At 36.0% G+C, this 144,179-nt stretch overlaps 5 protein-coding genes and 1 long non-coding RNA gene across 13 annotated transcripts; 5 read left to right on the forward strand and 1 right to left on the reverse strand.

The window, feature by feature from the left end:
- Positions 1-1,845: 1,845 nt before the first annotated feature.
- On the forward strand, positions 1,846-6,006 carry LOC128675491 (serine/threonine-protein kinase VRK1-like). Its single transcript, XM_053754934.2, has 6 exons — positions 1,846-2,275; positions 2,411-2,480; positions 2,649-2,845; positions 3,352-3,568; positions 4,036-4,206; positions 4,345-6,006. The coding sequence occupies exons 1-6, from the start codon at positions 2,051-2,053 to the stop codon at positions 5,235-5,237; spliced, it is 1,773 nt and encodes a 590-aa protein (XP_053610909.1). The 5' UTR covers positions 1,846-2,050; the 3' UTR covers positions 5,238-6,006.
- Positions 6,007-10,098: 4,092 nt separating this feature from the next.
- Positions 10,099-50,861, reverse strand: chico. Of its 5 annotated transcripts, none has more exons than XM_053755262.2 (15): positions 49,778-50,861; positions 38,331-38,514; positions 37,799-37,924; positions 35,037-35,179; positions 27,843-27,953; positions 25,306-25,617; positions 24,384-24,479; positions 19,055-19,160; positions 18,345-18,530; positions 17,855-18,209; positions 17,161-17,473; positions 16,012-16,188; positions 14,715-14,894; positions 14,065-14,197; positions 10,099-13,796 (listed from the first exon to the last, which is right to left on the reverse strand). In XM_053755262.2, the coding sequence occupies exons 1-15, from the start codon at positions 50,151-50,153 to the stop codon at positions 13,712-13,714; spliced, it is 2,883 nt and encodes a 960-aa protein (XP_053611237.1). In that variant the 5' UTR covers positions 50,154-50,861; the 3' UTR covers positions 10,099-13,711. The 5 variants fall into 5 exon arrangements, with proteins under 5 accessions (XP_053611237.1, XP_053611236.1, XP_053611238.1 ...); XM_053755261.2 differs by having other exon boundaries at positions 14,065-14,200; XM_053755263.2 differs by lacking the exon at positions 27,843-27,953 and having other exon boundaries at positions 14,065-14,200; positions 49,778-50,860.
- A 1,675-nt stretch (positions 50,862-52,536) lies between these two features.
- On the forward strand, positions 52,537-82,505 carry Dlg5 (Discs large 5). The gene is made up of 29 exons (XM_053754282.1): positions 52,537-52,675; positions 53,047-53,082; positions 53,171-53,221; positions 54,020-54,309; positions 54,651-54,766; positions 55,107-55,226; positions 55,634-55,751; positions 56,186-56,328; positions 56,790-56,913; positions 57,600-57,709; positions 58,639-58,745; positions 60,428-61,329; positions 62,001-62,096; positions 62,313-62,399; positions 62,901-63,064; positions 63,164-63,342; positions 63,481-63,560; positions 63,967-64,094; positions 65,969-66,071; positions 66,901-66,988; positions 68,227-68,300; positions 69,487-69,550; positions 69,802-71,744; positions 72,025-72,180; positions 72,586-72,704; positions 73,191-73,411; positions 73,834-74,063; positions 74,519-74,738; positions 75,051-82,505. Exons 3-29 carry the CDS (start codon positions 53,179-53,181, stop codon positions 75,155-75,157), a joined length of 6,132 nt encoding a protein of 2,043 aa, XP_053610257.1. The 5' UTR covers positions 52,537-52,675; positions 53,047-53,082; positions 53,171-53,178; the 3' UTR covers positions 75,158-82,505.
- Positions 82,506-86,198: 3,693 nt separating this feature from the next.
- LOC128675515 (uncharacterized protein) lies at positions 86,199-122,578 on the forward strand. Of its 4 annotated transcripts, none has more exons than XM_053754973.1 (10): positions 86,201-86,625; positions 112,650-112,826; positions 115,746-115,906; positions 116,572-116,674; positions 116,974-117,162; positions 118,793-118,960; positions 119,270-119,467; positions 119,863-120,005; positions 120,902-121,339; positions 121,893-122,578. In XM_053754973.1, the coding sequence occupies exons 1-10, from the start codon at positions 86,427-86,429 to the stop codon at positions 122,097-122,099; spliced, it is 1,983 nt and encodes a 660-aa protein (XP_053610948.1). In that variant the 5' UTR covers positions 86,201-86,426; the 3' UTR covers positions 122,100-122,578. The 4 variants fall into 4 exon arrangements, with proteins under 4 accessions (XP_053610950.1, XP_053610948.1, XP_053610949.1 ...); XM_053754974.1 differs by having other exon boundaries at positions 120,941-121,339; XM_053754975.2 differs by lacking the exon at positions 112,650-112,826 and having other exon boundaries at positions 86,199-86,625.
- LOC128675516 (uncharacterized) lies at positions 104,781-109,398 on the forward strand. The gene is made up of 4 exons (XR_008405290.1): positions 104,781-105,066; positions 105,531-105,715; positions 108,475-108,759; positions 109,266-109,398. It is a non-coding gene; the product is annotated as an uncharacterized LOC128675516 (long non-coding RNA).
- Positions 122,579-134,378: 11,800 nt separating the features above from the next.
- Positions 134,379-135,419, forward strand: LOC128675371 (ommochrome-binding protein-like). Its single transcript, XM_053754750.1, has one exon. It carries the CDS (start codon positions 134,422-134,424, stop codon positions 135,349-135,351), a length of 930 nt encoding a protein of 309 aa, XP_053610725.1. The 5' UTR covers positions 134,379-134,421; the 3' UTR covers positions 135,352-135,419.
- Positions 135,420-144,179: the final 8,760 nt, after the last annotated feature.

Here is a 144,179-nt window from a genome sequence, read left to right on the forward strand (position 1 = left end):
GGGGCATTTAAACTTGTCAATAAACCATAACATAAACAATTCACTAATACTCTTGTTCGCCATTTAAATTTCAGGACCATTAATTTCTCTTAGATACTCACTTAAATCATTCCACATCGGAAGGACTTTGGTGAGAAACCAGGGTTGATGGCCCGTAGTGTTGTATGGTGTGATACGTACTAAACAATCTAATCATGCGATGGCCAAGTCGATCTATTTATTTAAAACCTAAAAGATTTTTAATATTGATATAATAATAACTTGTGTAATAACTTAAGACAGAAGGTCCCTTAAGTAGGGACTAAATAAATTAATCGACTTGGTAACATGGATCTCAGAACTTTTTACGGTAGAAAAACTGAGCTGCGAGTCTTGAGTTTTTTATAGCATGTTTTTGATGGCATCTCACTTATTTTTGTAGTCATAAGTCGAATTTGTATGGAAAGTAGTATTTTTCATATTTTTCTATGGGAATGTTGTTCAATTTAATGGGCTGAACACACCCTTTTCATTATAAAGGTACAATGATTCATTAACTGCAAATGTAACTTTGTAATTTCCTATATTTATATGGGATTACAAAGCAATTAATGCAGTTGATGTATTTAGAAAAATGGACCGAATTTTTCAGTTTTCTGAAATATTCCAAAATTTTTCAGTTTTTCCTTTTTGTATTCTAAATTTGAAGATTCTATGTTTGCTAAAAGTGCCTTAGACTTTTAATGATCGGTCAGTCAGTGAGTGAGTGACAAAATCAAGAAACTTTAACAAGTTGAAATTTTGTTACTACTGGTTCCAATTGAATGATATTTGAAATTTACAGTGTTCATACAATACCTGCTTCATTACTGAAAATGCAGGCTCCCTGTTTTGTCCACAATTGGCCTGAATTGCTTCGAGAAAAGGATGGTACAGCTGTGCGGTTTTTTTGCTCGACTTGCGGGGGCACTGCCATGCCCCCAGATATTTGAAATTAAATGAAATATTAAATATATTAGGACAAATCACACAGATTGAGCTATCCCCAAAGTAAGTTCGAGACTTGTGTTATGGGATACTAACTCAACGACACTATATTTTATAACAAATACATATATAGATAAATATCCAAAACCCGGATCAATCAGAAAAAGATCATTTTCCATCATGACCCGACCGGGGATCGAACCCGGGACCTCTCGGTTCAGAGGCAAGCATTTTACCACTGCGCCACCGAGGTCGTCAAATATGTATCTATTTTAATTTTATGGTCTTTAATTTTCTCTAAATTTTTCTTCCGTTGTTAATTTATTTTATGATTTAGTTTTCTGGAAAATGAAAAGTTCCTAGGAGACTGGATTGTAAAGAATTAGATATTAGGCAAAGATTCAATTTTCAAACACTTTTTCTTAAAAAAATTAACCTTTAAAATTTTATTATGATTATTTAAGTGCGGAGTCCGAGGCTTAGAATCCTCGGACTCCGCAGAGCGCCTGTAATATTGCACCTTAAAATGAAGATTCACCTTTAGATGAAGTAGGTACTAGTACATCCAGACCCGCCTCAGCTTCGCATGGGTGCAATATTATTATGCATATTTAAGCACAGTTTTAAACCTTCCTCTGTAACGATGATGTCCCACATAATGCTGGAATGAATACATTTTAGATTTAAGCCCATATTATCATTCTTCCTTTTTAGATTTCTGTGAAACAAGAAATTTCTGACGACAATAAATAGTTTGTGACAAAAATTTATATATTTTTTAAATAAATTTTTTGGCTAAAAACCTTTCATTCAAACAGGCAAAAATAAAAAAAAACAAAATAGCGGCTTCGTTTTTGTGCCTTTTTGACTTGACAATTTGGAGATGTCATGTGCATGTCATTCATTATGTCACGTTTGTCTGTCAACAACAAAACGGCGTTGTTTTTATCGTAAAGATTTTAATGATAATTCAAGTTTATTTTACACCAAGTTACATTACATATTACCTTATCACAAATATACATTGTAAATATTAAATCGCGTGTACGAATTCAGAATAAATCAGTGAATTTCAACAGTCGAAATGACAGGGAGAGCCAAGAAAGCGGTGGCGCCAAAGAAAAAAGCCAATGGATACAAGATGCCAGCCCCTATTGCTCAAGGAGAGATAATTAACGACCCTATAGGGAAGAAAGCCTGGCGAATAGGGCCTTCGATAGGCGTCGGGGGCTTTGGGGAAATCTACTCCGCCTGTGAAAACTCAAGCTCTCCTAAAAAAGGATCCAATTATCCTTATGTGGTAAAAATTGTAAGTGACTAATGGACTATTGTTCTATTAATAAAACTAGACCTTTTATAGTGAATATGAAACAGAATTCTTGTTTTTAAATATTTTTATTTCATATCACATTATTATAGGTTGTTTCCCCCTGTATTTTTTCAGGAACCTCATGAAAATGGTCCACTGTTTGTCGAAAAACATTTCTATGTAAGAAATGCCAATAAAGATGACAGTAAGTATTTATTGATAAAACATTGTGTTTAACAATGAACTTGCAGTTTTTCATAATGATTTATCTATTAGTCAAAAACTATAATATCATAAACGTAATGTTAAATTTAATAGGTACTTTAGTTGCTTATTAATGTAATCTTTTTAAATTCTCATTATATATTTTTAGTCTCGAAATTCATGAAGTCAAAGAAATTGAACAGTTTGGGTATGCCCACATACCACGGAAATGGATCTCATGTGTACAAAGGGGAAAAATACAGATATCTGGTCCTGGAGCGATACGGGAAAGATGTTTGGAGCTTGTTCAAAGACTGCGGAAGGCAATTTCCACCTGCTACTGTTTTCCAATTAGGATTGCAAATGGTAACAGTAGTTAACATACTGTATCACTACATAAATATAAAACAAAATGGCTTCTCTCTGTCTGCCCCTATATAATCTTAAGATCTTCAAAACTATGGAACAATTTTAATGCTGGTTTTCTTAATAGATAGTGTGTTTTCTGAAGAATCTTGAGGTGTATAATTTCTTATGGTTTTACCTGAGTGAAGCCAGGATGGGTCGCTAGTTACTTCTAAACATATATAAGTAGTTATGTAAACTTTACTAATGTGAGCAACTTGTGCAATATAGGGTGTGTTATTGCTAAAATTAGTGTGTGATTTTTTTCAAGTCTTAACCACATAAGAAGTGATGGTCCATAATTTCTTACATAAAAGTTATTAGTGCAATGGTGGCCTTATTCTAATAAGACTCTATTGCACTTTGAACATTTGTTTTAAAATTGTGATAAGACATTGAGAATCAATAATAGAGTTTACTTCGACCATCATACTGACTAAAGACAGATAATTTTTATTTAATTGCAGCTAGATGTGCTCGAATACATACATAGTCGAGGCTATGTCCATGCTGATATCAAAGGTGCCAATATTCTCATGGGGCTCCAGAAAGGCAAGGAGAACCAAGCCTATCTCGTAGACTTTGGTCTGGCCACGCGGGTGTCTGATAAGGAGTTCAAACCGGACCCCAAATGTGCTCACAATGGCACTATTGAGTATACTAGCAGGGATGCTCATTTAGGAGGTATAATTTTTTGTTTTACAGATTTACTTTCAAATTTACTTTGTAGAAAAAGAGAGTACTTACTTTACATGTAGACAAGGAATTACTCCATTATTGAAAATATATTGGACTAAATTGTTAAATACACATTTATGCAATCTTTTAGAAACCCTTGTATATACAAAAATAAATATAAGTACATCCAAAGATAGTAAACTCCACCTTTATTTGGAAGTTCATTAAAAATAACAAAAGTGCCAAAAACCGTAATTTTTTTGGTGGCTTAATATTTAAAATTAGTTATTGGCTCCTAGACATTATTGCCAAACTCGAACAGATACCAATGTGAATGAATGTACATAGTGTTGTTTGTATATAAGCTTTACAAAACTGACGATATATGTCGACATAATGATTTAATTGATTATACAAAAGTAATACCAACTTATATGGATCCTTTTGTTTAAAATGAATAATGAAATTTCCAGTGCCAACAATGCGAGGCGACCTGGAGATCCTGGGGTATAACATGCTGCAGTGGCTGCTGGGGACGCTGCCGTGGGAGCGCAGCCTGCAGGCGCCCAAGGCCGTGCAGGACATGAAGGACACGTTCATGAAGAACGTGCGGAGCAACGTCGCCAAGTACAGCAATATACCAGGTGAGTATTTGAATAATTTCTTTTTTATTTTGACAATATAAACAATCTATGAAAGCAGCTAGCCAGTTTACAGATTGGCACGGTAAATGCTTAATATTTTGCACTTTTGGAATTCAATCAGCACATTTCTCTTTTCAGATGAACTTATAAAATTTTTAGAATATATAAACACAATGAAACCAAAAGATATGCCAGACTACACAAAATGCAGGCAATTGTTTGAAAGTTACCTCAAAAAGCAGGGCTTGTCTTCGAGCAGCAAGATCAGCTTCACTCAGACCAAGGGTAAACCGAGCAAAGTTACAAAGACTGCTATTACTATTGGAAGTGATGGAACTGATTCTACTGAAGAAAAGGCTGCAAAGAAAAAGAAACCTAATGGTATATTACCTAAAGCACAAAGAGGAAGAAAAGCAAAGGTGGAGTCTAGTATAGAAAAAAATGATAGTGAAAAGTCTGATGATGACAACGATTCAGATTATGAAGCTTTATCAACTAAGAAACCGAAACAAAATGGAACAAGCAAAGTTAAAAGAGGCCGCAAGCCTAAAATAGTTGAGTCAAGTCCAGAGTCTGAGAATTGTGAGAACGAGGAACCTGACGCAGAAGACAGTATAGACACGAAAAAGCCGCCAAGAAGAAATCAGAAACGGCGGTCGACAGAACCAGCTGTTGTTGTTAAAGTAAAGAAAACTAAACTGACGCCGAAAGCCACGCCGCCTGCTAAGAAGAACCACGCGAACATCGCGACACAAACCTCCACAGACAAGAAGTGGCGCAGCCCTAGACAGGTGTCCTTCGACAGCCCTATATGCGAGATCATAGGAGAGAAGAAACCGTTGAAAAATTCCAAAGACAACGACTCTGCTGACTCCAGTGTTGATATTTTCGAAGACTCATTTGAGGTTGAACAGAAAAAAGTTAAACCGAAGAGGAAATTATTATCACAACAGGAAGTTACAATGAAGAAAGTAATTAAGAAAACAGTGACTTCCGCCAAACCGAAGGGAAAGTTGAAAACCAGTCCTTAAGAAGTTTTTGTAAGTGATGGACTTCATATCAAGTAGCATTGTACGCAATGAGCGAGTACTTAGTGCCAATTTTGTACAAATACAATCTGTATATGAAATTACACTGCATTTTTTTAGAAACAATATCAGACAAAAATTTCATTTTTTTCTTATTTATCTTGCTGTTTGTTTTAACATCTGAAAATTGTTTCAGTGATATTTGATTTGTGTTATTTTAAGCTAATTTTAGAACTGTTGACGCGGTAAGAGACATGTACTTGCATTTCATGTAATCATTAAAAATACGTGAAATTATTCTTCAAATGCTATATTTTTTAAAATTGTATGTCTTACCTCAAGCTAAATCATAAAATATGCGCTAAGCGTCTTATTTAATGTTCAATTACTATTAGTAGTAGTCAAAATACTCCCTATTCCATTTTTCTTGATATTCTTTCAAAGGTAGGTGAAAACTGAATAACGCTGTATATATACATCTATTTTATTATCTATGTATGCATGGAAATATGTATATTTTATTATTATTATGATTCAGTGAATGTACACGCATTTTCCATCTGCCTTTAGAATAGTAACTATAACTATGTAACCATTCGTATTTTGGTTGAAATCTTGAAATTTCGATTGTTATTTAAATGTATGGATTCTTATTCTTGTGCGAATGAAATGTGTTACGTTGTACTTGTTGACAGCCGTTTTGAAATGTTGATTTGTTTGATGTTCATTGTAAGATCGTGTATAATTAACAATAAACAGTATTTCTTAAATATCCATGTGTTTTTATGTAACGTGTACATCAGATACAGAAAATGAGGAAAACTCATGGGAAATGTGAAAAAAAAAATCAAACGAATGCGCAAATCCAAAGCTTTTATTTTATTTACAATATAATCGTAATATGAAAGTAAACAAAATTTAACGTACTAAAAATTAGATTTAGAAATTCAATAATGAAACTGTGGGCGACTCGACCGCCGCGTTACAAAAGCTAACCTACACTAATCGTACGTTGTGGAGTGATGTCGCTATTTCCTATCGTGTGATATGAGACGCGTCCCACGCGACGCATCTACGTGCCAGTACAGCTCGAGTTATCATTGACTAAAACACAAAACAGTAGCACCATTTGTAAAAAAATATAATTTTCTCCAAACACAACATAATTCTCAGCACTGTTTCCCCTCGTCCGTAAGCCAACGCAGCGCGGCTCAACATCCGTACGCTATAACGCCTAATCCAATGTATAACTGCTCTATGTGTTAAATTATTTACTTACTATGTTTATCTTAAAACAAAACGCTATTTACGCCGTTACAGGAACATTTTTATGCAAAAATCTGTGTTAACTTGCAATGGGACTAGTATAGATTTCATAATAACTCCTTTGTCATGTCGATCATCACGGAGTCGGCTAATTTGTATAATAAAAGTTAATATAAGGCCGCATTCACACTAGCTTTCGATGTCACAAATACAAGTCTAACCAATGTAAATGAAGCCAAGAGCTCCTTTTAGAATATGCAATATGTAACAATTTTAAGTTAAAAAATATAAAACCTGTTTTGTGACCTTGCAATGTGGTTGTATAACTTTTTGGTGCTGTCGTATAAAATTATAAATTTTGTATATAACAATTGACTGTAGATATATGTGGCACATTTTAAAAGGAGATTACACCATCGACCTCTCGTTTCATTAAGCCCACTCTTACTCGGTACCCGTCTATGCTTACAACTAGTGTTTAAACTCAACACGTCTTAACCTATGTGGAATAAAGTAAATGTAAATAGTAATATATCTATATCTAACATGGTACTAGTAATTGCGAGGTGGCACTAGCTAACTGCATAATGGCTACTAAACGCGGCTAATCGACGCAGCGTACGACGAAATAATGTTGTTTGGAATTTATCTACAAATTAATTCTATCCCTTTTTAACAAAAAGGGATTAAATGGCGTAGTGTTTTAGTCTCGCGATAGACTTTTAATTATTTCTATAATCAATACATATTTTACATAAATCGGCTAATTATAGCTCCTAAATTGACCTAAAATTGTGGACTACATCACACGCAATATATTTACTTATAGCTACTATATTTTGTCAGATATTAAAGTACAAATTTGGCCAGCGCTATAAATACTATGGAAGACTCGATATATGTTGGAAATTCGTGTATCGAAACAGAAGATCAATTCCAATACATTGACACAGCTGATGAAATTACGCATGATTTTATCGTGTAAGCAATTCGCTAAAAATAAAGTGGGCCTTTTTGACCCGTCAGTCGTACGCTGCAGTCGTCAGCACTGGCTGAACTGTGGAGTTAGCACGATTTCTTGCGAGTACGCAATCGTATTGCCATCGACAAAATTTATACGACAAATTAAAAACGCCTCTTTAAAAGGAACTAGTAATTTATACACATTTTTATGTTAATACGATTACGTGCTCGCAATAACTCGTGCTTACACTGAAGACGGGACGAAACGAGAGCAACTCGCACGGACCAGCGGCTCCCAAACTGTCGGGCGACGATACTACGCTAATAAATCCTGAGTCCTAATAAATGTTCAACTATCCGTAGCAAACGGTAATGCCGACATTCTATGGTTTCTATCCATGGTAATATTAAACGCAGTTTGTACAGACAAACGCACCTCAAGTTACCCTGCTTAGAACTATGCAACGGCATTTTGTATAGCTTGATGTTATGTTGACTGTACAGACTATTTAACCAATGCGCAATGTCACATATTGACACTATTCGCAATAAATAAAAAGTGCCATTATACTTTATGTTAAATTCAGTTTGAAAATAATTTTGTACAAAACATGACGGAGGCTCGCAGCCAAAACAACAACTTTTAGTTATTGATTTCGTATACAATTGTTCAACTTAAAATATCAAAACAATTTAGAGTGCCGCCAATAAGATTACATCTCATGTGACAAAGTAGGGAAACGCTGGTCGTCTTCAAGGACACTGGTAATCGTCGGCTGAACCGAATTGTACTACATTACTATACATTCGAATACAAACTTTATCATTAAACAAATAGGGATGCGTTTACATTGACAGTTACGTACGATTTAACTGTCGATTGTGTATAAAATTGTATCAAATTCCGGAAATTGTATTACATGTACTTCACAAAACTTGCTGTATATTATAATCTGTATAACAGTGCTTTTCGTGTATTATATGTCAATGTGACCGCATCATACTATGCCGAATACAAAGAAAACTATAAACAAGAGAAGTAGAAGGCTTTTTAGTATGCGTATTTATATATAGATATATAACTTATGTATTAATCTATGTATATATAGTATTGGACAGTCTCATGCTCACCAATTGACTATAGTTTTCTTTGATATTCCAATCACTAAAGACGCGCGTCAAAGACGTTCAGCCAATCACAACCGCGCTAATATTGTAGCTCGGGATTGGCTGAGGAGCTGTCACATCCCGAAACGTCATGTTTGACACGCGTCAGAGCGGCAATCGTTGCTGAGAATTCGACAACATTACGACTCGAGCGAGACTGGTCGGATCCACATCTGAATTGCTTTAGTTTGCGCTACACAACACGTAATACACATATACACAATGTACAGCTCTAATTACCTATCGATTCAATACAAAAAAACGTTGTGCTCAAATTAATCTTCTGGCGTACTTTATTAAAGCTTACAATTTTATATGATATATCGTTATCTACATTCTGGGGGCACCTGAGGCCTAAGTATCGTACAATCGCAAATGAGTTATCCGTAGTAATTCTGGAGCGATTTTTTTTAGTTTAATGAGACTTAGACCTAATTAACACGTCATACATTCAATATTATACATATGACGTTCGCCCCCTCTTATCTTCAATAAATAACGTTCAATTTAATATAAAAAATTTGGTGTTGACTCAGTCAGGCAATAATATACAGGTCCCATTACTTATTTTTAACATTTCGAGCGCGGCAAAAAGCATATTTACCTATGAAACTAAGCTATTACTGATTCAGGAAGTATTTGAACACACGAGACTAGTCAAATCGCTTCAGTGTCGGAATGTAGCATCCATTTGTTAACTTTAGGATCTTTTAAAAGCCCTTTCACCAAGATAGGCCACCCAAGGAATATTAAGATGTCTTTGGCAAAATTTGCTAAACAAATTTGAGCAATGCGAATTCCTGTATTAATGCAAGGGTGGCTATATGAGTGGACTGACTTTATATTGTGTTGATTTTATGCAACTTGGCCTCGTACAACCGAATGTAAAGAAATGAACTAAGATGATATTACGCTGGTATAAAGATCATGACCCTCTTAGGGCGTTCGCTGAGTCGAGCGGAGGCACGCAGCGGATTGTATGCGTCTCATTCGCAAATATTACGTGCGAAACAGATGACGAATGTCGCGGTTCAGCTATTTCTGTCACACACAAGGTTTGTGAATGAGACGGGTAGAACACGCCGCGTGCAAACTAGCAGAAGACGCCACTAATAAGCAAGATTTATGACATTCTAACACACAACATGAACATGTAACTTTATATAGACTTTGAAATTGTCAATTGTTTAATTGTAAAAGGATAAATTACTGTACAATTCAATAAATAAACAAATAAATTGGATCAATTTGCGCATCAGATGCATGAAATCAAAACACAACTAAAACATCCTTGCGGCATCCCCAGAAGGGACGTTAGAACACTGTAATTGCACTTATGTAAATAAAAAGGTATCTCCGGAACTATTACTTTATAACAACAATAACTATAGCTAACACTTTCTGTTAACCCCGTAAGCCTTTCAAAAGGTCCTTTTAAAAGCTCTAAACTTACGAGGATTAAATGAAGTCAATATATATATATATATATATATATATATATATATATATATATATATACCGCATAAATACAACAAATGAGAACACTGGTCGTTCCTGTTCTATTATAATAAATAAGAAAAAATTATAATATCCACCTGTGTTTAAAATCTTAACGTTGCAAAATACTATAATTTTGATGTAGATATAAACAGTATATGAACAGATTTACTTTCGGCATGAACACATAATTTACGTAACTAACACAAGGGCCGAGATGTCGTCAAGAAACTATACATAAAACATATAAAACAATATTCGTTGTCACAAATATATAAAATGGAAGAGTTTGTATAATTTTATCGATAAAATAACATTTTTTTAATAATTTTATTTTGTGATGATAGACTCAACAGCTGATATAATTTCTAAACGACTAACTCGGTCAGTGGTCCGAGTTGACAAATGATTGTACCGTTTTAAATCTGATGAGAAATCAGTGGTTTCTCACGGTTTCTCATTACGAAACTGCGTCATTGATTCACCGTTTTTGACAAAATTGGATAACAGTAAAAATAAAAATCGTGATTTCAATAGGCGGATCTGTTAATTAAAACCGTAAATAACAAGATTGTTTCAACAGAAAAACTTTTTTAACATAGTTCAATACATATACATACGCACACGCAATATAATTGTAACATTTAAAAAAGGAATTTAAATCGCAAACGGCTCAGTCAACTCGGACCAACATATAACAGTAGAAGTAACCTCATCATTAAAAGTCTGGTAATCAAGAATTCCAAGTAAAATACTGAGAAACACGTACACAGTAACTACAATTCAAATATCCAATCGCGTAAATTAAGAAAAATTAGGGGAAACATTTTGATTTTTCAAATGATGGCTGTAAATTTAAACCGCTACACGTTAAAAACAATTCACGCCAATAATAAACTTTGTGTTAAAATAACTTCTTGGGAAAAACTTTACAAAAAATTATATACTCATTTTGTAATGCAAAATCAACTATATATTATTACAAAATAAACGATTGGAAAATTTGTCTTTAGTTATTGAACGTGCAAACTTAGATTTCACTTTGGTATTCTTGTGTAAATTGCACAGTTCTTGAGTGAACAGAGTATCCTAAGAACACAATAGGTAGTATATTATTAGGGAACATAAACAAAACACTACTTTAGGCCTCCCTCACAACCGTTGCATACATTATAATTATTTTATATTTATGTTACATGGAGCTTACTGCCTGTGACCATCCCGTGTACTTTGGAACGGGCATACGTTTCTACGCATTGTGAACTCGGAATAGAGTCGAATATAACCTTTGAGCGCAATTGATCCAATTCGCGATTAGTCTGAAGTTCGAAAAAAAATCCAATTCGCGATTGGTCCAGTTTGCGGTTGGTCCAAAATATACGATGTTTCCGAAATTGTATAATTTACATACACGTACTAATCACGTTTTTATCCCTTACGGGGTAGACAGACATACATAGGTACATACAGATAGGTACATTCTGAGTTTTTTATCCGGTCTCAAACCAGCAAGGTATATAAGAATCTAACAATAATTATCCTATCTAATTTTATTTAATTTTGGAAATAGTTTATATTGGACCATTCGCGAATTGGACCAACCGTAAATTGGACCAATCGCGAATTGGACCAATCGCGAAATGGACCAATCGCGAATTGGACCAATCGCGAATTGGACCAATCGCGAATTAGGTGAATAGGACCAATCGCGCCTAAAGGGTAATAATTCACAGTCCAACAACAAATAGTTATTTTTTATATTCATCAAAATCAATGAATTTACAAATAATACTTTTCTTTTTACATATTCAGTATGTAAGCTTCGTGTGATAAAAAATAATAGATTTTCTAATAAAATTAACAACGTAGCCTCGTATGCCACATCCATAACATGTCCATTCGTTAGTAGGCACAGTGGCGCCAATTCAAGCGTAGCATTTGGGAATAGAGTCCACAATTAAGAAACATTTGATTAGTTTCAGCATAAACACATCGACATAGAAAGACGTACACTTAAACAAACAGCAGCGTAGGATAGAATATGAAGATATTTAATATACAATTTAGAGAAACATTTTTAGAGTTAGTCTAAGTGTTTCAACTTATCTTTCAGCTGTACACTTTACAACATTATGTTTAATAAAATTAATAACGAAATATAGTTACTAGACAGTGTCAAGCGACTTCAAGCCGACGAAACTTTCAAGTGAGGAGCCGAAGTTCGAAGTAATGAAATCGGATAACTATTTCCAACTAAATTTCCGTCTAAACTACTCCTTTATACGTCAAAAAGTATTTTGTAAAAAAAAAACTAAATTTTTAATTTTAATATTATAATAATTATAATATTTCGAAAAGAAAAATTGTTCAGTAGCTACCCCGACTTATGGAGACAAGTGTCTAAGAATTGACGAAGGAGTAATTTATGTGTGAAGCAGATGGAGAGTTTGTCTTTGCAAGCTTTCAGCCGTTGAAGCCGGACGCTCTCAAACAGTCTTCCATATATGTAACTTATAGTTACAAATATGGAGAAACTCGGGCCTTGTGTGACCACAGCTTTAGTAAGGACGGAAGGTCAACTTCACTAAACGCGATATAATTTAATGTAAAATTAAATTTTCGATTTGTATGATGATAACGACAAGCTGTAAAAGCTTTGGTTAAATTAATTATTCTGAGAAGTAAACAGGAAAAGAAAGTATTTGAGAAGACAATTTTGAGATTATGGCAAAATTATAAAATGACGAAAAAAAAAGAACACGTTTTTTGTACTTAGGTGATTTCAACAATTCTATGTTGACCTATATGGTACTGCAACAGTTTAGCTAGATTTTTTTTTTAATTAAAAAAATGTTCATATTACCGAGTCCAGTAGAAGTAAAAAGAGATGACATTCTGTACTTACTAATGCTATGGTATAAAACATGACACCAAATCTCTGACCGTCCCGCGATTGAAACTCCACAACTTTGGTTGCACACAGACATGGCAAACGGCGACCAAAACTGAACTTTTTTTAAACCAATTTCAGTCTAATTTAAATCTACCGTCACACGGAAAACAAGACACTTGACTTTTCGAACACGAGTTTATACCAGCAATAAGAAGCAAAAATTTCTTCATGGATGGTAGAAATGGGATTCGAAAGTTTTAAAAATGCTCAATTTTTGGCACCATAGCTCATCTCTATCGATACGGGTATTTCCGGCGGGACGGGACACACATAACTAAACGTAGTTTCACTTCGCGTAGTCAGTGTATCTATACATTACTATACAAGTTAACGCACTAATCTATGTGTCTTTGACGAAATTTTGCTACTGTAACCATAGTATCAAAATCAAATTTTTTATGCTTGTAATTTCGGGCACTATGACCTTGAACCCCGCCACTATCAAAGATCGTATTTATATTATTTTATTGGCAAAGATCATTTTCATGTTGATAAAACTATATAAGCACATAGGTAGTGCGACTTCGACATTATCATTTACAGTCTCATAGCAAAAGCTAGGCTTTCATAATAGCCGCCGTGATTGCGGGCAGTTTGCGACATACCGACGAGGTAGACACACACACACAGTCTACGAGCCGTCGGCGGCGAGTTTCTCGCTGCGGACGAAGTCTATTTGCGTGTAGGTGCGGTGAGGCGCTGTCGTCGCACCTCGTCTGCAAATATAAATACTAATATTAGAATCGATTTCAAGAACATTTCCCATTCGAGTGTTGCTACTGACAGGGATATAAAATACCATAATAAGTGTAACAAATCTGTTACAGAATTCTTTAATTTATTTGGATGTTTTAAACTAGTTTTGCTCCTATCCAAGCTATCCATACTATATATACTAATATTATAAAGTAATTTTGTTTTTTTTTTCCTTATTCTTGTAACATTTATTTCATATCAATTAAAATATAATTAGTTGGCACGCACCTGGGCTCGAGATCGAGCGCGGCGTAGTTGAGGGGGCACAACGCGGGCGAAGGCGCGGGCGCGGGCGGCGGCAGCGGCACGAAGCGTGCGCCCGCGCAGCCGCCGCCCGCCACCACCAGCGGCGGCTCCGGGCCTGCTGGGGGGAGATGGATGTTACACGAATATCTTACGAACGAATTACTATCAAAGGTCATACGAGCTCGACGTCAAAGCGATCGGACTGTTAATCATCTCGTATATTTTATGTGCGAAAGTTTGTTATCTCTTTACGTTCTATCAGCTCAAGCAATTTATTTGTTAATTACATACATACAACGAAGTCACGGGTAAAAGTTTTTATAAGCTCTCTTATACAAAAAACAGAATTGAAATAATATCTATATACGTGTTTATTTCAATACATAATAAATATTCTTATCTATGCGTTTGTTTCTCACGTTATCAATGGTGTACATAACGTGAGACAAACGAGAAACTTACTGAATTTTGTAATTAACGTGTGTTGATAGACGGATAGGGAAACCGAGCCGAAAATTAAATTAAAAACTCGTTACTAAAAAGGAATAGCAATAAGTTCAAATACATTTTCATCTCTAATCAAATTAGGTTTCTCGTGTAAAAGAGGTGGTCAACAAGTGATAAGAACCAACCTGGTGTCGCGGAGACGAGCCTGGCCAGCGTCTTGGTGGCGGTGGGGTTGTGGGGGCCGTCGCAGACGGGTGGTGTGGGCGGCGGCGGCGCGGCGATGGGCGCGGAGGGCTGGTCGCGCAGCAGCACGTACTGCGGTGAGCACGACACCGGCGGCGGCTGCGGCCGCGCCAGCTCCTCCGCTGGACGGATATTTTTTCGTTATATTATTTATTATTATTTTTTTAATAAATATTGCTAATTAGTACAATAGTGTAATTACTTAGAAATGTTCACAATTGTTGTCATGTGATTCGTGCACGTTTTTCGGGTATCAGCCTGGCTTATAATGTACTTTGTTTACTGATGTTTAAGATTATAACTTGTTGTGTATGCCCAAATAATATATATGTTACTGTAAAAGCCCGTATACAGGTAAATCTTAGGTTTTTTCAGAAAATCTTAGGATTTACCCGTATGGGTTGGTAAATGTAAGGATTTTTAAATAATTGACGATTTTTTCGGGCTTTTGCCATTAGAATTTATTATATGCTAGGTTTTGCTACTGACGGCTGGTAAATGTTGGTTTTGGGAATAAAACAATGATCAATTCTTATTAATCATTTATTTTTCAATCAAAACCTTACATATTTTTATGTAGGTATCATAATTATGAGAGTAATTAATTAACTAAGTAATTAGTCAAATCCTTTCCTATATTTTCATTTGGTAAGTATTTTTATTTATAAATGTTTTTATATTTCTAAGGTAAAGTTATACCTTACCTTTAAAATACTTCTTAAATAGTAAAAAATAACAAATGTAAAATTATTTTCTCAACATTTACCGTGCATAAGGCTTATATTTGTTAATTGACGTCCTTGGAGAAAAGGCTGCGGTGAAGTTTGTTGCGCCGCTTCTTCTTCACCTGCGCTTTGGAAGCCGGCAGTAGACTTAGTTTAAATAATTTTTTGACGTCATTAAGTGATGTATATCATCCTAAATTGAATAAAGAATTTTGAATTTCAATTTGAATTTGCGGTCTTCTTTATAGTCGTATTCCTCATGGCTATAGGTTGTGCTCGTTACGTGGAATGGAACACAAACAACGACTTTCTTCACACTATTAATGAAGTTGTTTGATATTGCCTTCTCAATTTCACACACAAGCTAATAATCAATCAGTGTACAAGTTTCCTCATGAGTTTTTCCTTCACCGGAAGCAAGTGGTCGATGAAATACATAAGTCAGATTGGCATACAAACTCATGTGGCACGAGTAGGATTCCAACATGAGACCAAAAATCAAGTTAATACTCACGCATGTCCTCGTCAAAGATGTCCTTCTCGTCGACGTCTGCGGACGAGACGGGGGAGGCGGGGGACTCCAGAGACAGTGGAAACAGCGTCTGCGAGCCGAGGGGCGTGTGCGGGGGGCTGCGCGGCCGGGTGGGGGACGCGGGCCGCCGGCTGCTGGACGGCTGCGGCGGCGGCATCGCTGCACGGATACCAATTAAGAATAGTGATTTTTTCAGGTCGTATTTCATTCATTTATTTATATATTAAACGAGTTAATAAAGTTTACTTCTTACATAATATTTATCCTTACGGGTTTTCATTTGGTTTTCACCAATGAATAGTGTGATTTCTGAGGAAGGTTTGCGTGTAGTAATTTATTAAGTTTTTACCCGAATGAAGCCGGTACGAGCCACTAGTTTTAAATATGTTTTTGTAACACTTAATTACTAACTAATTTACAACTACGCCAGTAACTTCAACTTCTTTAAACGAACCTGCGTCCAGTGTTGAAGTATGGGTATTTAGTGGCGTTGTGTGTGTGTCCTCACAAATTTAGCCGATGCGACATGCTTACAAGAGACAGCGAAAAGAAATTCAAATGTACAGGGTGGCCAAATAACAGGTATACACTTTAGTTTTGTAATTTTATTCTATGTAATATAAAATATATCAAATATTCCTTGTTAAATATAGTATTCAGGGCCGGCAGTTAAACATGGGAAACAATGTCAGACAAATGTCCACCTTTAGCAGCACCGCAGATGCGAATCCTTCTCATCGCATTTTTCATAACATTATCACACATTTCCTGCGTTCTCTCAGTGACTGTGTCTCGAATACTTCGTTTTAATTGATGAAGGTTCATTGGCCTGTTAGCATAGACACGTCCCTTTAGATAACCCCACAAAAAAAAGTCAGAGCTGATCATGTCACCATTTCTCGAAATTAATCGACCGGGAAACATTCTTTTTAATGTTTCGCAAAACGTTTTAATAATTAAAACACACGTTTTACCATCGTAAAACGCTCCATAATAAATTTGGCGTATCTACACAAGGTAATTTTCACGCAACAACTGGCATCTTTACCGCCAAAACAAAATGGCGGCAAAAAGAAAATTGCATACCTCCAAGTTGGCCACCCTGTAGAATGAAACAAAACGATATATCACCACTACTCGTGCTAGGAACACTTGGAGTCGTCTGCGTGGACGACGGCGGCGGCGCCCGCTGGCTGATCGCGATGGGCCTCGTGGGGGCCCTCGTGTAGTTCATCTCGACGTAGCCGTCGGGCGTGGGCAGCGTGGGCGTGGGCAACGTGGGCGTGGGCGTGGGCAGCGTGGGCAAGGTGGGCGGCGAGCGGGGGGCGTCGCCCGGCCGCATCTCCACATAGCCGGCGTTACGAGGCGACATGTCGACATATTCGTCGACCGGCCTCCGTTCCATGAAGCCTATTGTGGTGGGGGGCGTTCGGGCCACCACGACCTGGGTTATTGTAATCAATCAATCAATGTTTATTTATGAGAATAGATTATATATATATTTTTAATTGGTTGTTGTGCATTTAATAAAATAATCGCTAGTAGTATGAAGCTTCATTTTGAAAATTGGTGAAAGTGAATATCTAATTTCTTATGTAATTTTAGCTGTTTCCTCTTAGCAATGTTAACGCCATCTATACTATCAGTAGTTTTTTTGTAGGAACTGTTGAGAAGAAAAATCTACGTTTTGCAGTTTACTCTAAAGAGCAATGAACTAGCTAAAAGTGAAAACATTGACGACATAGAAAATATCGTTATAAATGTTACGGTGTAAGTAAGGCCTTCGTTTACTCGTGTTTAAATTCAAAGTGAACTGATAGTTTACCTTAGTCGCCGGCGACCCCGACCTGTGTCCAACAGGCGTATACGCCAGACTAGCCAGGCTGGACCTCGCCAGCTGAGAGTTGGCGGAGTTGGCAGAGTTGGCTGAGAAGTCGAGCTCCATGAGGTCCTCGGCGGAGGCGCGAGGCAGGAGAGGTAGAGGAGGCAGATGAGGCAGGAGAGGCAGGAGAGGCGCGGAGGCGGGGTGCGGGCGGGCGGGTGAGGCGGCGGGCGCGCCGACGCTGTAGGCGCGGTGTCGCGGCGGGTCGGCGCGCGCCGGCCGCGAGCCCACGCTGTACGCGCGCGGCGGCCGTCCGCCCTCCACTATGTGCGACGTGGCCGGCTCCAGCTGGTACTCGCTGCACGTTTACATTTCATTTGTGATGATATGATATATGCATTCATTACACTGACATTTCTAAATAGAATTAAACTCCAAGAATAAAATTTTACAAAAAAAAAACATGTATGGACTCCCCTCCATTGCATCTCACCTGAACCTAGGGTCCGTGGAGGGGGTCCCACTGCACACGGAGCCGCTGGAGGCGGAGACCAGCCCCTCGTGGGGCGCCATGGGCAGGTACCCGCACACCCTGGCTTCTTCCTCCACTCCTAGGGACGACGTTCGGGAGTGCTGGATGGGGAGGGCGCCCGTTAACGCAGCGGTGCGGTTTGAAGTACTGTCAATATAATTATACGTGACAAATTCGAAAAACTTTTAATCTTACTAAAAACAATGTAAAGATGTCTAAAATTAAAGGGCCGTATTTACTGAATGCGTATCCAGCACGTGCACAAAATCACAATAATTTCGTACAATCGTGCGGCAATAGTGCTGCACAGGAATTCGGTGTACGGGCCTTCACAAAAACACTTCTTAGCGGTTTTGCCTATTGCACTGAGTCGTCACTCATCCAAGAGAAAATATGCACCGATGCTATTTTAAAGCGAAGAACACAACACACCGGGACTACAAAGTTAACGCAAAGCATTTATTCGTAAATTAGACTTTTACAGACACTTCACGTCAAATTTTTAAGGTCATCTGTTCGTAGAATTGTGGATCATTTGTGTGGCTTGTTATTAGTTGCGCTTTTGTCGGCTTTTTACATATCCGACGTTGTGCATGTGGCGCGGTAGATGTCGCCACATGTCAAGAAACTACAAACAACACAGATAACCTTACACTGGTTCTGATCCTTACCCAGGGAAGTCCTTCGATATATCACAGCAATCGGGCTCCTCCGGTATTCGCGGCGTGCGACACCACTCCGCCATCGCGTCCGGCTCATCACGTGACGTCTCCAAACCTGATGAAGAATTAAAACAATAATTTACAACACAATAATAGATCCGTATCAGTGATAAGTCTACATTAATATAATTAGCCCAGTCGACATGATAATAACTTAAAATAATCCCAAATAACAAAAAATATCAATGAATATTTTAATATTTAGATTAATTTAGTTTTTCAATATATTTACTGTCTACTGTTTTAATATTTATAGTACACTGAAGGCGTATGCATTTACAATAACATTCTCACATTATCCTAAAGGTGAAGTGGTAGACAATGCTTAGCATAAGTTTAACCTATTATATTCTCTGTAAAGATATGTATAAAATCATAAACATAAATTCACATGACACAGGATAAAGTGTGTTTAAGACTGAGTAAAAATATGTTGGTTAGAAGGATCCGAGATTAAGTTAACACATGATATTTGAGTTCGACAAAGAATGGCAAGAGAACACAAAAGGATGCGTGGAAGTAGTTAGGGGAGGCTTTTGCCCAGCAGTGGGACTCAAACAGCTAACAAAAACAAAAAATATATATATGTTTGAGACTATTCATAAAATTGAAAATGTTTAATGAAATTTTGGATGATATACAACACCACTCAATGACGTCAAAAAATATTTCAATCTGACTTAGATAAGCGATAGCCGATATCGTGTTTTACTATTGATAGCCGAAAGCACAACTTCCACATTTCCCTTTGCTAAAATCACACAATGTGAAAAAAATGTTTTTTAGTATTCCATATGTGTAACTAACTTTTGATCCGGAAATTTCTCTGGAATAAAACATACCCTAAGTCCGCAAAAAATCAATAAATCTAGTTGAATTGATATAACGTGAAGACATAACTAACAAGCATAATTACGCATTTACGAGGGCTGCTATTTATGTATCCGGAACTGGCCAATAATTCTAGAATATTTAAAAAGTAATTACAACATTTGAAAATAGAACTCTTCGGCTAGAGAATAAATATTTTTCATGTCCCTGTCATTTGTTTTTTTCAATTGGCGCCAATTTTGAAAATAGCTTGTCTTCATTGCCATGGATTTAACTCGTGAACATTTTCGCGCGATGATTTATTATGATTTTCGGCGTGGATTAACTCAAAAACAGTGCATCGAACAACTGATTTTAACTTTTGGAGATGAAGCACCATCGAATTATTGGTTTAAGGAATTTCAACGTGGACGGTCTATGCTCACGGATGAAATTAAGGAGGGTCGTCCTAAATCGGTAGTGGTACAACAAAATATTGATGCTGTGCGACAATTAGTAATGCAAGATCGTCATGTTACATACCGCGAGATAGAGGCGTCTCTGGGCATTAGTATGACGAGTATACACGCGATATTACACGAACATTTAATTGTTAAAAAAATTTGTTCGCGTTGGATTCCGCACAACTTGAGCGTAGATCAAAAACAGGCTCGTGTCGACTGGTGTAAGAAAATGATAAAAAAATACAACCGTGGCACGTCAAAAGCTGTTTATAATATCTACACAGGTGACGAAACCTGGATCTATGCTTATGACCCTGAAACTAAACAGCAGTCAACGGTGTGGGTCTTTCAAGATGAACCGAATCCAACAAAAGTTGTTCGTGCGAGAAGCACTTTAAAGCAAATGGTCGCTTGTTTTTTTGGTATCAACGGACATGTAGCTACAGTGCCACTAGAGAATAGTAGGACGGTTAATTCTGAATGGTACACCACCATTTGTTTGCCAGAAGTCTTTGAAAAAATACGAAAGAACAACCCACAACGCAGAATCATACTTCATCACGACAATGCTAGCTGCCACAAGTCGGCTGAAACAAATAATTTTTTGGAGGGTCAAAAGATTGAATTGACGGGTCATCCGCCGTACAGCCCCGACCTGGCACCCAATGATTTTTATTTATTTCCAAACATTAAAAATAAATTACGTGGTCAACGTTTTTCGAGCCGCGAAGAGGCCGTTGATGCGTTCAAAACACACGTTTTGGACATACCTCAATCAGAATGGAAAAAGTGCTTTGAAAATTGGTTTCATCGTATGCAGAAGTGCATAGATCATCGCGGAGAATACTTCGAGAAACAATAAAACCATATGTAATAATATATGTTTGTTTAATTTTGTTATTCCGGATACATAAATAGCAGCCCTCGTACTATACTAGTTAGGATTTAATTTGTTAATTAAATGAAAAAAATATATTTTATATTTTATTAGGATAATTATATATTGTTTGTCATGTACCTCTCGACATTTAGCTAAATATTAATGTACCTCTCGACGTTTGAGTAGTTATAACGTTGATGCAAACTATTTTTTATTCAACAAAACAACTGATAACAAAAAACACCTGCAGTTACGGCGTATAAAATTTACTTAATTAGAGAAAACATGTAATGAGAAAATTCCGGAATGTGCACACAGCGTGGTTACCCTACTTAAGTAGCAAGTCACGTGACGAAAATAATGTTTATAAACGACGCGAGCGCTCTTGTGAACCTCAGTCTATTATAGGCATAAGGCAAAGCAATATGTCGGAGGAAAACCGTAATTTCTATTAACAAACTAATTAATTGCACTCTCTTATCATTTTCAATGCCCATCATCTGAGATATTGTTAAACAAAAACATGTTTACTTCAAGTGCCTACTTACGGAAATACAAATAAGTAGTACTTACGTGTATTTCCTCGCATTTAGAGAGATAGGAAACATATTCTATGTTAATGATTTATGAGTAATAATCCAATGCAAAGAAACTTTGTGAGAACTGTAAATACCTATCAAAATATTTTGATCAGTAGTCATTTACCGGCTCAAGCTATCCTTGATAAAATATAACTATGTTTACATTAATATGTATGTGGTTTTAGAAAAAGAAAAACCCTGAATGCAAATCTTTTAACATTTTATTTAAATAAATTATAAATGCACATAAATTAATAACAAATTACAAAGAAAAATTACGTTGAAAAACATCACAATAATCATCAAAATTCACTGTATTTAAATTTAAAGATTCCGAAATTGAAGTGTTTATACTAGACAAATTTACGTATTCACCTACAGACGAGCGTCTAGACATGTCTTGGCCAACAATACAAGATGATAATTCATTAGATTTCAATGTAACAGTATTAGAAAAAGACGATTTTCCACCACCATTTCGATGTAAATTCTTAGCTTTATTCATGACATTCAAAATTTCCACTTTAGCGTAATGTTTCTGTTCATAATTTAATTTTTTAAACATCGGAATCAACATCATACTGAACTGTACATCTTGCTCGATATCCGATTCAGTATTTGTATTTTTTTTATTTATTCTATGTCTGTAAAAGTCACAATTAGCTTGTGTGGCATTTGTTACTTTGTCTATTCGTCTATACTGGGCGCATTGAGACGTTCCAGGCACCATATTTCTTGTAAACCCGCGGTGCATCTCCGACTTATGTATATTATTTTTAGTACCGCAATTTCTATTAAGTTTAGGTACCATAGTAGTGTAAATGTTTCCTCTAGTCTCGCGTCGCATAGACCCTAGCACATTTAATACAGAATCAATTGACATGAGACTATTGCGACGCCTGGTACTCAAATATCCTTTGCCATGTCGCTGGGTGGACCCTGAAAAATGAATGTGTATGAGAGGTGCAAATTTAAAAGTAATTCTTTCACACCTTTCATCTCAATCGCTAGTAAAAAAATCTCTAACACACTTCTCTAAGAAAATTACCTTTAGGGAAAGATAGGCATAATGAGATTTTAGTTTTAAAGCGATCTAGTGTAACTGCTGTCTATTCAGATTGAGTACTAAATCCTAACCAAATGTCAACCAACAAGGGAAATTAGACGCTTGAACTGACTGACTAGATTAGAGCTGGCGAAAGCCCTTCCAGGCCTTTCGTTACGCTTCCGTTTTCTGCGTCCCGCGGCTTCACAGTGAGATCAATCGAAATCTAGAACTTTAGAATGTAGAAATGTATATAATAATGTTGAAGTGAATAAAAGTGTGCCTCAAAGGAAGGTTTAAACGGTCTGTAAATGTGAAGTTTAAGTCACGTTTCCTTTATGATGTCCCATACATCCTAATGTTACATATATATAATTTACTTTCCATTCGTTAAAGTGTCACATACCGGATACAGAACGTCATGACTTGTAAAATTTAAATTTGTATGCTATATTTGTAGGTTCACATCACACAGGATGTGTCGCGGACGCAGTACGTTGCGTTTGCGTGCGACACTGTCTGTCTGTCGGTGTGACTAAAAGTGCTTCTTTTTTTAATTTTTCAAATTTGTAACGATTTGTAAAATAATAAAAACGAACAAACGCATTTTACCTAATATTTATATATATAATCAATTACTTACCGTATTACGCCTACATTTCCTTGAGATCACAATATACTTTTAATTTACAACATTTCAACAAAATAACAGCTACTACTTAGTTTATTTCTTGCAACATTAAAAAAAAATATTCTTTAACTAGAAACATATACATTTAACTAATTATTAACTAACATAAATAATCAATTATTTATTCCATAAATTGAAATGTAATTGCCATAAATTGACGTGTTATTGATTTAATATTAAAAATAATAAAAAATATATATTTTTAATTTTTTTTTTTTTATATTAAACCAAGAACCAAGCCAATAGATGGCGTTGTGCAATTATAAAAATTGTTAAGGTTCAATAGTTTGACACTAGTACTCTCACTAAACAGCTCATCTGCTCGTTGCGATATAACCACCAATCACCAATCTAAAATAAATTTGTGTCAACGAACTACACTTTTGTACGGTGTGAGTAAAATAAAAAAAAATACGACTAGCACCATCACTACATTTTTTTATCAATTTCTTAGCATTATCATAGCTACTCTCTCTCTCTCTCTTTCTCTCTCAGTGAGATCGCGATAGGCTGTATTGGTAAAAGCCGGCAGAACATTCACATGAGCATTCACTAGCACGCTGCCACTGCTGGCCACGTTTCTCCTTTTGTGTTTCGTGTGTACAAAATTATTTCTGTAAAACTTCTTTGGGTGTAACGATAATAACGATTACGATAATAACACTTATAACCTTGTTTAATCGAAAACAGATTGAAAGTGTTACAGCATCAGTTTAACTATAGAAAAGACATGAAAAACTGTGCACAAAACACTATGTGGACTCAAGTTCTTGGCATAAATATTCGAAACACAAAAACAGGACTTACCGTCAACATGGTCATGCCTGAGGGGTTTCTCGACTTCGAAGGATGAAGCTCGTGAAGCGGAGGGCATACTCTCACAGCGACTGCGCGGGCCCGAGTCTGGCAACAAATTTTTCGTGTAAGCAAACGCTAAAGTTCCCTTCCAAACTGCGCACGCGTTGTCACTGGCCGAAAATAATTTAATGGTAATTTGAACGGCATTCGAAATAATGGATTCTTTTACAACAATATCACTTTTTCGAATGCAATTTTAATTATTTTCATGAAGGCTATCGTCTCTTTGCTCATTAGGCGGCGCCACTGGCGAGATAAATATAATATGTACGTAAGTTTGTTGACAACACGTTATCGTACACAGTCTGAAAGGGATCAAGTCTAAGACGTGAATTGTGTCGCTAACAATAACTTGTAAATATACATTTGTATGTATAATAAAATAAAAAAAGAACTATCTGACATTAGCTATACTAATTTCAAATAGTTCGATAAACTTATGAATGTTTTAACAAAAATCATTGTTAACATGCGGCTAGAAATTAAGGCGAAGCATAAATAAATCTTAACTAAAAGGCGTGATTACATAAATAACATAATACATATGTACACATAAGCAAACAATATCAAACACGTGCAAACTCACAAGCAAACAAAAACATTGGAATTCGTAACTTCGCGTGAAATATCCGAACGCAAAATTAAAAAACCAACGCCACGTCTCAGGATTAACAACAGAGTCTAAGCTTTATATAAAACAGTTCGTATACACTTCAAAATTGTTTCTAAAGTAATAAAATAATCTTATAATTTTCAAAATGTACTTATTTCTTTATAGAGCTTAGTCCCCGTTGCACTCCATAGTTAAAGTACATATTAATGATGTGCTATGTAAATGTGCGTTAGGAAGCCGATGTTGATGAATACGTACTCTTAGTATGGGCCGGCGAAAGTTTCGACAGTCGAGTCCCAGTGGACGCCCTTCGCGACCACTGGGCCTTCTTCGGCAGACAATCCATGCCATTAACCGCTTTACAAGACGAATGGGTCACAATTTTCTCTATTGTGATTCTATCGACTTCGTCACCAGTTAGCGGCGCGGATCGAGTCCTTTCGTGTACTATCTTGAGAGGTTCTTGAAACAAGGAGCAGCCCGTCGGCAGGGAGACAGTTCGGTGGTGTTTTATAATTCTGGTAGTTTCTCGTTTATCGCTACTTAATGAATTCGGTGGTTGGTTTTCGGCTGCGAAAGACAATGAGAAGCGACACGTAAAACACGGAGCACCAAGCGTCACCCGGTGCATGGATGTATGTAAGGTTACATGAAGGTAGAGCGAATATGTATAAATAAAACATATTTTAATTTTTTACTAACAACATTCTACCAATAGCTATTGAATATTGGTGTTAATTTATTGAAATATTACACGGTTATAATAGATTGTTATTAAATTCGAATATTGTATGTTTACACATCTTCGCCCTAAAATAATCACTGTTTTAATGTCTGGAATCAAATATGGCAAATTCATAACAGACTGACAATAGGTGTTATACATCTTTAGATAATTTATCTTTGTTGGACAATGGCAACTATGTTTGAGTATATGTTTTGTTTTAAAATAATAATAAAAATAGCACCGATTCTGAATTAATATTTGCCATATTTTGTTAACACTTATGATTATATTGTGAATGTAATATCTAATACATCCACACGCATCAATGCAATACCAACACCAATTAAACTTATAGCCGTGATGAGTGAGGCATACTGGTTGTTTTGTAAGTGTGGCTAATTATTATTTCAATATCACATTGAAATTTACAAATTAAGTTCATTATTTCATTAATAAAGCCTTAAAATCTAGGAAGAGCAAAGTTTGTTTACTATTATTTTTTACGACATAATAATCATATTTATCAAAGAAAATGAACATAAACTGACGAAATATGTCCCTATATATATAGTGTAATAAATTACGATCAACCTAACACATGCAAATCTATGCTGACTGTGAATGGATATATGATTATGCGTTTTCATTATAATGATACTTAAAATGCAATAAGCTATGTTTGCAAGGATACTTCAATCGAAGCTATTACAGGGCTACTAAAGACAAAAATTACTTTTTGATAGCTGTGCATCATTTTTCCAATGTTTTTTAAATAACAAAACGCTTTCATCTTTTTTATCCATACTTATACATAATATGTAACTGTTAATTCGTATATTGCAACCATGACAAGCAGCATAAAATTTACATAAATTTTATTAAACAAGAATTTCATTTACTGAAAAATAAATATTGCAAAAGCGTTAACATCATTAATTAGACATGCACCAAAAGCAGCATACGATACTGAACATAGACAAACATCGTTGCGAGTTGAAAATATATTAGAAAATATGTCTATATGTGTAGGCAATATTTATTATCAAAAATCAAGGAAACCTTTACTCGTCTTGTACATAATAAATATAAACTATGCAAAGACTGAAATACACATAAATAAATAATAAGTTCCGCTCACATTTAGAATGAAAAGAATAAACGTTATTTGCCATACATTAAAGAAAATGTATACTTATAATGAACAATTAAAAGTTATCCATAACAGAAAAAAAATGTATAAAATATAAAGAAAAAGAAGAAATATAACAATGAAGTTACATTTTTAAATACATATTTAAATGTTCGAAGAAGACACAAATTAACATACAGTTTACGTCAGTTTAGTTGAAGAACTTTGATATGTTTTATTTCATATTTTGAGCATGTAAAAAATTAAACATAAATGTCGTGAATTGTACAAAACATTATAATATTATTTTAAAACATATCGGAAACTGTGATTGAACTAGCCAGGGGTATTATACAATGACATTTCATTAATTGTTAACAATAAGCTTTAAGCTCCACCGAAGAAAGAGAACATAAGCGAGATACCCTTCAATCATATGAGATGGAGAGAGAGGATCATATGTGAGTTTTAAAGCCTCATAGAATAGAACTACTTATGACAGTTTGATATATTTATACTACCTTACTGCAATGCAATTCATATCAATTATCAATATTATAAAGTAAAAAATAATGTAATAATAGCACGATTGTATGAAGCTTAGACTTTGTATATTTATCTCATCTGTGTTAAGACGGCAAAAATCGAATTTATTGTGTAGTGGTAGAATCAAAACTGAAATAACTATAAATAAAATCAATCAAAGACATAAAAAAGTTATGAAATTGCAACGCGCGTAATTATTTAAAAATAAGAGACAAAATATTTATATTGTATAATTCTATGATTCTACCACTACGAATGAGGGCATCCATATTAATCCACCAATAGCGGCTAGAAAAGAGAAGCTATATTAAAAACAGACAGAAAGCCTAGCCAAAGCGACATCTAGTGGCCGTAATGCCCTCTTTTGCCAACCCTATCGCCAAGATGCCGTACCGTTCTTGGGCGTCAAGGGTGCTAGGGCTGCCGCCGAGTCGTCTATGGAGTAAGTGGCCGCGGCGCATACGCATTGTCTAATACACGAGTCAACGCACAGGCCCTTATTGTCTGCAATAGATTTGTGCCAATTAAACGCTGGCGTTTACCAACTTTGTGGGACGGCAAAGGTATCTTGAATCTTCTGATGATACGTTTAGAGTTCAATTTTTGCTGTTCGAATATATGTCATTGTGATGACGATAGTTCTGTTGGCCTACCGTAAAAAAAACATGCACCTATATTCTTGTTTACTAATTCCGAATATAGATGGCGATAGTGAGCAATTGTGAGGCATAAGTGAACACATTTCTTTCAACGACTATGTTTTACCAAGTAAATTGAGTTTTAATGAGTATTGTCATAATATTTTAATCGATTGTGTAATGAAATCCCTTGCCGTACCGATGGTGAACGCCAGCTGTAGGTGCAGTCGAGCCAAATTTTGAAAAAACGCTCTGAGCCAAACATCTTGGTTAAATTGAGAGCGAGAATTAGTATTGAAAAACAATCTAATCACGTTAGTTATTTATACATATAATTTGCTCTTCTCGTTAATTTATAGTCCACCCAAATTCTAATTGAACAAAAAACACACTTGACTCCCATGAATCATATAGCCATATTTATAGTCAGCTTCAATTATTCAAATATTTATAGTTATGAAACTATAAATATTTGAATAATTGACGCTAACTATAAATATGGCTGGCGATAACTATAAATATTTGACTAATTGACGATAGTGAAAACGACACCATATATACTCGGGTGCATTTTTTTTTTGCATTTATTTCATTTTTAAATTAATGGCTGATTCTACCTACCTACCCCCAGGAAATTGATAATATGTATGTATGTGTGTTTCCTTGAAGCTACTTTTGCAGTTTACTAGACAAAATAAAAAGTTATGTTCAAGAAAAGGTTGGCTGGAAGAGATTGCTGAGCATTAAGTCCGCCTTTGCTCCATATATACCTAATCTCTATTCTTTGTGTACCTAATGTGTTTATGGGCAATAAAGTTCATATATTATTTTTTTTTTTTGTTTCTTTTTCTCAGCATGAGCTGGTATTATCATATCATTTACGGGCGTAAACCAAGTAAATGATAAGATTTTATCTATTTTATGATCCTGATAGGTCAGTCTGTCCGTTTTCGTCCATTTGGAGAAACTTTCGGACAATACGACATGTATTTAAGATGGCGGCTTTTTGCATAGGTATGTAAGTAGAGGGTCTCATATCAAGAAGTTGGAGGCTATGGTGTAAATACTTAGGAATGATTCCAGTAGTTGACAGCACAATGGGGACGAATTAAACTTTATTCTGTTTTCAGATTCTGGTGACTTCATCCTTATTATTATAATGTTGAACACAAGATGTAAGGCTGTATAAGCATATAATGAAATAAAAAGTTATTCACAGGATTCTGCAATAGAATAAAAGTTAAATTGTGTTAGTCACATATCTATATCTACAGTTAGTACATAAGTAAATCTAACTACTGTAACTACTAGAAATGCAATCGGGAGAGCTAGTGTAAACGCTACTCTAAGCAAATACAACGACTGATATGATAGAAAAGTAATGAAATGTGTCACTTTCCACGGGTATACAAACCATGCATACGGTTTTTATTTTTTTGTATATGGTTTTATATTTGATTCAGTAGCAGATTACACAAGCATGCGTAACTAAAAAACAAAACAATTGGCAGTTGTAATAAATAAATACCTAAATAAATAAATGCATAAATAAATAAATAGATAAATAAATAAATAAATAAATAAATAAATAAATAAATAAATAAATAACTAAATAAATAAATAACTAGATAAATAAATAGATAGATAAATAAATAAATAGATAAATAAATAAATAAATAAATAGATTAATTAATTAATTAAATAATAAAATATAAAAAAACTAAAATACGTTTACCCGTGCAACGTCACACACATAAATTTAATAAATATAATAATTTCTGTTTCTATAAAAAAATCTTTCTACAAAAAATAAATTTAATAATTTCTATGATAAACAGGAACTACTAGGATAAATATTTATCATATTTAATAATATGATAAATAGGAACCAACTTTTATTTTTACAATAATATAACCCGAAAGGTATGAGATCCTATTCTATAATAGTACGGCATCTTATAACTTTCGGGTTTTGATCGGACCGGTGAAAAATCAATGTATTTATTTATTTTCTTCTGTAAATGATGCAACAAAGAGTTGATATATCTTTGATCCCAGCTGGAATTTGTATTTTTTTTCATTTAATGACTTTTTTTTTTAAATCAATCATTTCTTTAATACAGTATTGAACAAGGAAAACGTGAATATTCCCACGTCCACATTAACCGACCATCGGTTTAAATTATGAATGAGTTTGTCCTTATTTGCAAGCAAATATTTTGATTGTGTTTTATTAGTAAGCGGAAAACATGACTGCACTCCGCTAAGTATGAGTAATACTTATGTGAAATTGCAGCTTGTTTTTGTGGTTACTTTAGTTTAACGTCAATAAGTGAAAATAAATTTATTTATTTATTTTTCTTACAATCTATAGATTTATGTACTTAAGTATGTACTGTCATTGTTACTGTCACTGTTCGTGGATGGATGGAAGACGCTTGTCAGGAATTGTTTGCAGTTTTGTGAGATTGACGAATGTGAGTCAACGTGTTTAGGATGATAATATTGTGTTTCTCTAAGAAATTTTTGTAAGTGCCTATTTTTTCTTACTAAATACTTTAAAAGGATACATATTGTGTACCGTTGTATTTAACTAAATAAATAAACCTCAGATAGTGGAGTCTATCGAAGCTCACATCTTTACATATTACAAAATGGAGTATCCTTGTCTGTATGAAAGCGATAAACTCAAAAACTAAACGGATTTTTGTACGGTTTTCACCAATATATAGTGTAATTTCTGAGGAAGGTTTAGGTGTAAAATTTATATGGTTTTACATCTACATTTTACGTATTGTGTAGGTACTATTCTTTATTTTCTTTGTATATAATGGCAACAATATGTAATAATTACATGTGACAAACAAGGAAATAAAAACCCTAAGGTAGGAAGGATCAAAACAACATTTTCTCGGAAATCAGTTCGATAAATAAACGCACAAATAGAATAATTGTTTGCATAATCGAATGACGTCAGTGATGCAAAAGATAACGAATTGCAAACTAATAGTATTCCACAGAATTTGGAATTTGCAAAATAGAAATGCTTTTTACAGCTGTCTTTTGAAGTTCATTAAGAAACAAAGTCGGCGACCAAAATTGGAAACTTGTTATTAAATTTGTTTTATTTTCAAATTTAGCCAGATATGGTTGCTTTTGTGTGAAAATTCAAATTCAAACGACAAGTCAATTTGATGTTATTTCTCTGGGACATATAGGCTTAATAGAGTGGCGTAATATAGGCCCAGATCGAACTGCTTGGGGAAATGAGAAAAAGAAACCTTTATAGCAGACAAGATCCAGATTGCTGGCACAGCCACATTTTGAGTAAATGGAAAAAAATTGTCTATACTGCTTGCCTTGTCCTGCTGGCAACCCAACAAGTTATGACTTGATGTCGTCAAGTGCCAATGGTCTGACTTTCAACGATACTGCAGACAGGGCGAAGTGGTGAAGGATAAAGTAAGTAAGCTGGACCTGAACTCCGACGCTCTACGACTGAGTAATAAACCGGGAATGGCATCTGAGGGCAGATGAGAGACAGAAAGAGAGAGACACTACTCTATGAGTTTAATCTTAACTAGCGACTTGCCCCAGCTTCGCACGGCTGCATTTATCCATACTAATATTATAAAGAGAAAAGATTTTTATTTGTATTGGACCTTGACTTGACCTGAAATCTACAACTACTGGGCCGATTTGTATAAAAGTTTTGTTACTGGCCCGTTCCGGACGGGCCGTTAGTGTACGTATAAATTGTTTATATAACAGCGAAAACTTCATCAAAATCCGTTGCAGAGTAAGAAAACTTAGAAACATACAGAGGGGCAGGGTGACTTTGTTTTGTACTATGTAATGTAGTAATTCTACGGCCTAGCCACGATTACCGGGTGAACTGTGTCATGTGCCAGTGTGACGGCAGAAAATGTAAACAAACCTACTATTGCATCGTAATAGCTATGTTGCTAATTACACAATGGGTTACAAGATCAACACATGTAAAACGTAATGTAAGTTAATTGCATGTTGCTTGTCAACTTCTCTAACATATGTACTGTATACAAAAAAAAATTACACATGCACACATGAATTTCTGCGATGGCAACAGGCTACCCTCGACAGATATTTGATTTTTGGTAGCCTTTCACACAGGTTGATAGGCTAATAAAATATGATGACAAAAAATATGACACTCTAGTCACCTATAATCTGTAATATATACTATTATTATAAAGAGGTAAGCGTTTGTATGTTTGAGACGGGTAATCTCCAAAACCACTGAACCGATTTCAAAAATTCTTTCACCATTAGAAAAGTACATTATCCAAGATTGCTATAGGCTATATTTTATCTCAAAATTCCCACGGGAGCGGGACTTCCCGGGCAACATCTAGTACTTGATAAGAACGGGACCGAAGCTTTGTGCCACATACATATAAGTATAGTAAATCATACATTTTCGCAATCTTTTATTTAACTTGCAATGTAACTATGTATGGCCCTATGTCTACTCGGGTGGAATCTTGCGACTCAATTTTGAAGCATATATCTTTCAACCGATTGAGCCGGAAAAATTTTGTACACACGTTTAGTTTGGATAACAATGCATTATTATGGTAAACATGACCAGATGGTGCATCCAGGAACGACTCCAGACGTGGGAGCTCCTCAACGGTTTACTGCATGAACAATCATTTATATAATTCTTTTAATCTGTCAATAAAATCTTGTATTAAAAATTTTATTTTTGTAAAAAACTTATTAAATTTGTAAATCGAATGCGGACATGAGAATACTATATCATAACATTATAACGATTCCAAACGAGAACCACGAATTTTCTTTTGAACAGCACAGTTTGGCAAAAGTTCAAACGCTGCAGACGTAAGCGGTGATTGTCAGACAAACAGCCATAAACGTCATTATATTTATTATCTTATATGTATTTTTTGTTATGCGGTACATGAACAGACCTATTTTCTTGAATTCACTTATTAATATATCAAACTAGACCAAAAAGAAGATACAATAAACAGGAATAGGTTAACTATAAATATTAGCCGAAAAGTGCGTTATTCACTCACTTAACTATTTAAATTGAAAATAAACAGCTATGATAAATATATTTATAAACACATCTTTCTTCTTAACAATATACCTTCATAACAATAATATGGTAGTACGTTTTTACTGTACAAATTATAATGAAAAAAAAAATATCATTATTCTCCACGAACGCCAGCAAATAATTTGACTACTCAAGTGTTACTTGAAGTTATAAATTCTTAGATAATGCAAAAAATATAGACAGATTCTTTTTTTTGATTCAATTATTTTTCTATGGTTTTAGCTTATCAAAATTCCCTATATATAAATGCGTGCAATCGAAACCTTATATTATATGTACATGTTTCACCGTCACCATAAATTATTTATACAAAAACTAATTTATATAAACACTTGCGCTCTTCTTATCTTCGATTCAAATGTATAAAGACGAGTCAAGTGCTCTGAACCACTTCTAGTTGATAGATAGAGACCCTCCATGAACTAAAAGTGCCTCGGAACATCGGACACAATCTTGTGAGCCGTGTGATTCCGCCCTAGAATAGAACCACTCTATATCTTCCCGTGGATGTCGTATGAGGCGACTAAGGGACGGTTGACGCCAGGCTGGCGTTTGTAAAATGACAGCCGAATCTACAAAATTGTATGGTTATTTTCACGCTAACCCCGAGCTTCGTGGCGTCACAGCCTCGAACGAAACAGGGAACGTGCGGAGAAGCGAGAGAGCATCTGACGCAATCATCTGAGATCTAACCACGGCCACCATCACTGAACACGAATGGACACGAACCATCAGATCTTTTCCACATTTGCTGGAAGCGGTCATATTGTTTCGCTCACTCTGCGTACTATAGAATTTATTTGTCGCAATGCGGTGATTTGTTTCCACAAAAAAAAAATTACCGCTTACCAAGAAATTTACATTTATTTATTTTGATGTGTCAAAGTTACAATCAAACGCTTCGGGGTAACTAATCTAGTTGACAATACTGGCTTCTCACCAAAATAACTGATATAAGACATGAATCATGGTACATTCCATTGCGTTAAAAAAACCTAATCGAATGTTGTATAAACAAGTCACAATAACCCGAAATCCAACAATGGTGAGAAATCAACACACGTTCTTAGTCACAACCTGCACCAATGTGTAAGAAAACAAAACAAATGTGAATCATTAAACCAATACCTGGAGTCTATTTTGTATTTTCAATATTAAAACGTGTCTGTGTACCATTACACGGTATGTACGTAATCGGCTTTAGGTTTTAGGAAAAGCTAACAGGCTATTGGAACGTTATAAAATCGCATGAAAGAGATAGCAACTACATAGCCTATTAATTTTTCCAAAACGTCAACTTAAAAAAAAATACGTTCTAAACTTTTGTGAGCGCAAGGTCAATTATATTTTGCATGACATTGACGCATGTCAGTAGTACCATCAATGGAATTTCAGCGGGTAAACACGAGAAGAATATATTATATTACTGGTACAAGTGGCTTGAAAGTGTGTCCATCACTAGTATTTCTGATAGGTACTCCCCTTATTAATAAAAATATTATTCATGAATTAGGCGCAGAATATTCTTTGTTCCCTCTCTGCCTCTTTTCAATAATAAGCATCCGCCTAACCTTATCCCACATGTGGTCAGTCTCCTGCACTTCTTTCTTATATTAACCGATCAATCAACTGATCGGGCAGGAAAGGTGTTTTTAGCCATATACTACCTACCTACACACGCACTCCACTCTTTTCTTCCACAAAGGACGAGACAAAACATAGAATATTCCAAGCCTAATCTGAGAATAACATTTGTAAAGGCATATTTCAACATTATTAAAAAAAAAATAAGCACACACGATACAACAAAAGTTCGCTTACCATTAGACAGAGGCCGACTCTTCTTGGAGTCCGAGTACATGGAGTGCGACCGGTCGCGCGGCGGGTTCGCGCCGTCCGCGGACCTGGTCTTGGGAAGGGGGATGTGGTCCCTCTCGTCTTCCTTCGAACAGTTCTTCATCGCCCTGGAATGTTAAATGTGGTGGTGATTAGATTTCAATCACGAGCAATAGTTTCTCAGACGTTATTCCCTCCTCGCCGACCGCGAAGCATGGGTTCAATGGAAAATATAAACATTACGACCGGCCGGCACAGGGCCGATTAATGATTAAAGAGTTTCGACAGCTAACAGGTAAGGACAAGGATTTACGTCAGCCGGGTAACCGGTCGTAAAACCATTGACGGCACTTCAAAATCACGTGAGGCAAAGATGACCAACCAACTAACTAACGATTAAACCTTTAACCTTTGATTTAACCTTTTTTAAACGCCAACTTGAACGCACTCAAGTTTCATATCTTGAAATGTGATGATGATCGTCGAATACACCACCAGGAACCACTTCTAGTTGATACAGCGGGCTCTCCATTAACTGAAGACTTCTTTATCTCGGTGGAAGAAAATTTTCGTTGGTTTTGGTTAAATAATTGGGCATCAAATACCGTCGACCGCATGCCAAGTATACCTGGATGGATCTTTATGCGGTAATAGGTGAGATATGGCGATGTATTTGGATATGTTAATGTGCTGTTGACTGTACTTTGATATTAATTTTAATTAAGAATACGGCCCTCGACACATCCTCTGGAAGACATTCCCGATGAATAATCCGTACTCTACAATATCATAAATGCGAAAGGAAGTCGTAACCACTTCACTTTTAATTTATTTACTCAATCAAATGGAATTTTGCACCGTTCGTCCCTAAAAAAATTGGTCCTATTCAAAATACAGTAAATCCAAATTCAAAATTCTTTATTCAATTTAGGATGATATACATCACTTATTGACGTCAAAAAAAAGTAGTTTGTAGCTTGTGAGAAATTACTATTTAATAAAAAAAATTACGTGAAAAAGTGCCTGTGAAGATCTAATTTCTGAATAAATGATTTGGATTTGAATTTTTTAATTCATCCGAGCAAATCTGAACTAAAAATGTGAACTAAAAATAATTCGATATCAGACACACAATCAACTGCATAGCTATGCCACGGCGAGAGTAGAGAATTTACAACACATTTTGTGACCCTGTCTTTCAGGAATACTCGAAAATAGCTTCCTACAGGTGAAAGAATTTCGGAAAACGGTCGAGTAATTATAACCGCCGACACAAAAAATTACAATTACTTCCTCTATAATTAATAAAAACAAAGTCCACTTTCTTAATCTGTCTGCCTGAACGTGATAACTCAAACACCACGGACCAGTTTTTCCCGCGGTTTTTACTACATACACATTAATTCATGTGCAATATACAAGTAATAATATATAATTATATTCGACACGAGCTATAATTTTAAATTATTAGTATAATTATTATTTATGAATAAAATTAATGAGAATAATAATTTATAACAGAAAACAAATGAATTGAAATGAACTGAAGCGTTAATTGACAGTGCATTATCACATTTTTATATTTAAATGATGAAAGTATAAAAATTAAAACATTACGGCGCTAAGCCTTCGTAAAACGCATGTACTGTCAAAATTGAATAAAATCTGACACCAGTATTAGCAATAGGCTCGAAAAAGAAGAATTATTAAATTCGTTAAACATAAATGCTGATTATTTTTTGGATTTTTTCTAAATTGTTTATTACATTCACATAACTCAAAGCATACTTAAATCGTAACTAATATTATAAATGATAAAGTAAGTTTGTTTGTTACCTCTTCATGCTCTATCTACATAACCATCCTTCATGAAATTTTGCATACACGTAGATTGAAATATGGAGAAGGATATAGGGTACCTTTCATTCACAAATATACGCGGGCGAAGCCGCGGCCAATAGGGATATAAAACAGCATCTTAATTAACATTCTATTTATCTATCTAGCATTCCATATTTACAAAGAGCAATGACATTTTTGAGATATTGCACACCCACACGCCACACAGGGTTCAACCAAGGAAAATTTTAATAAGGTAAATACGCCTACATCAGGTCATAACAACCGGCAGGACCTATCGCCTTATACAAGTGGGTGGAACATAAAGAGAAATTTGTACAATCAATTTTTATTTTTAGTTTAGCATTTTACTGTGTGCAAAATAAATACGCAGTATGTACACAATATAGCAGACTAACTGCGGCTGCGCCCCGGGGCTTCGCTCCCGTGGCAATTTCGGGATAAAAAGTAGCCTATGTGTTAATGTGTTATTCCAGGTTATTTTCTACCCGTGTACCAAATTTCATAACAATCGGTCCAGTAGATAATGGGATTTATACGTGGGAATAATCAAAGAAGAAAGTCACAGACCACTCCTAGAATGGCAAAATCTGGGAAACAGTGAAAAATTGTTATAGAAAGAGCGTGGTGAGGGGAGGCTAGTAAACATCGACTACCAAAGATACAAGAGATATCATCACATACACGAGAGATCATATACGTTTGTGAAGTGACAGCCGAATATTCAAAATTTTAAGGTTATTTTTTACGCTTAGCCCGGACATTGCCCCGAACATTTGAGAGATCTGAGTACATTGCTGGAAGGCCCTGATGATGCTTGCTTTCGTACCCTTGACAATATTAATATAGAAGCACTTCGAAATTTTGTTCAGAGGAGCTATACTAACAGATATATGGTAGAATGCATGCTCTGCGCGATGTTGGAGTCGTCTGAATGCATCCAGAGCTCGCCGGCGCCGGTCGCAGTCTGCCGCCCAACCTCCATGTAGAAGAAGCACTCCGAATCTCCGCATCTGTACAAATTACATTACTTAGTACTTTATTCCAAAACTAAACATTATACTATTTGGAGTGTTCATGGATCAAAAAATGTTTTTCTTTATGTAAATTATTATTTTTTGTTATTATTTAGTAGATAGCTGCATGCTACATATGTCGGTGTACCATCTCGCCGCAATGTGTAATGAGGAACATACTATGATGAGGTGGAGTAAAACAGTGACTGAGTGGGTGACCTAGGACAATGATGTTCTTCATTTATTGATTTTTTCATACCCATAGTCGTAAGCGCGTAAGCATTACCCAATTTGCGTGTACTAATTTTTTTTGCAAATATTTATTTTATGTTGAAAATATCTGCAAAATTATGTAGCAAGATCAAACATTGCAAGTTAAACAAAATCTAGTCAAAAATCCTACCTTCTGATATTCTTGAGCGAGTACTCGATCCGCTCTGGGATGGTGAGCTCCCGGATCACGTTGTTGTGGCTCTTGATCTTCACCAGGGCCAAGGTCTTGTCCGTCAGACACAGGTTGTACAGGCCCTGAATGTTCTTCGACGCACCGAGACCCTTCTTCTGTACATTGACTTGCCACACGTGTTCTGGAAAAGACGAGATCAATTTTGTTTGTAATAAATTTATTGTATGAAAAATCCCAACTAATTACAATGTGAAAGTAAGTTTGTTAACTCTACTCGACCAATATTCTTGAAATTCTTACTGCGACTGTACTGTCTCGTGTCGTCTTACTTGGCTATTACATAGAGTTAAGATGTGTAGAATCGCAAATTAGATTGTATTTTTTTTATATTAAATAAAAATTACGAATCACGAGAAAAGTCGTAGAATAAAAGTTGCTTGTTTTTGATGTACCCAAGTAGTCTTTAGGAGGTTTTGCGTTTGATACCCTGTATATTGAACATTCTTATATATTAATTCTTATAGATATGAGCATAGATAAGGGCATAGGCTAATTTTCATCCCAGGAAAAGTACATTTTCCATGGGAAATACGTAAGTAAGTAGCAAAGCGGACTCTGGATTCTAACACTTCCACCGCCATAGTGTTGGAATAAATAAATAAATATAAATATATTAGTACAAATCACATAGATTGAGCTAGCCCCAAAGTAAGTTCGAGACTTGTGTTATGGGATACTCAATGATTCTATATTTTATAACATATACTTAAATAGACAAACATCCAAGACCCGGGCCAATAAGAAAAAAATATTTTTCCATCATGACCCGACCGCGGATCGAACCCGGGTCCTCTCGGTTCAGAGGCAAGCACTTTACCATTGCGCCACCGAGATTGTCAAATAAACTGAAAAGATGCTCAGATGAGAGAGAGAGAGAGAGAGAGACAGGCAATACCTATGAATGTTAGTACACATAACAAGGCCCAACGAAACAATTATAGCCTCACTAACAAGTAGGTACTTGAAATCGTAACAATCGTCAGAGCAAACAAAACGGTTTGAAGAAATCGGAAAATGTTTACAAGCGCCTCAATTACGGTTCCCTGGAAAGCCATTACGTCGATTGTGAGCATTTCAACTTTAGACCTACAGTACATACCTACATACGCATAATGCCTAGTACTATAAAGCACATTTTTATGAGTAAAGCGTAATACAGTTAGCAGTCATTTCTGCTGACGTCGATCATTAAAATGGTCAATAAATAATAGTTAATATGTAAATTCTGAACATAGCTCTCTCATATCCAAGAAATACTTAAGCAAGTCTGGCCAAACCACTTCATCAATATTGCCTAGGAAGAGGTTTTGTTAGTTAAGTCATTCCACATAATCTTCCTTGTGTGTTGATGCTATCTAACGATTTTGGAATGAGATATTCCCAGACAAGTGCTGAGTCACGGCTACAGCTTGACCATGACCACGTCCCTCAGCCATGAGGAATACAAGTTCCCCACCGTCAACCCCCGACTTTCAATATTAATTCCGATACAACTTTTAAACGACTGAAACCGATTTTGATCAAACATATCTATGAACCACCGCATAAAAATTTGCTATCAAATAAAAAACCGAATCCAAATCGGTTCACCCGTTGATGAGGTGCCACGTACACAGACATACACACTTAACGGTCAAACTTATAACACCCCTCTTTTTGCGTCGGGGTTTAAAAATAAGATAGGTACACTAAATCATCTAGGTTATTCGAACGCAGAAGGTAATGAAATAATAGTCAACTATTTACGCCATCATACGGTAACAGCCTTGGCAATGGTTCCCAGAAGCACGACTGCATCAAACTGACGTTTGTATCGGGTAAACAACGTTGTTATATGCAAATTTGCATGAACACGAGGACCTAGCTACAAATTAAGGAGAGGACAGGTCATAGTAAATATCACACTTATCAGCAATTTTTGTTAAAAAATTACCTAAAGATCTGAAATTACCTAAAAGAAAAAAAGACCTAAAGACGTCAACTGCAACACATTAATTTTATTAAATATTTAAATATGTATTAATTAATTAAAATAAATATTAATTATTGCTTTTTAAGTTAAAATATATATTTTCTTTATATTGTGGTTTTCCTTAAAAAACTACTAATATGCAAATAAATAAATTTTTTGGTATCCCCAATTAAGTAACTGATAACTAACAGTGTTCACTTAATTGGGGATTCCAATGTTAAATATAAATTTAACAAAGGCAATTGAGTTATTTTTTTTTCCTCATAAAATATCTTGTGAAAATCCCAGAGATTAAAATTTAATTGCTACAAGAACAATAATTAATTCTCCGATATTATTGTTTTCTGGTTATCAAGTTCTCAAAAAATTGGACAGTCACATAATTACTTTATCAAAGCTCTGTCAAAAGTAGATTTCGATGGAAAATAAGCGTTCAGTGAAGTAGCTAGCCCTTTCAAATACAACGGCCCAACATTAAGTAATGATTAGGCACATTAGGAAAAATATGACGAACCTGTTGTTGGCGGAATTAGTTTATAAATCGAAACTTATAAGACTTATTATTTAATAATCAAATTTAACACAAATCAAATTTAACAGTTTTCATAATTTGCCAACCTTTCCGTTATGCAAAACCAATAACTAATGCTGTATTTTATCCACCTGTGAAATAAATATTTGAATTTGAATTTAGCTTCACCGAGGGTTCGCCAGCATGAATTTCACGCAGGAACAGTACCTTATTCTGTGATGTACCTTTCATCATGTCCTTTAGCTTCCATCATCATCAGCCATATCTCCTTCTCCGTACTCCTAACAAAATTTCAAGAAAATTGGTTGAATAGACGAAGCGTGAAGAGGTGCAAAAAAAAACTTAATTTCGCATTTATAAGTTGGGAAGGAGTTACATATTTGATTATCGTAAGTGTATGGTCGTAAAGGACACGAGTGGTAATGGTCTGACAACGGTGGCGACCCATATGGAACAGCCCTATTAATCGAACGTGCTTGGTATAAGGAAATATAAATTATAATCATCTATTGTTACGTTATCTACTTAGCGCAATCTCGTTCGATTAATAGGGCTGTTCCATAAGGGTCGTCACGCAACTAAGGATGTCGAAGAACGTTCAAAGTGGGGAAGAAAAATTTGGAAAGCGGACGCTGGGCCAAGTAGTTAAATATCTTCATCTCCTCTGCTGTAAGCTGAAGTTATTCTATGCTCTAAGCACTCAAGTGTGCAATATATTGATTTATATGAAGCGTGAAATTCAGATCTTATAGATAAGGTGAGAGTATGTCACGAACAGCTTTCCCACGGTACGATGCCCCTTTGAGAACAACGATATGCGAAAATGTCGGGATCTAGGTACCTGTAGCAAGATTCCATCCGAATAGACATAGGGACATTGCAAGCTAATTGAAAGCTTGAAAAAATAGGAAAGCGGACGTCGATGGGAATGAGGATGCAACAGGGGAAACATTTAGATAAAATCAATTCAAATGATAATGTTAGTAGAAAAAGAGCAAATTCAGTCTGCGTAAGTGGTATTTTTGAGCGAATAATGCAAAGTTAGAGCATAACAATGACTGTAATTTTTGAAATTAAATATTTTTGCATTTGGCAAGCAAATTATTGTAGGGTATTTGCATGTAAAAACAGGGTGGTCATAATCATACCGCGGTCGTTTTGATATAGTGGACTGTGCGACTAAAGGAGTCACAAGCCATTTAAACTGGGGGCGTTACATCTAGTGGGTAAAAATCGCTGTAATTTTCAAATAAATAAATAAATATATTAGGACAAATAAATATTAATGATAAATATCATTGCTGAAATTGTTCGACAACATCAATTCAAGCGGAGAATATGAATCGACATGTTTTTAACCTCAAGATTACTCATAACATCTGAACGGTGTAACAAACAAACTTAAACAATCGGCATGACTCAATACAGCTATGATAAACATCTTGTTTACGTCGTATCAATTATAACGCACGCGACGACTTGGCGATTAAACTAGTGTTATGTTTAGTCGGTCTAATCGAGCTCTGGTGATTTACTCTGCCACATTTGCTCAAATGTTTGTCCAATATTTAAAATGAGCTATCGCATATCGCATATTTTGGTGAACGATGGAGCCATGAAATTAAAAAACAAAATTATTATATAAATTATGATATAAATATAAAAATCTTTCTTTTTTTTCATTTTAAAATTATTATTTTCTATATAAAATATTTTTTTCTCTTCACAAAATAGTGTGTCTGCAGTGCATTGTAACTAAGAAGTTACAATGACGTATTGTCGAAGCTAGCAGTGAAATTATAAACTTTGCGGATAGACTAGCCCCTGAAATAAGTCTCATAGACCTGTGCTACAGGTAACTAGGCCCTCCCCTTGGAGTACTAATGGCCAATTGTAACAATGTTGGTAAAAAATATTTTCTAAAATAAGTTTCATCTTCAATATAAGAGGAATATAAATCAGTATACATATATGATACTGGCAGCCCGTCCCGGCTTCCCTAGGGTAAAACCATAATAAAACTTTCTCAAAAATCACCCTATAAAAATAATCTGATTTAATTCAAAATAATTGATTCAGGATTCGAACCATCAACAGTAACAACGTGAATTCAATGGTGTTTACCGCTGAGCTGTTTGCTGATATCTTTAGTTGACGAAATTTTGAATGGGTTTATTCGTTATTTCTTTTCACCCTCATTTGGCTACCCTTAAAGGTCAAATTCTAAGAAATCTTGAAACACGGGTTTCATTATTTTAGTTACGCCAATTTTCAAGAAGATCAGTAAAGATTTTCGTTATTTTTCATACAAACTTTCCCACCAATTTATACCATTTTAGGGGACGAATTTTGAAAATTCCTTTCTTATCTGAGCACTAAACCTAAAGCCTACTACTGCCCAAATTTCGCGTTTATAGCTTCAATGATTTAGGCTCGGCGTTGATTAGTAAGAAACGCTTGTTCTTTTATAGATATTATATTTATTTGTTGTGTACCGGCTGCTTAATTGCGATTGTGAATGTGTTATGTGTGAATAAGGGGGCAGGATAGTATACGTATTATATAATATAACACTTTTTAGTGGCAATTGTGATTAGCTGATCGGTTCTAATAGGTTTTCTGTGTCTAGATAGTCGAGTATTGTTAGGTAATCTGTAATAGCCTTTTATTTTGCATGAGTATTTATGGAGATTAAATAAATAAATAAATAAATGAGGACAAACCACACATATTGAGCTAGCCCTAAAGTAAGTTCGAGATTTGTGTTATGGGATACTAACTCAACGATACTATATTTTCTAACAAATACATATACTTATAGATAAACATCAGTCAGAAAAAGATCGTTTTCCATCATGACCCGACCGGGGATCGAACCCGGGACCTCTCGGTTCAGTGGCAAGAACTTTACCACTGTGCCACCGAGGTCGTCATTAAACTAATGAACCTTCACATCTAGACCAATATTGAACTTAACATATATCTTCTTCATATTCGTATTCCTCATAGCTGCGGGTCGTGGTCATTACGTGGAATGAAACACACACAACAGCTTTCTTGGCATTATTAATGGAGTGGTTTGCCATTGCCTTATCCATTTCACACACAAGTTAATAATAATCAACCAGTGTGCAGGTTTCCTCACGATGTTTTCCTTCACCGGAAGCAAGTGGTGGTCGATGAAAACTACTATATATACGAGTCAGATTTGTATACAAACTCATGTGGCACGAGTAGGAATGGAACCTGGGACCTTTCGATCCACAGGCGGGCGTCTTAACCATTACACCACAACAGCTTCACATATATAACATATATAATAATACACAAATAGAATATACGAAAATGAGACCAAAACTTTCGACATTAGTGAAATTTTTCCCTATGTGTGTAAGTGCCACGTTTCCACATGACCAAAGAATCCGCGAGGGCTAATGAGAAAAGCATTAATTATGCGCTTGGCAGAAAAAAGCATGTAAAAATACCTCGTCACAGTCTGGAGACAATAATAAGAATCGCCATTCCAACTCTTCCGTCTACAAACTTTACACGTGTAGCTAATCCTGTATCTCTGTGCTTTGGAACGAACGCCGCGACAAAACTTTGAACTGTTTTTATTTTTCTCAAAATAATTTTCGACCGTTATCGTTTTGTCTTGAATTTAATTAGCTACTTACAAAGAATTATATAATCATGTGCCTATTCTCTATACCATATTTACAATATTATATGAATAGATTTAGCTTTGAACTTATAAACTAAACTAGTAAGGTGTAAACTTATCTTAATAGTACATCACGTACAATAATCCATACATTAAGATTTAAGAATTCTTAAAAAAATTGCCTACCACTTTAAATCAATGCCTTTATTATGGCTTAGGATGGTTGGGTTTAATCGTGTTTAACAACACAAATATCACAACTCAAAATTGTAGAATACACACTAAATTCTACCAATTATAAGAAAGTTTGACCCAAAAAGTGTGCTCAGAAAATTATGTAAGACAAGCCAATTTGTCACAACAAAATGCTTTTAAAATGTGTTTTTCACACAAAAAAAAACTAAACTAAAGCCGTAATTGTTTTGTCTCGTGTAATTAGCCGACCTACATATTGTCGACAACAAAATATTTGCGCGACACTATTTTTAGTAAAGATTGATAAACAACTTCGATTGGGCAACAAACTTTGCAAAATCGATACATAATATGCAGAATAACCATTTATCATAAATTACATAATGTGCTAATTATTGTGTTTTTCGGTTTTTTTGTTTTCTAATTTATACTGTCAGGCGCAGGCGCGCCCAGACACAACAGGTAACAAGAGTGTAAGATGAGCACTGGCGGTCGAAAACCCTGCTTTTCACGTAGACAAAACATATTTTCAAGTTACTTTTGGTTTTGAACCTTATGATAACAGTTTTACCAATTCAATGAGAATAGAATACTCTTTACTGTGAACAATCATACAAATAGGTAACACAACAAATAGATAAACATAACATTTGGAACAGATTTTTTTTCCCGATTTGTAACCTATATCCTGAAGTAATGTTAGAAGCTATCATATATGTATGAATTAAATATTTAATCACACACAATCACCAGCGACTTCGTTTACGTGGAGTCTATGCCTCGTGTGAATATACGAAAGAGAGGACGTTACTTGAGTTATGCCAAACCAGCTGGTCGGATTTTATCAAAAATTTGTATATGAGTCGGAACAGAAAGGATTTTCACCCGAAATTTCCATTTTTTTTAAATACTTTAAATACTGTAACTGGTCTGTTTGAATTCCACATCAAATTATGAAAAGATCTTCGATTTTTATACTTCATCAGTAAATGCTTATTAGACTGAACAACTTTTGCTAAGACGTAATTTGTGCCCATGTATGTATAGTTTAGATAGGTAAATATATTAATGTGTAGTTAGTCACTTTGTGTTCCACATCAGATGTTTCAGACCTTCAATTTTATACCACAATCGAAAATGCTTATCAGTCTGAACCTGTGGTCTCAACCACTTTTGCGTCATTGCGTCTCTTATAGGTAGGTTAGATGTTCCGAAAGAGTAAGGTATATTAGCTGTTCCAGTTTTCAAAAAAATACATACTCTATATGTCGCACCGGCTTCATAGCTATACAACAAAAAAGTTTCATTCAAATCCGTCCAGCAGTTCCGGAGTTGAGTGAATAAACAGACAAACAGAAAGACATTTTTTAAAATTTTTACTCATTTTTTGTAAATATATATTTACAAAAAATCAGAATTGAGCAAAATTAGAATTGAGTGTCTGTACATGTAATAACATGTACAGACACTCAAGTTTTTACTGTTTTTTATTTTTATTTTTATTTATTTATCATAGAATCAACAGCACTTAACAAAGTTACATTTTATCTTACAGTGTTAATCTTAATGCCAATCACAGATTCTTGTTTTATTATACGTATTGATGGTGTATTATAGGTATGTATTGTTTGATTGATAATATACTTCTTAGTTTTGCAAACAATTTAAGGGAAATCGGAAAAAGAAACAAGTTTATCAGTTGATAAAACCCTACTACACTTACTATTATTGTACAACTGTTACTAGTAGGTACTTATTTTTACGATGTTTTTATTCTTACCACACACTGCATTGCATTGACATCCGCACGAAACATAGGCAATAATATTACGATTGTACACAGATAATTTCCAGATGAGTCTTACGTTAACCTAGAAATTACGTAAGGAATAGGGAACCAAATGTCTGGCAAAGCCGCTTCCGATTGCTACTGGCAGAAGGGGCAAACCCAAAAAGTGCTGGCTTGACATCGTCAAGGAGGATATGCATGCCAATGGTATGATAACAAGGGACGGTAAGATCGTGCGAAGTAGAGAAGAAGTAAAAAGCAGAGACATGAGAGAGAGGTTTTCTAGATTACACTTTCAAACTACTCCGTAATGCTACCAAGACAGTCGTTGCGAGTGTGCAGTGCCGCAGCACACCACCTGATTAAGATCGCCTGTGATCGAAAGGTATACCTTTATCAATGACTCACATTAAAAAAAGTTTTATAGAGTACCACTTGCTTCTAGTGAAGGAAGACCTACAAACTGGTGATCACTTGCTCGTTGTCGTAAACGACATGTCAGCTGCCTTCAGGCATTCTATTAAATTACATTTCGGCCAAAAAAATTTTACGAACTTGCGAATGTCAACAGAAAACGTAAACATTTTGATTTTAACCTTTCAACTACACATGAATAAGTCGAAACCAAAAAACAAGCTGCGTAACCAAACGATATTCCTATTAGATTACTGTTACAGTACTTGATCATTATTTTTATTGTGATTGATGATGGGTATGTTTACTATAAGATATCAAAGTACAAGAGGTTAACGACCTGCCAGCCTTGGGACTGAGTAGGTTTCCGATCAACTTTTTTTTTTATGTTTGTAACTTTGTAGTAAAAGGCTGCCAGCTGCCAGTCATACTCTGTGGAATATTTATTTAAGCCTTTCCGAAGTGAATGATTCTCTCTTTCTTTCATGTATCAGTTCGAAACGCTTAGAATAAAAAAAATATTGGACAAATCATTTAGTAGGTGGAATAACCATAGATGAGTTAACTCCAACTAGTTTCCCAGCTCCATCCAAGAAAGTCGGAGGCGCAAACTCTCTGTTTGGGAGAAACCATGAAAATACTAGACGTAAATCCATCTCTACAACAATTACAAACAAGACAGTAAGGGCCCTAATATACATTAAAATATAGAAATATGTCTAGAGGTAAAATTAAAAATATTTAAAGTAAATAAACAAATATATTGGGACAAATCACACAGATTGAGATAGCCCCAAAGTAAGTTCGAGACTTGTGTTATGGGATACTAACTCAACAATACTATATTTTATAATAAATACATATATAGATAAACGTCAAGACCCGGGCAAATTCGAAAAAGATCATTTTCCATCATGACCCGACCGGGGATCGAACCCGGGATCTCTCGGTTCAGTGGCAAGAACTTTACCACTGCGCCACCGAGGTCGTCGATTTTAGAGTTATAAACTGAAGATTCATCTCATAGGATGAATAAATGTGACTAACATCTGATAATTGATTGATCTCATTTCCACCCATGTGCCAGCCATACAGCTAAACATGACAATAAGTTTCACAAACTCGGGTCTTGTCCTACTCTGTAAAGGCTAAAGATATAGTTTGCTGTACTGTAAATTGTTAAAATGACTCATTCGATTTAACCAATACCAGTACATCCAGTTCCTTCAAAACCAATTGAGATGATAGAAGCATACTTTTTAAGTTGAGAAGTTTCTTTTAATTATTAACTGGGTGTTCATTTTAATAAGCTTTATATGTAAATGTACAAATCATTTTTCATTTACATATAAAGCTTATTGAAATAAATTCAAATCATGTAGCATAAAGTTAAATGAATAATATTGCTTTATGTTAGAGGATACAATGTTGATGATGTTTTATTATAAGTATTTAACAGAGAAAACAATAATAAATATTTAGAAATACATATTTTTACATATATATATCTAATATGATTTCTTCCTTTATTCCTCATGACTGAGGGTTGTGGTTTTTCAACCACAACTTTCTTGGCATTATTAATGGAGTGGTTTGCTATTGCCTTCTCCATTTCACATACAAGTTAATAAGAATCAACCAGTGTGCAGGTTTCCTCATGATGTTTTCCTTCACCGGAAGCAAGTGGTGGTAGATGGTAGTTTTCATCTACCACCACTTATACATGAATCAGATTAGTATACAAACTCATGTGGCACGAGTAGGATTCGAACCTGGACCCTGAACCCATGTGTGGAATATAACAAACAAAACTAACGACTATAGCAGGTTTTTTTCCAATATTTTCCTTCACTGAAAGCAAGTGGTGGTCTATGAAACCAATATACAAAACTCAGATTGGTATGTAACTCATGTGGCACGAGTAGGATTCGAACCTTGGACCTTTTGATCAAGGCGGGTACCCTAATGGCGGGACCATCATTGCTTCAAATAATAGGAGAGCTATGATAATGATTTGTGTGACAAACATCTACAAAATTTGTATCCAACAACAAAACCAAGGAAATAATATTCATAGGGCCACTGTTTCCGCCACTTTCTGATAAAATATCATATTGTAATTTGACAGATAAACTTAACTAGACAGGTAAATCTGCCTGATCGACTTATAAATAAACACTTGTGGAACACAAACTTTAACACTATCTGTTCTATATGTTACATGTAGGCTATCAGATACTTCATCAGCAAGCATGAAGCTTAGTCTAAAATCTTAAATGTAACAACAATGATGCCAGCTGATTTATATCCCTATTAAGATTTATTCTGTGTCACAAGTGATATGGCTGGCCCTTCAATGCATTTAATTGAATCAATTTGTGGGGGGACAGGACACTTGGAGACATGTTCTGTGTCTACAGAGTAGGTTACAAGAATAAATCAAGACAATACTGTAAATATTTCTTTTAGGTTACCTGTAGTTAATATATTTATTATGGGTAACTTAAAAGCATGTATCAAAGACAACAACATTGTTGTTTACTTAAATTAAAATTTAAAATTCCTAATTTCTTCTGTCTATCCCACTATATGTATTAACTAGCTGCGCTCTGCTGGCTTCTCTTCCATGAGAATTTCGGGATAAAAAGTACCATAAATTATTCCAGATTATAGTCTATCCATGTACCAAATTTCATATAAATCCATCCAGTTGATTTTGTGTGAATGAGTAACAAACATACATTCTCACAAACTTTCATATTTATATTAATAGTATTATAACATATATTACATTAAAAAAAATATATATACAACTTACGAATAGGATGTAACAGTTCCTCGCTAGCATCATCACAGCCATGCTGCTTCAGGATTGCAGTCAACCACTCATGGAGCTCCTTCTCATTCTCCGCCACTACACAGAACTGCTCCTCACGGGTGAACAAGGCAATCACATGTTTCTGTTTCAGATCCAACCTCCGCATAATGTTGTAACAACTTTTAAGTGGCAAAACACGCCTTGGTGCCGCTCCCGCGCGAAATTTCTTCTCTGACTCATAATATTCCAGCCTGGCGCCGTCAGAGATCTCCGAACGAAGCACGAAGTATTTCTTCTTCATAGTCTTCAACTTTCGGAGGTGGCCCTGGCGCACCACAGCGCCAACGCCCGCGCCTCCGCCCGCGTGTCCAGACATGGCTTAGCGCGGACGCATCCCAGTCCTTCACTGACGACACTGGCACATGCCAACCGATAACCTTGAAGTTGTTTACTTCGTTGATGAAAGTCACCCGAATTGCCGAACCTACGCTACCATCGAATGACACGCGCAGGCACTAAAAATACGTACTATCCTTTCCTTTAGTGCGTAAATAGTAAAGATAAATCTAATAGCGTACAAATTTTACCGTCTCCCGCGTAATTCCACTCGCGCCATATGATTATTTATTTCATAGGCGCCACGAAATCGAGACAACACGATAACAGTTGATGACAAATTTTATCTATCGGGAAATAATCAGAATAGATCAACAACAAACACTATTCCATCCATAATTTGGTACGCTCGCTATTACACTCGGTCATTCACAGACACTCAAGTTTAGAAAGAGATAAAATCATTCATAGTAAACGTAATCCGCACCGCAAGCCCTTCCGTAGGTACGCAGGGCATGGAAGTCACGCCGTGGTCATGCCTGACGACATCAAAACATTCGGTTTTATTGTTCTGTTTCACTTCCACGAAACTTTAAATAATTAAAATTGTATTGAATCAAAAAACTGAGCAACGCTTCTACATTTAATCACTCAATTTATAAAAACTCATGTATTTGCGCGTCCTTTTTTATTAGTTCTCGCTATTGCGTGTCATTTTTGTACGGCGAACGAAATCGAATAATACAAGATGTGTTGCCAAGATAGAAAGCTTAAATGAAACAAAATGGTAGAAATATTCGTCTTAATGGTAACCTATAATTTCTTCCAAAATTGGTAGCTCTAATTTTAGATGTTCGCATAAGAAGTTGTTAATATTTCAAATAAATAGAATAAAATTGTGAATATTTCAAAAACTACTTAACCGATTTTGATGCCCCACGTACATAAAAATTCCTTTAAAATTTTATCAAAATCATAAACAAACATACATACATACAAAAAATGTATTTTTGCCCCGAGTTGATTTGTAGACCTCGCTCGCTTCGCTCACTCGGTCGATTAAACTGCGATATACAATAATTTTCTGATAATCTTCGTGCCCTGGGTTCGATTCCCAAGGCGGGTAAATATTTGTATCTGTGATCGCAAACATTTGTGTGCAGTTCTGGTTGTGTTACAACCGTTTCTGTATTTGTGTCCGTCGAACACGCGATACAATCTTAATGCTTAATGTAGGCCATTGAGTGTTGTCCATTTTTAAGGTTTAAGAACAGACGTGATTAATGCAAAACATACAGCAAAAATAGCGAACCGTAACACATAATTTCATGAATTCGACATTTATTGTACATTTTGTTTAAAACGTTTTAAATACAAAAAAGTTAGCGTGCGTTTTGATATTTCAAAAATACAATACAAAGAAAGTTGATGCCCGGGCAAAATTGTTTGCGCCCAGTTGATGCCCCTGCTAATTAACAAAATATAATTTATTCACAGACATTATCTTTTTGCTTATGCTCCGGTCTTCATTTGCCTTAACTTAGGTCTAAAAATATTAATTCCAGAGTGATGTTTAATACAAAAGGTAGGTAGGTACCTTCTAGGCACTTCTCCCCCCCCGACTATGGTAGATACAAAGGCGTTTCGGTTTTAGATAGTAAGTTAGGTATTGTTTGTAAATTGTAATAAAAGAACTCTATATTTTTGTTATGGTAGAATATTTTATTGATTTTTTTCTGTAACTGGTAACATTGGTTTGACATTTCATTGATTTCATAGCCCAATGACCAAGAAAACTGTAAGACAAAGAAAGACGTCGGAGAAGAAAACGAGTGTATGTAACCAAATGATATAGAAGATTTCCTTACAACTTCCCGACGTTCCCGACCTAATACGGATAATCTCATGGCAATGGCACGTGATGAGGGACAAAAAAATGACAGTCTTGTATTTCGTTTCTTCTCATGTATTTCTACTACGCATATCTCTTTCTTGTAAGAGCGAAATGAAATATATGACAGGGTCTATAGTTTTCTCTGTCTAATCATGATTTCGTAATGCAGCATGCCGCTGCATCTTTGGCACCGTAAAACTTAGTAAAATAACTTTTGAAGAGTTACTGCTGGGATACAAGTCTTCCTTATGGATGGATGACGAGGATGGGTCATGAGCTCCACGCGGGCCTATTACAGACGTTAAAATTTGCCAAAAGTAAATATCTATTGAATATAATAAATATATTCAATGGCGCCCTCGAATTTCATGTTTTTTAAACAAGCACTTAAAATAAAATAATAAAATAAATGATCGACGCGACAAGACAACGAATAGAGAACCTCCTGCCTTTTTTAAGTCGGTTAACAACAAAATCAAGCATTGGCATATATGGCAACCACAAAAACAATAATGGCAACACACGCGATTCAATATGTCCGTCAGCCGTTCATTCATTTGCCTTGTTGCTAAAAAAGGTTGAAACGAGAAATGTTTTAGCGATTAAATACGTGTTATCTTTTTGTTTCCAGTAAATTACCTTTGATTTTTACATATGTTGAAATCGAGGTAGGATAATATTACAGAACTAGCCGCGCTTAGTACGTTTCTTGTTTACTTTGTGAAGTAGTCCATTTGGTGTTCTATAAAAAAGCCGTGAAATTCATATTGTTGGCGAACAGAGAATTTTGTTGCGATATGGTGTACCTGATAAGTGATATTAGTGTAAATAGATGGTGGATTACGCTTCAATATGCGGTTCTAATGTTTATGTATAAAGTCTAGCTGTTAACTTACCCTTTTCATTCTACTTTATAGTTGCAACAGTATTCTCCTCGGTATATAGTTTTGCAACATTCATTAGAGCGTAGAAAACGTGTCAGGCTTCCCTACGATAAAGGTTGCTAAATTCAATATCCTAATGTAGTTTTTATTTGCAGGTAAATGGACAATGGGTATAGATTTTAACTTGTAAGGTAATGTCAAAAAATCTATTTGTGTTTGTGATTTCATAGTAGCAGTGTTGTTTGTTTATTTATTTACTTACGAGATGCCTGCTTTCAGATAGTATTATGGCATCTGGAGCGTCTTCCTTGGAGAGCAATGGCAGTAATGGTTAGTATGATGTCATGTTTCAACTATTCTTGTATAACTGTTTGTTATGTGTTCTCTGATAAGATTGTCGCATTTTCATTTGATTGATGTTAGTTTCAGGTGAGAATATATTCTTTCCTTCATGTCTTATCTTTTGAGTTTGCATAGACTATGTGTTGCCCGCTGCTTTCCTTGTGGTATCCTATGTTGGACCTTGAGTCATTTACTATTGTATTCCAAATTTCAGTGATACACAGACTTAGGTTTCTAATATTAGTATATGCATTTGATCTTAATATAGCCTAATTGGAAGTAATGATACATGTATTACATGCATGCACAAAAATGCCTATTCACTCTTGCCTTTAACTTAAGTGGTTTTTTTACATTTGTGCATTATAACAAATTATTTAATACAGCAAACAAAACTTGCTTTATATTTTGCTGGAATGTGGTTATTGTTATGTTTACCATTGTATTTTTTAAAATTTTTTTATTCCTTCTATTTCAAATGATATTTTTGACATTTTTCCATACTATCTGTATTCATTAATTTGACGTAACTTAGTACATACATTTTCACAATAAGATTCATTCGTAGAAATTATGATTATGTAATAGCATTCTTCTGAGTATGCTTCTGTGGGACAACTGGGACATTTTTTATTTCAGTTTAATTTTAGTTTTAAATATATTTGAATAATTACATTATATATATTTTTTAAAAGCCCGTTTTATGTCCCATTGCTAGGCTTCCCCTTTGTCTTCCATAGGTTATACTTATCCAGACTTATAATATAAACGTGTTTATCGTTACAGAATCCATATCACACAGTTATGTAAGCAATGAGAGGCATAACACTGCCCAAATACCAACTATTCCTATACCGATTGAGTATGATGTCTTAAGTCCAAGCCAATGCTATGACAAGACTAGTTACACAGTCAAGGCTCATGGGGCCCATGTGATGAGCGGGCCGTATGAGCCTCTCGGGCAGTATGATGTGCTCAGCAAGCAGACTACCGAGAGCATTAAACAACAGTGTGAAATAAACCAGCTGCGGAGACAGCATACAGAGACATCACGGAGATGTGACCATGTTATGAAGGTATGTTTCCATTTGTTTTTGTTTAGTGTGGTAGAATAGAGAACGTGTTTTGATTTCACTGTTAGACCCTTGAAAACAATTATAAAGTGGATATATTCAAGGTTAAACATTTTATTTGTTTATAAACTTATCACTGTGATTTTAATACTGGCCACCTGACTGACATCAACCTATTGCTGTTGCCTATCAGCTGTCAAGGCCTTATCCCTAAGTCGCCATGTAAGACGTCCACGGTACACTGCAAAAATAGTTAAAATTTTACCTAAAAAAATGCCTGTGAAAGTCTAATTTACGAATGAATGCTTATTTTCAGTAAAAATGAATATTTTATCTGTCATCAGGAATTGGAGTATGTGCGTGGACAACACAGGGCCGCCATGAATCAGCTGGAAGTGTCCGCTCAGGAAGCTAGCAGCCTGCGAGGCAAATACAACGACCTACTCAATGACAACCAACGGTAAGTTCCGAGATGAGGGGAACGAAGAAACTGGTCTTTTCCCCCTCATAATTAAATAAACTCAATGGATGGAACACATCATTTATTTGATCGAATTTACTTTAATGTCACTAAAGTCTACTGCAAATTTCCAAAGCACAGGTGAAGTTAAAGGTGACGCACCCTTTTTGTTGTGTTTACTGGTATTTAAGTACGGATCATGTGGGTATTTACACACCGGTTATTAATGAAGAAGTATCGATTTTGCCATTGACAACTTTGATAAAAAAATTAAAAAAATACATATTGTGTTGCCTTCAACTGGCACAACAAATGTGCTACAAACAAATTTTCGTTACAGCTTGGAGCGTGAGGTACAACATTTACAACAGAGCGGCAACCCTGAGGGGAGTCCAGACCTAATGCACACTCTTAGGAAATATGAGGCGCTCAAAGAGGAGTTTGAGTGCTACCAGAAAAGGTAAAAATTTGTGAATAATAAAGGAATACTGCGGCGATTGTCGTCTACGTTATGTACGCGACAATCGACCTTATTACTTCTCCTATAAAGTTGTCAAGATCTCACGCGCTTTGACCCTGAACTAAAAGCTATGTAAAGTATGTCTTAAAACTTAATCGATGAATTTTAAGTTATCAAGCATCTTCGACAATTGAGTACCAGGTTTTTCCTTTGTATTGATATAAATTTGTTTGAAATATTTGGGTTTTCGTAATTTTGCTTGAAAAATAACCTTTTAATGTTTGGGCCCAAAAGGGCCTTATTACCACGTAAACTTAAATCGTAGTACGTCGTTACGACCTTCGGGACATTGTTATCGTTCCAGATATTATTAGTATGTTAAAACTACTGAAGGATTATTTTTGCAGATATGAAGACTTGATCGAGAAACACAACACAACCTTAGAGAAATTTCAAATAATCCAAGACGAAAACAACAGACTCAAAACGCAATGCCACGACCTCACGCAAGAGAGGAACTCCGTTGTAAGTATATAAATTGTTCTATAGTCGCCATGTTTTAATGTAAATAAGCAAAAAACAGTTTCAATGTGTTGACTGTGAAGTCGTTGGTTGACGTGTAAAGTAGAAATAAATCGTAGTCAATTCGAAAGGCGCGACATAGTTCAAATTCAAACCTTCACAGGCACTTTTTCACGTCAATTAGTAATTTCATATTAATTAGTATTAATTAGTAATTTCTCACAAGCTACAAACTACTGGCATTTCGGAACGACAACTATTGAAAAGAAATGCCGAAAGAAACTCATTGGAACACGATACTCGAGTTTAATGGTGTTCAACTCCATCCTCTCCAGCTAGCTGTTTCTCGCGCATGAGTCTCTATAAACAGGTCTTAAAAGATCTTAATCATGTATTCCAATGTCGAAATTAGTTTAAAAATTGATAAATCTGCACAGATACGCGAGAGGAACGCACTAAAACAACAAGTTGCCAGCATGGTGCGGCAGTGGGAGACGCGCAGCGAACGCGCGGACATCAAGCGTTTGACCGACGAGAGGAACGCGGCCATGCACGAGTACACGCTCGTCATGAGCGAGAGGTAAGATATACCGGGTCACTGCTATAACGAAAAATCTCTTAAACACTATTTGGGTACATTAAATCGAGGCAAATTTTATTGTAAGACTTTTTGTGATTCATAGTTTTTTTTTCATATAAAAAATGAATACAATCTAATTTGCGATTCTACACATCTTAACTCTTATGTGATAGCCAAGCAACATGATAGCGTTGTGTAACAGAATCGAATATAGAGTTAAAGTTTTATAGAAACGACATTAAAACTAATAATATTAGATACCAGTAAACCTGTGCAGTGTCACATGTGTTTGTGTACCAAACGTAAATCATGTCTGGCTATGTCGTTTCCGCCTGGCCTTGGGCAGAAGGGTAAAACCCTATATATGCTGGCCTATATAAGATGATATGTGCGCCGAGGGTCTGGCGGATCCTGGGCTCCGACACTCAACTGAGCTGAGGAAGAGGCCTGTGATGTTTCAGAGACACGGTCCACAAAGAGATGGAGAAGCTGGCGGACGAGCGACAAGCGGCGCTGAAGCGGGTGGCGGCGCTCGAGGCGGCGCTGCAGGCGGCCAGGGAGGAACAGAGGGCCACTGCGTTACAGGTAATGATTTCTCCATCAATTATATATATATATATATTTGCTTTTGTCCGCGACTTCGCCCGCGTGAATTTCATAGTAAAATCTTGGTCATTCTTTTATCGCGTTTTCTGTAATATTGGTAAACATAAGTATATGATTCAAATTCGTATTTTTTCTCATCTAATCAATTTTCTGTTTCCCGCTGCGTGTCTCGCTCCCCATCTCGTCCAAATCGCCTCCTGTTTCCTCCCATTTAGGGATCCCGTACCGTTTCCTACATATGGTCCCATCTCGTTTTTCGTAATGTGCCCCGCCCCTTTTCCCACTACTTGCTTTCGCGTGCCGTCCTTTGTCCCACCGACCGCCTTGTCGGCCGAATTGTCGACCGCTTTTTTTATTAACCACAAACGTAAATCAAACATTTTACGGGACAATTCATTCCCGAAGGTACAATACAAGAAGGTAAAATGAACCCACACGAAGCCGAGCCCGGTCGCTAGTAAATCTTACAACATTATTATTATATTATATTATATTATATATATATATATATATATACTTACAACATTATATTATATATATATATATATATATATATATAGATATATATATATATATATATATATATATATATATATATATATATATATATATATATATATATATAATATGGAAAAATTACGTGAAACATGTTCTTTTGTCATCAGGCGGAGAGCCTTCGCCGCGAAATCGAGTCGGCGCTGGTGGAACGGGATAGAGCCATCAAGGAGTGCTCAGATCTCAAGACTCCCAACACGAACACCTTGGGGAAATCACGGTGAGTATTTATTTCAACCATTTTAGGACACACACACAGTCGAGAAGTGAACAAATTAAATAAGGGCGCTGTCACCTGTATAATAAATAAATAAATAAATATAGTATAAGACTATATTTGTTAAATGACGTCCTTGGAGAAAAGTCTGCGGTGAAGTTTGTTGCGCCGCTTCTTCTTCACCTGCGCTTTGGAAGCAGCAATCGGCAGTAGACTTAGTTTAAGTAATTTTTTGACGTCATAAGTGATGTATATCATCCTAAATTGAATAATTTTGAATTTGAATTTGAAATAATAAATAAATAAAACATTTTACAATAACATAAGACCAATTTTATAAATACCTTACAGTCTAACGTACATATAAATAAAATATTCTTAAAATTAGGTTACACGTAGTGTCGGCAACACTGGTTTATCAACCAATCTATTTGGTATTGCAATGACAAAAAATATGTTCGTCCGTTTTCTGGCGTTTTGTTGACAGACTGTACTTACATTTTAGGACATTTGACTATTTTAGGGATAATGCTGTTAAAACCACAGTTTAATTATTCATACAGTTGTTCGACGACAATGCTGTCACAAAATATGAAAGACGTGATACTGTATCCGTTGGGAGCTAAATCAAGGGCTGTAACTTTAGGAAAATAAAATTAAAGACCGCCTGAGTGAGTAGCCCCTCTGCCCGCACCTCTCAGCCGCCTCAAAAATTTGACTGTAGGAACGAAGTACCAATAGATTGGTTCATTGTGTTGAAACCCTGCATATTTACATCAACGTTAGGCTATTAGTAGGGCACAGTTGAAATTAGGCGCTCAGAATCAAGAGTAGGGCTAGAAACAAAAAATAAAGAAATTTTATTCAAAAATAATTAACCTAATAGATAGATTTCACACAGGAGATAAATATTATCTTGTCTGTGTCCACAGACAAGACAACTCCGCGTATCACCACTTGGGACTAGCAAGTGGTGGGGGTAACGACGGGTTTCTCAACGGGCAGCACTCCAATGATCCCTCAATGGACAAGTTGCAAGGTACATTTGTTTTTATTACTCTGCTTCTCTGTCTCATTCATTGGTTTTCACTGAAGAAACTGGGGAAGAAAACAACTTGACGCCGGGAGGTAAAAGACAGATCGAAATAAATAAATAAATATATTGGGACAAATCACACAGATTAAGCTAGTCCCAGTAAGTAAGTTCGAGACTTGTGTTATGGGATACTAACTCAACGATACTATATTTTATAATAAATACATATATAAATAAACATCCAAGACCCGGGCCAATCAGAAAAAGATCATTTTCCATCATGACCCGACCGGGGATCGAACCCGGGTCCTCTCGGTTCAGTGGCAAGAACCTTACCACTGCGCCACCGAGGTTGTCATTGAAATGTATAGAATGAAGGTCGTGGAGGTGGCCAAGGCCTATAATAGGTTTTAGAAGATTCAGATTTATTGCAAGCCACAAGTTTGAAGTTGTTACATATAGTTACAAGTACAGCACAGCAAACACGAGGGCAACTAGTTGACAAATTACTTACAAAATAAATTCGTCTTATATCAATTGTGATTTGTATAGTAGAGAAATCAATGTGAATTGTAGGGACACATTGTACGTCTCAAATTTCATTCACCACGCTCGTCGAAACTCGCGAGTGAAATATAATTAATTCGAAAGCCACCCATTGTCCGTATCGCCGCACGTTCGTTTTGCTATCATAAAGTTAGCGCGCGTAATTCGAAATTATATTAACTTAAATAAGTGGACATTTTAATTGTGTCCTACTTGTGGACTTCAAAATAAACAAGTGTTTTTGTACAAGGATTTTATTATCTCACCTTTTCCATTTTACACAGAAACCCAGTGACATTCATACATTTATACATAAGCGCGTGATTTAATAAAGAATCTATATCGAAATGTATCATTGAAAACCTCTGAAATCTCGTAATAACTTTTATTAATAAGGATTTCTTTTAGATTTTTTACAAATATTGGATATTTTTCTATATTTTTTAATGATTAGGGACATGGTTATTAGATTTTTATAGCCATATGATGGGGGCTGTTCGAAACTAGTTTCATGTTAGTCATTGGTCTTTCTAGTATGTTCAGGTCTCTATTATTTGTTTCTATTTATCCCATTTTGTATACAATCGCAGGAAGTAAATAAGTATTTGGGATTGTGATGCTGCGAAGCCAGGGTCAGCGTATAAAATAACATTATAATTTTGAATTTCGGCTGTGATTTTACAATTGGCCGTTTGATTGACGTCAACCCTATTTACCCCTTCTACTTGGGAGTACATAGCTTCTGTCTCTCTCTTTCTCCGACTTGTCAGTTCGTAATGTCGTGAAGCCGAGCGTCCTTATTATTTTTAAACGGAGATTTTACTTTATGCTCCAGAGCTTAATTCTCTTTTTTGTATATCCTATTATATATATTTAATGTCAAACTTTACGAAGAAAAGATAAATTATTTGAATTAGTTTATAATATTTACAATTTGGTGTTAAAAGATTAATGTTATGTGGACAAATGGGACGTGCTGCAATACGCCGATCGCGATTACGGTACGCTGAGAATAATTCGACTTCGTGTTTATAGTTTTCAGGGTTCTAATCAGACACGTTTCATGTCATTAGTGTATTTAAAATCAATTTCAGAATGTTAAAATGTGTCATGAACATACATGAGTTTATTTCATATAGGGTTGGTGGGCATGTCCTCGGACTCAGCGGACGCGGAGCGCGCGGAGTCGCTGGAGAACAACCCCGAGCTGGAGAGGCTCCGCAAGCAGCTGGACAGGATGCAGGCTGAGCTGGCGGACGCTGTGAGGGAGGCTGAGGTGAGTGCTGATGGTTATCATTACCATCGGGGCTGTGGTGTCCCGGAGCCGGCACACAAGGAGTCGCTGGAGAACAACCCCGAGCTGGAGAGGCTCCGCAAGCAGCTGGACAGGATGCAGGCTGAGCTGGCGGACGCTGTGAGGGAGGCTGAGGTGAGTGCTGATGGTTATCATTACCATCGGGGCTGTGGTGTCCCGGAGCCGGCACACAAGGAGTCGCTGGAGAACAACCCCGAGCTGGAGAGGCTCCGCAAGCAGCTGGACAGGATGCAGGCTGAGCTGGCGGACGCTGTGAGGGAGGCTGAGGTGAGTGCTGATGGTTATCATTACCATCGGGGCTGTGGTGTCCCGGAGCCGGCACACAAGGAGTCGCTGGAGAACAACCCCGAGCTGGAGAGGCTCCGCAAGCAGCTGGACAGGATGCAGGCTGAGCTGGCGGACGCTGTGAGGGAGGCTGAGGTGAGTGCTGATGGTTATCATTACCATCGGGGCTGTGGTGTCCCGGAGCCGGCACACAAGGAGTCGCTGGAGAACAACCCCGAGCTGGAGAGGCTCCGCAAGCAGCTGGACAGGATGCAGGCTGAGCTGGCGGACGCTGTGAGGGAGGCTGAGGTGAGTGCTGATGGTTATCATTACCATCGGGGCTGTGGTGTCCCGGAGCCGGCACACAAGGAGTCGCTGGAGAACAACCCCGAGCTGGAGAGGCTCCGCAAGCAGCTGGACAGGATGCAGGCTGAGCTGGCGGACGCTGTGAGGGAGGCTGAGGTGAGTGCTGATGGTTATCATTACCATCGGGGCTGTGGTGTCCCGGAGCCGGCACACAAGGAGTCGTTGGAAAACTACTACTAATATGAAGCATAAATCAATTCATCATACTTCATAGTCGTATTCCTCATGACTGAGGGTCGTGGTCATTACATGGAATGAAACACACGTAACAACTTTCATTGCATTATTAATGTAGTGGTTTGCCATTGCCTTCTCCATTTCACACACAAGTTAATAATCAACGAGTGTGCAGGTTTCCTCACGATGTTTTTTTTTGATTTGGTATACAAACTCATGTGGCACGAGTAGTATTTGAGACTGGGAACTTTAGATCCACAGGCGGGAGTCTCAACCATCACATCACCACCGCTTCAATCAATTAATACAGTTACAATATCACATGTATTGATTTTATTTTCCAAATGTACTTAATTAAGTTCCCAACGCGTCATATGGGTTATTGGGAGGGTCCCCCCCCCCCTTAACGCACTTCTCACCCTCCATTGCCCTGCTTAGAGGCGTTCGAACCGACTTGACTGCTGAATCCAAGAGTAAATACCAATCGTCTATGTTACTGTCAGAAAAGCCACTACTGATGTAAAATGCCGAAAGAAATCCATTGTGAGACGAGGTTACAACTTGTTTCAACAATTATTCTTTTATTTCAGGTTTCCAAAAGAAGACGCGACTGGGCGTTCTCAGAAAGAGACAAATTGCTGCAAGAGAGAGAAAGTGTGAAGGCTTTGTGCAATAGGTTAAGAAAGGTACGTATGCTTTCTGAATTGGCAATTTATAAATTTGAATAGCTGGCGTTGAGAAATCGCAGTTGAACAATTTTTCATAGAAACAGAAGTGGTTCAGTATGACAAGTAAGGGTCCAAAGCGATTAAAATCATTTGATTTAAGTATTTCTCCAACCAAAACGTTCCCATACATTAAAATCGTTATACATGCAGTTGAATATTTCCAATTTGTCGCAGGAGAGAGACCAAATGGTCGGCGAACTGGCAGACGCTCGACGGCACGGCGGCGGCAAGCATAGCGAAGCCGCTAAAGATGTCAAGAACGTATGTATATCCATATATACTCCCTCTCTCTCTCTCACACACACTCTCTCTTTCTCTGGGTGGATATCCTGTTGCATTTCAGGCTATGACGTCTGAAGCACTTCCGCTCAAAAAATAAACCTCAATACTTTGCGTTTTCGGTTGTGGTTTTACCGGCTGAACTACAGTGTCATTGAGCTCCTCGATACGTTAATGAAACGATTTAACCTATTATAAAAAAATGGCTTTCTACACATTATGTCTTTGTTTTTTGTTTATTTAAATAAATATGCAAAATGCTTGCCTGTTTTTTAGCCCAGGGTGTTTTGCCAGAGTGCCATTGCACATAAAACGATACAAACTTATATTTGTATTTGATTTCATACAATATTAGTGCATACGCCCGCATATTTACAATTGTCAACCCTTGTAATTACAATATCTATAAATTTGTACGGAAACCTCAGTGCGCGAGTCCGTCTCCATTTGACTGGTTCTTAAATAGTTTTATTTTATCTGTAGGACTACGAATGGGACCTAATCGACGTGGAACTAAGCGGTCTCAGTAAAGACGGAGATTTAGGTTTCGAGTTGTCCGGCGGGAGAGAAGACCCTTACTATCCTAACGACTGCAGTATTTACGTCACGGCTGTGAAGAAGGGTTCACCGGTTGAAGGGAAAATCAAGTAAGTTTGTAGTAAACTAACTTTTGACTTCGTCTTCATATGATTTTTTTTTTAATTTCTGTACTAAGTAGTAACGTTGTTCGACTTCCTATCTCCCAGGGTGTTGGACCGAGTGACAGAGGCGTGTGGCGTATCAGTGTGGACGAGCGGTCGCGCGGCGGACGCAGCGCTGCGGACGCAGCTAGCGCGGGGCGAGGTTCGGCTGCGGCTGCAGCGCGCGCGCGCGGTGCGGGTGTCGCTGCTGCTGGCCGACGCGCGCGGCCTGCTGCTGCACCACGGTCAGCTCAAGTCATCTCCTCGGAAATTAACTACCTCAATGGCTTCAATGACCTTTACTAAACCCGAAATTTCCATGGGAATAAAGCCCCAAAGCAGAGCTAGTAGAATATAATTTAATTCGATTCTTTTTGTCACAGGTATCTTCATCAGCAAGATAACAACGAACAGTGCGGCCGCTAAGGATGGCAATATTTATGTCGGCGATCGGGTCGTCAGTGTGAGTATATACTTAAATTATAAATTAAATGTTAATGTTAAATGTTAACAAATAGTTTACATTTTTTTCCATCAAACATGTAATGTTATCTACAATTGCTTTATTCCCCTTTAGCCACCTGGGTGATATGGACGAAGTTGTCAATTTCAAATTTCTAATCTGCCTTTGCCGACCAAAAATTTTATACAAAAAAAGTATTAACATATGTTATACTTAGAAGACCCACTTTTCTCCATTACTTCTTCTTCACCTGCGCTTGGGATGTCGGCAACTTAGCTTTAAGTAAATTTTTGACATCAATATGAGAATTTTGAATTTGAATTTGCCACTGTTCCTGGAATACCGGCAGACGTTAATTTACTTAAATCTAAATGATTAAAAAAATGTATATATTTAATAATTCTAGATCAACAACCGTTCGCTAGAGGGCGTGAAGAGCGTATCGGAAGCGATGGCTCTCCTGAACGAGAATCAATACGACGTGATGCTCACTGTACTTCGCCCGCTGTACCCCTGCTGTGATACTAGAGACAGGTGACTTGTTGTACTTTTGCGGGAAATGCGGGAATATCGGGAATCACAACATAAGCACCAGATGTGACCATGATTGTTTTGGGAATTTTGGTATGGAAATTACAATAATTTACATATATTTATTACTCTAATAGATTCGTTCGCGGCTTCACCTGCGCGAATGTCCTAAGTGTCTATTCGACTTCGTGTTATATGTATGCGAAATTTCGAGAAGATAGGATAGACTTTTCACGCTTAATCTACAACGTAAAGAGGTAACAGTCAAATAAGTTTTCTGTCGCATCCGTACTAATATTACATGTGAAAGTATGTCGGTCCTGCTTTCACGTCGAAACGGAGTATTGGGGGTGATTTTTGGAGATAGTAAAAACATATTTAAAAAATAAAACTAGGCAATAAAAAAAAAACTTGACATTGCTCGCAATTTGAAAAGGACCCAGCTCAGCATATGTTGTTTACCCCGCGCGAGTCTTCCGCTGGTCTTCCGCTGGGACCCACGAGTTAAAACGCACGGACAGTTGCAACCTTATACTCGTAAAGTATAATACCCATAACTAATACTTAATCACTATATTACTATACTATATATTAAATCAATATATATTATAGTAGGAGATCTGAACACTGACAAGCTGCTATTAGCGCGGGCGGAGCCGTTGGCAAAAGTTATGTTTAATCCCCGACGCAAATGAGGGGTGTTGTAAGTTTAACGTGTCTGTCTGTGTATATGTCTGTGGCATCGTAGCTCCCAAACGGATGAACCGATTTTCGTTTGTACACCATGCCGAGTGTTCTTAGCCATGTTTCATGAAATCGGTTCCGTCGTTCAAAAGTTGAAGCGAAATGAACAATGAAAGTCGGGGTTTTTTTAATTTGTCTAACAAATAAACTTGTGTAATATTTTTAATTATAATTAAGAGTCACGAAGATATATACACCAGGTTTAATAAAAATCTGTAGTTTTTATCAAATAATCATCGGTATATTTCATATTAACCAAAGCGGGTAAAACCGCATGTACGATCTAGTGCTACATACGTCGTAAATATCACAATACGTCAACAACTGAGGAATTTAGCCGGTGAGATATTTGTTTGGTTTTAAAAATCCGTTTTTATACGAATTGTGAAATCTCTTGAGACAATGTTAAACGGAATCTCCAATCATTCAACAGTTTATATCATCAGTTTTGATCAACACTTACTGTTTTAATCGTTTGGGACAAGTTAAACTTGTGACGGCACGTAGCCGTAGAACTGGTCAGCTCGATCTTTTATTAAAAATTTTTTTTGTTTGGTTAATTATACATATATATATATATTTCCTTTCATTAGCACTTGATCACAAGCATAATATGTTTCAGTATACCTTTTGACCGTGTACTTTATTGTGTACTTACATTGTTAAATTACTGATAAAAAATTATACATAAATTTATATTTAAAAAATGGTAAGCCCTTCTGGCATAATAGGGACCAACACTGTTTGAATGAGTTTCTTTCGGCATTTCTTCTCAGCAGTGGTCGTTCCGAAATGCTAGTAATTTGTAGCTTTGGTAAACATCATTTAATTTAGAATATAACGTGAAAAAGTGCCTTAGAAGGCCTAATTTCTGAATAAATGATTTGATTTGATTTAGCATGAAACCAGCATTTGACGTTTGACAGCAAAAAATTAAACTATATTGAAAATTCAAATGCTTATCCGCCCAGAATGGAAATATACTGATAAATAGAAATGTCATCAAAGTAGGTGACGTCTTAAAATGGGAGGATAATATGTTTAGCAAGTGTTTAACATCAGATATCGTTTTAAACCTGTAGCTAACAAACGGTAAACAAACTTTAGTTGAAAATATTTTATTTTTGCTTCAGGTTTTCCGTGTACGAGCATTCATATTCGGACGGAAAGATGGTGAACATTTGTTCGCAGACTGAAGAATCGTACGGACAGTTCGTGCCGCCACCGGATTCTAAGGTGAGTGAGGCGACGATGTTAATAAATCAATCACACATGATCTACTGGACGGGATTCCACGTGATTTGGTACGCGGGTTGAAACTAAACAACATGTATTAAACGTGCGCGGGTGAAATTGTGAATTTCACGACTGTTTGAACGCGGTGTTGTAGCGTTTAATTTGTGTCGCATATTTTTTTTTGAATAAAGAATATATATTTTTGAAATAAACATTTATAAAATTAACATTGTACCAGTACTTTACTAATTTATAACATTAAATTGATTACTGTGTATGGTACAATTTAATAAACACTAATGATAGCCCGCGGCGGCGTTCAAAACGCCACGAGCGTTCACCCATGTGCGCGTTTAATACCTGTTGTTTAGTATATATTTATGCAACGTGAAAGTTTAAAATTAGTTACACGGGTTTCCAGCCGTGTAACTGATTATATTCTTTTAATCTGGACTTTTCTAGGACTTTTCAAGAATTTTAAACTTTTACGTTGTATAAATATATACTAATATACACCAAAATTTCCATATAAAGTAAAATAATCTACAAAACCCTTGCCGCAACAGAGGGTACATCGAAAGGGCTATGGTGATGAAGAAAGCTCATTTGCACAGTGGAGAAGAAATCAGTAAACAGGAAAGTGAACGCTAGGCTCCGACCATTTGCTGCTGAAAAAGAAGCAAGAAAGTGTTCAGATGATGATTTATTATTTATTTATTTAGCTAAATACAACGGTACACAATATGTATCCTGCTTTAGTAAGAAAAAATATGTAAATGATTATTAAAAAAAATATGAAAAGGTAATGATGAAAAACTCGTTGGTTCAGGTTCACATTGAGCACGGAATGGCGGACTTCGACCGCCGTTACGTCTACCATTTGGCGGCCGGCAGCCAGGGCAAGATTCAAGAAAGAGGTGAGTTTATATGTAACAACTTATTACGGACTGCTACAATGTAGGAGGCCACGTCAAGATCGAAAGTGATATATTTCATATTGACGTGGATGTTTAACTATATATATATATATATATATATATATATATATATATATATATATATATATACATACGACATATATACATATATATATACGATGTCGCTCCCGTGGAGTTTTGAGATAAAATTTAGCCTATAGCAATCTTGGATATTGTAACTTTCTAAAGGTGAATTTTTGAAATTGGTTCGGTAGTTTCGGAGATTACCCGCTTCAAACATACAAACTCGCTAACGCTTACCTCATTACAATAATGGTATAGATAAAATATCTTGGATATTGTAACTTTCTAAAGGTGAATTTTTGAAATTGGTTCGGTAGTTTCGGAGATTATCCACCTCAAACATACAAACTCGCTAACGCTTACCTCTTTATAATAATAGTATAGATACAATATAGTGCCGTTGAGATGGTATCCCATAAGACAAAGACTCGAACTTACTTTGGGGCTATCTCAATCTGTGTGATTTGTTGATATGTGTATGTATAAGTTATTTATTGTAAGTATATTTTTTGTATAAGTGTTGTAGTAAACTGTGGAATATTTATCCAATGGCGGAGTTCTGGAATTCGAAATTGGTGGTTTCAAGAAAAGGTCTTATTCTAGAAATCTAGATTTTCCTCTGCGCAGGGTTTGTTCGATTTTCGTGTTCTATTGAACACGAAACAATCCTGCCCAGTAAAATGACTTTCTGGATGTGAGAGGATTTCTGGATTTTCCTGAAGTTTCTTCCAGAAACTCCCTGAGGTTATATTAGCTCAGGATTTTTTTTTGAGATTTTGATTGAAAATTTGTGGACTATTGACTAAAAGTATAATTATTAGTTATAAATATAACTAATAATTATACTTTTTAAAATAAACCAATCGTTATATAACTTTTAAAATAAACCAATCGTAAAAAGATTATTTTTTTCGTTCAATTTATAAAATAAAACTATTTCAAAGAAATCCTACTTGTGTATTAAACAAGTTAAAAAATATAAGTAGTAAATAATATTAGTAGTAAGATTTCTTATCTGCGTATACGCATCCGATTCAGTTCACGCCCCACACTGCCCCATTGACCGCCGATAGCCGCACAATACTATCGCGATCGATAAGCTATCACGATAAGATAGCGATATCGGTATAGTGATGTTATCCCATTGATTGCAGGCGCGTGGGATATGATCCGCGGCAAGATCGAGGCTGTCACTGGACGCAGCAAGTCGAAGGATAAGCAGAATAAGGTGAGGTTTTTGTGTTTTATTTTGGCATCCGTCATTTAATTTCTTTGTTGTACGATAAGTACAGTCAACAGCACATCAACCTACCCATTGCAAACTCGCCGATTTTTTGCCGCAACATAGATGTTTGTACAGGGTAACTTGATGTGCTGTTGACTGTACATAAATTAAAATTAATTCAAGAAATATACACGTACGCAACGTCGGATTTATCTCATGAATCGCTCCTTATGGTTGCCGATGGTTATTATTATTAATTTGTTTCTTTGTAATTATATAAAAGCGTGCTTAATTTTATCCAGGAAAAAGTATTGCTTCTGTGGGAAATTCACATATAATTCAAAATCAAAAGAAAGGACTATAAACTTAAATCAAGAAACCAATTTACATTTAAAATGTCAGAAGTTTTGCCTTTTCATAAAAAAGTATTGAGAAATCGTTTACTTAAGCTTTGTATATATTGAAAGACTCATTGGAACAGTTGAGCTTGTGTTTGATCTGTAGATTATAACCCGACCAAACGTAAAACGTCCTGGGTTTAATATATGATAACATAATACTTACTCAACTTACATCTCAATAGAAATCAGAAACTGTCATCAAAATGGATGTCTGTAAACACGCTATTCACCCATATCTTTTCAATGAAAAACGATAAGGATTGGATACAAGATTTGAACTGCACTGAGGATTTTATATTGGTGTATTCTTTTTATTTATCATGATAACACATCCGGTGTTTCTCAATAAGCTATAAAATAATTTCAGTTATTGAATATACAGACTTAAGTCTGTATGACCGTTGCTTACCGACTAAATAACGCGTACGCGTGCACCTTTTTGTGATGGAATTGTGCCTGGCTGCGTGCGTTATAATTCTATACAAAAAACGCGTCACGCAGTCGTTGTTCATCGGTCTTTATAATTTACTTGATTTAGGTCTACAACTCATCCATGGGTGTTTCCTTATATATTCTCGACTGTAAAGCCTCGAAGCCCGAATCCGCTTAAAAAATACCAAAGTTTTTGAACATTTGGCTGTGGTTTTATGACCACCTGCCTGACGTCAATGCCCTTTACGAATATTTTTGTTGCTTCAGCTGTCAAAGCTCCCTTAGTCGCCTCGTGCGACATCTACCGGAGGATATGGAGTCAAATTGTAATCCTAATGTTGTTTATTTCTTCTTAGGTGCCAGAATCGGATGCGATCGCGGAATTAGATTCTGTCATCGACAGCTATCATGGCAAAACAAGTGAGTTTCTATTTGTTCTATTATATGTATCATATGCTCTTCATCAGGTTCTTCCGAACGAGCTATCGAGACCATTACCTCAACCATGCATGAAACGTGATTTTGATTATCTTTCAGAGATCTTTTTATTAAAAGAAGTGAATATCTTATAGTTCACGTTGTCTCAAAACAAAGAAAAGTAAGATTTTTCTAATGTATAGTAGATGTATAGTTTTATATCGGATAGCTACAACGATAATTTCTATTTGCAGTCAAAGAAACCAGCAGTGTTCTAAAACGCTCGCGAAGAAAAAACAAAGAGTCTCACAACGACGCCAAGAACGGTGGCACTTGGCCCAAGGCCCGGGCCAATTTTATTCTGGAAGAAAACTCTACGGGCACCATAGTGCAGCCACGGTCGAGGAAAGAACGGCCTCCATTGTCTATACTTCTAAGTCCGCCAACCAAGCTTCCACCAGAGCCTCAACGCTCAAACACGAATAGAAATTCGAACCCCATACCCCTTGGACACGCCCCTCTAACTCAAGTCACCACCCCCGCACGGCATTCCGTCTACAAATCCATCGAATCATCCCCCGCAATCGAACATTTCCCCAAACCAGCCCCATTGACCGTCCACAACCCTTTCGCTTCACCCAACAGTATGAATTTCGAGAAAATTCGAACGCTGGAGAAAGACAAAATGTCCATCAGTGACTACTCAGACCATGACATAACGCCAAATCGGCTAAGTCTTGTCCTAAACCCATCAGACGACTCCTTAGACTACCAACCAGTGACACGAAACAGGACTAAAAGCCCCCATTCGTTAGATTTCATGGTCAACAAAGGCCCAAGCTCTCTAGACTTCGTAACCCGAAAATCACCAAGCTCAATTGAGCATTCGATGAAAAATCATCCAGGGAAAGATTTATTAGAACAGTATTATTCTTCAAAAAAGTCCTCTTCACCTAAAACAGTGAATAAATACCCTTCAGACAGCGACAGCTTCGGACCTGATAGTCTCAACAGTAATCCGAATTACCCCATGACTGGGACGTTGCCTACGCAATCACGATTACAATCTCAATACCATTACAGAGGTCCCTTTGTCAACTCCCATCCACACACAAGTAGATACCCACATCTCGTCAGTCCGACAAATATACCGCAAAGTCAGTCTGGAGAAAGCATTGGAACAAGTTACGACATGCACTCATTCACGTCTCATACGCACAACATGTCTGATCTCCAACCAGTCCCGAGGACTACAAGAGTGGGCGATTACCACCACACATACGAAGGCGGGACGTTTCCGAGGAAGAAGGAGAACCAGAGGTTTCGTATTCCGTCCAATCCGAGCGTCACATCTAAAAACTCTGCCGGAAAATTAAGCACTGGATCTATAGAAAGGAGTTCCGAAAGGAATTCACCAATGCCGACATTTCATGTGGAAGTTTTGAGCCCTGGCCGAGGCGCGAAACAACTAGCGCATAAAGGAACTAGGAATTCCATGCCAGAATACTGCGGGATGAGTTTAGACAAACCTTTACCTGGTGAATTACGAAGAGTTCATATAGACAAGAGTCAACAACCGCTTGGGATCCAAATATATTGTCCCTCTGGCGGTGGGGTTTTTGTATCTACTGTGAATGACAATTCGCTTGCAAGACAAGTTGGTTTACAAATCGGAGACCAACTGTTGGAAGTGTGTGGAATAAACATGCGATCCGCGACGTACCAGTTAGCTGCGAGAGTTTTGAGGCAGATAGGAAACTCTATCACTATGTTGGTGCAATACAGCCCTGATAAATATAAAGATGAGGTTGAAGTTACTGGTTCGTCATCTTCAGGGGAGAGTTCTCACGATGAGGAAGTTTCCTTATCGGGGTCTCCGACTCCGAGGAATTCCCCAGGTCCTCAGCAGTCGATACGAATGGAGACGCCGTCGAATGAAGTGGCGACGTTGAGTCGCTCGGGGAATAAGGATCTGCCGAGGTTTTTGCTGATCGAAATGAGGAATTGTTCCGATTTGGGCATCAGTTTAGTGGGGGGTAACGCGGTGGGGATATTTGTGCATAGTGTGCATATAGATTCGCCTGCGCATATAGCGGGTTTGAGGACGGGCGATCAGATTTTGGAGTATAATAATGTGGATCTGAGGCGGGCCACCGCGGAGCAAGCCGCTTTGGAGTTGGCGAAACCAGCTGATAAAGTGAGTATTTTTGTTTTTAATAATATTATTTTGGTTCTATTTTGTTTGGTATGATTTTTCCTAATATGTTATTATTAAAGAAAATGTTAAAGATCATAGTGAAAATGTATATATACTTCTTCTTCTTCTTCGTTTTTGCCACTTCCAATGTCGTCTAAATCTATATTTCTTGTCTATTTCTCTGATATCTGCACTGTTTGTAACGTTTACATATTTTTCTATTATTTCCTATGAAATGTGACTATGGTATTATAATATTATGGTTGTATTACAACACTAGGTGAGCGTGTTAGTCCGACACGACCTGCAACAATACCACGACGTAAAAGACAAGCCGGGAGACGCATTCTACATCCGCGCAGGGTTCGATCGGGGGAACAAGTTTACTGCCACCGGTATGGACACGCTCGATGAATATCCCCTGTGGTTCAGAAAGGTATTTTAACTACCACTTTTTTATTTTATTTATACCTAATTTTGACTTACTGATACCTTTATATGATTTCTATTGCTAAGTGACGTTATTTGTACAATGATATTTTTACAAGCTTTTATTTGTATGTATAAATGTCACTATGTTCGGGTGGAATCTTGCAACTCCATTTTAAAACAGACACCTTCATTGTGCTGAATTTTAGTATACACGTTTGGATTATTATTATAATGACCTAATATTTAGTGCTGGTGCACTAAATATTAGGTAATACTCCCGATTAGGGAACTCCTCAACAGTTTAGAGCACGACATGATTTTTTACCACGTGTTGAATGCATTAAGATCTCTCTGGTATCAAGAAATGCTTATGTCAAAAGTTACATTTTAGATAAAAAAATTGTTATAGGATGAGGTTTTATTTGTGGATAACACGTTGTACAACGGAGCGCCGGGGCTGTGGCGCGCGTGGCAGCTGGACTGCAAGGGCGCCAAGCAACGCTGGGGGACTATACCTAGCAAGTTCAAGTGAGTAGAACAATATCAATTTTGAACATTGTTTTATTGCAGGTGTTACGCCACAGGTGACGACTTTAACTATGTTGAAAAGCGTATGATCCATCCTTGCATTAACTTTATTACGGCGCTTCGCTGCGCGTCGCGCATTAATCCTGCCTCTTATGTAATGATATTATATACAAAGCCTAATGAAAAAATACACATATTGACAGATTATTTTATTGATGATTATAATTTATATTTTGTTTTACAATATTACCCGATGTTTAACATATTTTGTGATATAAACGCGTATTTTATTTGTTATTATTATTACAAATCATATTCCATATTATGGGGCAGATCCATTAGAGTTGCTACATAGAATACAACTATTAATATAATAGAATAGACTTTATTGCATACACACACGGACAACACTTTAACTAACACAAAAAAACTAAGTACATCTTTTGGAAATTAGGGCGCATAACAATAGGTAATATGTTTCCGCAGAGTGGAAGAAATGCTTCGTCGATCGATCGGGCCGCTGGAGAGCGACGCCGGCCGCCGCGCCTCCACCACCGCGCGGCGCTCCTTCTTCCGCCGCAAGAAACACCGCGACAGCAAGGAGCTCGCGTCCTTCTCCAACACCGAACTCGGCTGTTGGAGCGACAGCGGGACCCTGGCTGATGACGCCCCTGTGTTGTGCTATCAGAGGGTGGAGAGGTTGCACTGTAAGTTTGATGATAATCAGGCTCCTCGATAGCTAGAAATATCGTTAAAGTCATGTCATGCCTTAAGGGCTACGTACTGTTAAAGTTTGTCAAGGCAAGTGTATATCTTATTTGTTAGCGACATGTAAGCATAAGTATATTAATTAATTATTAAATCACACAGACTGAGCTAGCCCCATAACGTAAGTTCGAGACTTGTGTTATGGGATACTAACTCAACGATATATTTTTATAACTACTTTTTATAACGACTATATTTTTATAACAAATACATATATAGATAAATATCCAAGACCCGGACCAATCAGAAAAATATAATTTTCCATCACGACCCGACCGGGGATCGAACCCGGGACCTCTCGGTTCAGTGGCGAGAACTTTACCACTGCGCCACCGGGGTCGTCAATGATTTTGTTTGTCAGACGGCAGCCACCGGCCGGTAGTGGTGCTGGGCCCGCTGCGCGAGTGCGTCGCGGCGAAGCTAGTGTCGGACTGGGCGCACGTGTTCGGCGCGGTGCGCGCGGCGCCGCTGTCGCTACGCGGCGCCGCGCCCGCGCTGCAGCGCGGCACGCATCTCGAGCCGCGTCCGCGCGCGCACTCCGGCTATCTCGACTGCATCCCGCTGCAGGCCATACAGGAGCTGGCGCACAAGGTGACTGTGCTGTGCTGCTTCCCCATCGTCGACTTCAGATCAACAGCTATGTAAACTTCTAAATGGACATGGAGATGGTTAACAAAAGAGTCAATCAATGATCCTCAAAAATAGTCTGTCTCTATGTTTGCTTAGATTTTTAAAACTACACAACGGATTTTGATGTTTTTTTTTTAAATTCTTTTATTTCAACCAACAAGAGATCACATCATATTCCTATATTACAATACAAATTATATTATCAACAACAACCCTTTAAACATCCCCACTGCTGGGGCACCTTCCATATGGACGGATAAGGAAAGCTTATTCAATTTTTGGTCACCCATCCAATAAGCGACCGTTGTAAGAGTGTCTTAACCGCCACTATCACAGGCCAAGCGCTCACTGCGCCATTGAGCTCCTCACAAAATATATAATTCCTTAATTATATTAAAAAATATATTTCTCACTAGAATATCCACTGCATCCTCGACATCAGCGTGGCCACAATAGAGAAGCTCCACAAGCAACAGGTGTACCCCATCGTCCTGTTCATCAAGTTCAAGTCGTTCAAGCAGATCAAAGAGATGAAGGACCCCAGCTACCCCACGGAGAAGGTGTCGGCTAAGGCGGCCAAGGAAATGTACGAGCACGGATTGAAGATCGAGAACGAATATAGAAGCTATATTTCAGGTATGAAGTGTTGGTAGCATTAAGTACTGATGGAATGGCCTTAGCTAGCAAAAGGGAAAAGCACGCGCTATTGAACTTGCACAGATAATATAATTACATGGGTTCAGACTCCTAGCTAGATCAAATTGCGCGAGTTAATAAGTAGCAGCTGTCACACCGTGTCCTTCAATTTTTTGCCGTAAGAAGGAATCGGAGACATCAAACTTCCAAAAAATTGGTTTTACTGTTGATATAGTTTTTTTTCTTAGTTATTTATGTTCTATTTATTGGCACGCGCATATTAATATTGATAGAGCATTATTTGTTCCATAGCGGAGATCCCAGCCGGCGTGAACATAGCCTACATTTGCACACAAATCAAAGAAGCAGTCAAGGAAGAGCAGAACAAAACGCTATGGGTCCCCTCCGTGCAGGCCTGACCTTTGCCCCCCTCGCCCCCTCGGCACAAATCCGTCACCTTCTGTTCCCATTGTAAACACGACCCCTCCCCCTACTCTTCAGACCGAGATATCCGCTACTACTCCGACCCAGGACGCGAAAAACCCAAACCGAAAAAGAAAAAACACACTACAGAATCAACTGACAGCGATTTGAAATATTACTCGGAACCGGACGCGAAAAACTACTTCGAAATCGACTACGAATTCCTCAAAGAATTACGCAGAATCGCCAGAAATAACTGCCCGAAATGCAAGCGTAAAAGATCTAGAAAATCAGCGGAAAACCAAGCGAAATACAAGAGCAAAGTTAGACCGAGAAGTTCGCGTTTAAAAGAGAATTATGTGTACTGCAACGGAAGATATCATAGCGATAAGGAACACTGTCAATTGTGCTGCAAAGTCTGCAATCGATCGACTGACACTCTCGACTCGATTGACGACGAATACTCGTTAGTATCGGGAAGCTACAGTCAACCCTCCAGCAAGACTGTGAGCTCGCGGTCTAAGTCTACTCCGAGAAACAAACCACGCGAACGGAAAAACTCTGTTCAATCGATTAAATCTGTGTCGTTTCTAGAATCGAGCAACGATGAATCGAAAGACGAGACGAATTACACAGCAAAGAGTTTCACGAATGATTTGAAGAAGTTTCTGTTGAAGCCTTCGACACCGCGGCTCAGTTTCCGGGACAAATTCATTATTAGTTTCAAACAAGAGTTTGAAGCGACCAAGAAATCACCCAAGCTCAAAGCTATTAAGGGTTTGTGGAAGTCTTATTAAAATTTTTTACTTATACAATGATGCTAATCAATTTTGTGAAGCATAAAATTCACGTTCTTATTTCTTACGGCGCCTATTACATTGCTGTTATATAATATAACATGGCATATAGAAGATGTAGCGACCAAATGTAGTAATAGTTTGAATATATAGACTTGCTATGCTGCCAGGCTTTGTCTTCGCCGCATGAATTAACGATGTGATATTGTGCAAAGTTAAGTAAAATATTACGAACGTTTTCAAATTGTATTCTGATATTTATTTATATTTATGATGGATTTAAATTTCCTAGGTGCTTTATTTGGAGATGGTTCTATGTAAGTTTGATTTAAAAACCAACGTAAGTGTTCAGAATTGGTCTAAAAGTATTAAATAACCAAGGTTCAGGTGCTAAGGACTCAAGCTGTAAAAGCTTGTATATCTTTATATTTATCAATCAATGGTCGGATTGATACAAATTTCCTGCGAATTGTCGAATACATAAGGTCATTATTATTACTAGCTCTGGATAAGATACAATTTAAGGAGCTGACGGACAATATTCATTAATGAATTGGCACATTATGAAAAACAAGGAGGTCATTATCACACGGATGCTATATATTTAGCTATAATATATGTTTTGTCCTTATCTCACTTTCCAAATTTTAACAGACAGAACGAGACTTAGTTGTTCTTATTAGTAAATGGAAGGTGAATCCGAGGTCTCGAGTGAATTATCTAAAAAATATCCCCATTCAAAATCTCGTTGGCGCTAATTTCATAAAACTATATTGCAATTTATTATATTTAGAAGATAGATATAATTGTCTAATAGAGAAATTTGTAGGTCTTTTTGCATCGTACAGTACAGTACTGTAGCATAATTAATTTGCTCGACTAATGGATTTTAAAATCTTATACAAGGACAAAAAGGAGATATCTTCTAATTAAAAAAATTATAGAGTGCAATAAATAAATTGCTATCATTAGATGTTGAAAATATATTGAATATACTAAAAGTAGTGCGTCGTTGTTTTAAGAATAGTACTGAAAACTGCACCAATCTTGTTTAATTTCAAAATTTGTATTGTTACGCAAAAGCACAGTTTACACATACATTTTACACAAATTATTGTAGCTTAAGGTTCATGATTGCAGCACGTATGTTACTACGACCTAAAATAATATTAATCGATTTTCCAATTACTTGTACCGGTTTTATCCGGTTAGAAGTAGAATGTTATTCAGAGATTAGGGACTATAAGTGTCAATATATCCCCATAGTGTCCCTAGGGGACCCCTAGGACTGTAGTACATATTTAGATATTTACGTATTATACTATTAGAATGCTAACGAAACCGTCTGATATTTTATATGATATTTATCTTATAGTTTCGCATAATATTGTCCATTTGACGTGCCAAAAGCATCGTAGAATATAGGGCAGCGAAAGAAACAAACTGTTCGTGTAAATATAACTAGTGTATGTAGCTCTTTGACTAGTTTTCTTATTTATTTTTATGTACAGGAATTTCTATTACGCTAATTTATATATTTTTTTTATAAAAAAAAAATCATTATTGTGTGTACTAATTCCGCGGAAATGTGGCACAGTTTATTTGCCGGAAAATGTTTATTTAATATGTATGAAGAATATGAGAGAGAAATAGGTTACATTGATTTTGATTGATTGACACTTCTATAATATACAAAACAATGACGAGAAAATCGATTATAAATAAATGAAATAACACGAAAGAAATCGAAAGTTGTTTGACAACTGAATTATATTTAAAAGAACATGATTTATTAAATTATAACATATTATTTATATTGAATAAATTCATTATTTTGATCATTGATAAACATCAAATTAACGGTTAAAACGACCAGATTTTTTTATTTCATAGCTATTTTGTCTTTGAAGGACCCATTTTTTTAACGAAAGACGCTATAGCCTCAATTTTTTTAAATTGTAAAATACTGGCATTTGAGAAAATCGACCAACTACCAGATCATTTAATTAGTAAAAAAATACTGGAACATCTCGACGATGAGACGTTTTCTCTCAATGCACTCGATGCGAAATTTTGTGACCTTATAACGGCTGGTCGATTTTCCTGAATGTCACGTATTGCTAAATGCAGAAGTAGCGATCTCAAGGTATAATTTGTGATGAGGCTTACGGATTGTATCAGTTGTAGTTTAAGTTTTTGTACAGATATAACGAGTTTATGTTACGTTGCCAGTTAACGTTTCAGTTTTAAGTCTTGGTTGTGGACACGCGAGGACAACGAAAGTGGTGTCGTAGATGGCGCCACTTCCAATTATGTATATGCACTACGCGTGTTTTTCTTTCGGTTATGGACGCGGCTCCAATGGTCCTGCGTGTTCCGCTGCGTCGTCGCAACGGCTCCGTTGATTTACATAGATTTTGAGATCGACATACGTCGAACGGCCGTATTTTTTTAGCGAGAACAATATCGATTATTTGTTTAGCTTTTCTGCCACCAGAGTTTCCGAAGTTGTCGAATTATTTACATTTCAAATTATGTATTATACAGTGGTTTATGCGTAGATAACCATCAAGATACCATTTTTTCGTTCTCCTCCGCGTGTTCACAGCTTATGGATGTAGGCTTTTTGATTTTTAAATGTAAGTCAGTTTTATTATTTGAATTGTGCAACTAACGAAATAAATCGTACAAATGTTTTTGTTTTATATATACACTGACGAATTTCCTATAACGAATGTTTAAAGTTTAGTTCATATGTCTTCAAGACCAGAATTTGACCAGAAATAATCTATTTGCTGATTATAATTGTATCTTTTATGTCGCCGTACATTATATTTGGCAATAATTAAAATTTTTGCCATTAATGTATTGTATGGCTGTGCGGCGATGATGTTTTGGCCTAAAGTCCACATTCGGGACTCCATTAGGTTAAAATAGACCGAATGAAGGGGTCAGAAAATACATTACCAAGATCAAACTTGATTGGTGTTTTCTAAACACAAATTTATTAGTTTATCTATTGTGTCTCGATTATCCGCGATCAACAGGTTTTCAATCAATTCATCGTGAAAGAGATATTCAAGAACAATAGTAAACAAAGACGGCCTTATCTTTCGTGCCACCTCAACAGAAAGAGATGACGATATGGATGTTTACAAGTTAAAGCTTATTATTCTGTGCTCGTCACTTCTTTCGGTCTATGTTAACCTTCACAGATGATAAATAGTTACCATTAAATTATAACAGCACAAAATCAGTTCCGATACAAATTCTTTACAACGTTAGCGCGTAAGAATATAAATAATTTTGATCTGATATAAGTTAAATAAGTTTGTTTTTAATATTGTTTTATATACTGTACATTATATAAATTATATATTCTAATTAATATTATCATTATCGTATTTGAAATGGACAATAAATCAGTATTTAAATTATTAAAACTTTTACAAGGTAATGTATTTCTTGTTTTGGAGTATATTTATCTGTTGTTTTATTCTTGTATTGGTATTATTTTATATAGATTGTGCTATTTTTAATTTATCTTTGGGCACTGCACTGTATGTGAGTAATATGGTACAGATTACACTGTCTAAAATTACTTGCGTCTCCACATTTATAAGGCAGATCGAATCCAATGACTTAGTATTTATTATTTTTGTAAGGAAACGGAAGTTCATAGTTTGGACGCAATAGCGATATTACATGAGAAATAGTTATATTAGATTCGGCGCCTATGCGTGTAAGATGCGATTCGTATTAGTTGGATTGAAAAGTTATACAATAGAATGAGAAGCAGGATGAAATCAGGTTTGCTTTCTAAGCTGACTGTCACGCAGTAGTCATACTTATCTATACTATTATTATAAAGAGTGAAGCGTTTGCGAGTTTGTATGTTTGAGGCGGGTAATCTGCGAAACTACTGAACATATTTCAAAAATTTTTTCACCATTAGAAAGGTATATTATCCAAGATTGCTATAGGCTATATTTTATCTCAAAATTCCTACGGAGCCCCGCGCAACATCTAGTAGGAAATATTATGCAAAGGGATTAAGTATTAAAGAAAACTTGTCAGGGTATTATGTAATCTGTGGTTACGTCGATGAGGGCACGCGGTGGCCTTTACGGATCAGGAGGTTTTGGAAGTTAGAACGTCCTTGGGTGCACATCGACTGCAATATATTTCAAAGCAAAAGGTCCTTATTACTGAAAGTTCTCACTGTAAAGCGTCATGACAGCTAGAAGACTTCAATTTTCTGTTAATTTCCAATGTAAAACGTCCGCAATTGAACCAGACTCTTGAGAATACGTCAATATATAATGCCCTAGAGAGCGAAACGTTTATAATGAAGGTATGAAAGTATGAAAAATATTCGATAAAGGAAATAAATACAGATATACTTTTCTATTTATTCACCTAAGTATTGTTTCATTTAATAACCCTAAGTACTATTTCAATTTATAGATATAAAACTACACTTGTACATCTTAAAGATCATTAAGGATTTTTTTTAATAGTTGAAATTCTTTTTAAAAAATCAGGTAAGGTGTTATACATCCTTCTATTTTTTTTCTTTTTTTCGGCGTATTGCAAATAGAAACGCATATCGGCCTTTCGTCTCTTCGTTCCATGACAGACATTCCTTGTCTATATCTTATTTCCTACCACTTTGCTTCCTACCTAAGTGCGTCAATAAATAGAATTAATGTCGGTTTTTTATTCACCTTTGAATTAAATCTTCTGTTCCAGCCTTCCAGGGGATTATTGGTTTGAAAAATGTCATTGTAACAACTTATATTCATGCTTGGCTTTTGCCATTGCTTTTCGAACATTAAAAGAGGGAAATTTGCACATATTCTTATTATATCCTTCGATTCTTTACTATAATTTGCCTTCAAAGTATCTACCTTTTTCCATACGGCTTTATTAAAATGGAAATGACATCCGGACACATCAACACTCGGAAAAGCTTTTTTTTTTGCATTGATAAGCCCGGCCTCATAGTCACACTTGATATTTGCTGTATTCAGTTCTAAATGTTGTTTTAAAAGTTCAAATAATCGTTCATATGTGTGCTGTTGTTAGGCAGTAAGGCATAAATTACCCCCACCACATGGACAGCCTCAATACTATTGCTTAGGTTAGCATGAATTGACATTATTTGGTAAAATGGTTTGGGGGTTCTTGTAAAAGTGCCATCAATAAAAAATATATTATTTTCAAGTTTTTTTTTAACGAGGATCTCATCATCATAGGACAAAATATTAATATTTTATTATTATGTGTGCCATCTTCACATACCAAAAAATCCGTTGCTAATATTTCTGGCACTTTAACATCATTTAAGGTAGTAACTTTTGTTTTTTGTAGGTTGAGGAAATTTCTTCTAACTCGACGAAGTGTCTTTTTTTGACAGAAAATTTGGAACAAATTCACCTCTAGTTTAGCAAACTTTTTTCAAATTTCTTTTGTACTGGAATATATTTCTGACAAACTGTTTTCTTGCATTCATCCAACACGGCGTCAACTCTATTTTTAATAAAATTCGGTTTACAACTATGATCAGTTCGACGTAGAATTTCATGTCGGTCTTTATTTATTGTAAATTTGCACTACAATTTTCGCGATACGCACATCTCCATCGTGAAGAGCCACTTTTATTGATAATGATTCGGTTGAATCTATACCCATCGATTAGCAAAACAGGTTTATTCTTTTGACTATCAATGAAAACCAGTTCCCGTTCCGTACTACAACTTGGATTATTTTCCATTTTAAATTGCAGTTGATGTCCACTTAGCTTCAAGAACTTTCAAATCCGAAAAGGATTTCACAAATTTGCAGTTGTAAGGTCGTTTGGTCGTTTTGAAACATTGTTGACATATATATGACAATAAAAAACATAGTTTAATATTCTAAACAGGTTTTATCTACACTAATGCTATAAATTCTCTTTATTGAGAAGGAAATATTCACTAAGTACTTTCTGAAATAAGGACCATTTACTTCTTAGTTACTTTTTCCGTAATGGTCAAAAAGATTCAAACACATTATGTCTAGAGGACTAATTGTTGGCAAGGCCAGTTTTCGAACCCATTTCAAATTGAGGACGTTTTGCTCTCAGAGCATTATATATTGTAGTCGATGTGCACCCAAGGACGTTTAGCTTCCAAAACCTCCTGATCCGTAAAGGAGGCTCGGCTTTGCTCGTCTCAGTCAAGAATTTTACGTGTGAAAGAGAAGGTAAGAATTGCGCGCGGTAGTTCGTCTTTAAGCTAGTTGTGATCACATCGCGTTTATATTTTCTATTGGTATATATCATGGTTCTGTCCACCCCGTAAAGGATAAAGACGGGATACTGTATCTGTTACCACATAGCTGTGCGTAAAGATAAAATGAAAATAGTATGCTGTTGTTTAGCATTGTACGTATATACTATGTACGGCCAAGTATTTATCCTAGGCGGATATGTTTAGGGGTAAGTGGTAACGTTTCAACGAACTGTTTACGAATAGAGAGAATCAATACACGAAACATAGACACACATTTGTGTTTCATTTACATCCTGATTTACTTGAGGATAATGCCGAACGTCCATTGTGAACTAAATATTAGTTCTGGCACTCTAATTTCGCATGTTTACGCGTCAGAGACCAAGACAATAATTATTAATTTGTCTACAATATCTTATTCTATTATTAGGTAATTAGAAAATTTGACTCAATAGCTTAGTTAAACTAAATATGGACGTTTGACTTAATTAAAATAAATATTCGATTTTTTACAATTCTGAACAAATAGGTCCTTACATATGAAATTGGCTTTTGGTGTAAGAGGAACAAAAAGTCGAATATTTTTTTAATATAATATATTTATTTAATCAAAGTAAGAATCATTATTATCTATGCACTTTTGCCATTTCATAGGTAGTTCATTGATCCCTTTACCTACTAAAAAAACAATTCGGAAGGGAATCAATAAAATCTTTGAAGGCGGTTTGGAGCCCCGTATCGTAGTTGATATTTTTCCCTTGGAAGAAGTTATCCAAATTTCGAAAAAAATGGTAATCTGTTGGAGCAAGGTCCGGGAGTACGGTGGATGTCTTAGACATTCCAATTGAAGCTCCTCTAATATGGTAGCCGTCTGTTTTGTGCAGTGTGTGGTCTAGCGTTGTCGTGAAGCAGCAGTAGCGTGGAGTGATTGACCAGCTTCGGTTGTTTAGCAGCTAGTTTTTCCATCATAGTTTACAATTGCTGACAATAGACGTCTGCCGTAATCGTCTGGCCAGATTTGAGAAAACTGTAATGAACGACACCGGTCCACCAACGCTTACAAACTTTTTTTGGGTCAATTTTTGTTTGGTCGAAATTTCCAGAACGAAAACGTTGGAACCAAAATCGCACTGTGTTTTCTTTTGCGACACGACCGCCATGCACATCATTAACCCTTCGAGCCGTTTCCGCAGCACTGGTGCCACGGTGGAACTCGTACTCGTAAATAACGCGATATTTCAAGTTTTCTATTTTGTAAACTGAGTGACACAAACAGAAAAATCAGAAGAAAAAAAAGAAATGAATGACGGTTAACGAAACACAAAAATACATGTGTAAATAGCTGTATAAATTTGAATTTGGAATTCCTAACCAAAGAGGAGAAATTTGTGATTAAAGTGGCCAGTACAACAAAACGCCATTTTCATATGTAAGGACCTAATATTATATCAAAAGAGAATAATACGTCATAGTTTGATTTTATTAAGGAAATTTAATGAAACTAAAATAAACCAGAAAATATCAAGTTAAACTTGTCATGGAGGAAGATGGAGGAGGCACGAAGATGGATGGAAAAAGGGCTGTGTTGATGAAAAGAAGATGATTAAAAAGGTTCGGCGGTCTTTCGTGGGTCAAAGTGTAAAATTATTCAATAAACTCCCTGCAGAGGCTATTAATCTGCCAATGAAAAATTTTAAAATTTATGTTAAGAAAAATTTAATGGATAAAGCGTATTACACAATTAACGCCTATTTGACTGATAAAAACGCTTGGATCCTCCCGACAACTTTGCCACTCCACACATGATCTCCTAATTTTTATTTTACTGTTTTTTATTATTTTATTCACAATTTTGAATTTTGTTATAATAATTCGTATGGCATTTAAATTTTATTTGTAAAACATGTACGTGATTTGTGATCTTCAAGTGTCTGAATTATACTTCTATTTCGACGAATAAGAATTGTAATTATGAAGTCATGGGAATCGAGTGTGTCATGCTCACTCAAATGGTCAATCTGGTGGTGGCGTCGTGGGCCGGGTCGTGAGGTTCCCTCTATTATGGTTGAGCTACGCGATGGCTGTCCCATGCGTCAACTCGTGAACGGGTGCTGCCAGAGGGAACTGGTCATCTCGTTTCTCATATATTTTCATGTAAGTTAATTGTGTTTCACATCGATATATATATATATATATATATTATAATCAGCACTCGGATCACAATCATAACCTGTTTTGATATACCTTTTGACTATGTACATTATGTACTTTTATATATTATTAGAAAGAAAAGAAAAAAAAAATTTTTTGTAAGAAACAATAATGGTAAGCCGATCTGGCATGATAGGGACCAACACTGTTCAAATGAGTTTCTTTCGGCATTTCTTCTCAGCAGTGGTCGTTCCGAAATGCCAGTAGTTTCTAGCTTGTGAGAAATAACTATAAATTTAAAGATTGACGAGAAAAAGTGCCTGTGAAGGTCTAATTTCTGAATAAATGATTTGAATTTGAATTTGAATTTGAATTTGAATTTGAATTTGAATTTGAATTTGAATTTGATATTATGGCTCAAATTTTCGCTGAATTTATTGGTATCCCAGAAATGGAAAACAGAGCGGACATTCGGTAACTAGATGGGTCGGCGATGTAAAGGAAATTGCTGCCAACAATTGAATAACTATGACTCAGGACAGAGATGAATATACCCAACAGTGGGTCACGGAGGGCTGCAGATAATGATGATGATGATTTTCACTTACAAAATCGGTCAAACTGCACTACACATTAATATTACTACGCCGTATTATGGTGTGTGACCACAGAGAGCAACGTGACGTGCTTAATTTATTAATTAACTCCGTTGAGATATCGTCCGTGACCACAAAGTAACGCATTCGCCTAGTTTTACTTTCAAACTAAACAAAAAGAAATTACAAACTACCTACATTTTACGACATCGACTTGGCACTCATTCGTTGGGCAACCTTGTATAGGTGAACCGTGAACCGAGTCCAAATAAAGGTGGTTTCGACTTATTGTATCACATAGGTGTCTTGAAATAGAGAATATTTTTAAACTTATCCGAAACCACGTACATTCCACGTGAAATGAATATACACCCATAAAAAAATAATAAAAAATTAGACTTCTACGTAGGTAAATTGTAGTTTCTTTATCCGAAACCACGTACATTCCACGTGAAATGAATATACACCCATAAAAAAATAATAAAAAATTAGACTTCTACGTAGGTAAATTGTAGTTTCTCCTTCTAATGATAATTTCATAGACTACTGTAATGTGTGTTCACACTTCACACATTCATGTTTATTAACTTTAACTACTCGCTGTCTACTCAATTGTCCCGGCTTACAAAGTCATGTAAGCTACCTAATCAAATTTTATGACTATATGCTAACTCCAACTAACCTAGTGTTAGTATTTCTAAATAACGTTTCATATGAAGTTGATAAAATAACTTTTGCTTGCTCTAACACTTTCACAGACTAAAGTGAGAATTCAATTTATCCCTCTGCGAAAGTGTCAAAATGATCATATGTTTAAAACTCACTCACAAAAATCACGTTGTGCACGTATTGTTTTGACCCGTCTACTTGTGTACTTTATAAGCGCGTTGATATCTGTCATAACTGTCTACTGATCTAACACTCAGTACACAGTACAAGGAAAATTTATAAAAATGTAGTTAATAATGTCAAGTTTCTACAGGAAAAATGCGATTCAACGTTGACACAGAAAAGGTAGAACTTAGAAATAAGTCGATCACGTTCTAAAAACGCGTATCCTGGAGTGCGGACCTGACCAGTCTGAGTAATTAGAGAAAGCGCCCCAACTACTGATACTTTACTAGACGGTACAAAAACTTTACAAAAAACTAACGTCTACCTTTTGTACTTACGTAGGTACCTGTCTTAAAAACGATCTGCTTTTTTGTTACTTTAATTTTGTGGCCGAGATCACGACGCGAAAGGTGCGCGCGAATCTCATGTGGTCAGTCCGTCGGCAACCATCGCGCACGCGCGGCGCAAATTCCAGTTCAAAAATGGCCAGTAACAAAAAGCCGCGCGAAAACTTAAGTTTACTTTTTCAACGCAATAGAATACAATTTAAAAAATAAGCTACAAATTTTACGACCAAAGAGTTTTTTTAGTTACAATTATGAAACCTATAAAATGCCTACGAATTTTTTGAAGTGTTTAGTGATTGTTTTAGTGATATTAGTTTTATTAGATTCGTGTTGTGGTGGAAAAATAGTTAAAACTAAGAAAAGAAAGGTGAATAAAAAGAGTGATTTGATCAGAAGAATAAACACAGGAGGAAACCTGTTCAGAAATGATACTTCGGTGGAGCAAGGAAGAGGATTTGCATCCAGTAAGTACTTTTGGCTTACTTTCTTTACGAAGTGACATAAAACTTGCTATTTTACCGGTTTTTTTGAATACGTACAAAGGTCAAATGTTAACAATTTCAACATCATGGTCTAAGAAACAGTAAATGATCTAGTTGTTTTTTTAATTACATTCAGACATTTCAAGGAGTTTGTTTCAAATTAATTAAGAATGATGGTAGAAACGAAAGTATCGAAGGAGCTTAGTATAAAAATTCGCCGTACGTACCTAAATGTTGTCAATCTTCAAAAGCAACTAAGTAATTATAGAAAGTTTAAACTGAAACTAACACCTAGTAAAATAATTAACCCTTAGGTACTCAAGTACATAAGTTATTAAAAGTGAGTGTTAGTGTTCGTGATTATTAATCGTCATAGTCGAACATACCAGTGTATCACGTCCACTCACGATTTTTTTAAAATTACTCCCGCATGATTGAAAATTTACACACATACTCGTATAGTTAATTCGAAACAATCACTTTCGTGAATGCGTAATTAAGAAATTGTTGACCGCACATTACTCTCCCTTTCGTGTATCGTGTAACAAACCCATAGTCGACGTTTCTTTTTTAACTACTAGGTATACGATGACTGTGTCCGAATGTGGGCTGTTCTTGATACCTACATTTAAAAGAATACATAATCAAGTTTATATTCATCGAAAGTTTCGCATTAAATAGAGACCTACAAAAAATATCTATTGATAAAGTGTCCATTGTTGCTACATTGATAAAAATTAAGTTAGTTTTAATTAGGTAAGTATACAAAATTTCCTTAATTTACTATCTATATATTTCAATTTTATTAGGTCGCAGGGCTTCATTCGTCATTGTTAGAATTGGAATAGAAAAATGTTACGAATAAATATTTTTCTAATTCTAATTTCATTGCCATATAAATTACTATCTGTTGCGCTCAGCTCCACACATACTACCCTTAGATTATATAAGCATATATTACTACCCTATGTTTGACCTAAGGTCATTAACTATAGGTACTTATCTATGCCAAATGTCACTAAAATCCCAACGGTTCGCTATGAAAGATGACAGACTAACTTTTGCACTCATAAATACTTTTATGAGTTTAACCACACTATTGTTTTATGGACTATGTTAGCTAAAAGTTTGACGAAAAGAGACAGCTGAACCAGAGATCACGCTATGGGTCGGGAATCTTAAAAACTAGGGAAATGGCATACCATAATTAAATGATAAAACAAAAACCAACCAGTCGGCAGAGTTAGAACTGGTTTAATTGGGTCAAGTAACAGATTCGCGAAGGACCCCGAGTCAAAGCATCTGTGTGTTTATTTATTACCCCATTCGTTAACATAACGTGTTCTTGGCAGTTGTAACTGAGATTATTTCAAGTTTATGAATGGGCCTTTATCAAATAATTTGATAGGTACTCAAAAAAGTATATCTGTGGTAAACGCTCACCGGTTTATAACTTATTTATATAGATTTTAAACTAGCGGCTCGCCCCGGCTTCGTTCGGGTAAAACCATAGTAAACTGTACAAAAAAGTAGTAGTGTAGAAAACCGTACAAATATCAGGTGGTATTTGTGTTTATCGCGTTCATAACTACAGACAGACAGATGCGACAGATTTTATATAATATCTATGAATAAATTTATGAGTACGTTTAACAAAATGTTATAGCTGTGTTGCTAAATATTAAATTTGTTATTAAACACACATTAAACAGTGTACAGTTAAGTGCCAAGGAAGGTAGAAAATATACTTAGAATTTGACAATATTACTAGTAGTGTACTAGTATTGAAGTTTAAACTAGGTCTTCACCGAGGTTTTCCTCCCGTCGCTATTCCTGGACTGCGATTTCTAATATTGTTTATCCTGACGTTTCGCAAGGATGTCTAGAATGCATAGAACATAGTATGTCTCAACACAAGCAACTCAATTTTTTTTATTACTGGTGTTCTGATTGACAGATGCGCCGGAAACGGATATTAGGCAAAATTGACTACCGAGGTCCCGAGCGATTTCCCCTCACAAAATCACCAAGCTATATTGTAATGAGTAGTTCGCTCCAGTGTCGCTTAATCATTATCTAAATCAAAAACCTTTTACTGAGATAACGTTCTGGTAATTGCTCCTCTCTCATTTTCGGGTGGGCTGTGACGCCTGAAGCCCAGGGTCAGCGTAATAGTGTAATCTTCAATTTTTGAAGATTCGACTGTCGTTTTGCGATTGGCCGCTTGCCTGATGTCAACTCTCTTTGGGAATTGGATAAAGGTCACGATCAAGACTCTTGAGAAAACCTGCACTCGCAAGTAGCTGAAAAATAATTTACGTTAATTAAAGTTGATTATTTTTCAGCTCTACCACTCTAGCCACCACCCTCGATCATAAGGAGTCTATAAATACTAATGTTATAAGCATGAAAGTGTGTTTGTCTATCATTTCACGTCAAAACAGAGCATTGGATTGAGGTGATTTTTGGTGTGGAAAGTGACAGGCTACTTACTACAAGTGTCCCATGCACAGTCTCCGCTCAATGCGTTCTTGAACCAGGAACCTGAATGTAATGTGTTTGCTGATGGATGTAAGATGCTTGCCAGTGTTGTTTGCGGTTTTGCGAGAATGACGAATGTGAGTCGACTTGCTTGTATTAAAAATACAATAATATTTTTTATGTTTCTTTTTAATGTGATATTGTTATAAGATTTTTCTTTTCTTCCTTTTATAAATACTGTAATTAAGCACATGTACCGTTGTATTTAAATAACAAATAAATAAAATAAATAATACCGTAGGCGAAGCCGCGGCCAACAGTAGTTACTACCTATATCGAAGAGTTCCAAAGTATTGCACTAAATGAAAACGGATGTTCTTAAACACATTGACACTCAGGTCGCCAAATATACTTAGTTAGTGGATACTGAACTAAGGATAGTTACTTATTTTAGTAAAATATTTGCCGACATGAACTGCTGCTATAATATTTGTGTAGACTGCGTGTCACTGTTTGCTGTGCTTTTGCCTTGTTCATGCTAATTTATTGCCGTGATTATTCTCTCTGTCCCATCCTCGTATGTTCCCGGTTGCATTTAGGGATGTGGCGCCGCGAATCCCTGGCTCAGCGAAAAATAATAAACCTTTTAAATTTTCGAGATTTTACTACCGGTCGTTTGCTTGATGACCTGATATCAACACTTCCTTGGCAATGCCATTGTTTATCCGCTTATATATTAGTTTTTTCGTACGACGTCCCCGGGGAGGATATGGAGTGGTACTTTTAAGGGTGGATCCAAAAAATATTAACTTTTATATATGTAAATTCCTAAGAAGTAGAAAAGTCTGTATAGAGTGTACAATAAATTAACTTTAAGTGTCTGACAGACACTTCAAGTTAATTTAAACACACCATCGTTTCAACACCGATATTGTACGTACAGATAGATAACACCCTTATTTTACCCCCAATTTATTTTAGCTATTATAGTAGTTTGTGGGCCGTCAAACAATACGTAAAACATATACGTGATTTGTGATCTTCCAGTGTCTGAAAGTAACATAGGTATCTATTATGTTAGATTATGGAGATCGAGTACGTCATGCACACTCAAATGGTCAAACCGATGGCGGCGTCGTGGATCGGGTCGGGAGGTTCCCTCTATTGTGGTTGAGCTTCGCGATGGCTGACTCACGCGTCAACTCGTGAACGGGTGCTGCCGGGGGGAACTGGTCAGCTCGATCTTTTATTAATTTTTTTTTTGTTTGGTTAATTATACATATAATATACATATAAAAGGTATACTTAATATATATATATATATAGTATACCTTTTGACCATGTACTTTATTGTGTACTTACACTGATAAAAAATTATACATAAATTTATATTAAAAAATGGTAAGCCCTGGCATAATAGGGACCAACACTGTTTGATTGAGGATGATGAATTTTTTTTCGGCATTTCTTCTCAGCAGTGGTCGTTCCGAAATGCTAGTAGTTTGTAGCTTTGAGTTTGAAGTGAAGTGAAGGCCTAATTTCTGAATAAATTTGATTTTGATTTTGATTTCGTCCCACAAACCTTCAACAAGGACACGAATGTCCCAACTACACATTAACAATCGTAGTAATTTTGATTTATTAAGTACATAAAAGTGCGATTGGCATCTTGAGACGTGATAATTATGTTAGCACCAATTTTGGTCATCACAACTTTTTGCCGCTGCAGTGAGAATATTACGGACAATGATGTGCGGTTTATTTTAATTTTATCTTTAATTCTTGTCTATGCTATGACTAAGCTCCAATCTCAAGGTTAAAAGTGAATGTACTCGAAAGTAATTTAGTTTTTAAAGGAATCAGAGAAAGTTTCGTGCTGTATAGATATTGCATTTGACTGACGGCGCTACTGCAGTAAAAAATATAGTAGTCACTGTTCCAATATCTGTTTGTTTGTTTGCTATAAAAAACAACACAGTTTTTCGATTGTGTTAAAATATTGTTCGCATAATATTCCCATTCATAAAACCTTCGTACTTATTTTATAATATTTTTTTGGAAATACTTGCAATTTAATGTTCCTACTATAAATTTTCAAGGCGTAAGAAATAATAATAATACTATTTTTACGTACGTAACTAATAATTAACGTGAATTTAGTATGAACCTTTTTGTTTGTTGTAAGTTTAGGAAATACTGTCCCGCTGTCGGCTGCTCCTGGCAGAAGGAGAAGAGTTGGCTTGATGTCGTCCAGAAGGAAATTAGTATCTGCCGATGGTACAAAAAACTATATGCGAATAGGACAAAAAAGTAGACCCTGGGCTCCGATCCTCTATGGTTGGGATGGGAAGCAACCTGAATACTAAAAAACAATCACTTTTGTAAAATAGACTTCACTTTTGTGAAATGTGTTTAAGATGGCATGACAGTTTCAGGGACCGGATTCACACACGCAGTCATTTTCCTTAAACAACTGAACCCAGAAACCTACATAACAAAACCCATCTTCACAAAGAAACATAAGCGTCTTGCGCATCTTTTTATGCGCCGATAAATTAAATGTCCAATAACGAAATACAAGAAAGTTGTACAAAAAGTTTCGGAGAAAATTGCAAGTATTATTTATTGGATACCTGTACTTTTATATTCGGGTTTTGAGGCGAGTCTCAGGCGAGACGCGGGTTGACTCTGGCATCATTTGTGAACATCATTGTATGTAGATATGTGGGAATTTATGTACCGTGTAATATTGGTACCTATCAGTGAATATATCTTGACTCAGGTATTTATAAAACGCGGGTAACCTCGCAGTTCTAATAAGCCTCTTATACAAGTTTGTGTCACTAGTTTTGTTTTGACATAACACGTTGTCCTTATAAGTACAAGTATTATAAAAAAGTTTTCCTATGGCGTCTTGACGACCTCGGTGGCGCAGTGGTAAAGTTCTTGCCACTGAACCGAGAGGTCCTGGGTTCGATCCCGGTCGGGTCATGATGGAAAATGATCTTTTTCTGATTGGCCCGAGTCTTGGATGTTTATCTATATATGTATTTGTTATAAAATATAGTATCGTTGAGTTAGTATCCCATAACACAAGTCTCGAACTTACTTTGGGGCTAGCTCAATCTGTATGATTTGTCCTGATATTTATTTATTATTTATTTATGTAGGAACGCGATAAACACAAAAAACTACAATTTTATTTTCTTTATCTAGTTGGAATACACCTAACAGGAATTAAATATAATACTTATCAATAATAATATACATTTCACGTCAGCCTTAATAATCAGATCGATCATCTCCATAAAAAATTAAAATTAAAAACGAATTTGTCTTCGTATAAGTAAGTCAGATATTTAAAAAAAAGTAGAAAAAAAATGATATTAATCTTAGATGGTTTCTAGATAGTGATCAAGAACCCAGTTTGCCCTTAAAAAGACATATTTTTTATGCAATTACACATCCACACGGATAAGTAGCTATAATCCAAGTTTATTGCAAAATGGCTAACCATCATGGCCTCTGACACCTTCAACTTTACCGGTACAGTCAACTACACATCACGTTACCCTTTGCCAAGTGGATATAACCATGAATTTTGCAATAAGTATGATTTTGACTGTACATTAAACTGCATATACACGTCGTGCGTTGTATGGACTTTCATAAGTAAGTAATAAAAGCGAATTCGCTATGAAATTGGGCAGGTTGTCTGCGGTCGTACATTTTATAGCACATATTTCACCAACATTCACTATTTATTACAGCTAGCAACCATTTTACGGTAAACACTGTTCCGTTCCCGTGAGACAGCGGCAGCGATTGCGGACTTAAAAATACAAATAAATAAATATATTAGGATAAATCACACAGATTGAGCTAGCCCCAAAGTAAGTTCGAGACTTGTGTTATCGGATACTAACTAATGATACTATATTTTATAACAAATACATGTATAGATAAACATCCAAGACCCGGGCCAATTAGAAAAAGATCATTTTCCATCATGACCCGACCGGGGATCGAACCCGGGACCTCTCGGTTCAGAGGCAAGCACTTTACCACTGCGCCACCGAGGTCGTCAAAATATACTACTTTAGTTTACGAACTAACTTTAATATACAGGAGTATGTCATAGATACAATACACATAGATAAAAGACACATATATAAAATACTTGATCTATGGTGTCACATCTCTCAAGAAAATAAATTGGGTAGATATCGGGATAAACTAACATATAAATGTTGTTGTGTATGATTCATTCCACGTAATGACCTTCAGGCAGGAAATACGACTATGAAGAAAAAAATAAAATAGATTTTTTGAATTCTTTATTACGATGACCTATCCGACAAGTTATAATTTGGATATAATTGCTTATATAAAGTATCTAATACATTAATCCGTACAAGTTTTTAATATTACATTTAAAAAAAACATTCCTTTTAGGTTATTTTACCTAAAGAGAAAGAAGTCTAACAGTAGTTTAACAAATGAAACAAGAAATCTGTTGTTACTGTCAAAAACTAAAATAAAATAATAATTTGAAAGTATAATAAACTCTGTACAAATGTTTCCATACCGTCTATACGTTTTATTCTAAGTTGGGATATAAAAAATAACAGATAACTTTGCAAACTGGTTTGGTAGACATCGCGCGACGCTAAACCGGCTTCAACTCGCCGATTATGACCTAGTAATACAATTATACAATATTTGTAACACTTTCTTCCGTTTTTGGAATATGTCTAATACCTATAAAATATGTCGTTTAGAATAGGCTAGGTTCCGATGCTTGATGGCTGAGGAAGAAACCGGGACAATATTGATCGGTACTGAGAGGTAGTATTTTTCAAACTCTATACTTTGAGATTACATAATAAGCACTGCTGAGAATATAACGTGTACTAAGTACTTAGTAAAACTGTTATGTAGTCACTTACTGTCTCGGATGGAATCTTGCAACTTAAACCGATTGAGCTGAAATTTTGTTCTTACGTTTAGTTGATAACATGCTTATGATAAACATGACCAGACAGTGCATCCAGGAACGGCTTCAGACGTGGAAACTGCTCAACGATTTTTAGTCACACATTGAATGCAATAAAATCTCTCTGATAACAATAATAGCTTGTGTCAAAAATGACATTTTTGTAAAACTTATTAAACAATAGGGGTTAATGTACTAGGTACTAACAAAGACGGACACAAGTCTGAATAAACAAATATATTGTTATTACAAAAGTAACGGGCAAGCAAACGAAATCGTTCAAATTTCAACAAAATCGTTAGTATCTTTTTCGAAAATGCGAATGTATATAAAATTTTGCTTGATTACTAGTATAGGAAAATGTGGTATAATTAACGAATATTTTATATTATGTACTTATGATTCCATGAACCCATAGCATGAACTCGATCTAATTTCTATGAAGTCATTAAAGACGACATGCGTGCCAGTGATCTGGGGGGGGCTACCTTGAAACTTAAAACAGGTAACACGTCATTGCGTCCACACGTTCTTTCTTTATTTTACACGATGTTTACGTGAAATGGGAAAAAGAGACAGAATGTGGACGTTAGTAACGTGCAACGTGTTCGTATGTTTCGTGGTAAGTCTTCTGATAACTAAAGCCGTACACTGTCTGAAATTGACTAGAAAATGTACGAATCGAACTCTGGCATTTTAATGGCTGAGGAAGAACCTGGAAGACGTTCAGATGAGGGATATTTTAAGATTCATTAATATACAGAACAAGAAATGGATAAATTTTAAACAAAGATTAAAGTTGCGTTTATTTTTAATCTTTAATCATATACGAGCCATTAACATAGGTAATTTTCTTAATCAACAATCTTGAATCACATATAACTATATATACAACCTACGTCTCAACTAATCTAATAGCTTTACTGTTTAGTGCATCAATAGCTCGTTTAGCAGGTGTTTGCTGAATATGACGATTGTATAGTTAGCCAATCTCCTTGGGATTATAGCAAAGTCCAATTTTATTATATTGCAGTTAAAAATTGTAATCTACATTTTTTAAATAGCTTTATTGTTATTTGTTATATATATTTACTAAAAGTAGATCCTATACTTTTTTGTTAAAAAAAAAAAGAGAAATTAGTAGAAAATGTGCAATAGATAGCTTATCGAGTGAGTTGTTGCTAAACACCTGGTGTCAGATTTTATTCGAGTCGCCTAAAGGCATCTGACATGACTTTTTACGGTTACTTACTGCCGTATCTAGTGGTAGTAGTCGCATACACACTAGTGAACTAGTGTCAACCAGCGTGTAGGTTTCCTCACGATGTTTTCCTTCAACGGAAGCAATTGATGGTCTATGAAAACTACAATACATGAGTCAGATTGGTATACAAACTCATGTGGCACGAGTAGGATTCGAACCTGGGAACTTTCGATCACAGGCGGACGGTCTTGGAGGTCTCCACTCACTCACACCACTTCAAGATGATATTGCATTTTTGCTGCATTTATTGATATGATACTTCATTTATTTTCACGGCTTTATTAGTTTTTATTCTAAATTTAATTCAGCGTCATTTCCCGCTAGAGTTCAACAAAATAATTCTATATTCTTTACCAAAATGGTTTATCTCTTAACTAGATTGACGACGGACCAAGAAATTGACTTTTCGATAACGTCCAAGGCCGTAAATAGGGCTATAACTAGTTCTACAACCAGTCTCCAACTTACTAAGATCGATGATACGCCACGCTGACCCCAAATATACGGAGCGTAGTGTACACAGGGTCGGACCAAGTGAATAGAGGGCCCTGCGACCGTAGCATGGCTCGCGCAACAGTCTCACCCCATTTCTACCTAATATATTATAAGTATCATTATCAGCGGGAACCTATAATTGGTTTCTTGTAACCAATTGATATATATCTAGTTTTTAAAAATACAAGCTGTTGGTTCTCCTTGAACATGTTAAAAATAAATAAATATGCAAGCACGGGTTTTATCTGGGTCTCGAAAATATAAATTTAAGCCACTAAATTGTCAAAAGTCGATAATTTCTTTTCAAAACACATCAGCCATCTTGTAGCCATGCTTGCACTTGAGACAAATAATCGCGGTCTAAGATAAAATGACAGGTCGATTGCAAAATTTAAACCAATGTATGAAACCCATGCTCACAAGGTTCGATAACGCGGGAAGTGCTATAAAATCATAGGTTAAAACAGTTGTCGCTTCCCGTGCTGGTTATAAAATAAAGTATGCAGAACCCTTGGCCATCAAGGAACATTGTTTTATAGATCTAATATTTAACATTCTCGTGTCACGGTTTTAGTTATCATGCTCCCTTTTCGATGGATCACCGATTGTGACTAAATTTTATTTGTGTATTCAGTAGGTCTGATAATTGGTTGTAATTTATTTTTATACCACTCGAGCGAAGCTGGGACGCTACCTTCGCTGGGACGGGACTAGTAGTTAGTAGCATCTATAGTAGAACAGAAGAATAATAGAATCAAATGCAGAACTTTTTATTTACAAAAATCCATATTTGTCAAAATTCAACCTCGATTAAAATCTCATATTTAAAGGTAAAGGTAAAGTTCTTGCCACTGAACCGAGAGGTCCCGGGTTCGATCCCCGGTCGGGTCATGATGGAAAATAATCTTTTTCTGATTGGCCTGGGACTTGGATGTTTATCTATATATGTATTTGTTACAAAATATAGTATCGTTGGGTTAGTATCCCATAACGCAAGTCTCGAACTTACTTTGGGGCTATCTCAATCTGTGTGATTTGTCCCAATATATTTATTTATTCTATTTATTAATTATTCAAATTGAAGAAATAATTTATTGTCGAAATCGGACAGTTAGAATATATGCAAATCGTTTGATACGCCAGTCTGTACGAAAGGGAAGTGAGAGATTCACTGTATGAAATTATTTGAGGACTCGGATATCACGGGCCCCTCGGTAAACCTAAAAATCTATGATCCATCCCTGGGTTCAACCTTGAAAGTAAAAAATTATATACATTAAATCACTTTTTCCGATGCTACAAACTACATGTTCGCTCACACTTTTCTGTAAGTTATTTACATTTAGATAGATCTTCCGAGGTTTCGCTGTTATTCATTATTATTTTGAATAAACTTTGACCTTTTGATTATGCTAGTTTTTTGAATGAGTTTTCACATTTTATTATTTCATAGAGGTGTATGGTATAGTTTACTTCATAATTTGAACCTGTGTAATATATTTTAAATGTTCAATGGTTTGTAAGGAAGATAAAACTATAAAATGGATTTATATGAATGCATTATTTAGAGTAAAATCTGAAATAACTCCTACGCGAATGAGTTTTATCTCGAAACTTCCATCAGAGGTCCAACGAAGCGCATCTAACGCATTACTAGACAATAATAATTAATTTATCGTAAATTACGCCACAAGAATCATTGGTTAAAATAAAATCTTCAATTTTCCGCGTGTTAGTCACCGTATCTGTGCATCGAGCGAGACAGGTGTTTTACTATTGCTATTGTTGTCACTTTCTACGAATTATGAATGAAGAGTGAGATTTCAAATAACAGATAAATTACTCTGACACCAGTGTTAGCAAACATACTCGAAAACTCAAAAATAACAAGTCAGATTCACATCCATTTACAATATTCTCTACAATCCATAGTTATAATTATAAAAATCTATACTATAATTATTATAAAGAGGTAAGCATTTGTGAGTTTGTATGTTTGAGGCGGGTAATCTCCGAAACTACCGAACCGATTTCAAAAATTCACGATTTCACCATTAGAAAGGTACGTTATCCGAGATTGCTATAGGCTATATTTTATCTCAAAATTCCCACGGGAGCGAAGCCCCGGGCAACATCTAGTAATATTATAAATGCGAAAGTAAGTTTGTTATCTATTAATCATGTAAATAATGATCGTGTTGTCTGAAATAAATGATTATTATTAACGCTCTATTTACTCAACCGATCTTCTTGAAAATTTGCATACGTACATGTAGTACGAAGCCGCGTGTAATAGCTAGTATAGAATAAGTATAACTATTACATTCTGCTATAACTATAATTCCGTAACGTTCCACATAGATATATATTTTGAGATCAACCCGTGCGTGATCGGAACACCTGTTTTCCACTTTCCATGGCAACAAGCAGCTAGGGTAACCAGGCGTTAGAATTTATCTATGATCCTTTTAATTTGAATGGCTTTTGTATTTTGACTTGAGGTTGGAGGTATGGTATGAGGACTTGAGGTTAAAACTTAAGTTTAATTAACGACATGAAAAAAATGTACTCTCCCGGTTAGGCTTGGGTGTGAGTTCGAATCTGGGATCCAATTTTTTTTACATCTCAGCATGTAAATTTCGTTCGTAAAACTTACTTATAATCTGTTGAAATCTTTAAAACATATAAAGCAAATGGTATATATATATATATATATATATACACATATATATATATATACATATATATATATATATATACATATATATATATACATATATATATATATATATATATATATATATATATATATATATATATACATATAACATGATACTGTCATACATTTTTTGTTTTAACGCCTATAAACTGCAACTTAAAATTAATTTATAAACATACAGCATTCATATTTATACGTCGACCTATGAACTTAAAAGATTTCTATTATTAGCCCCTCTTTCGAAATGAAAAAGGTGCCTTTTGCCACTTGAGCGCACATTAGCGCCATCTAGGCTATTTGTACTAGCTCATATTTTTATTAATTTATTTCATTTCTAAGCGAATATTTTTTATATAAAAATATTTCTCCACCTTCACGCCACAATCACTGGTGTACAGGCTAGTTGGATTGGTAGTGTATTATTAAATCTGCCAACTAGGTCACTAATATTTTGTCACATTATTCAGGTTTCCTGGTGACCCTACACACCACATTTTCCCACAAGATGGAGGGTAATTTACGAAGCGCAGTTGACTCCGTAAAAGTTTTAAACACGCAACTTCCTCGTCTTCTTTATGGCTGGGTTAATGACGCGACGGTGACTTATGACGTCACTAGCTATAGCCCGAGGCTTTGCTTCTTTAAAACAAAGTTCTTCAGTTCAGAACGACCATTGCGGAAATGTGTTTCTATATATCTCAACTTTGGATGTGAATATTTCAACTTTGTGTGTGTGTTATTGGCGTCGACAAGTATAAATGTGCTTGTCGTTCTTTAACATAAACACGGAGCATTCGATTGAGGTGATTTTTGGCATGAAGATAGTTGGGGAGCTGGAGAGTGACATACGCTATACTTTTCGCCAATAGTTTATATACTTATACTCGTATATAGCCAAGTTTCTACTGTATCATTGTCTCCGGTTTTAGCAATAACACACGCGATAAGAAAAAAAGGAAATTTACAATAATAGTGGTGAGAGAGGTGTCGGGCGACCTGCGATGAGATTGGCGGACATATATAATAAAAGTCGCAGGTTGTACATGGATGAGAGAGGCACAGGACAGAGGAGGTTGGCGTACGCGGAGAGAGGCCTGTGCTCAGCAGTGGGCACAAACAGACTGAAATGATGATGATACAATAACATAACATTAAAATATCATCAAAATATTAAGTAGTACTTAAAAAGTTATTTAAACTGTTTAGTCTCAAAGTGCTGCTTCATTAAGATACTTGACCAGAAATCGGTTTGCGGCCACTAAGTTCCCGCTGTTCTCATAACGTCGACTTTATCAAATGTTATCTTTTCCTTGACTTTCTGACAACAAACTGGGAAAATATTAGACCCACTGATGGGTATCATACTCCATCTATCAAGCGCAAATTACAAATATCACACTATATAATCATAACATCTCTATTTTGACACTATTTATCACTACCATCTAAATGTATGTCCACAATGACCATGGCAATGAACCAGGTAATCTCGCATCTGGGTGAAAGTGACGACCCGAATGAGAAGCCATGATGTTGTCAGCAACATTACAATTACCTCAGGGTAATTGTAGCTGTGATTACGGAAAACAGATGGATATACGCCCCTGTAATGAGATCCGATGTTGAGAGTAGCCATTGCAAAGGTTTATAATATGAGGTAATGGGCAGTGTGAGTCCCAAATTAATCAATTAATGTCGGCTATATACTCTAATTCTCAAACAGTTCGCTGAACTTTGGCGGATGCGACGATTTGCTGGTTTTTCCTTGCGGTAAAAAAAGATCTCATACAAGCTACGAAATAAAAATATATCTATGTAGCTATATATTATTTATTAGCTGTGGTGGTGTAATGGTTAAGACGCCCGCCTGTGGATCGAAAGGTCCCAGGTTCGAATCCTATTCGTGCCACATGAGTTTGTATACCAATCTGACTCATGTATAGTAGTTTTCCTATACCACAACATGCTTCCGGTGAAGGAAAACATGTGAGGAAACTTGCACACTGGTTGATTATTATTAACTTGTGTGCGAATTGAAGAAGGCAATGGCAAACCAATCCATTAATAATGCCAAGAAAGTTGTTGTGTGTGTTTCATTCCACGTAATGACCACGACCCTCAGCCATGAGGAATACGACTATGAAGAAGAATATATTTATTTCGGAGTTTATACTCGTACTATCAATATCTAACTAGGTACGTTTAGCAACGGTCCATAAGTGATATTAAAGGTTACTCCTAATGGGGTAGTTGACAATTTTTATTTTGATTTGAAGGCACTTATAGAGGTATTATTAGAAACACCAGTGAAAAAATTGCTGTGATTAAATTATACTCCAAGGTGATGTCACGATTAAGTAATATCCTAGCGAAAAATGTTTCGTTTGTTCGACAGCTACCTTAAATATTGCGTTTATACTGATGACTTCTTAATAAAAATTGTTTCAAAATGTTAGTTTTTTACGATTTTATTTTCTATAATTTTACTAGCTTTTACCTGCGGTTTCGCCCGCGTGATTTCCCACAGGAGCACATATTTTTCTGGGATAAAAGGTACTCTGTATTTCAAGCTATATGTATGCAAAATTTCAAGATGGTTGAGTAGATAGAGCGTAAAGAGCATTTATAATATTAGTTAGGATATTTTTTTAAATGGACTTTCCAACCAGCTTTAAATGTTCATATAATGATCCAGCAACATTGTTACGGTCTATAAACTGTCTCAGTGGTCGCAGTGGTCTCAATATAAATTTTAACTAGAGCATACATATTCTGAACTTGTAATCTACCATATTATATATATATGTAAAAGTATCATAGTATTTAACTACGAAAAACTTAGGCTTTATACTGAAACATTAATAAAACCGGCTTTGCAAAAGAAAATATGCGACATATTTGCTTTGAGTGCATTTTAGACTCAAACAAACGTTGAAGTCCAGCGGCTGTAGGTACACCTAACAGCACAACTCGTTGTAAAGTCGCCCCGCTATTACCATGACTTAAAGACCATGCAGTCATTAGACATGCAGTTGACTGTACCAACCATGTAATAATATCTGTTCTTTTCTTTAGCCAGCTCCGGGGCAAGCTTTTTCATATGAAACGGAAGAGCAAAGCAAAATAGTAATTATATTATGTAAATTCTTACTTTGATACAAAATTAAAGTACTTAGTAACTGAAAATGCAAGACCTTAGATTATGAGGTCCAGGGCTCTCAGTCTCAATATAAGGACTGAAGGCCCGACTTAAGACATTATAACTAAAGAGAGATAGAAAACTATATAACTAGCTGCTTTGGCGTTCAAAAAATCTAATTTTAACTTCCAAAAGTGTATTGGATGTTTATTAAATCCCAAGAATATATGTTCATATTCATAGAACTAAGTTATGTAGGCCATCAGACCATACGCACATGAAGTTGCCTAGTTAATAGTAGTATATACTTTACATACTACTTATAAAACAAAGTTCTTCCTTTCTGTACGTTCGGGATAAACTCAAAAACTAATGTTGCGTTCACCAATAAATTCCAGAGGAGTTTAGTTGTATAATTATTATTGTTTTACCCGAGCGAAGCCGCGACGGGTCGTTACTAAAATATAATGTAATATTATGGGCTGAATACATTGTATATTAATTACGTAGGTACAAATGCGTTTGATTAAATTAGAACAACGGTAGCACAAAACCGCAGTACACAATTTGAACTTAATCAAATAAACCACAAATAGTTACTAACCGATTTCAATTAACGTTAATATGAATGAGGAGAGATATTTGAGAGCTACGATCAAAATGTTCGTGTCCTTTTCACCAAGGTCGTAAACTAACGACCAAATATTACATTCACGTGGCGTGTGGTTCCGTCAAAATAATTTAATTCAACGTAGGCCATCCACTTCTATTCTAGGGTGGGAACACACGCCGCGTTTTTTTTAATCTACTCATATATCACAATGACCTGTGCCGCAGTGCTATACAGCATGCAATGCCAGTACGGAGCCAGTCCTTATCAGATTTCACCCTACTTGCGAACAGGGCCTCAAGCCGTGCACAGCATTTAACGTAAACATTTACTGCTGGCTATAAATTTTACCTGTCAGACTTGGCAACGAGTGTAGCATTATGAAGTTTAAAATAATATATAAATTCTTAACCTCACTTACACACGATGCATTGAGCTTAAAAATATGTCGGATTTGCACGTAAAACGTTAATTAATTCATTTCATTTAACCGACGAAATATTGCAATTTTATGTTTGTATATTCAATTAACAATGTTGCTAAATATAATTATAAGCCTCAGTTGCACCAGTCAACTTTCGGTTTAGCTTTAATCTGCGTGCCCACCACCGATTACAAAACATGGCGATCTTTTCGTTGTTGAGCTTGAGAGGTTTAGTAATTAGTGCGATTTTTTGGAACTAGAAGGAATATGGCAGGATAACATCCCAAGATCCCAACTAATATACCTCACGCTTTGTATTTGCTAAAAGATTGACAATTATATTAGCTACTTTTGGAAAAAATTGTTTCCGTGGGAAAATAATGTGGGAGAGGTTGCGAGCAAAAGCTAGTTGAAAATAATGTAATATCGTGTTAAACAAGAGAGGCAATAATCTTTCATAGAACTTTGTTCATTCATTAGAAGGTAAAAATAAAGCTTAGATTACATCTCAGTAATGTAGATAAGGATATAGACGGTCGCTAGTGCTACCAATTCTCTTTCTCATCTTCGAGTATTTCCTGTTGCATCAGAGGATATGACGCCGTAAATCCCCCGGGATTCAGGGTCAGCTTCCCGGGGTCAGCGTATAAAATAAACCTAAAAGTTTAAGATTCGCCTGTGATTTACAATGGTCCGCGTGACGAAGGCGAACTTCGTGATAAATTGTTGAATATCAGCTGACATGACTTTGTCCCTTAATCTCTTTGTACAACATCCACCACATGGAGTGGTCCTATTCCAGGGCGGGACCACAAGCCTAGTCGTTATCAGAAAGCGTTACACCGTCAATAGCACGCGAGACTTAGTGTCCAGTGCGGTGGCCTTATCAAATGTAATCGTGTGAGCGGCTACCTGCAGCGCGATCAATTAGAAAGCAATGCACTGCATTGACCACAGGCACGTCCGCAGTATGCAACTAGCATTGCAGAGCAGGTAATTTATTACTATGAACATTTCCTAAATACCCACAGAGTCATCAGTATCAGTATAAAGAGATTACATCACTACGTTTGCGGTACCGTGTAACTTTAAAAGTCCCACTGTATCGTAATAATGTACATAAACCTATGTAGGTATATATAGCGGCGGGAACAATCAGGAATACCCTGACGTAGGGTGAGATATGTAGCATTTATGTAGGTAATAATAATAGTAATAATTTAATAACGTTCATTTACAATATCAGTAATGATTGGAATATCCATTAAAGATCATAAAACTTTGGTGAGTCGGCCCTTGCCCAAATTTTAAATTCATGATAGCTAATTTTAATTTTAACATATCAATTCCAAATTCAAATGTTTTTATTATTTCCAGGATCAAAGGGTCAATAGGTCCTTGGTTTTTTTGTTTGCAAAATTTTAAGTTTCGAATTTTTTTCGTAACTATTTCCTAAATTTGATTAGGAAATAGAAAAGAAGCTGTATGTGAAATAAGAACGCTCGTAAACTACATCAAAAGTGTGTTTTATTCTACATAATCAGCGTCCCAAAAGTACGGTTGCTTACTGAGAAATCAGTGACTTTACAAAGGCCCTTCTGGATGGACACTTCATTTTCACCGATTTCTGCTACTAAACAGCAGTGTTTGCATTGTTGTTTTTCGGTTTGAAGGGTGAGAGAGGCGGTGTGATTACAGGGCACTGTGCCAAAAGATCCTAGGACACAAAGTCGGCAATGCGCGTGTGACATGCCTGGCGTTGCAGGCGACTGCGGTGACCACTTACCCTCAGGTGGGCCGCATGCCTGTTTGTCTGCTTGGTAGAATAAATATAAAAAACATGCACTGAGCTCTGTGTTGTAGTGATGGCGCGGTGGGTGTTCGTGTTGCTCATTATTAAGTGCATTAAACTAATGAAGTGCCGTTCAGTGTTAGCAAACTGATCACTGTGCTATAAGTTTACCAATTTGTGTGCCAGGTATGGAAATTTTACACGAAATAGGAACAGGACCGTGCCTTGAAAGTAAAATTGCAAATAAACAGCTTACCGCCGCTATTTAATTTGCGCCGTTAAATTATTGTCACCTTTGCACCGTTTTTTTTTATTTATGCGAAATAAAAGATTTTGTCATGTATTATATTGCGAATCGTGAAAAAAATATAAATGTCAAATAATCAAATGTCAGTGACATAATAGATATGACAATAGTAAAACACAATATTTTGCTAAGGATATATAATATTATTAATGCTTACGATGTCGTTCCATTTGATTGTATTTCAGTATTAACTGTTGTAAGTAGTATATTTTATTACTTTTTTAATAATGTGGCGCCAGTGATAAAATATTCGCGGCTAATAGATGGACCGGTGACAATAAAAAGGGATATTTTGTGTGAGTTTGTTGGGGATTCTTCAAGTTGGTGATTGTTTGATTTAATTTAGGAAGATATAAACTTATATACTACCCTTATCATATATATATGTTCTATGTGTACATACTAACTTAATCGATCTGTGGCTATATCACACACTCCAAGATAAACATAATATTTTTCATCTCGTAACTTGTGATATGCCATTTATGCTATTTGTCGCTGCCGACGCGAATGAATGAACATTCCGTTCGAACGTTCTATTCATAAAATAATTAGCAACATAACAATTATCTTTCAATTAATTGCCAGCAAAAGTAATTCTTACCTAACACAATGAAAATTTAGGTTACCCGACCGCACATATGTTAATAATGTTTCCAGGTACCGCTGGACTGGTCTCAAGTAGGTCTTGAAGCTAGCTCCCGACCTGTGTAACGAGACGAGTGTCATCTCCGAATATGTACAAGCTTTTGCAAGTGGGTTTAACTGTAAACACATGGCTACATCAGTTGAATAACATTATAGCAAGTTTATAATTATACTAGCTAGTCCCGCGGCTTTGCCTCGTGAGTATTACGTGTCATATTTTATTCTAGTTGCCTAAAGGTATCTGACGTGACTATTACGACTACCTACCGCGTCTAGTAGCAAGTAATCGCCTGCACGCACTTGTGAACTTAAACTATCAACCATTGTGCAGGTTTCTTCACGATGCTCCCTCATTAAGCATGCTATTGTTATCTATCAGTTGCCTAGGCTATATGTGTCTCTAGTCGCCTCATACAAGTTTAAATTTGTGTAGTAGATTTTGAATGGCGTAATTTAATACCTACTAATTTAGATAAGAAAATAATAATTTATCCACAACGAACTTATTGGGGTTCGAAATTGACCTGAATTGCTTCGAGAAAAGGATGGTACGGCCGTGCCGCTTTTTTGCTCGACTTGAGGGGGCACTGCCGCGCCCCCAGATATGCCCTTAGTCCGGTTTTCAGGCGGTTTTCTATCAGGTTTCTGCTTCTTTGTGCTTGCAAAGAAGCGCCAACATTGAAAGCACGAATAGGGTATCTGCATAATAGGAAACATGTTAAGAGAATATGTTCAGTCCGCTCCGCATCTGAAATTTAGTTTTAATTGAAAAAATATTCTTGAAACTACGTGACTACTGACACGGGCACATCCGTACCTCTTCATAGTCGTTTTCTTCATGGCTGAGGGTCGTGGTCATTACGTGGAATGAAACATACACAGCAACTTTCTTGACATTATTAATATGCTTTGCCATTGCCTTCTCCATTTCACACACAAGTTAATAATAATCAACCAGTGTGCAGGTTTCCTCACGATGTTTTCCTTCACCGGAAGCAAGTGGTGGTAGATGAAAACTACTTGGTTACTACTACGATTGGTGTACAAACTCATGTGGCACGAGTAGGATTCGAACCTGGGACCTTTCGATCCAAAGGCGGGCGTCTTAACCATTACACCACCACTGCTCATCTGTTTTTTATTCGTCACAGCGGTAAGTAAAATAAATTATGTGTGAAAATTTCAACTGTCACAGACAGATAGATAGCGGAGTGTTACCAACAGCGATTGATATTTTTGTTCCTGATGGGTAAATATTTTTGTCCTGTACCTATAATTTTAAAATGTATTTTTTTATGAAAATAATTTTTCACAGGCAAATATTGTCAAATTAAACTGTGTTAGGAAACTTTTTAGCCATTTTTATTAAATATCGAAATAAGTTTATTTATGGCGAAAGCTGTACACATACCCTTAACGTAAACTAAAAGGTTGTAAATTATTCAAAGTGATCCCGAAATGTCGTGAACAAAATCGATTCAGTTCGGGCCTTGTTGACCGCTGACAACATTTTAATAATGAATGGCAGGCTTCAGGAGATTCAGTTTCCGTAAATGAAGTACAATCTCCGAAAATGGTATGGGATATGATGAGGTGTACAGAAGTTGGGGCCCAATTCAAATTATAATTGTTTATATAGATTTACGTCACTTCATTCATGTCGGTACACACACAATTCACAAAACCCATATATTCTTTAAATGCGCAATCTTTTTTATGAAATATTTTAAGAGCATGTTGTCCTACTGTTGTATTATGTCACAATTTCCTAACTAATATTATAAATATGAAAGTATGTTTGTTTATATTACCTCTGCATACGCTTTAAATTATTAAGTGCTAGCTTTTTAAAAAAAATTTGGTATACATGTGTACGGAGAAGGACATTGGGTACTTTTTATCCTCAGACATTATTTACTTTTTATTTTTTTAAGGTACTTAGGTCCCAGGTTCGATCCCCGATCGTTATAAAATATAGTAATATGTTTATCTATATATGTATTTGTTATAAAATATACTATCATCGAGTTAGTATCCCATAACACAAGACTCGAACTTACTTTGGGGCTCAATCTGTGTGATTTGTCCTAATATATTTATTTATTTATCCTAGAAAAAAATACTGCCTCTGTCGAAAATACTATAACTAGCTAAAGCTAGTTAAATATTACTTTCAAAGCCGTAACCTTCTAAGCTCCTAAGCTTTAGGTATCAGAGATTTGAACCTGCTACCCGAAGCACAATGCTCGGCTTAACAGGCACCCCTAGGACCTGATAAAATTTCCCCTAACATGCACTGCTGCGGGATATATGCGTCTTGAGGGTGACCAAGTGGAACAATAGTCTGCGGATTTTCCTAAATCCATTTTTTTTCTTTTTATTTATTTATTTAAACAATGGAATGAGTACCTAATAATTCCATGATTTAAACATATTGGGTGGTTTTCTTTATGGGACTAATTTATACATTTTACTCAATACATTTTTTTAAATGTTTTGGAAGTCTTTCTGCCTGTATTGTCTTATTATAAATACACGAAGATTCTTCACCTTAATTATTCCTATGCAAATAACGTGAATTAAACTTGTACATTTCTAAGACGCAATTAGAATTTAAAGTTGTTCTTGAAATTAAATCCTATTACAATCAAATTTGCATTGTTAGCGGCTTTAATGTTCAAAACTTTATTACACAAAATTGTATTTTATATTTATTCATTCATTATTTAATTCAAATATTTTCCTTTATTAGAATTAGTGAAATAATTGAGGTGTTCCCTAGTTCGGAGCGTATCTTGCGCGCACCATTAGGACAATAATACATTGTCATTGCAGTGATGTGGAAAAAGAAGAAAAACTCTTTAGAACCAATAGTGGTTCTAAAATATTGTCCTGAAACCCTCCATTGGTTCCTAGTCGGAGGACCAAAGTGATTTGTGGCATTCGTTAATTTCAGATTACCCGAACCCAAACCTATATCTATTTATATAATAAAACTATAAGTGGGCAATGCCTGAACAGGCAAGAAAATGTACATAGGCGATATTAAAGAAAAATAATATAATAATAATAATAACGGAGAGTCATTATAGGACTAATAGTAATGAATCAAAGTGGCTATGGCAAAACTAAATTTCTATTTGTCTCAGTTTATTTCGGAAGTGTGGTGCGCTTACGATACGATATCACGATACAATATTTCATAGTATCCAGCTTAGCACTCGATATTTGAATTTTGGTGGTGGGTAACTTTTTTAATTTTGTTTTTATGTAGTAAAAAAATCTTTTACTCTTTTCCTTTCGATGTCATACCTCTGTTTTACTCTTACGAATTCTAATGGCTGAGGATGTTGTGTAAAATACGACTTTCTCGTGGTAAAGCACACTGGAAAGACTCAGAAGTAACTAGTATAATAATTTTCTATTTACTTCTAAACTAAAGTTCAGATTTCCTCACGATGTTTTCCTTCACCTGCAAGTTGATGGAAAATAGGATATATTGAGTCTGATTGGTATGTAAAGTCTTGTTAATAGGATTCGAATTAGGGACCTTTCGGTTACCACCACCATTTCAGCATTATACATAAATTATTATGAAAGGTTGCGTTTCTTCAAATTGAAAATGCGTGTTTATTTTGTCATCCATGATCAGCGCAATGAAAGTGAAAGATGGCACGAAAGTGGGGAATTCCCCAACGGTTTATATAATATAATAGCGCTGTCGTGAATTTTAACACTTGGTTTTAGATGCCTATGCGTTATAACTATAAGCAAGACATGATGGAGCACCCAGGATCGGCTCCCAGCGTGGGAGCTCCTCAACAGTTTACAGGACAGACATGATTTTTTGTGACGTTTTTGTTTTGAATAAAACAAGATCACTCTGATGACAATAAAAGTGTGTATGAAAAATTTCATTTTTTGCAAAAAAAAACTTAATTTCTCTATTATCTAATGATGGGTCCGAATGTTCTGCAATAATAATAAAGCACGACGATTTTATTTGCTATGACAATAGTAGAGAAATTTGAGTACAGACGAAAAGTAATTTAAAAAATTACTTAGCTTATCTGTTTTGGACTACAACAACCTTTTTAGGGATCCGATGCTCAGGATAATGAGGAGTAGGCGAAGCAACTACTCCAAAAAAGGTAAAAATGGAATCCCTATTAAATCAATTCGTTGTCGGTTTGTCCGTATATTTGCCTGTCCGTGTGTGAAGACTCTTTTTTTCTTAAGATCTTATAGCGGATGATATAATATGATAAGAAAAATCAAATTGAAATTTATGACGAATGCTCAAAAAAACAAAAAAAATCAAACTTATAAATCAATGTGATCAACAGATATGAACAATTACGTCGCTTTTTCACAAGGGAATCAATTACACACTTCCTAGAACACGTAATGTGGCCATACAACACCCGACTTCGAAGTTGCTGGCATCCTCTCATCTGCTAGAAAAGAGCTGACAGTGTCCAAACGGCTAAACAAACATTTTACAAAAATAGCTAAGAACACTCTCGATTAAATTATCTTTCAAATAAAATAAACTAGGTCAAAATTGGTTCAGCCGTTTGGCTTCTATGACAGCCAGACATACAGATACACGTTACTTATAACTTCTGTCGTCGATAAGTACATAACAAAAAAATGCAAATTCTATGGAACCCTTGAGTGCGGGAGTTTGACTAGCACTTGACTGGTTTTTCTAACAAAATATTTTAGAAACTCAAAGTAAAATACATGGAATAAAGTCTGTAAAATGTCTAATTAGCTAGGTTTCTTTTCATGCTGTGTTAAACGTCGTTAGGGCTCCGCCGGCGCCGTGGGTCTCCTTAATTGAGTTGTAACAAATTAGTGCTGTTGCTTTTAAACGGACCTGGCGTTTGTCGCTGGCGACTCGCCTGCGTTGATAACTAAGCGATTGGATTTAAATAATGTATTTTTTTCATACTGCCAAGTAGGCGGCCGATTTGATGGTAAGTGGTCACCTTAGCTTATCAACGAAATTCATATTTATTGCCGCTAAATGGCGTACACAATGTAAACCTATAGGATTATTGACGATTATGGTATGAAGAAAAGAGTTTAAGATAAATTTTAGATTTAAAAATATCTTTAGATTGCAATTGAAATGGAGCGAAGCTACAATGTAGTGTACAATAATATAAAAAAAATATTATCAGTTGTAATATACTATTCAAAATAACCGTATGTATATATTTTAAAGTGGAGTTGAGAGAGAGAGAGAGGTGAGAGTTGGAATGATTTAATATAAACTTAGGTTAATACTGTTTGAATGCAACTATCAGGTAAAAAACGCTGAAATTTTTATATTTTGAATATTATTTTAGTATTAGGTTTTTATAGGAAATCCATGCTCCATATGCCGTAAACATTTTTCGAGCTCAAGTGGAACAGTTTTAGAGGTATGTGGAATAAAAAACGCAGCATGTGTTTTCTCCACAGTTTTAGTGGTCAGTGCCACAAAAGCTTTCTGATAGCTAGTCATTTCTCTCCGCTTGTTCGTAAATAGGAAAAAATCTTTTGCGGGGACTCAAATGGAAAATAAAAACTCCAAATAAAAGGTCAGACGATGTCTCACAAAGTGGGTTGGGAAATATAAATAAGCTGATTATTTTCGTTTTATTCTTGTCTTTGAACTGTTTATTCGTCTATGGGGTATTCTGAATTGTGGGACTGTTTGTCAAAAATAATACTATACCAAAAATGTATGACCAATTCGCAAAATTGGATTACTTTCAGGGCCTCGATTTTCATATTTTTTCTCCCAATTTTAGTCGATATAAGCAAATATATATATATAGTTATAAGATAAAGATATAGTTATAAGCAAAGTCATAATCGAAAAAATAATGAGCGTTCGATTGAACTGTGTTAAACGTCACGAAAGAAATTGATGATATATATTTCGATTACATGAGAATTGGCTCAGGTTAATCTAGGTTAGGTTTTGAAAAAGGCATATTCAAACTCACGTGTGTAGTGTGTTGTTCTTCTTTCCTTGTGCTAAATTGCTTGCTTGCTCCTTCATTCGCCAAAACGATAATTTGGCAACGACAAGGTTGAGAATGGCGTTGTATAGTAGGTAGGTAAATAATTAAAAAATAATTAATTGTGAATATTATCAATACTGTGGCACGTTTGTCATCTCGTTGAAATATGTTGAAAAATATAATATTTTGAGAATTTAATGTCTTTCCCTTATGATTTTTTGCCAATATTATATAGGTAAGTACCTACTGCGACTGAGGGAAAAACGCATGCATTGATCTTTGGAGATTTGCTAATGTTTTATCAACACTATACTGTACTTAAGAGTTTGTTTTTTTTTTATGTTTGACGTCACAGTTTTCACCTTCAAGTATTCTTAGATAAAATTGAAGTTTCACCAACACGTTTCTTCTTGGGGAATCATCTCCCGCTTCGCCCAAAGCAACAATAAAATATTTAAAAACAGCGAGTCTCGGTTAAAAACGAAACACGTGGAATATTTACGCCGTTGCTTATTATACCGGAAAATAGGTTAATTGTACCCCATAACGCGGCTTGGTTGCATGGCGGCTTGTAATATTTATGCTTGGTAGGACTGGCTGGCTTCCCCTTGACTTCCTCCACGTGAAGTACGATAACTGTGGAACTAGATACCTCCCACAACTGGTATAAAATGAATGCGAAAGTACCTTAAACTTATGACGAAGCATCTATTTACGCTAAAGAAAGTAGAAAATAGCTACAAAATACTATGGGAATAGTATGTAAGAATATTTTGGACATGTAATGCGTGTTGTGACAAGCAAGTCATGGTTGTATTGAAATATATTATTACAATCATCATAAAAGTATTTAAGATTAGATAGAATATTAGTCGATTAGATTGTATGGAACTATTTATTTATAAATATATATATATTTAACCTAAGTCAATTCTGCACTGGTAACTATCGATATTCCTACTTATGACGACGTCGTCAACATAACTGAAAATTTATAAACCTCAGCAAATTCTTCGTGGCAGTTGTATCCAGATGTTGCAATTTTCTTGTTGACTTATTTTTGAAAATATTCTTGTTGACTTTAAAACTAATGATATTCGTCTATCCTCAGGTATCCTATCCCTGGGTCGAGTGTTCAACTTCTTCCCCGTGGGCGGCGAGCGGGAATGCAAGCCGGCTACTGACACCATCGCCCGCGCAGGCATCTGTCTCAACCCGTACGACTGTCGCCAAAGAGACGGGAGGGCCAGCGGCGATTGCGCACATGGACTGGGCGTCTGCTGTGTGTGTGAGTGCCTCGCCTGTCTGTAACTCCTGTAGCATAGCTTGTTAAGGAGCTATCGAGAGCAGTACCATGAGAACACCAGAGGTTCTTTCGGCATTTCTTCTCAGCAGTGCGGTCGTTCCGAAATGCCAGTAGTTTGTAGCTTGTGAGAAATAACTATTTAATATAAAATATGACGTGAAAAAGTGCTTTAATTTCTGAATAAAGGATTTGAGTTTTTAAATTTGAATTTGAATACCATCTCTCTCAACCGTAACCGTACTGGACATAAACCCATTTCTGATTGTGCCTGAAAAATTACTGTCTACTAATTGTTGAAGCTTAAAATACCTAATTCTATCGTCTCCTGATCATTTAGAAATATAAAAAATATATACAATTATATGTAGGGTAAGGTCATCTTTTACCAAGATTTTATTTTTAAGATCGAAAGAAGTTATTTTCTTTGACGATTCCCAGCGTAATATCTAGCGGTGACTAACAAATACTCGTAAATCAGAAAGATATATCTGAATAAATATGACACGAAGGACCTAAATGATTGCGTCTGTTATTGGTTCACACATGTCTACTCAACGTAATAACTATGTCATATAACTATGTTATAAGTAATCCCGTCCGTCTTTGTGATACATTTCTCATAAATGTACCTCAGAGATGAAACGTCTAAGCTGCCATATTGGATGACATTATTTAAATTTTTCTCATGCGATGTTCTTTAATGTGACGACTTTCTGATAGTCTCTTCTTCATAGTCGTATTCATCATAGCTGAGAGTTGTGTGGTCATTACGTGGAATGAAACACACACAACAACTTTCTTGGCATTATTAATGGAGTGGTTTGCCATTGCCATCTCCATTTCACATACAAGTTAATAATTATCAACCAGTGTGCAGGTTTCATCACGATGTTTTCCTTCACCGGAAGCAAGTGGTGGTCGATGAAAACTACTATATATGAGTCAGATTGGTATACAAACTCATGTGGCACGAGTAGGATTCGAAACTGGCACCTTTAAATCCACAGACGGGCATCTTAACCATTACACCACCACCGCTCCTTCTATGATAGTCTAGTCTACGTCTAATTTTTAATCCTTGGGTATTTCTTTTAAAATTAATTTTATGTTAACTAGATAGTTTTACAGATAGATAAATCATCAAAATACTCTCTCTACATTCCATGGAATTAGTAGGTAGGAATATTCAGCCTAGGCGTTAGGTCGTTTGATCGACGTAGAAATTTTAGAAATTGCATCAACAAAAGAAATGTCTGTTGTCATTCTCTAGCCAATCATAATTTACTGGGATTTACCTCCACAACCCACTTTCCCGAACCGCAGTATTGTTTATCCCCTGTCTGTCTGTCTATCTGTTAATCTAGGTTTATTATCCACAACTCGATGAAAATGTATTTTGTTATGATGTACCTATCTGTGAAACTATCAAGTTAATATATGAAATAATAAATGACTTCTTGAATAGCGTTGGCGATAATGAAATTTAATTAATGACCATTAGAACCAAATAGAAATCGTAAATTACTTCTTCGTTAGCGTTGACGCTAATCAAACTTAATTACTAATCATTTGTGATATGTTAAACATTTTTCTTCCATTTCCCATTCTCCTTTGCACGTTCTTCATTCATTTCAAGTTCTTCGACCTCATCTCCTGTCAGATCCTTTTTGGTCCAAAATGTAAAGTTATACTGAATAACTCACTCATGGATTTAGCATATAGACTAAATGTATAAATAGTCATCCTTTATATTTGGTGCGTGTACTCAACACTGTACAATGCATTACGACGGCCGTAACAGCATATTACGATGTTGTTTGCGGTGGCGTTGGTCTGGTTACTGGTTTTGGCCTTAAGGAAATTGGACACAACTCACAACTATCTTAAGCATCTGTGTTTATTGCAAGACGGCGGATGCGTGTCGGGTGAAACGTGGTAACTCGCGTTTGCTGCTATTGTTTACAAAATATGAAATTGTACAAAGGCCTCTGCGGCGTCTGTCTGTCTGTTAGCGATAAACTCAAAAACTACTGCACGAATTTTCATTGGGTTTTATCATCACTAGATAGTGAGGAAGGTCAAGAACTAACTCGGGTCGGGCCGCTTGTACATGCTTACTATATTATTTAAAGTATTACACATAAAAATTATATTTGATGATACAATAGGTACAACTAACTCTGCCAGTTCACAATTATTACAGCCCTAGTTTGCAGCTAGCAAATTAACAAATATAAAAACAATCTGTCCAGTATTCCAGATCATCTGTAGATTAAAAAAAGTCTTGCGTAAACTTATTACTCAATTTTTTGCCGTAGTCGACTGAAAGATCTGGTTAATAGATAGACCACCATGGAAGCTTTTTGCTTGCAACTTTCACTCGGTAGCTTTTCGCCGAAGCGAGGAAAGGAGGAGAGCAAAAACTTTAAGGAAAAAGCATTCAGCCCAGCCATAGATAACGTAAGCTTTCGCAAATTTCGAATACTTACGAAGTTTTTCTAACTTCTGAAAATTTTGTGTTTATTGTTATTTTAGGTTAGGTGTGTGACATTTGTGTTTATTTTTATTTTAGGTTAGTTTAACTTCTAAATTGATTTTCTGTGTTTATTATTTAATAGTTATGGTAAAGCTTCTTCTAAAGGAACATTAATTATCTAGATTTTAGAGATGATTTTATAATACATAGTTTTTTTAGTGAGTAGTTTTTTTTATTTGTGGGAATTAAAAATAAATGAGTTCAAAGGTACATGGTATAAGGTATATGTCTGTTTGCTATAAACCCGTCATGTTATGTTTCATGACCCGGCGTATTTCTAGTTTTGAATTTTATATTTTGTGCAAACCTAGTTCTCTTCTACAGGGAAATATTTTATTAATTCGCTTATTAACTTCGTGTTCCAGTCGAGGTGACATGCGGGGGTAAGATTGAGAACAACCTGACTTACTTCATGTCGCCCGGGTTCCCCGAGGCGTGGAGCGGGGACCGGGACTGCGGCATCACGGTGCATAAGACACACGCGGGCATCATGCAGCTACGGATCGACTTTATCCAGTTCACAATCGTTAGTCTATCCTGTTTGTATTAGTATATAATGTTTTGTGTTTGTAGACTATGTTTACACCCCTCTAAAACGGCATTACTCAGTAAAAGTATTGTATGTATGGCACCTAAAATTTACAACAAAATTCCACAAGTTAAAGATCAGAATTTAAATTTATTTAAATAGCACCTCAGGTCCTTGCTGATTGATAAATGTTATTATAATTTGAACGATTTTTAGAATGATAGATTTAGATAAAATTTTATTATTCGATACTTCATTTATTCGATTTTGTTTTTTGGGATGATAGCGTGCTCTCCATTTAAATTTGCATACCCGTGGACGGTGAAACATGTAGGATTAAGTTTTTATTTTAATACCACATTGTAAAAAAATGTAAACTCATGTTTTTGCAAATAAATAATATTTGTCTTTGTAATTTTATCTTTTCCTGCCAATTGACTGGAATAGATCCCCCCCATGGGATAAGTCCGCCGTTGCTAGTGCTTTTTCTGTTTCTTGTGTCTTTGTGTCTTCTTATCCAAGAAAGTTATATACATAGTTTACTAAATAAACGAACAATATTCAAAACTCAAGTGACCTACATCAATTTCGTATACCTAATTGTCCTGCGCTGCGCTTGTATCAAACAGACTTTTTAGGAGGACTTTAAATTATTTTTTCAGGGCCAACCAAACAGGACCACGGGAGAGTGTGACGAGGATGCTATGATATTGGGGGAAGGAGCTAGTAACTTCACCATTTGCGGCCAAAACTACGGACAGCACTGTAAGTAGCACTTTAATCATTAAAATCTGAGAAACAGTTAAGTTTGAAATGAAACCTTTTTTAGTGTTGTGCAGTACCGTTTATTTTGTGAATATTGAACGAGATTCAAGAATTGACGCTTGGCTACATAACGTTCATATGTACGCAGGTTGATCATGATTATCTTTTACCTGTCACACTGTAGGGGAATGTAAGGGTCATTAATAATGAAATTACTCGATTCGACTCGATTAAAAGGATTAGAACTATAACAAGTAGTTCATTTGCTTCTTGTGGTTGATGATAATATTATTTTACAGTATATTACACTCTATCAAGTGGCTCGGAGAAGAGAGAAGCGGGCGAGTTGGCTGACACGAAGACCACCCGACTTACAATACGAACTAGAGGCAGTGAGATGCCTCGCTTGTGGTTGATGAGGATGGCGCAAATGCCTTTGGCTAATTCTGCGCCCCATGACTGTTTGCAGTACCACACTGAGAACAATGGTAAGATATCATCAATATATATAAAACACTTGCGTTACTGAGTGACTGACTGACTGTGACTGAGTGACAAACAACGCACAGCCGAAATAACTGGGCGTAGAAAGCTGGAATTTGGTGTGTAGGTTCCTAGGACAGTGTAGGGGTGTACTTAGAAGGGATTTCCTGAAATTCCCACGGGAAACTGATTTTTACTCACATACGAAGTTGTGGGCAAAATCCAGTAGTCTTTGAGTCTTCCATAGCTTCTTCTTATAGTTGTTTATTACGGCTAAGGGTCGTTGCCTTAATGTGGAATATAACACACGCGAATTCCTGGGAATTATAAATGGGGTGGTTTGACATTGCCTTCTCTAATTATTCTGATAAATCATCAACTAGAGTGCTGGTTTGCTCACAATGTTTTCCTTACAGGAATAGCTGAATAACGGAATATTCTATATTTATATAGTTAATTCAAGAAGTCTTTCGAATATAATGAAACTAACTCTAACGACCGTGTAAGTGTTAACAAAATCTAATCCAATCGAAATCGTAACGTCTACTCGAAAACTGCTACAACAATCTAAATTGAATGTCGATCTTGCAGGATGGATCGTATATAGTCGTGAACTTACGCACGATCGCTAGTCCCCGATAGATTTTTGGGACAATAAGTATTAAGAAAGAGAGAAATATTATGATCAAACTATTTCAGCATAGTACTCAAATAAACAGCAGTCTTGGGCGGTCATCTATAAAATAATAGCTATAACAATTGAATATTGAAATTTGTGTTTGTGTAATCAATAGCTCAAACTCCCTAAATCCATTTTATTTAATTCCAACAGTACAGAGACTGCAGACTACTGCAGAATAACGTGATATATTTATGTAGTTGACATAAGTTTGTGTACCGCATACTTATTTATGAGTCAGGCCAGCTCACATCCCAACACCCGAAAGCCTTTAGCTCGTAAAGTTATTATTTTCCAGTTAACGTGTCATAGAGAAGATTTACTGGATACAAATGTATGCAAGATGCTGGAATTAATATTTGTAGTTGACTGTACACGTGGCGACAAGTCGTGTAGATGTCAGCCCTCTTCCATCAAGTAGTTAGTGTGTCCGTGCGAATCCCAAGCCACAAACTCGGGTCACAGCCTACAGAGATGGACGGTTTGAGGTTAATGGCTGGAAATGATTGAACTTTATGTACTGCAGAGGCGTTGTGTATATCTCGTGCCGTTTTCAATAATTAATATTTAGTATTACAAAATGAAAATATAAAGGATGTAGAAGGAAAATAAAATGATTCTTTATAAAATTCTGCATAAAAAAATCGCTTGACTATAGTGTCAGCACTGATAGAAATGTTACCAATTGGAAGGCTCATCCAAGCTTCAATAGTGGGGGCGTTAAAAAAGGGCTCCGGACTTATTGTCATCGTAGAATTTTATTGTCATACCTAAGACTACACAAATAAATATTCACTTCACTATTGGGGATAGGTATTAGTTCAAATGTTATACTATTCTGTGGAACGGATACAGCTCACTATGATGACGAGTTCAGTAATAGCCACTATATATATGTAGGTACCTGAATGAGACGTTTTCAAAACATCAAAGAATTAATAGACCCCAATGCGCAGGGACGATAAAAACCTTCAACTACGCGTACAATGGCCGCCATCTTTCGGGACACGAGTACCGCGCGTGTGTGAGACGGAACACGGGATTCTGTTCCGTACGGTACACGCCGTGCGACAGCCGCTCCTTCAGGATCGGCGGGGGGAACGGTGGCCTGACTGGTGGTTCTGGTATGTATTTTCTAATTTTAAAATAATAAAAATGCGAACTCTGTGACGCCAACGGATGGTAGGATAAGATAAAAATGGTCTTTCACGACCTATTAGCTAGCTACAAAATCGACCAATACATTGATCCAGATCATCCAGCCATTGCCTCTAGGTTTTATGCAACTGAAACCCAGCAGCTTCCAGATGATTTTATAATTTTTTCAGCTGATAAAAAATACTACATTATTCGATCATTAAATAATTATTTCTTCTCTTATTTTTTCTCTCATCTCTTAGACGTGATGGAATTAAGAAAGGTATATTTTCTAGCATTCTATTACGGAACTGCCGGGTCTAATGGCCCCAGTGCAGGGTTCAATGGTACAAACAGCTCGTCCATTGGCGACGTGACCATGGCACCATCAGAACCTGACGTTGACAATGAGGCGCAACCTTCAGAGCCCTCAGTGACTGGTGGTCAGATGGGACAGCCAGCCCAACCAGCTCAACCACCGGGGATTGTTGATGGTTTCCAATTTTATTGTACCCCTGGCATGGTACCTTTAAAGTAGTTCACCCCGTATGATAGTATCCACCTAAACCTTGAGCAGTACTCCTGGATTGGTACCTATATTTGTACTAATATTCCTTACCATGTTATAATACCTTAGTATTTAGTATTACGTAAATAAATTCCCTCCATCGTTGCAGTATATCTACCTAGTTCCTGTTTTTATTGAAATTTGTTGTTATGTATTTTGTTAATGCTTGTGAATTAATTCCAGAATTATGATGTGGACCAGATTACTTATTAATGTTTTTTATGGATGCATTGTACAATTAACTAAGCATGGTAATACTCCGTAGCTAGTCTAAACACCTTTTTTTCACACAATTTATAACAAATAAATTAAAACTTCCAGATAGTCCAATGATAGACGAAGGCATGATGCCAGCAGATGGCCCTGGCATTCAAGACGATGAGATGGAAGGTTCAGGAGCTGACCCCAACGTAGCACCTTCGATTACTCCTGCTCCTCAAGCATCGCCAGGAATATTAGCTATGGTAAGTAATTTTACTGAATCAATAGCATATTGGCTGTGACAGACACAATTTTAGGAGATTTCTAGATAATAATGATTAATAGCATATTATCATGTTTGCCATTTACCATGAATCTAGTTATATGAATATTTTTGAATAAGTAGTTCAAGAGATGCAAATGAAAATCTTCTTTCTGTTAATTATTAATACGAAATTATATAAATACAACAAGTTTTAACTTGATGATGTGATAATGATCGCTATAGCTGATAATATCATTGACAAATAAAAAAATGAGTATTAGCTTCTTGAACTACGTACGGTATATGGGTTAAATGGTGTTACAAATAGTGTTGGCAAGAACTGAATTGTGATTGCACAGGAGAGAAACAAAGCTAGCTTACGTCCAGCGGTGGACAATGGAAGATTTATGGTGATGATAAAGTGCAACTTGAATAGCTTGAAAATATTAATATTCTATAACAAAATCTCCATGAAAATCATATTTTACGTAGTCAACAAACAAGAGTAACTTTAAAATTTCTAGAACTGTAAATATTGATACATAGATTAATAACAATGTAAAGGGTTTATTAAATATTTATCATTTTAGTACATTACCTTATGTATTTTATATAATAACGTCTCAAAATTCCTTCAAGTAATTAATTAAGTATATTTATATAGAAGTACTCCTTCTTTTCATATACTTACTTGTAATATCCTAAACCTGAAACGATAACATGTTGTATTTTATTTGACTTCCCCAACATAAACCATATCTTGTACCTGTTAGACTTCATTAATAATTACATTCTAGTTTACATTAGTCATATTAAATTATTATATTCTAGTATTTCCTTAGATAATATCTGGATCTGGTATACAGTAGTTAGACTAACAAAAGTAACCCTTAGATATGGAGTTTTATCTTCCCATCTTGGCTGTGGGGGCAGACTGGCCGATCCAGGAGTGACGTCGCACATTTGGAGGAAAACTTGAAGAGTCTTGCGGAAAGCTGGAGTAGAAACAACAGGAGAATAAGACCTGAAAGAAGTCAAGAAGGCAAAGAAGAGGATGAAGATAGATGGGAAGAAAGTGATAGAAAATTTGATCGGAATAGTAAATGGAGCCAAAAGAAGAAAAACAAAAATGCTATAAAAAGTAATAATGACCAAGGAAAAACATGGAAATGGAATCGCTGGTCCCCATACGCTCAACATTATAGCAAGGAAGATGACAGATTGCGATATAATGGATATGGAAAGTATGGATCGGGTCTTGGCGGAAGATATGGAAGACAAAGATGCCGGGATAGAATCACTATACCGTGTGAAAATGAATATTTTGTCTCGGTAAGATCATTTTCATATTTATGACCCCTCTAAACGTCGTCTATGACCGTGACAGATCGACGCACATTGCTTAATTTTGCTTTGAGTTGATACGAAGTTTATTTAAACTAAGTAATATGAATCGAAAGGTCACGAGGATCCTTATGGAAGGCCAGTGAGCCAGGCCCCAGTGTAGTGAGGACATAAAAATGGCTGATGATGAAAGTCAGGAAAAGATTAGGTTCAGGAACAGAAAGATTTCTAATATTACAGCAAAATAAATCCCCATATATCACACGTTGCGATATCGCAGACATGCTTTAATGATTTTCGAACTGAGATTTAAGTTTACTCGACAACTATATTTGTTTTTTCGTTATCACAAAGTTTGGGATTGGGAATTTCCGATTTATATACAATATTTGTTTTAACTTTTACTTTGATTATATAACTAGCCGCGTGATGTCTCCTTGGGAAGACTATCATCGCCTATAAGCTCCAAGAGTTCCACTAATATGTTCAACAACTCAAAGACATTATGATAAGATAGATAAAAAGTATTTTATCCTTTCAGAGCTCATCTTTCGTCCCTGGAGTGTGTGACCCCCATCACTGCGGCGACTCCTTCTGTCCAGGGGTGGCCTTCGACCAATGCAGGGTTGAAACTTCAATATCACCCTTCGCAGTGTCAGTACATTTCGCTCACCCCACCCCCAAGAGAAGTCCGGAGGAAAATATAGGCGCTTGTCTGAGATATAGCCAATTGCCATGTGATTCTTGAGATTTTTACAAGGTTTTAACTTGTAATGTATGTGAGTATGTATGTTCGGATGGAATCTTGTATGTCATTTTTGAAGTTTTCATCTTCAACCAATTGAGCTGAAATTTGTACAGACGTTTGCTTTGGATTTCAATGCGTGATCTGACGGCGCATCCAGGAATGGCCCCCGACGAGGGAACTCCTCAACGGTTTATTGTGTATGTCAGTTTGTAATGTCTTCCTTTTTCTATCTCTAAGTCTCTTAAGTCAATTTATATGAGATTTCGGTTGAAATATTTTAGTGAATTTTAGTACAATTACAATTGATTAATTAAATGATTGAGCAAAGACGGTGCCATTGCATTTAAATTAAGGCGTTTTATATTGTAAATAACTTAATTATTATATTTATTTATCGCGTAGAGTAAGTAAAGCGTATTCAAAATGTAAATTATGTACAAAATATATTATTAAATATATTAAAAATGAATTAGTGACTGTGTTCAGTGTTTTATTTTGTGAAACATAAGTTTAACAACAATTTATACCTATTTGGAATTATCATGGATATAGTACGTATGTGTAGCACAAAAATTAATCCGAAAATACTTCGAGTATAATTGAAAAGATGTGACATTGAGGAAATATGGGGAAATTTCGAGGGATTGAATAAAAATATATCGTTGAAAGAAAGAAAAGGTTTCGCCGTCTCCGTGTTATCCAAAATCGTAGCCAGTTTTTACACTTTGACAAATAAAAAGGCGGCATTTTGTTGACATTGACAGATCTGTAGTATACAATATTTTAATATTTAGTAGTATTATATACTCCTAAGGAATTCCATAAACGGCTGTTTTTATTATAATTCCATATATATATATTCCATATATAATTGTGATCCAAAAAGTGCTGGCTTGTTGTCGTCTAAAGATGATATCCGGGCTAATGTTCTAACAACTAATTCATATCCAGGACACAGCATGAAAAGGTAAGTTAGTGGATCCTGGACTCCGACACCCTAAGGCGGCGGGAGAAATCGGGTTCGCATAAGAGAGAGGTTATGATTAAAATTTTATTGATTTTATCTACTCAATATAACAGGGTAACTTATAAATGGGGAAATATAGTACAAGAGTACTAAATATTTGTATAGAATTTTTTTCCAGTAGATCCGCGAAAGATAAACGAAAACTGTTTTCATAATTTAAACACATTAAAAAATATACTTAAAACACTTAAACTAACAAAATATTAACGGGATTTTGGTCAGTATTGTAAAATGTGCAACAGTGACCACAACCCGATGGATATCCGTTATTCAGCGGCGGGAGCGGGCAACACTGATGCATTAACTAGGGAAATGTTGTTGCGGACATTTTCTGCGGGTCATTTTGCACGTTTTAGGGGAAATTATTTCGCGATTTATGCCTTACGTTTCGTTATGCTACCTGAGGCTTTATTTACCCGTTCGAAAAAATATATAAATAAATAAAATAATAGTAATAATACATATTTTTATTCCCATATTTATTACATAGTATGTATTACCATTAATATAATGTATGTATTTAAAATGTGTTAATGATTTCACATACAAAGTTAACGCCAAGTAGTTATCCTAATCCCAACTAATATTAGAAATGCGAAAGTAAGTTTGTTTGTTACCTCTTCACGCTCTACTCAACTAACCTTCTTAAATTTTGCATACATGTAGTTTGAATTAAGGAGAAGGACATAGGGTACCTTTCATCCCGGAAAATAACTGTTCCGCGAAAAATGTACGCGGGCGAAGCCCCGTGCTATATCTAGTATTTCATAACTATTAATTCACACAAGGTAATCTTGTAATTGAAATCTTTAATATTATTTTTTTACTAATACATAAACTGCGCATTCGTAATTTTCATTACAGGTCCATAATTTTTAAAAGAATTTCATACAAATTCAATAAAATTTGCGGTGCGCTGTGCACCGTCTCGCAAACTCCCCAACTCTGATTGCAGTTTAATTATGCATTCGACTGTACGGGCCCTGATACAAATTTCATGCGGGCGACTGTACGCCTGATACAATTTTCATGGGGTCTTCTTGGGAATCGTGCACTTGCAATTTCCATTTTGTCATTAGCGTGTACAGACAAACAGACATTTTTTTTTCAAATTCTTATTCTGTTACTATGATTCTATCGCCTAATTTTGTTTTGATGTAAATGTATTCAATGTACATTTTTTTTTTACTGTTTTATTATATATATTGTTGATTTGTACCTATTTATGTTTGTAATGGATAAACTTAAAAACTATACTGCACCAATTTTGATGAAATTGGGCACAGAGACAGACAAAACGTTTAGTAGTAACATAGGCTACTTTTTTATTATAGTTTTACCCGAGCGAAGCCCCCGGAACGGGCCGTTAGTAATATATTTACACAGATAAAACATCCTGTTATTTGCCACAACTGGCCGCAGTGATTTATAAGGTTATGTCGAAAAATTCCAAAACGCTGGGAGATTTATATTTTTTAATCTGATAAAGAACTGGCGAATCACAGCGACAGGCTGGGAATACATTCATAACATGTAAAACATAGACAACCGCTCAAATAGAGTTGCTAATAATCATATTTGATATTTGCACTTGATTAATAAAAAATACAATAAATGAACAACACTCAACGGCCTACACTAAGCGCTAAGCGCTAAGCTATAGCGACACAAACACATGGATACAAAACTGGGTGTGTTGTGATTACAAGTTCTGTTATTCATGAAAAAGAAAGCATACATTTTGCATACGTTACATATCCTGACGGATTACTGAACTGAGCATTAGACTTTTCGCACCCTCTCTCTCGCTCTGTTAGAAAAGCTAATTATAGAGAGATATTTGCCTACGGCTTTCTATTGCTATTTTAGAAAATTTTATCAACATCTGCCAAGTGGTTCAGACGTGGTTTACATTCGTGTGCTAATCACAAAACACTAAACGTTAGCTTGATAAGTAGAAGAATTATAGTTATATCTTACTATATGGAGACATTTTTAAAAGCTTTTCTTTAACTAGCACTTTATGTGAGTACGTGTATGTATGAATGTAATGTGAAACTATGTATGTATGTTCGGATGGAATCTTGCAACTCAATTTTGAAGCAGATATCTTCAACCGATTGAGCTGAAATTTTGTACACACGTTTTATTATGATATGCATGACCTTATGGGGCACCTAGGAATGGCTTTACACGACGGAACTCCTCCACTGTTTACTGCACGGTCATGTCGCACATTTAATGTTATAAGATCTCTCTGACAATAATAAAAGCTTGCGTCAAAAAACTGTAAAAACCTTATGAATATACTTGATATAGAATATACACTTAATTTAAACATTGTTTGTCATTCTTAGCACTCTTGTTGGCAATTCGACACCCGAAACCGAAATTAGAATTGTAGATTTTTAGGAAAATTATAAAATTAAATTATTTGCATTTTGTTGTACAGCTGTCTGAAACACTTTATATAATATTAGCTTTTGCCCACAACCACAACACAAACGCAAGAGTTATGTGTATATATATATATATATATATATAATTTAAGTAAGCAGAACTTTGTGAAATACAAAAATGGCCACAAGTTCTGTTATTCATTAAAAAGATAAAATTGAATTAATGAATAACAGAACTTATAAACACAAAAAACACACTCTTCTGAATGTGTTGTGTTTACAAGCCATTGTAGCCATTTTTGTATTTCACAATTAATTTTGTCTCGTTCTGTCAAAGCTAAATATTGTAAAGTGCAATAGTGACAATACATATTTTAGCTTAAGGTATGCTTTATCTTTTTATGTATAACAGGGATAGTGTATATCCCTTTAGTGTGCACCAAAACTAACAAATGCTCAATTTTGTAGCAGATATCTTCAACCGATTCAGCTGAAATTTTGTTCACATATTTCGTTTGGATGACAATGCATTATTACGATAACTATGACCTCATGGCGCACCCAGGAATGCAAAAAACCAAACACAAAAACTAAAAAACCTCGTAACACGCGAAACTACATTCAACATTTCAATTCCAACCACAAATAAAATCTACATCATAACAAGAATCCATTAAAACGAGAAATCGAAAAAAGTTAATAAAGTGTCATTTTCTAGCATTGCATAGCACGGTTATAACAATGAATATTTCCGGCAAAAATGGGCCATAACTTCTTTGGAATAGGTGCAATAATCCTGTGAGTTAGTCAAGTGGAAACTCTGGTGGAAGTCATAATAAAAATGCTGTGCTCTCGGGATTTTGCCGACTGTTTCGGGCAGGCGCTGAGTATGTTTGACGTAACAATGGGTTTAAAAGTCGATTAGTATTTAAGAGTCCTGGCACAAAGAAGTTTAATTTTTTTTACAGACACGTTTGGCTTGCTGTGCCCGTTTCTGTATAAACATGGGCGTGCTATTAAAAGTTGCGCGGAATTCCCTCGTCGGGAGCTGTCCCTCGATAGAGTTTCAGGTCATGCATGTCGTAATAATCCATTGCAATCAAAACTAAACTTATAACCAATGTTTCAGCCCAATCGGTTGTAGATCGCATGGACCTCTAAATGCGGGGCGATAGGCGATTCGTCGAATATTCGATAGGTATCTTTGGTACGAAATATGTTGGCGCTTCAGTACCTAACTTTATTTGCCTGAAAATACATTAAAAACATAAGGATCTAAATGCATATTCTAGGCTAGCATTTATTGCTATAGTACGGATCTTGTACGGATGAAACTTAACTGTTATGTGCCGAAAGTAGGTCAAAGCTTGCAAAAAATATTATTTCCCATTACAATTTAGTCTGTAAATTAATATTCATTAGCATAATATAATAAGGAACGTTTTTCTTTGTTTTTGTTATAAAATGATCTCATAAATTAAGAGCAATTTCGTCTCAAAAATTTACGTGTTGATAAACTTGCGGCATTACCCGGCTTCGCTCGTGTAAAATCATAATAAAAAGCTTATGATACCCTTCAACGTTTCTCTGTTTCTGTGCAAAACTTTATCAAAAACCGGTACCAATAGTTTTTAAGTTTATTAATTTCAAACAAAAAATAAAATAAAATTACAAATACTTTCTCTTTATAATGTAAATTACAGCCAATCAATAATATACATTGGTTAGTAATGGAATCCCGTTTAACCATTTACGTATGGAATCCTAACGCGACTTGAGAAGTTGTTGTACGAAACAGAACGGTTCACGATCCGAATTTAAATCAAATAAATTTTACCAGTACTGCTTGTAGAATACCTGAGAAAATAATGATTACAATTTCAATTTCGATTCTCTGTTTGGTGAGCAAGAATTCACACGACCGAAGCTGCACGCCAAAACTAGCAATATAACAGAAAATATTTCATTCTGGCTTTTCATTTAACAATTTTCGCCGCACAGTAGTTCTCTATAAAAAAAATTAACACACTCACATAAGTGGAAAGAATTTTTTAATTGAGTTTTCGTTTTAATACGTCCCGAGCAAGCGCCGTGTGTTTCATAAAATTTTCACAGTAGTATTCATAGACTTCGAAGTGAAGCGTGGAGCTGACAAATGTATTTTTACGTTTAATTATTTTACGAATACAGTGTGCTATAAAATATCTATATAGATACGAAGTGGATTACCAAGATACCATGGCAATACCATGGGCAAAAGCCAGTAACTATTAATGAATATTCTAAAAATGAAGTAACACATTTTTTATATAAGCAATTCAGCCAATAACTCCTTCACGTGACATTGCGTTTACATACTTGAAAAAGGTTATAAGCAGTGAAAATCTGATATTAACATCACGTAGCCATATTAAAATAAATTGGTTTCACCCTTTCCAGTAAAGACATCAAAAACACATCATGAAGACTTGACACGAACCGAGGGCTTCGACGAATTTCCTGAGAATTATTCCATTTCCAGATTTTTTTACTAAAGAGGCATAGGATATTTTCCATTCTACTGTTGAAATCAAAATTTTATATGGAGCTTGTATGCCAGCAACGTATTGTGAGGTCACGGATTATGGAGTCAAAAAGCATTTCTAATAATATACTTTGATGAGAGCGAAAATATCATTAAATGCAAGATACTTTGAGCTATTATATCAAAGAGTAATAACCTAAAGGCTGTTGATTCTGTTAATGTACTACAATTGTTTTAAATTGTTATAAGTTTGACCGCTAAGTCTGTGTACGTGGCACCGTAGCGCATCAACGGGTAAACCGATTTGGATGGGTTTTTTTTTATTTGATAGCTAATTTTTATGCGATGGATATGTTTGATCAAACTCGGTTCAGCCGTTCCAAAGTTGTAGCCAAATGAATATTGATAGTTGCGGGGTTTTTTAATTTGTTTAACAAATAAACTTGTTATTTATATTGCAATAGCACTTAATTATTGCTGGACATTTACCGTGTAAACATGGGTATTACATAAAATTTCTGCATAAATGGAAAAATACTAAAAAAAAAATCTGATGCCAATTCAACTATTTCTTAGTTACTTCAGCGCTTCCTTAAATAGATTTGGCATCGGATGAAACGGCTTCGAATTTTTTTTAGGGGCGACCTTTGTCTAGCAGTGGGACAAAAAAGGCGAAAAATAAATAAATTTAAATGAAGACAGGTATTTTAGATCGGTTTTAAGTAATCGTGTCGTATAGCAGGTAAAATCTATGCCGGGAACAGAGTAGAATGGAAAATTCTCTATCGGCAAGAACTTCGTTCTTGTATTAATGATCTATATGTGTTACCTATGTGTGTTCGAAACGCTATACTACGATTTTTATTATATTTAACACTGTATTTCGATAAACATCATAAATAAATACTCACAAAATAATTATATGAACTCATTGAAACGTTATGAATACATTGAAACTCAAAAGTTTCGATATTGATGATACCGCAGTAAAGTTAAATTTTCGTTTGGTGAAATTGAGCACACGCTACAGTTGTAATTCAATTACGTTCACCGCACGGCTGTGTAATTTCTGAAGTATTTAAGAGGGCTCGGTGATGAAAATTAATATGTTCAGGAATTACCTTTGTAATGTTTGTTGCCTATTAAATGTTTCGTTAATATTTATATATGAAATATTGTAACATTTAATATATTATTGTATTAAAATAAAGCTTCGATTTTCTACAATCTGTAGTTTATCTTTAGACTGCATTTTCATGTCAAATTATTTAATTCTAAAAAACTACAATATTTGCGATGCAATTATTGCTGAAAAGAAACACACACTTTTGTAATACACTCTGATGGCGTAGAGAAAGTCTCTGTCACACTGCACTCTCACGAGCAAACTGACAAGTTTGCTGGTGAAAGACAAAAATATTTCTCTTTGTTAAAGAAACTAAAATTTTGTCGTCTATGGTTCTTTTCTAAGTAATGTCAGAGACCACGTTTAAACGTTTTAGCCATAGATTAGATAGAAGGGCCTCTGGTTTTAGCCATAAGTTTAGAAGGTCCATGGAATTAGTAGGTACTCCGTACAACGAAATAATTACTAAAAATTTATTTTTTTTCCCCTTATCCTGTATATTCTTTGCCTTGAGGCTTGCAACAAAGTCTTATAACACGTTGCCAAAGTGCATTCAGCTGAATAATATGTCGGAATTTTACGTAAAACGCTAATTAATTCCTTTGTGTATTGTTTGCTGCATTTGTCCGACTGTAAGAACGAAATATTGTTAAGTATTTCATGTTAATATTAAATTCACAACGTTGTTCAATATTACAATAATCCTTAGTTGTACCAGTTAACGTTGATGTTAATTTTTACTTTGCATTGTTCAGCGCTGCTCAAAGTTAACGTCAAAGTTGACTCATGCAACCCACCCTAAGTAGAAATAGAGGGAACTATATTGCTGTTGAAAACAATACTAATGTGTTTATGAACTACTAGATGTTGCCCGGGGCTTCGCTCCCATAGGAATTTTGAGATAAAATATAGCCTGTAGCAATCTTGAATAATGTACCTTTCTAATGATGAAAGAATTTTTGAAATCGGTTCGGTAGTTTTGGAGATTACCCGCCTCAAACATACAAACTCACAAACGCTTACCTTTTTATAATAATAAGTATAGATATAGATAAAACCACTCCTATTACTAGACCGTTATTATTGGCCTAATGCGTGACACGTTGGTGGTCAAATTTGGACATTTGGTGGTGAACATTTTGCCAGGTGTCCGGGGGGAACTGGTCAGCTCGATCTTTTATTAAAAGTTTTTTCGTTTCATATATATATATTATTTTCCTTCCATCAGCACTTGATCACAATCATAATATGTTTCAGTATACCTTTTAACCATGTACTTTACTGTGTACTTACATTGTTATATTACTGATATGAAATTATACATAAATTTATATTTAAATAATGGTAAGCCCTGTTTGAATGAGTTTCTTTCGGCATTTCTTCCCATCAGTGGTCGTTCCGAAATATTAGTAGTTTGTAGCTTTGGTAAATATCATTTAATTTAGAATATGACGTGAAAAAGTGCCTGTGAAGGCCTAATTTCTGAATAAATGATTTGATTTGATTCAATCATACTCTGTATTTTGTATATAATATATATGATAAGGTAGAAGTTAAGTAACATATTTTGAACATGTTTGTATTTTTATTATATATGAGCTTTATTTTTCTCCAAAATTTCCTCCCTTCACCGAACAATATGGGATTTTACTTTGATTTTTTAGATTTCTAAAAGTTTCCAGGAAACTGGATTGTGTTGTTGTTACATTATGATATAAGCTAAAAAGGTTACATGGCAACGAGGAAAGGAGGCTGAGAAATCAATTTCTCAAACTATTTCTCTTAAAACAAGTATGATTATTATTATTTAAGTCCGTAAATCGATCGGGCAACATCTCTAATACATCCGTCTTGTTTACTAATACCATGAAATTAGTAGGTAAAAGGTACAAGTACTTACTAAATCCATGACTAATACATAAATAGTTCATGGGATATGTCAAAAAAAGTGCTCGCACAGAGTTGTATGGACTAAATTCCATATAATCCCTTCATAAAATTATCCAAACTCAATACTCAAACATTGCAGTAGCTTAAGTCCATCCTCCGACAAACAAACCAATCCAACTTACTTATAACTTGAATGTGTTACCGATAACTTATATAGTGTGTTACGATAAATTGTATTGTGTGTTCTACTAGCGGCGCCTACTGGCTTCGCTCGGGTACAAACATAACATTATACACCTAAACGATCCTCAGGAACGACACTATCTATTGGTGGTTTTGACTTTATCATGAAAGGCAGAGGACATTTTTAAAATAATATTGTTTGGTACTAGTGATATAATGTAATAATTTACAGCCTAATTAGTATAATGCGTTTTGTAAATTAAAACCTTTCGTTGGGATAAATTTTATCACACTAACTCTCTGTTCGCGGCTTCGTCCGTGGTAAATTTAAAGTATTACTTCTCCCGAAGATTTTAGTCTATCACTGCCAAATTTCTCTTCTTATACTATTATCTACTAAGTACTATTACTAAAAACTCAACTTCCATTCCCGTGTCACGTGAGTTTACATTTCAATCTGACTCATGTATAGTCGATTTTCTTTCGTTTTGGGAAAAAATATCTTTTAAATCTGATCACATAAAAAAATTACCTTCACAGTTAATCTGACCAGGTATTTCCTGGACAAATATAAGGATCCTTTTAATGACGCACGAGTAGCTCCCACGGGAGTAGGCGCCGTATATTCCAGTATAAGTCTAATGTATTAGACTTACACTGCGATTACGTAAGAGAAATAGCCTCCAATCAGGTACCAAATATATGACCCGGGGCCATACGTCTGGTCCGCCTGACTGATGTTGGCCCCATTTATATCTGGATGATTACTGGAGCAATAACAAGTTGCAGGTACAAAAGCGGACCATTGGCTCCGACGCTCATTGGCTGTGGAAGAAACCGAGAAAACGCTCAGACAAGTGTGAGATTACTTTTGCATTGATTTGAGGATTTGAAGGAAACACAATGTTCAAATATGAAACAGATTATGGTTCCACTATACTCCTAAAATGTCTTCTTGTCGTGGATTTTGTTGCTAAAACTGGTGTCAGGTTTGATTTAAGTCGCCTAAAGGTTTATGTAATGATTTTTTATGAATACCATCGTCTGTTCTATTCCTGTGTCTTTGTGTTATATTATGCAATAAAGTTATTTCAAATATTATATTCAGACGTTTTAGCGCTACAAGTCCCACATTCGTGAACCAGACATAATAACCATTGAATTGCAGATTTCCTCACGATGTTTTCCTTCACCGGACGCAAGCAGTTGCCTGAAAACTCTTGTATATGAATCGGAGTCGAGTGTAATTCGAACCTGGATCCGGACGCTACCATTCAGTGGGCAATATAGGTAGGTACCTATATGTTTCTTTTGCCTACATATAGGTATACTTGTGTGAAGGTAACACGTGTCACTAGTTTAAAAAATCAGTATAATCAAACAAGAATACCAAGCTTTGTGTTTATCATGCGTTCCGATCACGTATCTCAAACAACCGTTTTTGCCTGTACTTACAGTCTTTATACCGATATCAGTGATTACCCTGCGAGTGACGTCACAAGGACTCCCCTGCACCCGTGTCACGTGTTACTACAACTATTAACCGCTTCAATACAAATCCGAATGTTTAGAGTACATATACTTCGTCCACGTTTAATGTTGGGTCTTTTGTTCAAAATTAGTTCTACCGGTCATAGAGCCTTTTTTACTACGTGTATCTATTTGTGTAGGTAGGTATATATTGCTCAAAATTTACCGATCATATAAACTTGATTGATTAAACTTGATTTATTTATCACTATCCACTTTTTGACGTGACAACGTCTTAAATTAGGTTGCGGCTGGGAGTCACTTATGAAAAAGTGTAACGCCCGGTAACGTTACGATGAGTCACCGAACGAGAGAGAGGCCCGCCGAATGCCTTGCGTCTCTCTCCCACTCAACTATGATCGGTCTGCCGCGCGCGTAAAAAGACGTTGTCACGTAAAATCTTCGCCCGTAAAACCGACTTTACAGGCAACCATTTTTTTTTAATCTGTACGAATAAATAATTCGAATCCTTACATTTTTGCTACGAGTTTAAATCGTTTCGACCCGTGGTTCCAAACGCTCTATTCCAAAAGGTACCTTGAGCCATTCACACCCCTCCTGCCGCAGCGCTGCGAAAGAATCCATTTATAATAGGCCCTTGGCTGTTCACACCGTGGCGAACCACGGTCGTTTCCCTTAAAGTTAAAAGCTAAAGTATACCAAATTGTCATTCTTAATCATTTTATTTTCGTCAATATTCGCACGCATTCGCACTTTCACATGTGAATTACAGTTTTTGTTTTCACATTGTGATCAACTGCGGGCTTCGGAAGCTACCGAGCTTATCGTGTCACGCAGCTCGCGATCACAATACATCAAGCATGAAAAGTGGTTACATAGAAACTGCCATTTTGCAGGCCTTTACTAACACCATTATGGGAATATATCCGATTAAGTTGTGTTTCATCATGTTTATACCTAACTAACGTTTGCTCGCGGCTTCACCTGCGTTTATTTCGTGTGTCCGCTTAAACTTAATATGGTCAATATCTGCGTTTTATGATTTGATTTGAATAAAATATGCGTTCTTCTTCTTTTCGAGTATATCATTGCTACTTAGTGTAGGCATAAAATCGCTTAAAGGCTCCTGACATGCCTATGAAATTAAATGTATATTTAGTTAATTTTACTATTAACTAAAAGCTTATTTGCTCACATCCGTTTTGAATGTATTTATTTTATGTTTTATGTACCATTTAATAAATTTTTGTTATGCATGATTTAGATTTCAGAATAAACAATATATAATAATACAATAGTTTTAAAATATCAATGAAACAGAAATATAAGTAAGTTATGTACTGCCACTTGTGACAAGAAGGCTGGCTGCTATTATGCCCCGCATAAAGGGTTTCACCAATGTTATACTGTGCCGACCCCACATGAGTGGGATAAGGTCAAAAAGAAGAAGATAAGGGGTTTTACCAATGTTTTGTGTTTACTCTATCTCTAGAATATTCAAATTTAAACTATCTATCATGAAATAATTAGGATTTTAATTCATATCTATGTGCTGAATGTTCACAATGCTCGTATTGACAAACAATGTGTTTGTTTGTCTGTATACGTTCGTCATCTGATTCACTTCCATTCAGTCATTTTGAGACTCAACACGTTTGAAGTGAAAAAAGTTCACGTCAAAAATGATAACTAAAATTTCAGAGAAGTGCAACAGAGACTACACACGATCATCCATAAAGTTCAAGATAGTAAATTTTCCATTCATATTCTGTTGCTTCACATACTTCTTCTCATCGGCACAATCTCTGAAACTGGTCGGAAAATACTGCGATCTTCAAACTGGCGATTTAGCAAGACTGTGTTACGTAAAAGAAACCTTAGCGGTGCTCACACACAGTCCAAATCAGCTTGCGGTGGAAAAGTCGTCGAATACCCTATATTTCAGCTTCGATTTTGGCCAAGGAGAATATATCCCAGGTATTCTAAACATCAGTACAAAAAAACTCACCGTATTAAAAGGACCTAAGGACGCTTTTGCTATTGCAATCAACGACACATCACGAGAGGTGTATTTCGGAGGCAGCTACGGTGTCTATAAATACAACCCTATTGAGAAAAGTTTGAAGCAACTCCTTGTTCCAGATTTGGATGTGTGGTGGTTATTTGTCAAAAACAATATGCTGTATTTTATTAAATTTCCTACATTATACGCGTATTGTTATCATAATAGAACGGTTAGGAGCGTCGAACGATTAAAAACATCGAGCATCCAACAATTTGTTGTTGATGAAGGTAACAATATATTCTTTATAAACAGCAGTGGGTTGTATGGCGTGAAAAATGAATCAGAAAATATTACTATGCTGAGAAGTGACACGAAATTTCTAGGAATGACTATAGACAATAAAGGTGATGTGTTTGCTAGTGCCGATGATGGAATCTATATTGTGGATAGAATAGTGGCGAAGGTAAAAAAAGTGGTGAACATTCCAGGCGTTTTGGGGCTCACTTTTGATAAAAATAATCACCTTATTTATTCGGATTCCCATGAAATCACACGGCTGGTAGCGGTTTCTTCTAATACTTACAATGATATAAATTCTATTAAATAATATTCGATTTAATGATGTATGCATGTACTTACCGGATGTAATTTTTTTATAACGTATGTAAATGAATATTAAAATAAAATTCTATGCTAAAGTAATTTTGTACTAAAATAAAAATTTTACTTTTATCAAGAAGTTCTTAATTCCTATAAATTAGCGTGTTCTCGGAAAGACGATTTTTCCCTTCATATTATAACAAACAAAAAATTTTGAATTTAGAACTTAAAATATCTTTTGTCTGTGCTTTTGTCATAATCAAGACCTAATATTTTTTTTTTTACCTTGTGTGTCATGTCGCCTAAAGGCATCTAAGATGACTTTTATAATTAGCTATCACCATCTAGGCAAGAAGAATCCCGCTGCTTGATTTTGTAGTTTCATTGAATTTGTCAGTGAACACAAGTTGAAACAACTAATGAAGCTAACTCAGTGCAGCCTGTGTGCATTCTATTACCGCTCCAATAAATTGCATCTAAACCGATTTTGTCACAGGTAAACCAGAAAATACGAAGGTTGTGTCAATTATATAATACAAATCTAGAGATTAATTGAGAAAATTATGCGTAAAACTATTTTGATTTACATTTAAAAAAAAAACATTGAACAAATATAGGTTAAACAATTGGCATTTCAATCAATGGCGTAGATATTCACTGTATGCTAATTGACCGTCCGTATGTTTGTCCATGCATTCGTAACTAATCTGGCATGCAGAGCGATCCCATCGCATTTAGTTAGCGAACCAACAACGTCATTCATACTATGTAATGCCCATTTGAATAGTGGATGCTCAACATTATCCTGATAATCCATTGAAATAAATTATATTAATAGTACATAATTATTTCCATCATGTATGTACTAATCTCACTAATGTATATCTATATAATCTAAAGATATTTGACGACCTCGGTGGCGCAGTGGTAAAGTGCTTGCCTCTGAACCGAGAGGTCCTGGGTTCGATCCCCGGTCGGCTCATGATGGAAAATGATCTTTTTCTAATTGGCCCGGGTCTTGGATGTTTATCAATATATAATATGTATTTGTTATAAAATATAGTACCTATTCTATAACACAAGTCTCGAATTTACAGGAATTTATTTTATTATTAGAATTTAATGTATATTTTATTTTTATTTCCTTTTTCGACTATTAAACATACGCTACATACAGACAAAAGCATTTTGAAATTTCATCAATTTTTATTATTGGGTATTGGCTTAGCGGTTATCGTACATTTTCAGTAAGCTTGAGGTAGATGGTTCTCAGTATTAACCAAAATATCGCTCTTCTGCGACGTCCGCAGAGGGTGATGGCAATCAGGGCCTCCAGAGGTCGAGCTGCACGATCTCCTGTGAGGCAGCGTGCATGCTGGCCGGTAGTATTCCTTGGGACTTAGAAGCCAGGACCCTCGCGTCTCTGTTCAAATGGCGTGAGGAGGCACTAGCCCAGGGCCACCGGCCAGCACCTAGGGAGATTGCAGGACGCCGCAACGAGCTGTGTCAGCGCAGCATTCAGGAGTGGAGCCACAGGCTGGAGCGGCCCTCTGCTGGGCGTAGAACCGTCGAGGCTGTCCGTCCAATTTTGGCCCAGTGGTTGGCGAAGCAGCACGGTTCGCTTTCGTACCGCTTGACGCAGATACTTTCAGGGCATAGTTGCTTCGGGGGGTATCTGTATCGAATAGCGGGGCGTGAGCCGTCTGCCGTTTGCCACCATTGTGACGGATGTGCTGACGAGGATGCCCAGCACACTTTGGAGGACTGCCCAGCCTGGGACGAAGACCGCGCGTAGCTGCGTGCGGTTGTGGGGTACGACCTTTCCCTGCCGGCTGTCGAAAGAGAGATGGCCGACAGCGATGGCCGACAGCGAGACGTCGTGGACTGCGGTGCAGGCCTTTGCGGAGAGCGTAATGCTCCGCAAAGAGGCGGCGGAAAGGGAGAGGGAGGATACAACCGACCTCCCCATTCGCCGCCGGCGCACAGGGCGCAGGAGGCGGGCATACGCCCTGCACCTGATGCCCCCATAATAGGGCCGGTCGGGTGGCGGAAACGGGATTTCCTGTCGCCCGGCTTAACGGCCCCCGGGTAGAAAGGCGCGCCCATGCCAAGCGTGCCTTTATCCAAGCGGGTAGAACTGAAGGCTGACGAGCCGACCCGCTGGCCGCTCCGAGGAGAGCGGCCGAGCCGAGGCTGCCATGGTAGCTGCCGCCGCGCCGGGGCTGTGGAGCGAGGGTAGCACATGGTCCCGGCACAAATGTGGTTGGCGTTGGCATCGTGTGGTTTTAGTGGGTTCAAGTCCCACACACCTGTCCGGCTTCCCGTGGCCGGATGGACTAGACGAGGGTCTTTCCACACGTTAAAAAAAAAAAAAGATGGTTCTCAGTATGCTTGGGGTAGATGGTTCTCAGTAAGCTTGGGGTAGATTTTTCGAATCTTGGGTTGGATATCATAATTTATTTCAGACATTGCCCATACAATAATATAGTCCTTGCAAAATAAATAAAAAAATTGATAAATTCGGCGATACACTAAACATACTACCCCTCAAATATATCATCTGATGTTAAAAGACCAAATTTATGAGACATGATTAAAATTCATATTTTGACCGACGCCATAAACGGGTGATATATTTTAAAGCCCGCGCGTTAATTTAAATGACCTCTAAACTCGTGTTTGGGACAATCATAAGGGTAGGTTTCCACCATAGACGATACGTTTGTTTTTTAATATAGCAAGTACCAAAAGAATTTCGTTATTGGGCATTTAATAGCTACATACATTAGTTATTGTGAGTTAAACATTGGTCGTTACAAAAAATAGTTTGTAGCTTTTTGGGAAGAAAGTATAGGTAAATTTGACGTAAAAAAGTGTCTGCAAGGGCCTAATTTTTGAATAAATGTGTTGATTGAGATAAGTGGCGTTTGGTTAGAGAATAGAGGACAAACAAAATCAAAATCAAAATCAAATCATTTATTCAGAAATTAGGCCTTCACAGGCACTTTTTCACGTCATATTCTAAATTAAATGATGTTTACCAAAGCTACAAACTACTAGCATTTCGGAACGACCACTGCTGAGAAGAAATGCCGAAAGAAACTCATTCAAACAGTTTTGGTCCCTATTATGCTAGACCTGCAGCTGTGTCATTTTTATTTTTGTAATTTTTTTTTAATCCGTGACTAAGTGTTCAAAGAACAATACTTATACTATGGTTTGGAGAACGGCAGCACACAAACATACATCGATAAAAAAATCCCCTTTCTTTTCACACATCACTAGTGAAGACCGGCCATATTATGAAATTAAAAATTTATGCCACGTTTATGGTCGCGTGTGTACGTGCAGACAACGGGGATAATTATTACAAATATTGTAAGGATGAATATTTAAACTCGTTGCGTTTGGGAGTTTTATTTTTGTATATTATATCGCACGAGTGAATACCATGGTATTAGCAGTGTGTATTCCGTTGAAACAAATTAGGTGATATCTAAATCAAACTGGTCTATTGCGAGGTGCGTATTTGACTGGCGGAACAAGATCCCGTAAAATTGTTTGTTATATTTTGTATTGTTAGTGCTCACATTGTTTTGTCCACAATGTCATTCCCGGCTTGGGATAAGACTACTCATTATATTCTTGTACGAGACTACAAAGAGATAAAACGTTTCAGTAGACAAGAGTATTTCTAAAGAGAGTCGACGTAAAATCTGAATCGAATTTTTACATTTTTATACTATTAAACCCCGGGCTTCAGTGTGTCACACTCGAGACTAACCACAGACAGATCAGTGAAAGGGAAATAATACAGTTATGCTTTTACACAAGTTATTTATGAAAAAATGTGAACACTGTTTATATATATTCTTGTGTACACTTGTGGAGCTAAATAAATATTATTTGTATCGTATTGTATACTGGAGGAGGTATTGTAACATTTTACTTTTATTCGTTACATAAAACCATCGCAATGGAGTCTCCAAAGTATCTCGAGTAAAATATAGCTGTCTGCAGTCGATACATCGAGTGACGACTCGGAAAATAGCAGGCGCACGTGAGTCGAGCATTCGCAGAGCTACGATGTTTAGAGCTGTTTAAGTAACATACAACATTCTTTATTCTATTTATAATGACACACACACCATTTATTTAAGTAAAAGGCTAGGTTCAATTAGGATTTTCCAAAAACGTTTACTGTCTTTAAACTTTACACGTCATAAACGTCTAAAATAAATAAAACTAAACTAATAATAAAATAATAAGACTAGATTATCGGCGAAAAGAACAGTAATTTAAGCGATAACTGTGTATTTTTTTGAAGAATTAAAGGTCTTAAACAATGGTCTAAAAGAATAACCGCTAATTTAAAAAAAAATATTATAATTAATAATTAGTATTTTATCATAAATAAATAGAAATAAATAAAACTAAACTAATAATAAAATAATAAGACTAGATTATCGGCGAAAAGAACAGTAATTTAAGCGATAACTGTGTATTTTTTTGAAGAATTAAATAAAGGTCTTAAACAATGGTCTAAAAGAATAACCGCTAATTTAAAAAAAAATATTATAATTAATAATTAGTATTTTATCATAAATAAATAGAAAACATCTAAAAACAATTACGGTCATCCAATTTACATGTCAAAATTGTTAAAAAGTTTGTAAGGAAAATGTTTGCTAGCTCTGTGGAAATATATTCTTGCAGTGAATGAACGTGAAGTTGCCGTGCAGTCGGTAGAATGTAACATCTATATTGTATTGTATTGTATTGTATTCCTTCCGTTATGTGATATTACTAGTACTTGTATTTAAAGAGGTACAGGTTTCTTCGTAGCATAATACTGGAATAAATTTCACGACAGAACCCTTCATCTACGAACGATTCGCCGACAGAATGTCTCCTCTATTCTGTCGGCGAATAGTTCAACGCCCGATATCGAAACATTCTGTCGACGAAACTTTGGTAGACGAAGCAATTGTCGGAGAATCGTTTCATACTCAATTTCCCGTGTCAAACAGCATATATTAACATTTGAAGTTATTCATACTAGGTTGATCAATGAGTTTTTGGAAACGTAATAATTTTCTAACATGAGTCTATGTAAACTGTATTTATTTTTAAGCTAATCCAACTTGAATAACGTTTAGCAAGTTAAACCTCGTGGAAAAAAAGGATTGAACCTGAGTATCTGGTTGGACCAATGGGTTTCATTTTTAGTTCTTTATACATAAGGAATTTATATAATATGAAAACTTCCCGTAAGATTGAACTAGCGCTTTCTTTCGGGCATTATAAACGGAGGTACTGAACCTCCTTGATCTTCTTGGTGGCTAGTAGTTCCCATAGACTCTAAGGGGCAAATGTCACCAGTGTTTTGTTTGGGTTCTCCGTCATGTTTTGATTATACGCAGTGGTTTTTTGGAGTTGCTCGTTTTGCCTCTGTGAGAAAACCGTCATAGATTCTCCTAAGTTATTGGAGACACTGTTAATAAGTGCAGTGGTTTGGTTTGTGACTCGTGTTCAAGTGAAAATAGCTCCCGACAAGAAAAACGTATCAATCTAAGTCCCCTGATAGCAACGTGAATACCTGGACATCAGGAGCTGCTGGTTGCTGGTGGTGATAGTGGGTAAGTGCCTTCTTTGTATTGTTTTGGAAGTAGTGCGGTTTGACTTGCGGAAGTTTTCATATACAGAAATATAAAATGACCATAATTTACTTGGTCTGAACTCATGAACCTTGAAGTTATCCTCCCCGCTTGGAAGGCCTATTTACACGGCCAACCAGTATCGAAAAAGATTTTTTTTCTCAGTAGTACTTAGTTTGAAGCGTCGATGGAACTATTTACTGTGAAAGAAAAAAATCTCACTTGTTCCATGCAAATATTTGCACAGAGGATCTAGTGAGAATGATCCCTAAAAGCTTTTATGACGTCATCATCACAGTAAATTTTTTGATCACTCGGTTGGAAATCGCAACACTAAATTTATCGATTTTAGTATAATTTTGCACAAAGCAACACTACGCTAATATTAAAAAAATACATGTGTATATTCTCTTCCGTTATGTAAAAGTGTTTGAAATAATCTCGCTATTTATTTACAAAATAAAGCACCCATAGTTACGAGCTAGTATAATATATATATATATATAGACAAGCCCAAGTACTGTTTTTGATGAGAAAATGTGAAAATCACTTGAAGATAGGCAGATCCGAAGAATATAGCGAGTGTTGTATTAACTGGAAGCCAGCGATCGGACGGCAGCGCCTGCTGTAACATCAGATCGATTGGCAGGTGCATTATCATCGTAAAAAAGCGCTCCGGGTTTCTATTTTCCTCGACGTATATTCATTAGTTCTTGGATAGTCTTTTCAAGATGTCTTTCTTTTATTTAAATAGTCTATTATTATTATCTATTATTATTCTTATTATCTATTATTAGTCTATTATTATTATTATTGTCGACCTCGGTGGCGCAGTGGTGAAGTTCTAGCCCCTGAACCGAGGGGTCCCGGGTTCGATCCCCGGTCGGGTCATGATGGAGAATGATCTTTTTCTGATTGGCCCGGGTCTTGGATGTTTATCTATATACGAGTATGTATTTGTTATAGAATATAGTATCGTTGAGTTAGTATCCCGTAAAACAAGTCTCGAACTTGCTTTGGGGCTAGCTCAATCTGTGTGTGTTTTTTTTTGTCCTAATATATATAATATATTATTATATATGCATCCTAGAAGGCAGTTGTCATTATCTCTGCAACGGACGCAGATATCTTCTCTTCAGAAGAAATCTTACAAACATTAGGTGATGCTCCCTAACAGAACCACTTGAGAGTTATCAAATATAAATGTACATCATATGTATACAAAGTAGCGTATATTAGTAGCGGACCCTGGGCTCCGTCGCTCAAGGGCTGCGGAAGAAACCGCGGTCATGCTCAGATGAAAGAGAGAGAGACAAAGTATTACTAGTGAAGAAAATTCAAAGAAAATCCCGAGATAGTAATGTGAAATGGATTGAAAAACAAGTGAAAAATTAAAAATATTATAAAAGCATTTAAAAAAAAGAAATCACAAAATCTCGTAGCATATATAACAATAGAAAAGGTATTAAAAAACTAACATAAAGCATCCATTACGTAGCTTTTACCTTTAAAGGATTGGTAACGTAACCCGACGTTTTTAAAATTTTAAAATCTAAAACGGTCATCGATATTAGCCGACGTAAGTCTGATGTTCACATCGAGCTAAGGCGATTATCCGAACAGGAAGATTGGCTTCTAGCCACGTAATACTTTACAGTAATATCTTCAACAAGATTATACTTTTAAATTGAAAATACTAAATATTATATTATTATATTTAGTGATCAGCCGTATTCATTCCCGTTTCCGGTTAGGTTTGCCTTAAATAATAATAATTTACATAAATAGACAATCCTTCGTAACAATTTGTCTTAAAGTATATAATATCGAACTAAATTAATTGATTATAGAGAATTGGGAACTTGATTATGCTTTCGGCGTATAGTTTCTACCATAGAACCAATTGTGTCGTACGAGGTGACAAATCCTTGACAGCTGATAGGCAATAACAGTATTCTTAAAGAGGGTGTCATTATCACAGCAGATTTTTAAAAATTTTAATTTTATAATACGTTGTGTATACCTGTTATTGTATTTTATGTGCTTTGTGTCGAATGTTGTATGTAAATATTGTTGGTGTACAAATAAATAAATAAATGATGGGGCCCATAAATGGACTCTGGGCTTCAAGGTATCGAAGTTGAGAAAAAAGGCAGAGAAAGGACAAGTTTCGTAATGTATATTAGTTTTCATGGGAGACCGCTTGCAATTCACCCGCGGACGGAGTCTCGGACAAAACTTGCTACGTACGTAAGACTAGATACAATCTTAAACTCTCATATACTACAAACTGCAAGTTTTGTCATTTCGGACACTGCCAGGAGCTGAGACAACATTGACGCTGTTGAGTATTGTTTACACCTACAGACCTAAAGTCGTGGGTAATCTTACTTCCTCTAATGATCCGGTGAGAAAGTTTGGAAGGATGGATAGGTATGCATCTTATTTTGATATTTATTTTAAGTTTCGTAGTTACTTTGATGTAGTTAAGGATTTTGTATTTTTAAGTTTTTATTATTATTTTACTCTTTCACGCTAAGTCTACTGGATGGAATTTAATGATTTTTAAAGTGTTTTTAGTAGATTTCACTTAAGAAATATTACGGTACCTAGTTTCATTACCATTTAGGTAGGTACCTAAAAATAGAAAAGTTGATATTTTGTAGGCGACGCTCGCTTCGCTCGCTCGGTCAATTATTTGAAATGATCGTTTGGTGTAAAATATCCGTTAACTACATCGCACTAATACAAAATGGCAGCCCTTTTAAGGCGGCACTTAGCGACTAAGTCGGTAAGCCTCGTTTAGACTGATTACGATATTAGTGCCGATACGAAGATTGAATGATAAGCGATTAAGGTGCGGTTAGATAACACTTACGAGGGTGTGTATTCTGTTAACGTTTATCTCTGCACTTTGCCCCCACAGGGGGATATTATCAATAGAAGAGAAGTTTCGAATCATGACTCAATGTCTCTCAACGTTTACAAATTTTTAGGTACTATGTAGCTTGCAAAAAATACTAATATAACTATCGAGACGCGATTTAGACGATAGTATCATTTCTCTGTTGTTTTATCGGCGTTTCATAAATTGAATGATGAATTTTTGATGTTGCACCGTCATTCATTGGTGATTGGCCTTTAGTTCTAAAGTCAAGAGTTCTGAGGAATATCTTTT

Source organism: Plodia interpunctella, chromosome 14 (assembly GCF_027563975.2).
Source record: "Plodia interpunctella isolate USDA-ARS_2022_Savannah chromosome 14, ilPloInte3.2, whole genome shotgun sequence".
Classification (NCBI taxonomy): Eukaryota; Metazoa; Arthropoda; class Insecta; order Lepidoptera; family Pyralidae; genus Plodia; species Plodia interpunctella.

Bases quoted from the DNA above. Each gene is read 5' to 3' on its own strand.
- LOC128675491 (XM_053754934.2), top strand. From the start codon at position 2,051: ATGACAGGGAGAGCCAAGAAAGCGGTGGCGCCAAAGAAAAAAGCCAAT. The intron at 2,481-2,648 runs GTAAGTATTTAT...ATATATTTTTAG, and splicing joins AAATGCCAATAAAGATGACA to TCTCGAAATTCATGAAGTCA. The intron at 2,846-3,351 runs GTAACAGTAGTT...ATTTAATTGCAG, and splicing joins TCCAATTAGGATTGCAAATG to CTAGATGTGCTCGAATACAT.
- chico (XM_053755261.2), bottom strand. From the start codon at position 50,153: ATGTCTGGACACGCGGGCGGAGGCGCGGGCGTTGGCGCTGTGGTGCGC. The intron at 27,954-35,036 runs GTAAGCGAACTT...AATCTATTGCAG, and splicing joins GAGTCGGCCTCTGTCTAATG to ACAATAAGGGCCTGTGCGTT. The intron at 18,210-18,344 runs GTGAGATGCAAT...GTAAACGTGCAG, and splicing joins TCCACGGACCCTAGGTTCAG to CGAGTACCAGCTGGAGCCGG.
- Dlg5 (XM_053754282.1), top strand. From the start codon at position 53,179: ATGGCATCTGGAGCGTCTTCCTTGGAGAGCAATGGCAGTAATG. The intron at 58,746-60,427 runs GTACATTTGTTT...TATTTCATATAG, and splicing joins CTCAATGGACAAGTTGCAAG to GGTTGGTGGGCATGTCCTCG. The intron at 68,301-69,486 runs GTGAGGTTTTTG...ATTTCTTCTTAG, and splicing joins CGAAGGATAAGCAGAATAAG to GTGCCAGAATCGGATGCGAT.
- LOC128675515 (XM_053754973.1), top strand. From the start codon at position 86,427: ATGCCTACGAATTTTTTGAAGTGTTTAGTGATTGTTTTAGTGATATTA. The intron at 115,907-116,571 runs GTTAGTCTATCC...TTATTTTTTCAG, and splicing joins ACTTTATCCAGTTCACAATC to GGCCAACCAAACAGGACCAC. The intron at 117,163-118,792 runs GTAAGATATCAT...CCCAATGCGCAG, and splicing joins GTACCACACTGAGAACAATG to GGACGATAAAAACCTTCAAC.
- LOC128675371 (XM_053754750.1), top strand. From the start codon at position 134,422: ATGATAACTAAAATTTCAGAGAAGTGCAACAGAGACTACACACGATCA.